Below are 144179 nucleotides of genomic sequence, written 5' to 3'. Positions count from 1 at the left end.
GAAGTTTGTATGGAGCTGGCAAACCTTTGCTTGAGTGCTGGAATTGCACGTTGGTCTTTTCTCATAAATAATAAATCAGTTAACATTTAAAGGCACGTTATGTATGTGTGAATAAAGCACTGATCAATTTTCATGTCTGATATCTGAATAGATGCCATCGTATACCAGGAGTTCATCCCAGAACTCCAAACAAATTTAAGAAGTACAGCCGTAGGTCATGGGACCAGCAGATCAAACTGTGGAAAGTTGCACTGCATTCCTGGGATCCTCCAACTGAAGGAGGATGTGATCTGCAGGAAATGTATGTACACAGAGTATTCAAGATGCTGTTACAGAAATTATGATGTGAAGTCTCCTGTTTAAGAAATAAACACCACCCCCAGCATGGTTCTTTTTGAGACAAGTCAGTGAGTGCTGAATGTTTTCCCTAATTATTTATCCACACTTAGTGGTGCTCAGTTCCTTCTCAATCAAAATATCCAACAGCTTCCTGGTCCTTGCCCAGTGTCCTTGGAAGGGCAAACATCCATATCACTCTCCAGGTGAGGTGAAAGCAGAGCCAGTTCTGTGCTGCTCTGTAAAATAATCACCACACCATCAAGAGGAGGCAATTCTTTCAGACCAGTGTTCAGATTATCTGGCAGGAGCAGTGCTGGAGAGTTCTCACTAATGGCAGGTCTGAATATTGAGCTTGGACTAATCCAGTGCACAGGAACCTGCCTCACTCTTCTCACTTGTTTGTTCAAGAACAGTGGTGTAAAATGTTTCTTCTCCAGAGAGGGAGAATTGTCAACTCATCCCAAGCTCTAGAGGATGTAGAGTGATGCCCTAGTTATATTCCTCTGTTGAAAGCAATACAGCTGATCAGCAACGTGACATAAAACTGGCAGTAGAGAAAGAAGGGGACAAAGATGGAACTTAATTCCTCAGCAGGCAGTTTTGTGTTAATAAAGTAGTGTTTTTCCTTAATGGAATGCTGATTTTATAACTACTGCAGAGCAATAGGATCTAAAAGAAAACCTTCCTTTCAGCTTCCCTATAGTTGCTGTCAGTGTGAGGGGAGTTGGTCCTTCAGCCAGAACCCTGCTGTGTGCATTGATGTTGAAATGCTACCTTCAGATGCTGTGTATAATGGATATTAAATCTTTGCAAAACGGAAAAAAAAATTCATTCCTCTCCTGTAGCATTTGCATTGGGGCATTTCTTGAGCACTGGGTTTTTGTCTTTGACAAGTTGCAGTATTCAGTCTCAAGACTTCATTCAGTCCTTGGCCATTTTGGCAGTACTGAGCTGTCCTGCAGTTCTCTTTGTCTCCCCAGTTTGCCACCACTGTCCCTGTGATCTCTGCAGGTCTCTTTGCTCTCCTGGCCATTTTTTTCAGGACTGCACAACAAAGTTCATCTTAACACTAAAAAATCAATTTATTTTATGCTATATTCTTCTAAATGATTTTACAGTTGTCCTGTTGACCTTGGTGAGATGGAGACAGAATCTGTTGGAAGCAATTCTACTGAATCTCAAACGAGCTGTCAAGATAATGATGTAAGTATATCTGTCATTTGCATAACTACTTGTTGATAATTGGTTAATTGCTTAGAATTATATCCAGAGCAGCCTGAATACCTCACAGATCCCATCATCTGCTTTGTTTAGGGACTGTTTAAAAAGCTGAGCAGTCTTGAAATTCAGGTATTTTCCAGCTAAAGCTATTCTGTCTCTAGTCTTGGGTTTAGAGAATTAGAACTTAAGTTATCATCTCAAATTAAAAATATCCCATTTTTTCATAGCTTACAAAAGAAAATTTATTTGCTGAAAGCAAATCAGTTATGAACTGTAATGTACAGTTGAAAAACTACTTTAGATTGCAATGTCTAATATTAAAAGAGGGTAACATTTCCTTGTCACACAGAAGTAGGCTCCTTTTATGTCCAGAAAGCACTTGGTACAGCTGAGCATTAAAGATCTAGGAATGCTTTTCTTGCTGTATTTATTTTTCTAATATTAAATCTGTATAATGTTTTAATGTTTGCATGTATAGGTCCTTGGAACACTTGCAAGGTATCTCCAAATGTGCTTGGATGGGCAGAAGCCTACATCTCTTTAATGTTAAGACTGGCATTGAGGTTTTATGGGTTTTAAAGCATTTGTAAGCCTTTGGTATAGGGTGGTCTAAATGAATTACAGAAGCTAATTGAATTACCTGTATTAATAACTTGTACTTAACTAGTAATTATTAATTGCCTTTTCCTTCCAGGATACCTGTTCTGGCACTCCCACCAAAGTTAGACATGTTGACTATCAAGCAGAAGGAGAATTTGACTTGGAAGTGTGTTTGAGTGAGCCACTGAAAGAATTTGATACTGTGAGTTAAATAGTCTTGTGCAACCTGTTTTAGAGAAAGTTTCTTTTAAATTTGAGAGGTTAGCTTGATCCATAACCTGTTAATAGTAAGAAAGCTTAAGCAAAGTTGAAGACTGTTCTCAAAGCTGTGATTGGTCTAGGTATTCTCCAGACCAAACTTATGTAAAATTGCAATTAAGTTGTGTGACTTCTTGTTAACTTTAATTTATGTATATCAGATTTTTTTATAAAACTTTTCAATAGTAAAACTAGTCAATGGCAGTGCTATCCTCTAGTAATTATAAATAACACAGCAAGATCTTACCAATTTCCCCCACTCCCTCCCCCACTGTGAACATGATTTCAGTTGTCCACCTGCAGATCAAGAGCCAAGTTGGGGGATTTTTTTTATGTTTCCTTGTTTTTACATATGGCTCTTGTAACCCACCTGACCTGAAGTAAAGCACATGGTGCTGTGCATGTGGCTGATTAGTACTAGTAAGCCCATCTGCTGCAGTTACTGGAAGTTTAACTACCTTACCTTCAAAAACCACTTTTTTTTGCAAAAATGTCTCAGAAACAATTGGAAGTTTAATACCCTCAAGAAATTGGAAGTCAGCATGGTAAAGTCTATGCAATAATGTTGGGGGTTTTTTTTAGAAGTAGTAGCCTTAACTTGAAATTTGTAAATAGTCATCAGTCATTTATTAATGCAGTCAAGAAAACAATGTCTAGGGAAAGTGCTTGATTCTTTCAGTTTTCTGGTTTTAAATGTAAAACTGTTGTAAATGTTACCAACTGTACAGATTTTCTGCTGAGAGCAGTTCGTGTTTCTATTGCTTTTGTGTGGGATGTTGCTGGAAAATAAACAGAACTGCCTTTACTTTTACATATGACTCTTCATTTCCTGCTAGCAGTGCTCTGTGCATAATGAAATGCAGGGAAATGCTGAAAGCCAAGTGTCTGATATTGGAATTGAGCCAGGATATATTTGTGTTAGCACCATCCTCTGACTTTGAGGAGACCTTAAAATCTATTTACATGGCCACCAGAGTGAATTTGAGACAATTTTGTTAAGTAGATGTCCATTAGCTGGTTGCCAAGTTCTGTTCTCTAGGAAAAACTGCTAGAAGAGCTGGGTGGACAATTCTTCACTTACAGGACATCTTTTACAGTCACCTCACCTGGTTTTATCTCTTTAAATGGAATTTCCTGTGTGTTGATGTTACACCCCTTAAACTCATCAACTCAAACTCATCAACATCACCTTAGCTAGTAATATTGCTTACATCTGTCTGATTTGTTTTGAAATCAGGGAAGCAGTGGCATTGGGATAAGGTTGGTGCTCAGCTCTGATGTTAAGGAGACAGCCTTCCTAACGTGTATTTTTACCAGAGAAGGCAATAAAATGGTAATTGCCTTCTACCTGCACTCTGCACCCTCTGTCCTTCCCAGATTGCTTTTCTCATGTCACATTTTCTGGCCACGCTGTTCCTGGTTGTTCTTAAGTATTTTTGGTGTGTCTGTAGCTGAGTATCAGAACTGCCACTAGAATTGGTTTATTTAAAAGAAGTTTTTCTATCCTGTAGCTACCCAAACAGGTTGGATCAGTGGGATATTCAGGAGATTGTTCAGAGGCTTCTGAGGGGTAAGGTTACTTACACCTGGTTTTGAAATAAGGAAGGACATGGGTTGGGACAATCTCTTGAGCACAAATGCAGGCTGGGGGGTGAACAGATGGAGAGCAGCCCTGAGGGGAAGGACCTGGGGATGGTGGTGGGTGGATGAGAAACTTGAAGTGACTCAGCCATGTGCACTCACAGCCCAGAAAGGCAGCTGTGTCCTGGGCTGCACCAAGAGCAGCCTGGCCACCAGGGCAAGGACTCTGCCCCTCTGTGAGACCCCACCTTGAGTGCTGCATCCAGCTCTGGGCTGGAATGTGAGGAAAACCTTGTGAAGAGCACTAATCCCTGGGCAGGGTTCAGGCAAACAGCTGGGATGCACTTCTCTGTTATAATGGAGAACACAACAAATAATTCTCCTTTGGCAAATGGCTTAAGGTGCTTTTAAATTTCTGCAGAGTAACTTCTCAGTGCTTAGTCCACAATGTGGTATATAATTGGAGATTAATCCAACTAACCTGCTACTACTCAGACAAGGTTCCCAGCACAGGCCTTGGGAAATGACCCTCCTGCACTGCCTGTGCCCTCCTGTGTATGACCCTGCCCTGCTGTGGTGGGTGCTGCCTCTCACTGTGCCCACTCTGTTCCATCTCTGCTCTATTCTGTCACCTTTCAGTGTGCTCTGTCACTTCTGCTTCAGACTGTAACATTCTATGTCACTGTTTTTGGGAGTTTTTTTGGCTAGTTTATCCCTTGTTTTCCTGTGGTGTGCTCCAGCTTGCTTACAGGTATCTTAATAGTGTTGATCTCATTAGAAGCAATCTGAGGTGCTGTTCAGATTTCAGCTCTGTGCAGCACACTCACCCAGGAACCAGGTGGGTGTGATCCAGACTAGAAGTGTAGCTGGTCTGTGTTCAGTAGCTGTTTGTGAAAAAGGCTCAGATTTTTGCTTTTTCCTGAAGGAGCTGGCCATGCACAGCAATGTCTTCACTACAACAGTTCCCCTTTATCTCAGTTACTTAGATCACTTAGTTTTTGTGGCTGGTATTTAAAGAGGGCACTCAGTTTGGATGTTTTTCCAAAGCTCCTGAACACCAAATTGTAAAAAGACCCAGAGTTTTTGCAATAGAATTAAGCCCTCTAGTGGTTAAATGTGGGCTAACCCATCCATTTAGGGCAGTATCTGGTAACAGGAATCTTATGGAAAAACAATGTCCATATGTTCAGTTGTGCATAGTTGCATGCAGTGGAGTTTGCTTCAGATGGAGAACCAGCAAGTACTGCTGTCAAATTTTAGCCTTATTAGGTTAAATTCCTCTAAAAATAAAACTGAGCAGGTTGTTCTGTAGGCAGCAGAACCTGTCAACCCTGCTTTTTATAGACCTGTGCCTTCTGGTTTGTGTTTCTCTTACTCCCTTCACACCAAGCCCTGTCCCCTCTCAGCATCCTCACGCCATGCCTGGCTGACAGCAGCCCTGGCTGTGGCTAATTTAAAGCTCCATCTGTTTTGGCTGGGCCATTGGTACACGAGTGTGGGTAGGGTGGCAAGCAGAACATGAAAGAGCTGAGCTGCCCCAGCTTGTCCTTCACTTGGGCATTAACTGGGTCTTCCTTCATCACTCAGCTGTTGTCATATAAACCATAAGGGAACGTATTTACCTTTCTGTTCAGTACCTGGACAGCCAGTTCAAAAATTAGAAGTGACAGGACAGATTTTGGAAAAGATTTGCCAGTACAACAATTTAATGCTCTTAAGGAAGCCAAGCTAAAATCAGCTTTCTTCCATGAATCCATTTTTAAGTCCAAAATACCATTCAAACAACTTCTCTTCATGCAGGTATTTACTGGAGTTATTTTCAGGATTATCTGTTTTATGGTGTTCCTAGTGTAAGTAAGAGTAACTGCATATATCTGAGGATGGATCTGTATGGAAACCTGGGGGATCAGGCACTTCTTTATCAAAACTGATAAAGTAAAAGACCCCTTTTAAAAGAATTTTGACCTTACTAGAAGTTCTTGCTCTTCTATTTTCTTCTATATGGTTTCTCATAATGTGAGAAGATTGGTTGCTAGCTGTTGAATACTAAGTTTGAGTGCTTCCTGACAACTAGGGATAAATTTGCCAAAATATTATATAAATAGTTAAGAGATTGAAGTTACTTTGTGAAGTGTCAAAAATCCATTCTACTTTCAAGGAAAACAGTGTAGTTAGAATGTAATATATACACTTCAGTTAGAGAAAGTGATAATGCTAAGCAGAATTTACTCCAGTTGTGCACTGTTTAGTTTTGTGGCATTGGGATAATACCTAAATGCAAAGCATGCAAGGAACCAAGATTTAGCAACTGCCATTGCTGACCCCCACTGTATTTTTTGATTACCAGTCCTGTTCACTCTGAGCTTGTCACTTACCTCTTGGACTGTGTTCAAGCACGAGAGGAAAGTAATTTATCCAAAAAATGCTGATTCATACACTCAAGAAATAACTTCACTTGGAGTGGAAATTTAGAACTTGTTTTGTGGGTTAGAGTGGGGCCCAGCTCTCTGTGTTGGGACCTTTCTATCTGTCCAAGTGTATTGAGAAAGTTTCTGGGAGGTACAGGAGTGCCTCTAATTATTAGCAAAAACAACGTTCCCTTTTGTGTTTCTTTAGAAAGGGGCTGTTCCATTTCTGCTCAGAAATACTTTGTTTTCAGAAATATGAGTGCCATATAGAGATGAAGATTTGGGCCTGCTCTTTCATTCCACTTTCATGTGCTGGAATCAAAGATACTTTGGAGCACTGCAGAGGGCAGTAAAAGTGCATGTTTAATTACAGGCACACAAAAGGGAGCTCTGAGTTGCTTTACATTTGTTGTAAATGCCAGGAATCTAATTATACTTACTGATTCTGACCTCAGGAGCAACCCATAGTCCCAATAAAGCCCCTTCAAGTCTGTCATCTTTCACTGTTCTTTCCATTTCCAGTTTCACTTGATCTTAAGCCCATTATTACAAAGAATGGAAGATAATAGTAACTTAACAGCAGACAGAGGAAAAATGGACTTCAGGGGGGGAGAAAAAGTTCTCCTGACAGACAGTATGAGCCTGCTTGCATTTAAAATCCTACAGTGGAAGTATCTGAAAATGCTTATTTAAGTTTTTTGAGCTTCACTTTTGTGAAGAACAGAAAAACTATTTTTTCCTGAGGTGTTAAGATTTTCCCAGGGAAAATTAATTTCAGGATTTTATCCACAGCTGACTTGTTTCAGAATATTCCTGGATATTGAATCCATATTCCTTGACATGTGTTACAAAGAGTTTGTCTCCCAAGCCCTCACTGCTCTGAAACTATTGCTGTCTGAGCTAAAATTCCCCCTTGTAGCTGGAGTGTTGGATGTGAAATCGTAGCAGGGAATTAGCAGCACTGAAAGGAGCTGTTGGTGAGGTTACCACGTGTTTGCACAGGAAAAAACATCAGAAAAAGGAACAGAGAGAGAGTCAGTCCCTCCTAGAGACTGCCCATAGCTGAGCAGCTGAGTGCTGAATTGCAAGGATATGGCAAAGGATATGGAATTGATAGGTGTATCAGGAATAAAATGTCGTTTTGGTGGGCCCCTGCACTACAGCACTTATCTTGAAATGAAAAAGACAAAAAATTCAGCCAGCCAGGCTTATCTGGAAGCAGACTCAGGCCTCAATATGCTGCTAAAATTTCTGGAACAATGTACTCCAATGATAAGACTAGTAAGAAATGTGCAGTATTGATTAACAAAGAATGGCCTGATAGTGCCTAGAAGAATTTGATACTTAGTGAGCTGTCAATTTACCAAAATAATAAATTATTATTCTTCTGACATTTGAGAATAAAACTCCTTCCTCTCATTCTTACTGGAGAAACTAAACTGGCAGCAACAATCTTGATGCTAAACCACAAGTAAGGCACAGGGGTGAGGCTTAACCTGATTCTTAATCTATTTTTAATGCATTCTGACCATTCCTTAGAATACTTGTAAAGAAACATTCTGATTTGATCACGTTGTCCTCCCAATAGTAAATTTAGATACATCAATTATTGGAATTTAAATATATATATATAATAGATACAGATATATGTAATATTTTAAAATTTCTGAATTGTTGATAGAAGTGCTTCCACTAGGAGTGGATCCCATGATTTCTCTGAATTACAATAATGCCATAGGCTAAGTGAGATCTAGTGCAGTTTTGCTGTTGGGAACTGAAGGGCTGGATGGATGGAATTGCAAGTTTTGCAAATCATAATCCAGTGTGGTTGAAGTAGTTATGTCCAAGCAGATGGTGAGCTCCTCAGAAAGTGTCTGCAACTGGGCAGGGACAACTTTCTCATGGTGTAAAAAATATATACAGACAAAACTTCTGATTTTAATGAAAAAAGCAAAACTATCACTGCAGAAGTTGGATTCAGATCCTCGATGTGCCTGTTGTGGGAAATCAGCTAAGTTCTTAGCTGGGGACCAGGGTCTCCTCATGGTCAGAAAATATTCCCAAAGCCTGTAAATTAGCTGCCTGTAAATACATCACCAATTCTATGTTTTTACATCAGTTAATAAATTATTTCTGCTAAGATATTGCCTCAGAAAAACTCCAAATTCATCTGAGATGAATTTTCAATCTCTAATGTGAAGAGGTGAAGTAGATTTGAGCAGCGTGGAAGAAGATACACTTTGTCTGCCAGCACAAATCTGTTTCACTGGATCCACAGTTAGAATTTAGGCTGTTAGCTGGAATTCAGCATAAAGCTGTTTGTTTGTTTTACATTAATGCAGTATTTTTAAAAGTTATGAAAACTTGTGTCTCTAAGAACACCAAGGAAATGGGACTTCTTTCATTGAAGAATGTCGTTTTTCTTGCTTTCATAGCCTTTCTTGGTTTGGCTGTGATGCATTCATAAGGGAACAATACCAGCAGCTTTGGGAAAATGTGTTGTACAAATTAAAATGGGTATTGATATGGGGAAAAAATCCACATTCTTGCTGGTCAAATAAGTATGTCTGACTCTTAAGAACAAAGTAGAGCCCCTGCATGAACTTTGTTGTAAATCACCTAATAATATATTAAAGCTGAGAACAGTATTTTGCTTTCAGAGTCTTGCTGCTGTGAGTTCTGCTTTTCATGAGGATGCAGATGAAAAAGGGATGATCCCTTTAAGAGTTTGATAGGTTAAGTCACAAAATTCATATCTCACACACCAGGCAAAAAAATATGCCAGCAACTGCTGGGAAAATGACAACTGCAGTGTCTGATCGCTTGTCAAATCAATGAGGCTTTTCTCTCCTTTTGGTGAGAATTTATTTGCAGGGGTTGGTGAGCTGAGAAAATAAGATTCCTGACCTAATGGTCACCCCCATTGGTATCTCATTGTGGAAAATACTCTCTGCTGCAGTCCATTCAAGTGATTGGCAATGACAGCTTGGATGGATATTGTCAGTTGACAGGGCTTTGCACTCTCTCTGTTTTAAAAATGATGCGAAAGATCCCTTCCCCAGCATGCCGTGCCACAAGTTGGGTTTATGAATGAATGGATGAATGCATGCTTCTCTCCTGTCATCTGCAACAAAAAAAAAAAAAAAAAATTCCAATCCCATCCCTGAAATGATATGCTAAGTAAATTCACACACATGCATTTAACACGCAAGCGGTGCCCGAAGGCAAGCTGAGCAAGCCCTACCAAACACTGGGGCTGTATTTTTTTTGTAGTCATTAGGAATTTCATGGAAAATGTGAAACTGCCCATTTGATATGGAAAATCTCCATGAAAAATGTGAAATTCCAGTGTTTCCAGCAAGGTTTTGCTGACAGCTCATGCATGGAGAATAGCCTGAAAGACATGCATGCAATTAAGGGATCCACATAGGCAAGCTGGGGAGAACAACACAGGCAGTGGGGGATGTGGCCTTTGCTAGGGCCAGCTGGTGTCTGCTCCTGGACTCTCTGAGGGCACCAGACCATTGAGAGAAGTGGGGCGAAAGGGGAAAAAAAAGAGAACACAGAAGCCTCAGAGAAAATGAACCAAGTCTCTCGGAGAAAATCCCGGAGCTCCTAGGTAACACTGTCCCTCCCTGCCCCCCGCCTCGGGATGCTCCGAGATGCAGCTCCCAGTGTGACACAAGTTTCTTGTTTCCACAGACGTGAGAGTAACCATGCACATAACAGAGGTGCTGGGGAGCCCAGCCAGGGAGCCAGGTGCTGGGCTGGGAAGATGAGGATGAATGGTCTGGGAGGGAGGGCATCCAGCTTGTGCTCCATAATCATGTCAGGCCTGTCAGGCCACTGCTTGTCTGCAGTTGAGGAGATGTGTCTGCAGCCTCTCCTTTCTTTGCTCTTTCTGAATGGGTTAGCCCTTCTGATGCTTTTTCCTGGTCTTAAAAATTGAGAGTTAAGGGATAAGGGGTTTTTACCTTGGTATTTTAATAAGGATTCTTATTGGTGCACCACTTTGCTAAGGTGGGATGTGCCACTACGCACACACACACGACAGACTGTCTATACAATTTATAGACCTTACAAATGAGCTTATCTAACAAGGATACCCCAATGGGAGGAGTATGAATGGCAGGATATTCTCCATTCAAGGAATTCCCCCCCTGGATGGGCCAAATCTCTAGTTTACAGGATATGTTCTAGAGAGGACCTTGGTTTCCCAAGATAGTGTGGGGTTTTCCAGCCTCCTACTATGAGGCCCTTAGGATGTTTGGTCTCCTGGTGTAACAAAATACTAAGTTACTACACTTAAGGAATTACAAGTATGCATGCTAAGAATACTGAGGATACATAAAAGTAATATAAAAAGTATATAAAAGAAAAGGAAAAAAAGATCTTGGCATCACTTCCAGGAAAGGCTCAGCTGCACTCTTTATTCTGGAAGAGGGATTGAAAAACCTTCATGGATGTTGTCAAATGTGGAGGGTAAAACAGAATTCCACCCCTCCCCAGCTGCTGTAATGGAACACTGCAGGTGCTGACTCCTTGCCTTGTCTGTGGCCATTTATCTGCTGTCCAGTGGCACCAGCCCAGTGCTGCAGCACCGTGTCACCTCAGCTCCTGATTAACCAAGGGTAGAGGGAAAGGGCTGGTGGCTTGTGAGCTGGGGGCTGCAGGATCAAGGAAGGCAAGGCTGGAGCACAGGAACTGCCTTGCAGTGTGTTCTGCTGTGAAAACATCCCCTGTGGAGCCACCTAGTGCCATTGCTCCTGTCTGACAGGGACAGTGTTGGACAGAGCAGGCAGGGAGGTCCCTGCTCCATGCCAAAGCCTGGGGTGGAGGTGCTGAAGCCATCAGGGATCTGCACTCCTGGAGGAGCCACACGGATCAGGAGCAGGGCTGTGGTACCCACTGCAATGCCACAGCTCCTGATGCTGCTGGGCCACCCTGAGCTGGCTCTGCTCCCTGCTCCTCGTGCTTGGAGGCCAGGATTCATGGCACCATGTAAAGGGGTCTACAAGCACCTCAAGTGTTGTCACTATAGTGCAAGAGTTCCAACGTCATTTCATTGCAAAGGTAGAATTTCATACCTCCTTGATGTTTCTTGAAGCAGCTCCTCCAGGCACTGAGTCTTCCATATTCTCACAGCAGCCAACAAACTCCAGTCCTCACCAATCCTCTCTTTTATAACACTCTTCTTATTGGCTACAGGTGTGGCCTCTTAACATCAGGCCTGCTCCTAATCCTTAATAGCTGGCTCAGCTGCAACTCTTTAGGGGGTAAGACTACTTATATTCTATCCCCCTACACCCAAGGAATTAGGAATCAACCTGGAAGCCACTTGGGATCCCAGTGCCCCAGCTCATTGTTCCCATCTGGGTGCTATTCTGCTGTTTTCTCACAAAGCAAATTGGGTTCATTTGTGCTGTTTTGTTTGCACTGGTTAGGAAATGTTCCTGGTATGCCATGTTTAGGAGAGAAGGTGGGAGATGGGGTCATAAGAAGGGGGAAAATGAAGCATCAGTTCTTGTTGTGTGGGAATTTAGAACTGAGGTCTGCTGTGCAGGTAGGAAAGATGGACTTGAGAAGAGCCTGACCGTGGAAACTTGATTTCTAATTAATAAAGGACAGGAAAACTCTGCAGCTTCTGAAATATAGCAAAATCATCTCAGCTGCCCTCTCACAGCTGCTCTATCAAAGGAATTACATTTAAATGTTCTGTTTGGACTTCCCCCTTTCTCCCTCCCTTCCCAAATCCTTGAGCTCTCACTCCCACACACACAGAATATATAAACCATGTAGCAAGGGTATGAGGGTCCTGGTGCATGAGCTTTGCATTTACAGAGAGGAAGGTAAGAAGCTTTTGCTGTACTCCAGGGCACTGTCCTTGTAGTTGGAACACATTGTTAACTCATTGACTTAACCAACTTTTTCCAGAGCAACTTGGGCATCCAGTGCAGCAGAAGTGCTTTGTTTGTAGAGGTCTGTTTGCTTTACCAGCAGCCTGCAGTCCAGGGGAAATGGAAACAAAGGGGGACTCCCTGTAAGGAGTTGGCTGAGGCTGCAGCACAGCTTATAGCCTTGCTCTGCTTTTTAGGGAGTCATCTGCTTCCACCTCTTCTGGTTCTTTCTGTCTTGTTTTGAAGATGGTGTCTTGTGTAGCCTGAGGACAGTGATGTGAGAGGGGAGAGCACAGGAGGACAGGAATTACGAGACCTACCAGGCGTTTTTAGTAAAAGAGAATTATGTGCAATGGAGAAGATGCTGGCTGCTGGGAAGGTCCTTGGGGAAGAAAGTAAATCCAGACATGCCCTTCTCACAGCAGTATCCCAGTTAACACTCCTGCCCTGTGATGCTGCCAGTTTGCAAGTGATGCAATGTGGCCTGTCTGGAGGATCGTGCATGGCCTAGCAGGGAGCAACATGCCTTTATTAATGTCACATTCCTCACAGTTTGGAAGGTGAGCATTTGTTTGATCACCATGGATATGCAGGGCTGTGGTTAACTGTGGAATTGGCTCAAATTGTAGGTACTGTCAGGGTTTTGACATATAAAAGCTGTGGAGTAAGGTGGTGGCTTAAATAGGAGTCAGCTGGGCCTTTATCCAGGGTTTGGCTGTGGGTTAGTGCATCTCATCTGCTGAGTGTTTTATATTGATAAACAACTCAGTGCTATTTTGTACTTTTTTCTCATTTTGCTTGCAGAAGGCAAACTATCTTTAAAAGGCAAAAAAACACAGCTCCATACCTCTGTAATATTAATATTACTTAAGTACCTGATTTCTCCTCTTCCATGCAGAAAGGCAGACTTGTACCAAGCAGGGCCAAATAACAAAAAGAAGTGAATTTCCCTTCATCACTTACATGTGCACAACTGGAATAGCCCCACACAACACCAGCCTGCTGTAAAGGTTCTTTCACTCTGTAGATAAAAATAATTGTTCACAGAATAAGTCACTTATGTTCTGTGACAGAGCCTAGATTCTTCTATAAAAAACACACTTTTGCTGTTGCTGCAATAGCAACAGGCACAAATAGATCTATCCAGAACCAGTTGCACCAGCCAAGCCTCTTCCCCTTGATTAGTGGGCAGAATGTGGGTGAAATGATAAGGAGTGCATGGCAAATTGAAATAAAAATGATGCATTGTTCTGTATTTCTGAGGATTCACTTTCTGCATACGCGCTCTTCATGCCATCATCTTTTCAGGGGAAAAATATTCTGATTCCCTCAAAATGCTGGGGGTCACTCAACCATGGTGAATGTACTTGAATCTTAAGATTTATGATCACAATCCTGTTATCTGCAGTGTCAGGGTGATTATCCCAGCAGTCCTGCAAGATCAACATAAAAATTGTTGGACAAGAAAATTATTTGTCAGAAATTACACCAAGAAGATGATTGGTTCTGAATTAGAAACAGACATAGTTATTTGCAGCTGCTCTGGCTGCCCCCCTCTCATCTTTCCCCTGCTGTCCAAACAAGGTGAGATAGAGGTTCTTGTTTTGTCAGCATGTGACTGGAAGAAACTATTTATATTCTTACTTATTTTCTTTATTTTACAGCTGTGAGTATGCAATAGCTTCACCATATATTAAATACAAATGAAATATATTTTATCTTCTGTGTCCAAGGATTTAATAAATTGTATTGGGGTGGCCATATATAATACATGAATGAAATACAGAGAGGTCTCTTGTGACTAGAAATCTGAAGTCTCTTTGCCATGCAAAGCTTACCACTGCCTGAGTTCTGATCTCTAACCAAACAAAAGACAAGCCAGTGATAACTACACTACCTGTTTCAGCATAATTTCTTAGAGCCTCTGTCAACTTTCTGCAGCATTTCTCAGAGAATAAAAACTGGTCTTCAGACCAATGGAGTACAAAAAACTATGATTTTCCTGGCTATAGGAGAATCAATTTTATACTTTTAAAAGTAATTTTATTTAGATTCCTTCTCTAAGCACTCTCTCCCTTCAACTATGCCTAGACATCAAACTAGAAATCAGCTTACCATCTGTGCAAATTCGACCAAGGCAGCAAGTTCTACAGACTTCAAGAACTGAAAGATACTGATTGGTATCCCAAGGCTTTTTAGATAACTGGTCTGATATGAGATCTGCAGTAAATGGAAATCCCCACTGACTTCAGGTGGCTCCCAGATGAGGTGTTTGGGAAGGCCACAAACACCAGCTGTGACACACAAGTAATTCAGCTGATGCTATGCCAGGTTTCCTGCCTCTGTCTGACTTCTCACTCCAGGCTATAGCAGTGTGTTAACTGTGCTGGGCTGCTTTTCTGTGGACTTACTGAGTGTGGTTTCTGAACACAAGGGCTTCACCAGGCACCCCCCTGGCCCATCTGGGGGCTGAGATTTGAATTCTTGCATCTGTGGTTGTGACCTGATTGGCTTTAGCATCTCCCATGCACAGCCAGGGCCGAGGTGGGCATGGCTGTGATGCATTCCCAGCAATTGTCAGCAGACTGTGGGAAGCTCTGTGAGATCCATGGGCACTTGCTCCTCCATCCTTCACCTTGGATTGTCAAGGAAGTGCAGCAGAGCAGATTCCTGCTCTGCCCATGTTGCACACACACTCAGGACTGTGCTGTGCTGAAGGTCAGAGCCACTTGAAAACTGTTAACGTAAGTCACAACCCAACAGAATTTACAACCTGATATTTGCTCTTGCTTTCTTATGCTCTTCACTGATCCTTATAGTCTGGCTATGATTTACCACCACATCTGGTTTGGGGAGTGGGGTGGAAGAGTCAAATTCAACAGCTGCAACAAGGTCTAAGTAATGCCCAACATCATTAAAGGCTGGAGGAGACCTCAAGACAACCACAGGGCCCTGCTATTTTTGTACCATCACTTGTAGGTGTCAGATCAGTGAGGATCAGGCTGAGAACATGAAGGCAGCACACAGCCAGTGTCCCTTCTGTGCTGGGTGCTGGAACAGAAGACAAGGACAGCACTGCAGGCTGGGATTTCTCTGTACACAATCCCACTTCCCAGCTATCCATGGCTTAAGGGCCTCCTGAGTTTGACATCATGCTTTTGTGTTTCGTGGCCCTTGGCATGCCTTCCTCCTGGAAATTTAGTTTTCATGTCTTTAAATCCATGAAAGCTTCAGCATGATAATCGATAAAAGATCTTTGGATGAAAAGAACCACAGTGATATAAAAACAGACCTTGAAGGATTTCTCCAGTATGATGAAAAATTCATGTCAACAACACAAATGTTTTTCCTAGAATATGTGTATATATATAAATCAAGACAAATCCAAAAATATTCAAGTATTGGTAAAATCTATACACCTCTTGCAAAATCATTCCTCTGCTTTTCTCTTCACTGAAATAATGAGGATTTTGTTCTATTTATGCTGTCCCTACATGGCCTAAGGGGTTTTGCCCATATTAACAGCGACTCTGTCTCTCTTCCTGCTGTGAGCACTCACAGTGATGGAAATTCAGGAGCTGTGGCTGCTGCTAGAGGTGCAGGCACCTTGCTGTGGTGCTAGAGGTGTAGCTTTGCCAGAGGCAGCCAGCAGCCACCTACACCCCAGTGCTCACCAAGGCAGGGAAAAGCCAAATTGTACCATCACCACCAGCAAAACTTCCAGTAACTTCCCAAGCCCAGGACCCACTCAGCAAGCAGGTGGATGCTAAGAATTTCTGTAGGCTTCCAGTGTCCCACTTGCACTTTCCTGATGGAAAATCTTCTGTGTGGCCCATGGAATTGTACTGCACCACCTGGCACCATTTTGCAGATACACAGGTCTCTTAATATTTTCTTTCTGCCGTCTCTCTTCAGGAAGAGTGAACAACTGGGTAATGGCCAGGTGAATTTACCAGCTGTGTGACTTTGGAACATCAGGAAAGCTGGCTTCAAAAAAGAAATTTCTGCTGTATTTTACTTGAATAAATCAGAATAAATTGACAGGGACTTAGTCACCAGATCAAACCTTCACCCTACTGAGAAGACAGATAGCTTCTACACTAGATCAGGCTGTTTGGTGTCTTGTATGGTTTAGTTTTGATTACCTCCATGGATGGAGATACCACCATCTCTCTGGCCTCCTCTGCTTTAACTGCTCTCATCATTAAGTAACTTCTTAATATTGATTGGAATTTTGCTGATGGAGACTGGATCTGCTGCCTCTCATCCTCCCCCAGGCATACATGAGAGGAATCTCTTCCATGTTCTTTGTAGTCCTCATCAAGACTGACAACAGGTGATTTAGTCCTTTCCACTCACTGAAAAGAGGGCAGAACCATGAAACAAAAATGTTCCAGTCCCATCCCTCCCCTCTTTTCTTTTTGGGCTCATTTTCATTGAATACTGATTTTCTCTGTGACTTTGGGATGGTGTTCCTTGCAATTCTTTCATTTTTTGGCTCCTGCTGACATTGCAGTTTTTTCAGGTGACCTGCACTTTACCTGGCTCCTTACATAGCCCCTGTTAACCATGGTATGGAAGCACTGGTGTGGCTTCATTACCTCCTGGGGGGACACTGGCCAGAGAGTGCAGACCTGCAGCAGTCCCTGGGTTGGGTGAGAGGTGTGGCACCCCCAGGACACAGCCCAGCTCATGGCCCTGGGTGCATGTTGGAGGCTCACGACGATTTGGTTTTTTTTGGTGGTTCCAATCTCTGCTGAATGTCTGAGCTTGTCCCTGCAGGGAGTGAGCAGCAGAGCTCTGCCAGTGAGAACTGCCTGGCATGATTTGCATTGCTCTGTTCCATGTGCTCTGTGAAACCAGAGCAAACCTGTCCATGGGCGCTCCTTCCTTTGGTTTAGTTTCTCACCAGATTAAAGCAAACCGATAGGAGCCCTGGGTTTAGCACGGGAGCATCCCTCCCTCTGCTCCGGGGTTTGTATTAGGTTAATGAATTGGTTTAAATTAACATCTACTTGAATGGGTGCAACTCTTTCATGTAGATGAGGCCTGAGGCTACGAGATAAACAAGAGATGAGGTGAGAAGACCTTTAAATTATTCACAGCCCAGCAGAAACCCGTATGAATGGGGTGCGAGCTATTTTTGTCTTTATTCTCCTACCTTTTAAAAGACATCATAAAATGGCTGGAACAACTCTTAGCAGACAGCCGGGGCCAGAGGGTGGGTGGAGAATGCCAGAAGGTTATGGGTGCAACTCTTGGAGCTCGTACCTGTGAGTGCCTCATCCCAAACAAAGCCAGAGGAGCTGCCAGAGAGCTACACATGTGCAGCACATGAATGGGGAAAAAGAGGAAATGCAGGGAAAGGCTGCAGGGCTAAATCCCAATCCCATTTAAAGTCAGTGGCAGAGCTCCACTGACTAAGATTGGCCCTCAGCCCTGATTTCATTTGTTCTGAGGGTTTCTTGTGCAATTGTTACTCTGTGCTGATGAGCAATAATTGCTACAGGAAGGGAAAAGTGAGGAGGAGGCAGCACCAAAGCCGTGGAATCTGTCCTGACCCTGCCTGGACTCGGCATTTCACTGCAGGGTTTCACTCTGCTCATGGCTGGAGGGGAGCATCCTCCCTTTGCCAATGCCACATCAAAGTGCAGTGTGTGGTGCAGGATTTCAGCATCCCGGCGTTGCAGACAGTAACAGCCTGAGCTGCCTGTGAAATGAGCTGGGAGATGGGACTGCAGCAGGACAAAGGCCCACGTTCCCTCTGGAGACGTCTGGGGAAATGTAAAACCTGATCAGTCACACAGGGGGACTCAGGAAACTCTTGCTGTAAGGAATGTGACAGTGTGACAGTCACACGTGGGTTTTACATATCACTGTAAAGGTGGCTGGCACCACCCCAGTGGTGCCACAGGAGCCCAGCAGTCACTGGCAGGGGTCAGATGTGGTCTGGTGGTCAGGGATGATTCTCCTGGATGAGATTGTCCTCTCTCTCTATTCTCCTCCAACTCCACCACCCAGCTGGGTTTCTGCACTGGGGTCTTGGTCCATCTCTGGCTGTGCTGGGCCACAGGCACAAATTCCATGGCCTGGGAGGGAGCACAGGACAAGAGCAGCTGTTTCCCCCTTCCCAATCTCCATCCCATATGTGGAGGAGCTGGCAGGCTCCCATCTTTTATGAATGCCTGAGACTGCATAACTTCTAATCTTGGATATCTGGTGCATTTTCTTCTCCATATCTTCCCTTCCTCCCTCCAGCCAGCCAGCCTTAACATCTGGAGTGGAGTTGGGAAGATTATCAGCGTGCAAAGGCTTGAGATTGCTCTAAACCAGACCATGAGCAAGCTGTCCTGTACTGCTGCTTCCCCTTTTCTCAGAAAAACATCCCATCTAGTGTTTGCTGCAAACAGTAGGTGGCTATTTTTGGTCTCTAAAGGGACTCCTCATCCAGCCTTTATTTTCAAACTGGGATGGAAATATCAGTATTGCTTTAATTTGCATGAATAATCTTAGCAGCTGAAAGACTGGGCAGAACTTCTGCAAAGGTTAGTTCAAAATGTGTTTTCATACTTTTGGTTCTTCAGATAAACACCCAAACCAGGTTTTCCTCATGTTCTCTCTCACTCTCATTTCAAGCATTGAAAACACAATAAATATATAACAAAGAAAATAGAAAACATAATTAAAAACTGACTCTTTATTAAACCTACAACCTTCTGATTTACTCAGAAGAGATCTGCCCACTAAACCAAATTCATGTTTGCATTTTGTATCACACAGTTTAACAGCTAATACTAAACAGCTGTACAGAGGCATGCCAGAGTTTAAAAATTTTAGTTTTTACATTGGAATTACTTAAAATCTTTACAGTCTGGTCTTTATTTTCTATGTTTCTGTGGTATAATTGTCCTATAACACTTCAGACACCCAGGCCTGGTGTTTCAGAGCTTCTGACAGTGAGGATGCTGCACTTGGTTTATGTGGTTTACTTGGCAGTATTAAGCATGTAGAGGAGTGGAGAAAAGACCTGCTGATGATATTTCTGGGTAAATGAGAGGGAAAAAGGGACATTTAAGGGGGCAGAAAAATGAGACAGAATGGGCTTCCAACAGCCATGGAGGGCAGAGCAAGGAGGAAGATGACAGTCATTTGGAAAACTGCAAGCTGGAGAAACAGTGAGGAACTGAGTTCAGCTCCTGGGCATCCTTGCAGAGGCTGGCAGCTTTTTAAAAAATGGGAAACATGCTTTCCTCATTGACTGTTTTTCACTTCCACCTCCTCCTGCTCTTGTGCAATAGGAATTGTTTTTCACTGAATGTACTGACCAAAAGTAAGGACTTTTCCTGGATGGATTGTTTTAAATCTTGTGATTTGGGCCTTTCTTACTCTTAAGGTGTATAACCTAGTAAGGCTGGCCCACTCAGTTAGTGAAATTGTACTTTTATTATATACAACAGAGCATTTTCAGAGAAACTTCAATAATTCCTAGTTATAAGAAAAACCCCCTAGAGCTGTTTGCCAAGGTGTACTTATCTTCCATTTGTTCTCCAATGTGTTGTTTCCCTCTTTGTGTACCTCTTTCAAACCTGAGCTAATCCATCAAAGGCTCATCCCTGTCTCTGTTGCAGTGGCCAGTGTTGGTCAGATGAGATCTCATTTTCCTCTGCAGTAGTTGGAAAATGCAAATCAAAACGGGAGCACCAGAGCTCCTGTGGTCTCCTGCTTTGATTGAAGCCTGAGTGGTTTTGCAGCTTTTATTCCTTTGCACACTTTATTTTTCCTTGCCTGGTTCAGCTGAGGGGCAGAGGCAATGCAGTGCCCAAGTGGATGCCGAGGAACTGGTGTGACAGAGAGAAAGGCTACAATCCATCTCCAGACCAATCCAGCTCTGGGTGGATGAGGAACATCCCTCACACAGTAATCACACAAGGCATTAGTAGGCTAATATCTCTCTGTCATTTACTAGCAGTGTTATAATTTTTTTTTAATTTTTTTTTTTTAATTTTTGATACTTTTGTGCCATCAGCCATTCCTATCCATCTTCTAACCTCCCTGTTCTCTCTGCCTCAGCCAACAGAAGAGACCAAGTCTTACACTGTGTTTGTTTAGTGTTTTAGATTCAGATTTTGCCCCCTGGTAAGTCCTAGGAGGTGAAAATGTTCCTTTCCAGGTTTCAGCTATGTTCAGCCCCAAAGAAAAGCGGCACAGCCAGATATGTACAGAAGGTCTGTGGTGCTGTGGTTTCCTCTGGGCCTTTAGGCCTAAGACACAAAGTGTCCAAAAGTCCCTGCCTGTGCTGTGCATCCCATCTAGATGGGTGGATGTTTCACAGGGTGGAACTGCAGGTGTGAGTGTGGTGAGCCCTGGTGTGCAGCATGAGGAGGGACCAGACATCTCTGAGGATGCAAAGGCTGCTCAGCCAGTGCTGGAGGAGCATGGAGGGAGCCAGAGCTGGCCCTGTTCTGTCCATACTGCCCTTTAGGAATGGCTGCTATTCCCCAGGCCATGCCAGGCATTCTCTGGGAAGGGCACAGGGCACAGCTTTATGATGAAAGGCACTGCCAGATTAGTAGGGTGGTTAATAGTCCAGAGCTTAAGTTTGATTTGGTTCTGGAATTAAACACACCTGATCCATCTTCAGTAGAGATGATAGTTATTTTCTGTGATGTGATTTTGGGTTGAATTCATCACATGTAATGTTTTGTTAGTGGTACAGACTGACCCAGAGCACACAGCTCATCACAGGTATTGTGACATTTCTGTGCTCAGCCTGTGATGAAAGAGAGGTTTGATGGAGGGATTTTTTCAGGCTTGCTAAACACCTCCAGCTCCTAAAAAAACCTGATGAAGTTGTAGGGAATGGCAATTCTGAGGACTGGGCCTGAAGAAATTATTGTTAAGCATTTTGCCGTGCAAGGGAAGAAAAAGGGAGGGGATGGGAAAAGTGAGATAAGGTTTGTCATTCAAACAAAACACAGAATAGCCTCACCTTAAATCTTTAAATCTGCATCAATTATAATGCCTTGTTCACTTGCAAATTTCACTTTAAGATAAAGAATCACGGCTGGTTTGTTTGCCATTCCTATAGCCAGAGACAAGCTTCAGTTACTCCCCTTTTATTTTCAATGACTAAGACTGAAAGAGCTAAATTACATTTCCTCCCCCCTATGGAAACCTGATGAACCAGTGTGAACCTGCACCTGAGGAGCCCCAGGAACGCCGAGGGTTTGGCCACACAGATGGGACAGTTGGATGCTTAATTGCGTTCCGGGCACAAAGCCTGCCTGAATGTGCGCTTTTTATGAAGTGTGTGGGAGGCCAGCACAAAAAATGAGACCCCAAAAAGGTGCCAGAAGGAGGGGAGTGGTGCAAAAGCCTTGCAGTGCCTGTCTCTGCTGTGCTGGAGAGCAGCACCAAGCTGGCCGTGTCAGAAGCCCTCTGAAAATTGTACCCTGAGTGTCAGCTGGGACCTCATGAGAAACACATAAAGATTTGCTGCAGGTGCTGGTAGAGACCTGGATGAACAGTTATGTATGGAGCTGATAAATAAGGCTGGTGCCAGGAGCAAAAGGAGAGTTAGACCTTAGGGAAAGAGAACCAGAATGGATATGAGGGGACAAGGAGAGCACAGGAGTAGCTGAAGTGTGCTGGAAGCACATACACCCTACAATGGAGATGATCCTTCAGTAAAAGGATTCACCCAGAGATGGAGGTGAAATTCATTCTTGTGAATTTTGGTCTAGACACAGAAGTGAAGAACAAGGACTCACTGGCATAATCAGATGAGTTCAGGAAGTGCAAATTTTGTCAGATAAAAGGGCCATGATTTTTCAGTTTGTTCAGTTTTTCGTCTGCTCCAGGTCTGTGTTTGCACTTTCCCAGGCTTTTCAAAGTAGATGGTACAGAGCCCTTTTCTGGGTGGGAGCCTCCTTAATGTGTGTATCCTTTCAGGAATTGCTGTGGATTCCCGTAGCTGGAGCAAGATCTGTGCCTCCCAGACAAAACAGCCCCTCGTGTCTGCCCCCTCCTACCACCTTGGTGAAGACACAGTACAGTGCTGGCACACGGACGCTTGATCTTGCTTCAGTCACCAACCAGCGTAGTGTGGTATAAACAGGCATGTTAATATTTTGAGTTTCAGGACCTTTTCAATCACCTCCTCATTATATTTCGTAGTGGCAGCCCAGCTGAAGCACAAAAAGCCAGCATAGTTCGTGTCCAATATATCTTACGGTGCTCACTCAGGATTTGTAACTCGGGGCTGTCCTTGGACTCTAAATCAGGACATGAGTGAAGCGCATTGAATGATCCCATTAATATAAATAGCACTAAAGTTAAAAGCAGGGCTCCGTGAAAGGACTTTTGATACACTGGCTGCCGCCGCCCTCGAGTCAGCAGGTGGCATTATAGAACAATCGGGGATGCCCGAAGCTCGGCCGCAGCCGCAGACCTGGGCGCACGGGGGAATGAGCATGAAACGCGCCCGTTCAGCGCAGCTGAGGCCGCACAATGAGCGCTCCCAATTAGGGCCGGGGCTATTGTCTGCCAAAGGTCAAGGGCTGGCCTCGCTGAAATCCTTCAACACCGGCTCCAGCAGCATCGGGACTTCATGGATTTTATACGGCTGAAAACTTGCACGGCCCTAGGCAGGGCAGAGCCAGCCTTTCCTCTGCCCTTCCCCCGAATTCCCCAGGCTGGACATACGTGCTGGGAAACCTCACGAGGGAGGAACCTGGCTTTTTAATCTGCTACCGCCTCCCTCCCTGTAGGTATTGTGGAAGAATTGAGTTGTTGGCAGGGCGGTAGAAAAGGAGGTGGTTTGGCAACGTGGGCCAGGGGAGGGTGTTTGGGACTGGGTTTGTTTTACCATCTCCCAAGAGATTTTCTTTATAGCTCTGGTGGTACATGTTTTTACAGCTTACTACTTTTAGTATCTGTCACTTGAAAAGAATAGATGGTCGAGATACACGGGGGAAAAAAACATGTGCAAGCAGCAACACGTAACCAAACAAAAAGGAAACTTTCCCATTAAATACCCAAGTGATACAGATGTTGCAGGGTGCTTAAGGAACCGCGGGGTAGGGAAAGACTCAGCGCTTCTGGCTGGCTTCTGCATCCAGAGGCTGCAGATGAGAGCCTTCCAGCTCCCTCGGGTCGGATGCCAGATGTCCATCAGCCCAATGGCCGTGCCAAGACATGGCACCTTCCAGCAGCTGTAGCTGGCAAGGATCTCTTCCCAGACTCCAAACCAGAAACTGGAGCTCCCCGTGTGCCTTTAGCCCCGGCGCTGTAATTCACTGCTGCATGGACGAGCATTGCCGGGGGGTTCCTGGTGACACAGGGCTTTGGGTGGGCACAGAGGCAGAGCTGCATCCCCTCCCTCAATTCCCAGTGGAGATGAACTCCTGGCGTCACCCCTTTTACCCCTTCATTTGGGGACAGCCCTTATTAAAGCAGATGGTGGCTTTGATTCCCAGGCCGCAGTGATAGTGACTGCAGTGTCCCCGCGGGCCCTGGGCTGCAGTGTCCCCTTGGGGCTGCAAGTTCAACCCTTGAACCCCTGCACAGGAGCTGCCCTTTGTTTCCACCGGTGGCACAATGAGGGTGGACTCAGGGTGGTCCTGGGGAGACCTCAGCCTCCCTGTAATTGCTGGTGACAACAACCACAGGCCAGCCTGGACGTGGCCCACATTCTTGTGTTGTCACCACTGTGCTGTGTGACTTTGTGAGGACGTTTTCCAGTGGGCATTGGCCGGGAGCCAGACCACAGCCCAAGTTACTGGTTAAACCCAAGGTTTTAATGTGCTAATCCCCGAGTTTGAGCTACACGTACTGTGTGTCTGTGTGTGTGGTCTCGAAAACTCACCAGTCTACTTGCAAATTAAAAAAAACACTATAATATTTGCCCATTTGTTGCCATGGTGATGAAGGAGTGTGGGACAAAAGAAAGATATTCCGGTTGCCCCCGGGCCTGTGAACAAGCAGAATCATAGAGAGTGGGTGAGAATGTGCTGTTAATTGTAACCAGAAATGCAGTAGGTCAGCCATCATCACTGCAAAGTGTTCTTCAAACCTCCTTTCATGTCCCAAAATGACATCCTGTAAAAGCTGGTGAAAGCACTGACAGCGGGACTCCCATTGTACCAGGCGAGACTTGGCCCATAAATTAAGCAAACTGAAGGCCTGGCCTCGCTCCCTCCAGGTATTCGTTTTCCTCCCCCTATCGATAACCTGGCAGGAGCAGATCTTGAACCGAATGTTATCTGGGCGCTGCCAGGGCTTGCCGGGGCTGGAGGGGGAAGGCAGCGCTGCTGCCTCCCGGAGATAACAGGTGGAATGCAGCAGGCGCTGCTTTTGTCTGCCGTGACTTGCACTTGGAGCCCTCGGATGCTGCCGGGCCCTTCGCTGTCCCAGCCTGCAGGCTCTCCTGCCAGCCTGGACAAACGCGTGTGAAAGAAATCCGAGGCATTTCACAACTCCCAGGTTCTGACAGCATTGAAAAAAATGCACAACCCCCTATAAAACCCCTTCCCCCATGCATTTGTTGTGCTAAGGAGGCATATTGCTGCTTCTTGGGTACAGAACATGGGCTCAGAAATTTACTGTAATGGTTGGTTCTTGTTCTGTACGTGCACAACATTTGGCATGAAAAGCGTCTGCATCTTCTGTAAATCCCTCTTCAATTATGTGGAAGTGTTGGGTTTAATTTAAACCCTGTCTGCTCCCACCAAGCTTAAAAATAAAATAACATAAAAACAGAACCACCCAAATCAGTCATAGTATCTTGGTCATTTTATATATATATATATAGTTAAATTTGCTCCTGTATAAATGGAAACCTGAAGCCCACTCTCAGAACTACCTAGTTTGTAAAGTTTCAAGAGGCAATTGGATCCATGTGTAGTTGGTTCTTCTGAGAAATTATTTCCCTGTCTCAACCTACATTCTTCTGTTTGCAAGAACCCAGAAGGTAATGCAACCTTCACACCAATCCCACAACCACAAAAAAGCCTGTATCCTTGGTTCACAGCCCTAAGGATGTCCAGGCAGAGTATTTTTAGAGGCAGAATTACATAGCTCTTGCTAGATAAAACGGATTTTTCAGAAGCGAAAGTGTGTTAAAAATGTGCCCAAATTAAATGCAGTCTTATCGATGTAGTTTTAAACACAAAGCTGGTCAATATAAAGATCACAGGATCTGGCTTACAGTCATCAGAGATGGAAAAATACCTATCAGACAAAGCTCTACAAGGGCAGAATCTGGGCCCTCCTAAAAGAGCACTGGCTCTCATCTTTCACTGTTCTTTCTTCCATTAACTTGATCTTTGATCTCAGTTCCTGTTGGAAATATCTGTAAACAGTGATGAAGTCCTAGGCCATTATCCAGATGTTTAACATAGTGAGAAGATCCCTGCATCCAAGACACCATCTGATAAAGACAGATACAAGAGCATTAAATAATAATAACAACAATAATAACCATTATTATTATTATTATTATTATTCAGGAAAGAAGACACAGCATTTTCATTTCCTGAAGGATTTGTCTGTCACCTTTGAAGCAAATCAGGCTGCTGGAAATGTGGTTCACATTGCAGAATCATCCCTTTCAGAATCATCAGGCTCAAGCATCCAAAGCCAAGCTAATATTTTAGTTTAACAAATATGAGAGTTCAGTTCAACTCCATTAATTTGGTACTCAATCCACCACCAAGTTCTTGACCTAAAAGATACTTGAAGAACAGATATTACAGAAACTGACCTTGTAATGGGGCGTTGCAATTATTTTAGTTTAGCCTCGATAAAGGGTTGAAATTCCTGAAGCTTCCAGCCCCACACAGGTGACAAGCTGGGAGCTCCTGGACCATGGCTAGTGCTGTGGAAAGACTGTGTTCCCAGGGAGAGCTGCCTGGAAAGCCTTCCCAGAAACCATCCACCTTAGCCCAGGCTGATGGTGCTCAGGGAAAGCTGCAAAGTGCATTTTGAAATTCACAAAGTCCTCCCCTGATCTAACTGATACATAAACCCACACCGGCAGTGGTCTTCACTGAGGAAGGAAGCAAGGAAAAAAGCCAACAGTTTTACTTTATGGTTTTTTAGTCCAGTAATTTTGTACAGCATGTAGGAAATACATAAAGGAATGGTGTGTGGAACCATCAGGTTAGAGAATTAAATTCTATGTGTTATATAGCCATGATTTATAAGCTATGGCTAAGGCATTATTTAGTCCCATTCACAGTCCTGAGCATTTAAAAGTTAAAGCCTATCACTGCAAAAATGAGGCAGAGAAGGAGATCTGCTTTAAATGTACTCCTAATTACTGCTAGAGAGCTTTTATGAAGAACAGACCACAGCACTTCCTATTGTTTTACATTTTGTCCTGTTTTAGAGCCTCAAGAGTGATGTCATAACAGGGGGAAACTTGTCATGGACACACATTAAACCCTGGACACAAGGAGAAGACCTTTGATAACAGATATTCAGATACAGAAATGGGTAATTCAATAAGGAGAGAAAATGCTGAATTAAAGGCATTTTTAAAGTTACTTATATGCATGTCTCAGAAATTCTACCTCTGTTCAGAGAGGCACATGCTGAACTGCAATCAAATTACTATGTCCAGCTCTGCAATTTCAATCATTTATCCCATTTATAGGGGTCTTTTTGTCTTGAATTAGGCAAAATGTGAGCCCAACAGGAAATTAAGCAACTAAGCAAAATCAGGAAATTCACTCAAGTGGCTTAGTCAGAGGAATGTCACTGCTATCTTCAAACTAAAACTCCAAAGAGGTTGAACTGCAGTTGGATTTATTTTCAAAGTGGCTAATGTGCTTTTAATTTGTACAAGATTGGTAACCAGGAAAAAAATACATTGGTCTCATGAAGCTTGCCTTTAATTTTTTTCACAGAAGGCCTCAGCATACAGACATACATAATGAGTTAAAAAATGTAAAAAAATCAGAACAGCTATTTTAATGACAAAGTTTGAGATGCTTATTTTAAATAAGTACCCACTGTCTTTAGAACATTAAAAAAAGAACTGAAACAGAAAAAATATACTCAAAGATGATTCTTCTTCCTCAAAATACATATTTGATGATAGTTCTTGGGGTGGGGAGAGAGGAATTCTTTTAGCTGTTTAAAGTGCGTCCCTGCATTTGGGATCTACAGATCTGCATGCAGAGTATTTTAAGTGATTTTTCTGGGAGGACAAATTACCTTTTTTGCTTCACAGAAAACACTCCATTGCCCTGAACCCTCAAAACAATTTCTTGTTTGCAGGTTACCATTATTATTTATCTACCCAAAGTACCTAGGAACTCTTGGGATGGTGCAGGTCCCTGTTGTGCTGAGCAGTGCACCAACACAGAATAAGTGCATAATCCTTGCCAAGAGGCACACAGAAGCCCAGAGGTGCTTTTTTGTAGTTTAAAAAGAAGACAGAGGTACCATCGCTGATCTTTATTATAATTCTAGTAGTCCTCATTCTGTTGATCCATTGCAGTTTGAAATCAGACATTTTCTTGTGATTTTAAATAATTATTGCTGCTTACACAGCAATGCAGTGCACTTGGCTTTGATTTAAACTAAGCCATGAGATGCTTCATTAGCTTCAAGAGGAAACCATGGAGCCTCGCCCTGTGGGTAACAGGTTTGGAGCTGGAGGGTTTCACTGCTGCTTTCTGAGCCCAGTACTTGTGCCACACTCCTCCTGCTCAGTTCCCTCCTTCTGAGAGTAACTCTTTGTGGGCAGCCTTTGCTGGACTTGTAACAACTCCTGTTCAGTATTCAGATAACAACTATAATTGAATCTTCTACTTTTAACCAACAGAATTAGAGATGAGGGAGGAAAAAAGAGTAGATGTGGGGGTACCAGTCACTGGTTTTTCTGGGTCTGGATGGGAGGCACTTGAGACAGTAGTTGATGTTTGGACTCAAGTGTTTGTTATTTCTTATCAGTAAAACAGTCTCACTACTGTGAGTTCTGCAGCCTTTCATCAGAAGGCACAAAATGGCCAACGGTCTCTTGTTACAAGGTCTTTTAAGACTAAACTATCCAATTAAGAAAGGACACCTAGATTATTTTCTCTTTTAACCTAATAACTGATCCCACAGAGACCACAATGCAGACTTTTCTGCCCAATTACAAAATGCCACCCAAACCCATGAAGAAGAAGGAAGAAGAAGCATGAAGGGGAAACCCAGGATGACACCCTGTGCCCTCCATCTTGCTTCCATCCACAACATACTAAAATCCCAAAACCTAAATTTCTCACCAAGTGATACACCTACACTACTCTCTATAATCTATTTCACACTTTTGTGGATTCTAGTCTATTTTGAAGTTTAGGAAACTTTCTCCATGGATGGGTGTCAAAGTCAGTGCTTCCCTGGGGGTCAGGACATCCCAGAGCAGACAGAGAAATATTCCTGGTGCCCTGGGTTTACACAAGTAGATTTACACTAGATATAAATAAGAATTTTTTATGATGAGGCTGCTGGAGCACAGGTTACCCAGAGGGGGATGCCCCATCTCTGGACACATTCAAGGCCAGGTGGGCTGGAGCTCTGAGCAATCTGAGCAAGTTGAAGACATCCCTGATCACTGTAGGGCAGAACTAGATGGCCTTTAGGGGTCCCTTCCAAGCCAAGCCATTCTGTGCTTCTGTGATAACACACAGGCACTGTTGTGTGTTATCTGTGCCTGTCTCTGCATATCTGCACACGATGTAACAGATTTAAAACCAGTTGGGCAACTTCAACTGAACTTGGTAGAGGTTTAGAGACCTTCTGGAGATTGCACAAAATTCATGGAAATACTCAACTGAATAGAAAACACCCCACAAGTATTTCTGCTGAAGACAAGCTCCTGTGGTCTCAGACAACAGAGAACGCTGAAAAAAAACCCCAAATTTGTGAGGTTTTCTCCTACCCCAAGTGCAGAAAAAGTTTCAGCCAGGACTTGCCATCTTAGTCAGTCAGCCTTGAAATACATTCAAAAGACACCAAGTTTCATTAAAACAGATCTTTAAATGTAATGGTTCCAGCATTATCTCCTCCCTTCTTCAGAAACATCCTAGATGCCCCATATTTCAAAACACAGAACAGTTTATGTGGGTGCTTGGAGGTGATGAGGAAACCCCTCTTGCTGCAGGACTGATGGATGTCTCTTGCTCCCTTGCACAGGGTTGATTGGGGGTCAGGAAGACATTTCCCTCCCAGTCAGGGAAGGAGGGACATGAAGATTCATTTGTCTTTTTTTATCCCTTTCCTCTACAGCCAGCTGACTGGCTGACCTCCTGAATCAGTCAGGTCATCATAAAAAAGCCTCAGGTCATGGTGATCACTCTTGTTTTCTGCTTGTGAAACACAGGTTACTCTCCTGAGAATGAAAATGCTTTAGTTTAATTGAAACCTTTGGGCTTAATATATGAGTACCTTTGTTAAATGGAAAGGCCTGAGGTAAGCAGAGGTCACACTGGTGCACTTCAGTGTCTGGGGGCTCGAGAGGCAGAACAGCCTTTGCTTTAGTGGAACATAGACAGAGGCACAACAGGCTGTGAAGGGCTTTGAATGAAAAGATGGGGAGTTTGTGGTTGGTACAACTAAAGCAGAGCACAAAACCAGAGCCACCAGAGTTAGGAGGAGGCTCATGTGGCTAAAGGACATGGCCAGACAGCCACTGCAGCAGCAGAGAGTGGGTCTGGAGGGGATGAGATTGTGTTGGCTGAGGGGAAAACTGAGAGAAAATGAAAAGTTCTGTTTGAGTCATAGTGAGCTCAATCTCCCGTGTGTCAGGGACAGGATTTCTGACAGGCTGGGATTTCAGCTGGAGCAGAGCTGGCAGGTCTGGGAGCATGAGTAGAAATGTGGTGTTTGAACTGCTTTCTGCATGGGAAATTATCCAGAAATATAAGACGTAAGAGAAAACCCTTCAATACTTGAATATCCCCATGATCCCCCTTCACAAATCTATGTGAAGAATTCATGGTTAAAATCTTGGGTACATATCTGCTTGGCTGAAACACAAGGAAAATTCATCCCTATACTCCTGTCTTGATTTGAGGATTAAAATAGTCCCTGCTTTATCTAACCACAGTCAATTTAGGAATGAGATGAAGTGACATACAGATATTATTGGCTTGCAATCACTTTGTTCCCCAGTGAAGATTCACATTTGAAAGATCTTTTTTTCCTGAGAAATGGTAAAAGATATTAAGGCCTGACACTGTGACACTGCCCACTGCACATCTTCTACCACCTGACAGCCAAGCTTGAGGCAGAATAAAAGTAATACTCATGCAGGTATAAACAATTCTAACATTAACCAAATATTTATCCAGTGTGTTTCCACAGGAAAATTAATTTGCTAATTGCTCTCTCAGGTTCCTGGGTAAGTAAAAGCAGAAAAGAACCATAACAGTGCTAACTACCATCTCCTTGAAACAAAAACCAAAATGAAACAAAACAAACAAAAATCTGCCCAATAACAACAACAAAACAGAAAAAAACCCACAAAAACCAAAAACAACAAAAAAAGCAAAATCAAAATGAAGCAAAACCAACCAAAATCAGCCCAAACCAAACAAAAAAAACCCCAACCTCAACTCATAAAAAACGAGAAGCAGATGAAATGGCTCATACAGAAATTCTATATTGAGGATAGTGAACCATAACAAACCATAACAAGTGTGATATCTTGGGCAGAGTGGGCTTTAAGTAACAGGGCTGATGAACCAAATTTCTTTGTTAGTTATATGCCTTCCCTATGCCTGGCATTGGAAATCACTAGAAGATTTTGCAGGAGCTCTACAAGCCATGTCCTAGAGGAAAAACTGCAAACCTGAGAACTCCAGCAGCAAGATGCAGGTACCTGATGTACCTATGCTGCACCTAGTTTTCCAAGGAGACACAAACCGGGGAAAAGTTCTGGGCTGAAAAAAAGCTCAGTCAAGAGATGAACAAGCTGTTTGGAAAAGCAGACAAGTGTTGGAAAGTGCTGTATACAGCAAAAAGAAGAAGGCACTTGGAAATGTATGTAGGAAGGATTAGAAACTTGAGGAGGCAGAAGATGCTGTGGCTGAACTCATAGTGGTTCAGAGTTCTCAGAGCTGGGCTATTCCTCAGGGACTGCAGTGAAAACTGAGCAGTCCTGTATTGGCTCAGCACATGGAGCTTGCTTGGCCCTTTTGGAAAGCTGGTGGCTAATTCATACCCTGAAAAAGGAAATATATCCTGGCCAGTTGGCTCGATTTAAGAAACAGGCAAGTGTGTAGCTGGAATAACAGGTAATGGAGGTAAAGGCTGGGTGTAGGAAAAGTGTGCAGGGGGCACGGGGTGGAGTCACCCATCCATGAAATCTAATAAAACTGATCTGGTCATGATTAACTCAACATTTTCAAAATCCTTCTAAGACTTCACAAGGAACATAATATCTAGCCAGCTCATAGTGGTATGGGGGAGACACCTAACTCTAATATCCATGGATGTCAGCTCTCTGCTTGTTTCAGATTTTGAAACAGTGTTCAGCTCTTGTTTCAGAGCTGAACACTGCTCTGCTTCTCAGTTCCAGTTTATTTATTTAGCATTCTTATTGCTCTATCTCATTTATAGCAAGTTTGTGAACATAATTCCTTGTACAAGAACTTCATCTGTTTGAGCAGTCTGAGCAAGGTCTGCATTAAACCCACCAACTGATACATACAAGTAGTGGCAGAACTTCCTCTTGTGCCCAGAATCTGTGAAACCACTCAACAGAGAGAATGGTGAAGTGTGAAAAGCAGCTTTGATGGGGCTCAGCCACGCTCAAACATCCCCTCAAAACAGGAAGAACATCACAGCAAACTCAATAGCCAGGCAGTGTCTCCTGTACCTGCTCTGTGTCAGACTCCAGAATCATCCAATGTCTTTCCCCACCCCCTGTGTGGGGACTCCCTGGGCTGGGAGATGGAATCCACATTGGATTCCTCAGGGGCTCCTCAAGGGAGTGCAAAGTGACCCTGAGGGAAACAGGATCAGTGAAGGATTTTATTGGATCTGGACTCTTTCTGACAAGCCTTCATAAATGTGTCTTTTAAAACACAGGCCCCTTTGCCACTATATATATATTTTATGGGGAAGCAGATGAATGGCCAACAGTGATTGCTGCAAGAAGAGAAATAGCATGATTTGGGGTAAATTTACCTAAGACTTGCTATCCCAACCTGCTTGTCTTGCTTTTGGAATTCACTGTTAAAAGAACACTTTTATGCAGTAAATACACTAAGTTTTGGCATACTAATGTTGACCTAATCAGTGTCCACAGCAAACACTCTGCAATCAGTTTGAAACAGTGCTGGAAATGCTCATCTGACCTTTAAGAGCAGTTGTGCATGTTACAGAGCGTCTCAACTATTTTTGCACTTCATGACCTTACATCAAATAGCTGCTGGGCTACTTGTCTACAAACAATATGAAAATAATAACAAAAAAAGAACTGAGTTGCACAGTCCCCTCTGCTTCCCTTCCTGATTTTAGGTGGTAATTTGCCTAGATAGGCAGCAGCTTCCTTGTGACACACACCCAGAGCATTCAGGTCTGTCTGTTGTTTTTGCCCAAGAGACAATGCCAAAGTGTCACTCATGTCTATGTGCCATGCTCTAAGGAGGGGAAAAGGAAAACATTCCCTTTCTTGAATACCTGGATCCATGACCTGGATGTGGAGACAGGAGGTTAGAGGAGCTGCTATTTCTTTATGGAACATGGGGGTCAAGACGGACCAAACTCCTCCTGTAGTGAAGACTTCCATATTCTTAATGCAGCAGTTTAGGTGCATAAAATAATATTCAGAAGGACATCCTAGAGAAGCCATGCCACCCATTGGCTCCCTAGGTGAAAACTGCCTCCTGAGGTTCATTCTGATTGCACCTATTTCAGCTTGTGCTTTATTGTAAAGACAGCTTTGTGTCTCTCTTTAGTTTGTTTTCTTCCTCCTCTCTATTTTTTTTTTTATTTTTAATTTAGAAACCTGCCTACATTCGTGTCTCACTGTTTTGCTGGAAACAGATGGCCCTTCCTGAAGACACACAGTTGAGTGAACAGACACAGACCACTTTACCATGTGGTAGCATGTTTGTAATTAGATATTTAAAGTGCTAGACAATTACTATCAAACCTTGTCATGAGGGAAATTTAGGTCTGTGTTTACCAAGATCTGAATTATGAACTGGATCCCTGCCAGGGCTTTACTCTTGGGTATAAAATGAAAGAAGGCTTTGGTGGAATACTGAGTGACATTGATTAGAGCTACCACCTGCCCTGTCTCAGACATGATCACTCACTCCTCTCTCCCACTCCATCCTGTAGTTTTTGTTGACCATTGTACCTGGTTTCCCCATCTGATAAGTTTTGGGATCATTGCAGGTACCACCTCTGTAACATCTCTTGTTAAAGACTCATCTTCCCACGTGGTTTTCGACTACAGAGAGGTAAAAGCAGTTATATCCCAAAAGAAGCCAATATAGAGCCATCGTCACATTGGGAAAGAAGCAGATCAAGTTGGAGAGGAGAATGGAAAGTGATAAATCAGAGGAGAAATTACAGGGGGGCATTACAGAAGACAAGAAAGAAGTTCAGGGATTTATCTAATGCATAAGATAGTTTAACTCCTGCAAAGTTTCTCCTAGATGGGAATATCCAGCCTGTGGAAGCTGAGAGCAGCAGCCCTGGCTGCTGGGGAAGTGCAGCTGTGCCCCTTTCACCTGCCTCCCCCAACACTGCAGCCATGGCTGTGACTGAACAGTTGCAATCAAGAAACTTCAATTTCAGATACACAGAGTTCACTCTGGTTTTGAAACAGAAATAGGAGTCTGGAGGAAAGTATCATGGAGACACAAATGTTTGCAAACTATGGAAATGGTTAAAGTCATAGGTAAAGGAAAACCAGGTTTACCTCAAAATCTCACATCTGAGACGCTCTGTTCCAGTGGAATAGTTATAATGGTTGTGAAAGACAAATTATATCATGACTTCATTTAAAAACAAGCACAAAAAAAATTGTCAATTCTAAATTTGGATATGGATTTAGCAACTAAATGCTTCAGGGATAAGTTGTTTTCAATGGGGAATTCTGAGAACAAAAACTGATTACAGGATGGAGCCAAATCCCTGCCAAGGATACAAACAGGATCATGGAAGCAGATGAGCTACATTTTCCCATGCACCAGAATCCACAACTGGGCCAGGAGCAAAATGAGCACAATCACAAAGCATTTCAAGAGCCAGGACTGAGCAATGGGAGAAAGCTGTGTACTTTTTTCTGTGTACCTGTAATCACTTGCAAGATCTTTCTGAAGAGAGGTATGTGTTGATCTTACAGAGAACTAGAACACTGATTTAAATATTCATTGTATAACCAGGGGAAGGAATCTTGGAAAACTATGTGAAAAAAGTACTGTGGGGTTGTACAGAGTGTAAAAGATGGGAGGAGAGTGATGAAGACCAGCAGTAAAACCTGGTAATGTTGTTTAAAATAAAATTTGGTTTAATTTATTGGTCTCTTAAGTTTCAAATTTGAAAGTAAGCTAGCCAAAGTAAGCATTTCCCAGAAAGACAACTTTGGTTTGCACCCTTCATTGCAACATTAACTTGGATATCTCTTGCAGCATTGTCCTGTAATTCAGCAAAATTTCCCAGGGAAATAAGGTAAATTCAGCTGAAAAACTCGTGGGTCGAAGGAAAGGTGAGTGAAATACAACTCCATGTGCAAACTCAGGAGAACAGGTCGCAGAAGGCTGAAACAACAGATGGTTGTCACAGGCACAAGAATAGCTAGATAACAGTTACCGTGGATAAGAAATACCTGCACCGCAGTAATGTTGGGCCTGTGGGCAGCAGTAAATCAGGGTTTGGTTTCTCATGACGTTAAGGATTATGCACCCACATAAAGCAGCCTCTGCCCCGACAAGCGCACGGTGTAATTGTTGTCCAAACACATCCCACTTCCTCGCTCCGCCTGACTCACGGGGAAGCTCCCATCGGAGCGGCTCTGTGGGGCGGGCGGCAGCTGTGGGGCAGCTTTCTGTCCCCGCTCTGAGGCGGCCTTCAGCCCCCTACTCTCTGTGGGGCGGCGTTCAGCCCCCCGCTCTGAGGCGGCCTTCTGCCCCCTGCTCTCTGTGGGGCGGCGTTCAGCCCCCCGCTCTCTGTGGGGCGGCGTTCTGCCCCCCGCTCTCTGTGGGGCGGCGTTCAGCCCCCCGCTCTGAGGCGGCGTTCTGTCCCCCGCTCTCTGTGGGGCGGCGTTCTGCCCCCTACTCGCTCTGAGGCGGCGTTCTGCCCCCCGCTCTCTGTGGGGCGGCGTTCTGCCCCCTAATCTCTGTGGGGCGGCGTTCAGCCCCCGCTCTCTCTGGGGCAGAATTCCCGGCGCTGAGGGCGGGAGCAGGGAGCGGGCAAGCAGAGGGCAGTGTAGGCACACGGATACAGCGCCGGCCCCAGGCACGGCCACAGCGACAGCGGGAGCGGCTCGGGCCGGGGGCTCCCGTCGCACCTCGGCCTGCTTGTGACAGGCAAACACATTATCATGACTTCACTCTTACTTAAAAAAAAAATAAATCTAAATTTGGTTAGGATTTAGGAATGAAATGCTTCAGGGGGTGAGTTGTTTTCAATGGGAAATTCTGCGAACAAAAAAGTGATAACAAGGATAGAGCCGAATCCTTGCGAAGGATACGGACAAGGAAGGATCGGTGGAAGCAGATGAGCTACAATTTCCCATGCACCAGAGCTCACAGCTGGGCCAGGAGCTAAGTCAGCAAGGGCAGAAAGGGTGCCAAGAGCCACAAGGAGGAGGAAGAGCAATCGGAAGAGGAAGAGAAGGAGGAAGAGGAAAAGGAGGAAGAAGAGAAGGAAGATAAGAAAAAGGAAAAGGAGGAGGAGGGTGCGCATCCCCCTTGCGGCTCTATCCGGGCACGCGATGACGTCATCACCCCCGCGCGCGAAGCGCGTCTTCCCCTTGGCGCCCCCCTCGCCCCTCCGCACGCGCGCTGCTCAACCAATGACAGCGCCGCGCCGCCGCAAGGCCTCCTGGGGGCTGTAGTCCAACGCGCGTCCCTCACCCCACCCGGCACCACAGCTGCGCGTCCCTGCCGCGACCGGGGCAGCGCCCGCCCCCCGCCCCTTTGTGGGAGGGGCCCGACAGCGCCGCCGGCCAATGGCAGAGCGGGTCAAGGTTCGGCGGGCGGGCGGCGCGGCCAATGGGCGCGGGCGGGCGGTGGAGGGGGCGTGGCCGGCGGTGTTTTGTTCGGTTGCCATTGAGCAGGCCGGTCCATACGCACGGGGGAGGCGGCGCGGCCGCTCAGGTACCGGCGGCTGCCGTGGTGGGGGGGAGAGCGGGGTGGGGGGGGCAACGAGCGCGGCCGGCAGGTAACAACAGTCGTGCGGGTAACAGCCGTGTAGGCAACAGCCGAACAGGTAATAACAGCCCTGCAGGCAGCAGCCGTACAGGCAGCAGCCCCGCTGTCGGCCCGCAGGCAGTGCGAGGCACAGGGGAGGCGGCCCGGCCATCCTCGCAGCCCTTGGCGGAGCTCGGGAGGCCGTACGCACCGCGTAGCTCCGGGCGGGCGGGGCGGCGAGCGCGGCCCGGGGGACCCTCCGGGGCGGGGGTGTCACCCCGAGGCTGCGCTTCCCCGCAGCGTCACCTCCCGCTGCCGCAGGGCTGCGGGCTGCTCATCGCTCCGCTTACCTCGGCACATAGGTAAAGCGCTGTGCAGATCGGATCGTGCGCTTTGCTGTCATTGTCCGTGCTCGGCCCGGGCCGCGCTCCCCCCGCACTGCCGGGGCCGCCGCTGTGCGCCCGCTGGGAGCTGGAGCGGCCGCCCCGCCGGGAGGCAGCGAGCCCGGAGCCCCCGGTGAAGTTACCGGCGTTCCCGGGCGCTGCTGGGCGCCATCCGGGCCGGCTGCGCGGCCCTGCCGGGTCTCCCCGGGCCTGGCCCGGCCCGGCCGTGCGGGGAAAGGAAGGGAAGGTGCCCGGCCGCGGCGGGGCTCGGACATTCCTTTGTGCCGCTGCCCTGGAAACACATGTCTGCAGGCACGTACCCCGGCGATTTTGAGGCGATTCCCCCCTGTCTGGCTCAAGGATAGAGTTACCTCTGTGGAGATGCCTGTTTTTCCACAATAGCTGCCTTCCATAATGATTCCAGGGTGGAAACAGTGGCTATTTTCTTCCTTCCCCTCCCCTCAGCAATAGGAAAGTTGATTTCTAGTTTATGGCCCCGAAGTTTAGGGACCAGTTGGGCTCAGTGGGCGAGTGAATGGGCTCTTTGTGTTATCCCAGCTTTTCTAAGGGCAGTAACATGGCTTTGTTCTGGTTATTTGGCTTATTAGATGTCTTCTGACCTGCTGGAAGGCTGGATAGAAATGTGTGCTTGAAATTCTGGGTGCTCTTTCAGGAGGTCTCTTTAGGTCCTATGAGACAGAGCAGGCACCCGCTGTGGAGGCTTCTGAGGATTGGTGTTCAGGGATCTGAACTCCTGGGGCTGGGATGGAAGAGTTCAGGCCTTTTCCCCTTTAGGGAAAGACATCCCCATGCCAGCATTCAGAAGTTTTGCAGCAGCACCCCAGCTTTGGGGTTGCAGGGTTGAGAGGGACTGGGTGAATCTGTCCCTGGCTTTCACCAAGTCCTCTGCCTGGGATGGGTTGAGCCAGCTGGTCAAATCCATTTTCTGGTTTGCTATGCCTACCTTAAAATTAGCTCCTGAGAACAGTTATTAGAGCCAATGCTGTTGCATTGCCTCCCCGACTGATAGCAAGTATTTTTGTCAGAAAAATTTGCCATTTTTGGCAAGAACCAGTAAGTTTGTATCTCTTGTGGCAAGCTGAAATGTTTCTGGGTGTGTTTTAATTGTGAATGGTCTGCTTGCTTCTAGTGGGGCTTATGAAATGTGGAGCACAATGCTTGCTGAATAGCAAAAACTTTCCTGATGAAGCATGTTACTTGATCTGGTTTTATTGGAGGTGCAGTGTGCTTGTTCAAGCCCAAAGAGCTTGTATCCTTACAGTTACTGAGCTTCCAAAAATGTCTGGAAGAATTGCTCTCAGACAAAAAACCCATACATTTTAAGTAGCTCTACACAAGCTGGTGGAACTCTGAACTAGAAAATGGGTTCACTACTCACTGACTTTGAATTTCCTTGAAATGCTGTTCATATTAACATGTCTGCTATTTTTAATGAGCCCTATTTTTTTGCATCAGTAGCAAGATGCTACTCTTCATCCTATGGAAGTAAATGTTGCCTGTTAGACACAAACTCCAGACAGTGATCTGCAAGATCAGCCCCCTAATGATATGATACCTTTTTGGGATGTTCCTGTGGTAATCTGGCAGTCCTCTAGTGGCCTTTACCTGCCAGTGCCTAACCCATGGTTATTGTCTCTCTGACTGGGGAATTAAAGTTGGTTAAACGATTGTAAAGGGTTATTTTAAGGTCAGGATGGTTAAACTTCCCTACTTCCTTTCAAAAAGCTGTTTTTCTGCAGGGCACTATGATTCAGAAGAATGAGGAGGCTGAAAGAAGAAATATTTATATTTGCAACCATTGTGTTAAGCTTTGGAAATTTAGTAGAGGTGTAAAAGTATATTTATGAAAATATGGTGGGCAGATAAACTGAAAGCCTGACTGTGCTGAGAAGACTGCAATTTATTGCATGGATTGCTTTATTTAAAACAAAACCTTGAAGGATTTATTCTTTCCTTTAGGAATTCCTTGAGAGTCTGGTAGCCATTACTGTGGCTCCCTTTTTTTAGTTCCTTCTTTTCCCTTCTCTGTGCTTTCTCCCCCTTCCTCTGTTGCCTCCCCCCAATCTACATTCCTTTGTGTTAGCAGTGATGATGGCAGTTCTAGTCACCTCCTGTGGTTTGATAGATTATTCCCTTTAGAATCATGGTGTACTTAAAACTTTCCAAACACAATTCTTTCCTTGCTCCTCCACTTTTTTGATGCTGGCTTTGAGTTTTTGTTCTAAAAATTTGTCCTCTGTGGTTCTGCTTTGAGTTGTCTTAAGAACTAGTAAGAAGTCTCCTTTAGCCTTTAGTGGAAAATATTAGTATTTATGTTATGATTTACATTTCTTTTTGTGTATGTTGATGGTCATAATATAAACAGAAATTTTGTATTTTGGCAACAGGGAGCTTCTCTCTCTCTCCTGCAAGCTCTCAAGCTCTGTGCTTTCTTTTTAGACAAAACTTTGCTTGCTTTAAACTGTAATTTTTATTTTTGTTAAATAAGCTTCTTGGACTTTTTTATTACTACATTCTTGAGATCTGGTAGTTACCAGATGTTGCAGGTACTCTGTTTTTAACTGTGAGAGATTTCTGTCCATTGTGGGATTATCTCCAACTTTTACTTTAGATATTGTAACATAACCTTATGGCGGGGGTGAAGCTACTCACAAAAACCTGTGAAGGGCTTTATGGGCACCCCTGAAGGGGCTTCATCAGCACAAGGAAGCCCTGTTCATGAATAGAATTCATGAAATTCATAGAAATGCAGGTACTTGGAGTCAGTGCAGTGTCTGATACTTTCTTGGTAGGTAAATTTTAATCTCTTGACTCTGCACACCTGTGAGGGAGCCCTTGACATGGACAATCTGCTTTTTGGTTGTCACAAAGTTTGTGTTCTTAAGGAGATCTTAGCACTGAAGAAATGCAATCCAGTGATGAGTCTTTAAAAAAAAAAACAACCACCTTCACTTTGATTTCTCTTAATTATAAACTCTGTTAGGGGAATTGAGACAGTCATTTTTCAGAAAATGGTTTTCTTTAAGGATTTTCTTCTCACTCAAGAGGAGGCCTGTAAAAAAGAAAGGGAGGGGTGTGGCATATTCTTTAACTTCTTTCTAGGCTGCTCTACATTTTTTTTGTGACTATCCAGCTGGATATTTTGGTACTGTTAAGTATAGAGAAATCTGAAATCAAGGTAACAGTCAACTCTTAACGTAGCCCTTTCTATATTTGGTGCTTTTTGTCTTTTTTGGTTGTTTTGGGGAATAATATCATTAGCAAGCTGGCAAGAAGCTGCTCAGCTAACTGCTAATGCTTTGCAGTGGGTGTAAATAACTTCTGAAGGCCATGTTGCTGCTAATTTTTAGGTTGAGGGGAGGAAGTAGGCAGGGTTGTTACTAAATACATTATCTGGGTTATGGCTCTCAGTTTACTGACAGCACTTTTTTTAAGCAAGCAGTTGAATATTATGCTTTATGGTAATAGGAAATGTTTCAGTTAGGATATTTACTGAGTTATAACAACAAAATTAATATAATTGGCTTTCTGCTGTTTGAACTTGAGTGTATTCTGGTGAAATGCAGCTATGCTTTGCAGGTTGGGTGTTAACAGTAAGAACAATTGTTCTGATCAGCTGGTGTTCCCATCATTGCTCTGAACCTGATATGACAACACTGGTTTGAGTTCCTGTGAGAATTCAGCTGTAGGAGAGCACTGGGGAGAGTTGTCAGTGATGGATCAGCCCAGAGCTGGGGACACCCAGTGCCAGTGATGGCAGCTGCCCTTCAGTGTGTGTGAGTCTGTCTGTGCAGACAGAGCCAAGGGTGTGAAATCAAGCTGCAGCTTTTTATTTGGCCTGGAGCTTTCACTGCAAGTGTCATTAGCAAAAGTGACTGTGTGTACCAAGACCTACACATCATTGTGTTTGAGCTGCAAGAAAGCTGTTCCTGCATTTGCTGAGCTTCAGAATTGGAGCACCCAGCTGGTACAGGAAATAGTTGAAGAAACAACTGCAGCATCACTGTCTGTACCTTCACTTTTGTGCTTTAGCCTGAGATCTGTGATGCTGGAAGACAGGATCTGAATTCCATTTTTTTAAAGGAATACCTGTTTCTCCTTAAGATACCCCTTATCCAGCCACCCTTGTCAGCCAACTTGCTATTTATTTAATTCACTCCAGTTTTCTTGGGTTATAAAAGATCACATTTTTAACTTGCCCAGTTCTGCATTAAAGTGAAGGTATTAAAAATTAAGGAAAATGTGTGCTGTCCTAATAAGACCTCATGTAACAGGGCTGTGGCTTTTCTTCTACTGTCACCTCCCCTTTAGCCATTAACAGGAATAATAGAAACTTCTGTTGGTGTTATATTAACTTTAGGTCCCTAATTTGCATCTCAAATAACATTGTGAACAGCATTAATGCCTTCGAGGGGTTTGGGAGGTTTTTTAATTTGTAGGGTAAATGTATTTTTTAACCTAATTGGGCAGTTCAGATTATTATTGCAGTGTGTTTAATTTTTGCTCTGCACAGCTTGTGTTGATGTCAGTGGCTCTAAATCATTCCTTCAGTGCTGTGCACATGTGTTATGTTTCACCTTCTTAATTGTGGCTTTAGATTTGTCTTGCTTAAGTATTCATCCATCTCATACACTTACTACTAGATACCCTATGATATTTTTGTTCTTTATTCTGCTCTCAAAAGTTTGTTTAGAATGAAAATGCTTTTTTAAAAGAAGTTTTTTCCTTTAACTCCCCAATGAAAAATGCACTTCTCTGTCTTCCTTCAAGGTTTCTGTTTATGTGACCTCCTTTGGTTTTAGAGGGATGAAAGTTTATTGTGTTTAAGGCAGGGGGCAAGTGACAAAAGCTGTGTGTCAAACCCTGTGGCATTATCAGCTGCCACTTTCCAAGAGTAGCACACAGAATATGGGAGAGGTGAAGGTTTGGAGCCTCAGGTGTTATGCAGGTTATGAAACAGAATTGTGGGAACAAGGCTGGGACAGGATGATGGGTCTGGAACTGAGGTTCTGCCTTCTGCAGCTCAGCATTTCTTAGTCAGTATGTAAAGGTTGCAGGTGGTTTTTGTACCTTGTTATGTTTCCATAACACAGCAAACTTCTGATCTGTGGATTGTTTGAGGGTGTGATTTATTGATTTTTTTAAGTGCCGGTCTCCATTTAGATACCTGAGACCTATTTGTATGTTTGTACAATGTTTTTAATGAACTGACAGTTAAATTTACAATCCTGATTTAAAAAAAAAAAGGAACCTCTTTGCCTAATTATCCCAGTGTGATAGTAGTGGCAAGTGATTCATTGCTATCAGTTAGAATGGAGGGTACTGGTGTGTGAGCATGCCTCCAGATTAGTGCTTCAGAGTGTCATCTGATGCAGTGTTTAGTAAATGAGAGGGGTAATGAAAACAGCATTCAAGAACTACTTACATGAATTGACTAAAGTACATCATGTATTTCTTGTAGTGGGAAGGTAGAAAGGAACAAGTACCCAGCACTTCATGCTTTCATTTCTTAAAAATGAAACATGAAATGAAACAGAGTTGAACCTTGATGAGTTTGAGATGTGTGAGTAGCTTGGAGGCTGAACTGAAGTGCTGCTGCCTGTTGTAAGAGGCTCCCAAAGGTGAGGAGACAACAACAGGGGTGTTGCTGGCACTACTGGAATGTGAGCCAGCACGTTCCAATGCCAGCCTGGTGCCTGGCCTGTTCCCTTCTCAGGATGCACAGTAGTCTGCTTGAGCTTGGCTGCATATGTGCCTGCTGACTTCATCCTTCTCTTCCATTAGCACCCCATCCTGACCAGGCTTTTCTGCTTCAATGTTTGGAGAAGAAATTGCTGAACTGTGGGAGGGTAAGGTGGACTGCTGCTGCTCTTCTGTTTTCATGCTTCACAAATCAGAAGAATGTCCTTTAATAAAGCAGAGAAGTACCTGGATAAATACTTGTAGCACCAAACTATTACAGAGGATGAAAAAGGATAGTGCTTTGTCTTGTTTTATGCTTTTTAGGTGGCCTATTTATTCTTGACCTCTTAAGAGTTAATTCCTCTGTGCTTTAGTGACTTTGGATTTTGCAGTTTAAACGTGACCTCTGGCTGTAACTAATGCTCTTTGCTTCAACTCCCCATCTGTAAAATGCTGCATATCTTAATTTTTGTTTTGGAGTATTTGGCTGCTGTGTGCAGCATTTTCCATCCTCAGGAAGTCCTAAACCAGCCTGAGGCAGTGCAGTAAAAGGTGCACACATGTTTGTGTGACAGTGCCTTGACACCACATCAGTGAAATCCATTACATCACCCTGCTGGGTTGTTAGAAGGCAGAGCACGCCTGTCTTTCTGAAGTAATGGGCTTCTGGCTTCTCTTGGTCACAAGAGGGATGCAGCAGGATACTGTAATATTGCTGAAACTTGCATGCTGCCAGAGGAGGGGATTGATTTCTGTGTGGAGAAAGTGTGGGGCAGGTGTGACTTTCTTTGGTAATAATACAATAACCTGATTGTGCAAGTCCTGAAGTTTTAATGTGAACAATCAGAAAAGTAACTTCTAGTTCATTGAAACTCAAAAAACATTGTAGGAGGATAAGCAAAAACATTACAGGGGCTTGAAACTGAGTTTGTCATTAAAAAATAAAGTAGGGCTGTGAAAGGTGTAGGCTGATAGGGAGTCTCCTGCCCCATACTGGTATTGCAGATCTGATGTGATTGATAACAGAAGCTTGAGCAGCTCTTCTTTCTCTTTAGTCCAGTGGTTTGCTGTCCTCAGTATTAAAACTTGTTCTGAATATGAAACCAGACATCTTCCTTCCTGCAGGTCAAGCTTATTGCCACATTCCCTGGACATAAGGGACAGCTATTCCTTCCCCTGTAGTAAGTCCTCTTTAAAAATATTTGAATTGTTATTTGCAATGTTCCTGCTTCCTTGCCTTACCCTCCACCCTCATGATACGTTTGTTTTAAATAAAACTAGTTTGTTCAGGTCTTCCTGAGACATCATGTTTTTTCAGCTCTGATCATTCCTGTTGTTCTCTCAGGTTAGTTCACATTGGGCTTCAAGTGTGGTGCTCAAAACCCAAGTCTGTACTGCAGTGGAGACTTTCTGTGCTGAGTGGAGTGAAAAAGTGGTTCTGTGTGCCCTGGAGCTGATATTCCTGTTTATGCATCCCCATACACTGGACTTTTTTACACCAGCTTAACACTCATTTCAAGGTCAGCCTGTTGATCTCACCTAGCTCACAGCCCTCTTCTGAAGAACCTGCCTTCCTGTTTGTTAATTTAATCCTGCCTGAGTGTGCCTTTCAGAACTCACTTGTATCCCATTATTATTGCAGAACAGTTTTCAAACTTGTCAGAGTTATGCAGGATTTTAAGGCTGTCTTGCAGTCCTTCCTGCTGTTCTCCTACATAGAACAAGGCTCCTGTGCCAGCAGCAGATCACAGGAAGCACAGAAATGGAACTGAGCTGGGTTCCTGCTCTGGATTCTCCCACACACCACTGGCAGCTGCTCTCTGGCTGTGATTGTCCCCCAAAGATGCCTTTGCTTACCTCCCAGCAGCACAAGGCTGTACAATGTAGGTGTGTGAGCTCACAGGTTCCTCCCTGCCCCTAACCCCTGCTGCACTGATGTCCCAGTGAGCCAGGTGGGTGCTGCACACCTGCAGTGCTCACAAAAGGTTCCCACTCTTCCCAGAGGTTCTGCTTCAATGTGGGAGAATTAAAGACTTATTGCATGAATTTTGACCTTTTTCTTAATGCAGGCATAGAATGAAGACAGGCCTAACCTCAAATTGATGTCCAAACCCTTGTTTGTTTGTTTTAAGAAAGCCCCAACCATGTCCTGTTTCTGTCTGTATTTAAATATATCACATAACAGCCTGAATCTAGTACCTTGCAAATAATTCCAGGTGTTACAGAGTGACTGAAGTCATCAGTAGTTAGAATTCTTTGAAGCTGTCCATTCTTGAGATAAAATTGCTCTTTCATTGCAAGCTGTGTGTCAAAGGATAAGCTCCACCATTTGGAAGAGCTTTTCTTTAAAGTATTTTTCTTGGATTTGTATTTGTAAGTATTTCTTGACGTCTCTATAGGTGCAATTTTCTCTGTTTGAAATCTTAGTTCTCATATTATCTCCTCTGTCAAACTTGATGCACATAATAAATCTTGTGCTGCATAGAAATGGATTTTTCTGAGCCCTGTCTCTGTTGGGGTTGTTTGACACAGTTCTGTAAGTGCTATTTGTTGGTTTTTCTCCAGCACCTCCTTCTCTAAACTTTCTTTACATCTCTGCCATTCAAGAATTCCCTTAGACTTGCTCTTATCATTGCCTTATTTATAGTCCTTGCATGTGTAGCAGTTTATTCTCTCTCATCACACATGTATTTGAGTGTAGTTAGAAGTTTTATTGTGCCTGGCTATAGGCTGGAATAATGAGTCTTCCACTCATTCTTTCCACTGGATGCTCTAAGGATACACTTTGAAACCATGCTGCAGTGTTAAATTGAGCAGAGGTTTAGAAAGTCTGATAGTCCTTTGCTAAAGATATTGAGTGTTTGTTAGATGGGATTACCTCAGTGACCACTCTGAGCCCACAGAATCTTACCAGAGCAGCAAGGCAGCATCAGCTGGTGTTGGGAAGTTAAAGGCAATGTGGATGGTGAAATTTGTGCAGAGTGTACTTTAGGTTAATAGTTGTTTGTAAGTGTTAGACCTTAAACAGGATTATGGGGAGGCTGTGTTCAGAAAAGCTCTTTCAAGGTGTGTTCATGGCTGTGGCAGGTTTTTCTGTGTAAAGTGTGATACTCCAATTTTGCTAACATAGTTGGCTGCAAAATTCCATGTGTTCTTGAGATTAAACTTTATAGTCCTGTTAAATAGACAGTTTTAAACTTTGGAACTAGTTTGGGGGGACCTTCCCTTTGTTCTTTTCTCACTGGAGCACAAGCTGATCAAATAATACCAAACCTATTTCTGAGTTCTGAACTGGCTGTTGAACTGAGCCAAACTGCCATGAAGTAAATGCCTGTTGCACCTGCAGAAAAGGCTGCAGCTGTCAGAACTTTGTTTATCACTTCAGTTCTTCTTGAGTCCAGGTGCTCAGCCAGTAACTTCCCCAACACAGTTGTTTGTTTCAGCTCTTCAGCAGAAAAGATGTCACCACTTTTTGCAGATTATAGTGATTTAACCTTTGCATGTGTGAAGATACCAGGAACCCAGGTGTAATTTCAGAGGTTTAGTTTAAAGGAAGCTTAGATGGGTGCACTTTTTGTCAGCATTGAAAGATCATTTGAAAGACCACATCTCTGGTACTGTTGACTCCATCAGATAAATCTTTACTGTTTTGTGCTTCAGCTTGGTTACCAAAGTTGATCTTGTCAGAATGCTGTAAAGGTACCTGCCCAAGTGGGAGGTTTCCATTTCTCCTCCAACACTCTTGGTCCTGTCCTCCTTTGCACAGTTGCTGTCTGTGAATGTTATGTGCTGGACTTGCCAGGTGACTTAACTTGTGCCATTCAAAGCTGCTACATTTCTGTCCCACTCAGGGAAGGTTAAAAGTGAAGGCCTTCCTCAACACTCATTTTTCTACTGGCATTTTTGTGCTCAAATAAAGTAGTTATTTTGGTTTATACTGACTGAAGTATGGCCTATAGTATTTGTGTACTAATTGGCACCTCGTGCCTGTTTGCTTCCTGTATCAGGGGCATGGTTTTACATTAAGGCTTTGTAGCCCATCCTCTGTGAGTGAACTTTGTAATTTGGAGTTTTGGTGACTTCTGTGGATCCCCTTTGACAAGTAAATCTTTCCATAGAATTTGCTGCTAGAAGTAATGAGCTGTTCATTGAACATCAGGTAGTATTGGGGTAGCACACAGAAAATACTGAGCTGTTCCATCAAGCAAAGGCGTTCTTCCAGTATTTAAAGAAAAAACAATCATAATAATGTAGCTAAAGTAGTTCACTTTTTTTCCCTTCTCTGACATGGTGTAACTTTGTCTCATGAAATTTCACTAGTTGATGTAATTGTTACAAGTGCTTTTTCTAGATACCTACTGCAGTGTGTAGCCCTTGGTTTGTGTCCTGACCTCTACCACAGCATTTCCTGGATCCAGCTGTTCACTGTGCTGCTCAAGGCTGACTGCATTGAGACAAAGTAGTTACCTGGCTTTTCAAATAGTCTAGTGAACTAGTCAGAACTGCACAGCTCAACTGAACTAATTTTTATTGAAATACCTTTAATAGGTCTGGCAAGAGGGATGTCCCTGGTGACACTTGAAGTAATGTCTGAATTGAATGCTGAGAGCACACACAGTATTGATGTGTACTGCCTTTGTCTTTGTATTTGATTCCATTATTTTAATGGGCTTTAATTTGTGGTCTTCTCATACTTGGGTCATTTGTGGACTGAGAGGTCACATGTAGAGCAGATTATATGTAGTGCAGATCCCTTCAGAGACTTCACCATTCAAAAGCTTGTGGTATGTGCAAAACACAAGTTGGAAACCAACTATTAAGTTGATAGGAACCATAGTTTAGCAAAGCAACAAGAAATTCTTTAAACTACCACTCAGTTTTGCTATTTGTAGTGTGATACCGAAACCTCTTTATTTAAAAGAAAATTTTGCTATTTGAAAGCTGTGTGGTACTTGAGTTCTATTTTCTGGGTTCTAATGGATCTAGTTCTATATTCTGGGTTCTAATGGTGACTACATGGGTGTTGTAGAACTTGGGATCTTTGTGTGCCACCTCTTGAGGTGGTATCCCCTGCCACATGAGGTAGGGTTTCTTCAGTGACAAATTGCAGATGGTGAGCCGTGATAGAGAACAAGTTTGGGCCATGAGATGGAACTTGGTTGTCAGCTGCACACCATATTTCATATCTGTTCAATGCATTTCCATGTTCTTTCCACACAGATAATGTAGCAGCAAGCTTTAACTATTTTTATGGAAGCCTCCATAGACTTTACTGTTGTGTAAACTCTTCCTGTAATTTGCTTTCTTTAGGTTTTTATATGAAAATATGTAAACAGTGAACTGCTAAAATAAGGGTACACACATCCATATGCTCATTCAGTATAGTTGTACAGTGATCTTCTGGAGAGTTCCAATTTTGAGACAAAGACACACTTTTCTTAAGCTGCTAAATTGGGCATAATACTTGGTCATGAGAAGGAAATATTACTCATAGTATGAAAAATAAGTACAGTGAGGCTTGGAGAAATGTGCTTCACGTTGCTGTAAGCATTGGGATGTATGGATATTTACGGAATACTGCTCAGAACTTGAGTTATAAATTTAGTGCTATCTGCAGTTCACCAGCTGTACTATTTACTGAAGAATATTTGGACTACCATGGGTTCCTCATTTTTAATTTCCATAGTTGTATGCAAGCTAATGAAGGGAGACTTCCCTGTGTGCAGATTATATAGCTCATTAGATCCCTGAAATGCCATGAAGTAGCATCTTAACATAAGTGTTTTTCACCTGGCCTGAGGCCTCCAGCAAGAACATTTCACACTTGGGATCATAAAAACAAACCTACTAGTTGGGCTTTTTATTTTAAACAAGCCAACCAGATGTCTGAAACTCCTCAGAATGAACCTGAAGGCAAACAGGAGGAGGTTTATTAGCTGTGTGTGTTTTGGGAGCAGGATGTATGGAAGAGATTTGTGTAATCCCTCAGCTCCAAGCCCATAGGCTTTGGTAATAGAACAGCACTTCAGTGCTGGTGTTGTTCCATTCTGTCACAGGGAAGCAGGATGTATGTGGGGTAATCATTGTCACTGCCATACAAGTGAAGGGTCATTCCTTTGTTTTTTTCAGTCCTGGGTATTTATGAACTATGCATATGTGTCTGTTTTACTTCCCAGTTTTAAGGGCAAACACTAAGCAAAAGTAGGTGATACTACTCATTATTATTTTTTTATCCTCTCTGGCTTTTCTAAATGGTGAAGTGAAGCAACTATCTTGGCAGTAGGGCCAGTTGATCTATTTTTTCATTCTTGAAGCCCTAGAAAAAAAATCTTATGAGTCTTGTACAGTCTGGATCACTTGCTTTAGTGAAAGTCTGGTAGATTTCTCCAAACACTAATATTATCAGTATGAACTACTATTTGAGTCTATGAAGTAAATACTTCCATTGGTTTTAAATAGCATATTTATAAAACCAGGATGTGGAGGTGAAAGTAATTTGTGTAGGACTTGAGCTTTAAGCTTTTACTAATATTCACTGAAGGTTACAGTAAAAAAGGTGGAGATTGCCCACTAGGTTCTGTTCTGAATTGCTTAAACAGGCAATAGCTCTTGGTTTGAGTAGTTCAGTGTTGAAATAATGACTGTTAGTTCATTTAGTTCATAATTACAGCAAAAGCCAAGGGCTTGCTGTTCATGTGTTCAAGCCTCAGTAGATCAGATTCTGTTCCTCAATGTTTCATTGTAGCCTTGGGCTTTCTGCAGTAGGGCTGAGGAGAGTGTCCAAATCTCACATTGCAGGGAGGTGACTGGTCATGGGCCAGCACTGATGGCTCATTCAAATGGAACTCCAAACAGAGTAGATGTAAATATTCTTCAGCAAAATTAATGAAATCCTTGCCTTGTCATTGTGGTGGATTATTTTAGGCAAGAGTGTAAGTAACATAAGCATCTTGGAACAGCATCTTTCTACAGCATCAGACACAAGGCACAGCTCATCTGTTGGCCTGTCTGACAAAGATACTTTAAAAGATGCAGGATGACTTGACTGTGATATGAGTATTTGGCCTTCATCAGGGCTGAAAGACAGGTTTAAACCTGAGAGACTGACTTCTTACTGATATGAGTTGGCAATAAGAAATGCTTTAACCTCTGGCTGAGTTGAGTTCTTAGCCCTAGTTTTCTGTAGTGATATATTCCCTGCTTTAATTAGGTATGACCTGGAAAAAGTCTCTTGAGCTTAGTTCACCACTTCTGTTGCTTTGAGAAGTGTACTTTATAAACTGTGACAAAGGTTGAACATTGCCTATTTCCACCCTTCTTTTTTCTTTCTGGAAGGTGACTCTCATCTTGCTTTAAAGCCAAACCCAAACTACTGACAGTAACTTGAGAAGTAAAAGGGGTGTATTTATTACAGACAACAGTTCATCATGTAAAATATTTTGGTTCTAATTCAAAATGTATTAAATTATTTTAGGGCTTTGTTTTGTATGTGTTCCTCAGCCAAGCTGGGTGAAATGTACAGCTAAGGATGGGAAACCATACCATCAAAGGTAATACCAAAGTAAGGTGATACCTTTAACTTCTTTCCAGCATATCACCTGTCTTTTTGAAGTAAAGTGGGATCCAGAGGCTGTGGGTGATGGTTGAGGCTTCCCTTCCTTCTCATTAGGAGCTCTTGGATCTGAAGTGTGGGAGGTGGAGTAGAAGTGAGTGTGTAGGATGCAGCTTTATTTTAGTAACAGTTTATATTTTGTCTCAACTGCCTTAGTGATCAACTGGTCTTAGTGATGATGCTGTAGGGTCAAACAGTAAAATTCTGGGCTCAATAGTGATTTTTCTGCATTTGAGGTAAGTGGACCTAATATTTAGTCTTGTCTGTCTCTGGGGGCATTAACAACCCAAACCCTAATTTTAACCTCAGAGTGGTGATCTGTAGTCCTGCCTTGCACATTAATGGTGTATATTCTTCAGCAGACAGTTCTGAGCTCTTGATATTCCTTGTGCTTTAGAGCCTGTGGAATATCTGAAATTTGTCTCCAGTGGCCATAACTTGATGTAAAGGATGTCTTCTAGCCTATTTTTCTTGTCCCTTCTTGGTGTTCTGTGCTGGAGTTGTGTCAACCTGAATCCAAGCTTTGAACACTTCATAATACTGAAGTTTCCTTCTAATAAAAACTGGTTTATGAAAGCACTTCATGGAGTAAGAGAAGAGGTTCTGTAACTCGTGGAATCTGCCTTCAGTCCTTTTAGAGAAACTCTAAATTGCAAACTGGGTTCTTTGGTTTGTTTGTTGAGAGTTCTAGAATGAGTAGAGTGTGGTGTTAAGGCTTTATTTTGTCACATCTGGACCCTTCAGGGAGAACAACTACAATTTAAACAGCATTTTTTAGATGTTGTGAAACAGTTTCTACAGAATACAGACTAGGATTATAAACCCCTTTCTCTTTGTCCCTTTTGGTCAGAAACTGTTATTTTGATGTACTGTTAAAAACCTCTTTGTAAAGAACCTCAGAAAATAAAGGGGTGCTAGTTAATGGCATTGAGGGGATGCCTGAAGTATAATAAGTTGGAAATGGAGGTGTCCCTTTTTAGTACCAATCCCCCAAAATGGTAATTGATAACTTTATAGCTGTAGGAAGCTTTCTAATTAAAACAGATTTTTTTTTTTTTACTCGATGTGGAATTTTGGAAGGTTTGCTGAATAACCACACTGCAGATTAATGCTGGAAAGGATAGAATCCAAATAATTCTCTTTTAAGTGCCTGCTCTCAACAACTTTTCTGGGCTAAAAGTTATTAATAATAGACTTATGTTGTAAGGAATGCTTAGCCTCTCTATGAACTTCTTAGCACTGTAGTAAATATGTATTTTTAGAAATAGAATATTCCCTTCCCTTTTGGAATTTGGAATTTTGCATTGCAGGAAACTTAGAAATTTTGTAGCTTGTTGTCAGATGGCATAAAGTATTAGCTTAGCAGTTTCTGAAAAGCTGGTCTTCCAGCTTAGAGTTGGTTCAAGCATAAGTGGGATGGGACAGATGATGCTCAGTTAAAACTTGATCAGTTTTATCTGGTGTTTCAATTCTGAAGTGCTTCTTGGATGCTGCAGAAAGTGCCAGGAGGCAAAAAAATCCCATCACCTTTGATCTAGAGTCTAGTAGCAAGATCACCTAGACCTGGAGCTAGTACTGCTGCAGTGATTAGCTCCTTTGGCTTGCTGAAGCAGAGATAATATTTTAAAGGAGCTGCTTATCCCAATTGGAATTTTGACTCCAGCTAATCCTTTTCTTCTGCTGGGAGCAAGCTAAGTGCATGTATGGGATTGTTGGTAATAAAGTTTCCATGCAGCACTCAGAGCAAAGAGTGGAAAATAATGTGAAGTCACAGAGGGAGCAACTCTCTGTGTTCTCACAGGTCATTTTAATGCCATGGGCAGAAAAAGAATGGAACAGTGATCACCAAGAAACACCTACATTTGTGTTATGGGGAAATCATCTAAAAATCTTGTGATCTCTTCTTCTTTATCCAAGATAGAACTTCCAGAAACAGAGAAGAAATTGTTAGAAGTGTTTCAAACAAATGTAAATTTTCCCATTGAGATGAGCTGTTGCTGGAACATTTTGTCCTGCAGGATGCAGAGGAGGAGGAGGAGTGGGTTGGAAATGAGTCTGGCTGCCTTACTTTCTTAGAGCCAAGGAGAGATTTTTTTTTTGTGTTGGCTTTGTGTTCTTCATCAGGACTCTTCATCTCTTTGAAAGTAGCTTGTCAAACTGAATGAGCTTCTGACATCCTTTAATTGACTGGGAGGTTGGATAATCTGTATTTTTAGTAGTCTTCCCCAAAAAAGACACTAGTGATGTCACTGAGAAGATACAGAATTTGTGACATGAGCACTTCTGTTCTATCTCCACTGTTAATTTTGGCAGAGATTTTACAAGTCATTACTACTTGTAGCTGAACTTGCTCTCTCCTTTAGTAGTACTATAGAGATATAATAATGAATCTTTACCTTTCTCAGCCTTCAGAATGAATAGAAAAGAACTTTAAATCAGAGACAGTGGTGATACTGATTCCATCACAGCTCATTCTCCAGCTTTGAGGAATGTTAGCTTTGGCTTGCATTTGGAGTTTGAATTTTATATTCCATTTATTCCTTTTGATTAATCTGCCTTTCAACAACAACAAAAAAATCTTCTCTTCCTCCCCACCTCTCACCTCTGCCCCCCAGCTCAAGGAGATCGTAGGAAGATTAAGGCTCTCCCAGGACAGAGACTGAGTAACATCTTTTGTTGTGTGTGTTTATCTTGGAGGTCTCAGCTTGCTCACTGTCCTACCTAATCAGGCTCCACAAAGGATGGGGTGCTCAGGGAAGGATGGCCATAATCTTGTAGGACTGCATCCAACTTGGAGCTCCAAGGCCTATTGTTATCAGCTCAGGGCTTGGAGGATGTTCCTGTTTGAACTGGCAGCCCCTGGCTCTGCTGCTGCTGCCTGTGGTGACAGCAGAGGTGTGTCACCTGTGGGCTGTCCTTGCAGGCTCCCTGGAGGCCAGGGCAGGACTGCATTGTGCCAAGATCTCTGCCATGAGGCAGCTGAAAACATGTGAATTCAGCAGCATCCTCATTGCCCTAACAGGGATGGTCAAATGGTTCATAGTACTGAAAATCCAATTAGTGTGAAGTGCTGAGCAGTTTGAGAGGGATTCAGCCTGATAAGCATGAAGAGTATGATAAGGAGAGACTGAAAAATAAAGTTGGCTGCCTTTAAGCAGCTCTAGAAAAATATCATGGTGGAAAAAGTGCATAAAGTAAACAGTTTCCTCTCTCTCTCTGTGGATCCATTAAACACATACCATAGCAGAGAGTCTCAAAATAAATAAACTAAACCCTCAAAAATAGGAAAATTAAGTGAGGAGCTTCTCTCTAGGAGGTACTGAGGGACAAAAAGCTTACAAATACATAATAACAAAGATTTAAAATGACCATAGATAAGTCATTCTGAAAATCTCTTGTCTCCTGGCAGCCAATATTAATTAGCAAAGATGAGGGAAACAATTCCTTGTAGAGTGTACATAGTTCAACCAGAGTGAACCAGGAGTTTGGTCACTGAGTGAAGCTGCTGAGGCTGCAGGGAGGATTTCAGACCCCTTTGAGCTGGTAAGTTTGACCAGTCAAAAGAGTCCAAATTGGGAAAGGAAGATGGGAGCAAAACACATTCAAACCATGCTTCAGGAGAAGGTATCTAATTTCTAATTGAAGTAGAATATGTGTGCCTCAGTGTAGGAAATGCTGATTTCTGCTGGCTTTCTTGTGTGGGGGATTTGTTTTCTTTCTGACACTGTGGTTGGACAGGTACTTGGACAGGCAGTGTCAGCATCCCACAAGGCTCCCACACAAACATTTGTGTCCAGTTCATGGCAAACCACTCTGGGGAGCCGATCCAGCTGGAAAACAACATTTCCCAGAAACAAAAGGAAGTGTTTTGGTTTCACCCAGCTATAAAAATTCCTTGATCTAGTTCTCTGTGATGAGCAGAAACACTTGTGCTGGCACTCTGCTGTGGGCCACAAATAGCCAGGGAAGAGAATGTGTTGGCAGCTGAGGTACATCAAACTGCAACCTAGAATGGCTTTCAGTGGTAGGAGTGTGATGGTGACATTTCAGTGGTAGGAGTGTGATGGTGACATTTTGACCACTTGAAACGTTTGTTGTGTCATCCTTAACAAGGAGTGCCCAGTAAGAACAGATTTCTGGTGTAAAACAGTTAATACCAATGTACTGATCAAGCACATTTAAGAAGGGTGAGAAGGGAATTCACTTGTGAAGTGTGCTTCTGATCTGAACTACAAGCCCTGCTATCAGGGTTGGGTTTCAAATTGAGAAATGGAATTTACTTGTGCTGGGGAGCAGGAGAAAGTGAGAGCAGCTCGATGAAGGCTTTTCAGGCTAATAGCACCTTTTTGTCCCTGCCCCATGCTTAAAAATAAAACTTTGTCAGTGGAGCATGTCTCCATTTGAAAAATTATTATAGTAAGTGTGAGCTGCTAAAATGAAACTTTCTGGGGGGGTTTCCACATTGCCTGTGTTTCAGAGCTGATTGGGTCCCATGCTGTCAGAAAGGGCCTGAATGGTTGCAGTGCCCAAATACTAATTTCAGTAGCTGGTAGGATTTATGAATGTGGGTAACTACAGTTCAGCATGATTCTGAAAGTGCTGTGCTTCTGTGATTTCATTTGCTTTCCCTTTATCCTTGGATTCAATTGGTTCATTAACTAAAGTCTAATGTCATTCTGTCTAGTCTCTCCTTACTTTAGCTTGTATTAAGCTGACTTAAAATTGCAGTGAAACATTTGAAGTACTAAGCAAAATATAATTAACTGATTACAGATTAGTTTTTCTCCCATCTTTGGTAGCTTTATTGGATTTTGATTTTTTTGCTTGAGGGAAATAAAAACCTACAAATTCTTCTATGGCTCTTCCTAATAGAAGTAATTAAACATCTGCTGAACTTTTCAGCTGGTTCTTAGCAGTGGAACCATTTGTCCTTAACATGGATCTGAAAGTCTTGCACCAGTAATGAAGTTCTTCAGTATGTTTTCAACCTGTAAAGGAACAACATCTGACCTCCAGTCAGCCTTTCTTGTGACTTCTATTCTTGATTTCCTGATTTACTTTAAACTCCACCAGGTTTGGAAGGGGCACAGCAATGTTTGATTGTGCTGCCCTGGATACTGCTGTGTTCCCATGCTTGCCCTCAAACTTGGCTTCAGCACTTCATGAGCCACAATTGGCTTTGACTGCTCACATTGAGCAGTGTAGGTGCCACCTTTACCAGTGAGTGCGTGAACTTGAGGGTTTTTTAATATTTGACCTGGTGCAATTTCAGAACATGATGTATATATTTCAAGTTGTGTGCTTTTCTTAAAGATAGGACACATGAAGTAAAAACAGACCAGCTGAATTCCCAGCTATCTGGGTAGCATTATTTGTGGTGGAAGAGCATTTCTAAGCATTCTATCTTACAGCAAAAAAAAAATTATATAGATAGATATAGGAACAAGGCCAAAAGTTGGGTAGAAGTTACATTTATGGGATAGCTCTCAGGCTGAGGGAGGCTGGTGTGTAACAGACTGCTGTGAAGGTCAAATAGTGCATGGTTAGCATATGAAAAGCATATCTGAGGATGTACTTAAAGGCAACAGGTTTTAAAAGATAGTCTAACATCACCATTACTAATATTAATATCTTAGATTTAAGCGGGTTTAACTTGACTCATAGCCTCAAGTTGCTTTTTTTGCTTGCTACTACTGGTTATTTAAACAGCTAATTAATAGTGTAGAAGAGGCAATATTTTATGGAAATGTTATTTGAGAATAATTTTCTGCCTTTTTTTTAAACTGTAGATGTTAAAACTGGAAAATGTAAGTAAGCTTATGGTCCTGGTGGCATCAATGTTCCTTCCCAAAGCCTCATGTTTAAATTTGGAAATACCTCTAAGAAGATCTCTTCTCACTTTAGATTCCATAAGTGGTCCCTGAGCATGCTTGGCCAGCTTAAATCATCAAGAATGGTTAATGCAGGCCACTAGAGAGAGAAAATATGTAGAGGGTTTTTAAGATAAGAAGAGGCAGCTGATGAACCTAGTGCTTTTGATTTAGATGACTGCTCACAGAATAAAGATATCAAAGCTGTTGTCTGTGTTACTTTTGTGTGTATGGGAATCTGTCCTGGTTACCAGATCTGGTGTTTGCTGACAGGTAACAATTATGTAACCTTTAAAGAAAAAGCTGAAAAAACCACAGGGCAAGATATTAAAAGTAGCTGAGGGTTTAGGAAGTGTGTATAGTGTTTATTACCCACTGTTTCACTTTTCTTTTTAAGAGGGGATTAGTGATGAAAAAATAACGTAGACTGTTTTAACATGCCAAATAGTGTTAAACATGCAGAACAGTTTGGTGGGTAAGTGCCTGTGTCATGTGCTGTTCCAATATACCTGGCTTAGGCTTCAGTAGTTTAAATGAGGGGACGATTTCCCTCTGCCTTGGATTAAACTCCGAGGTAGAAGCAATTCAGTAGCAGGAAACAGCCAAACCATATACTCTGATCTGCATCATTAATGAGTCTCATCTCCTTTCTGAAATTTTCATCAGTGAAATCTCAAATAGGAGTATTCTTTCATGAGGAGAGATGTATAATCTGCAATGCCAGGCCATCAGCACAGGTCACAAAGTGATATATTTGCATGAGGGAATAGTCCAAATACGAGTTGTGTTATTACAATACTAATTATTATATATGCAAGAATTTTTCTGACTTTTTCCTTTTTTTCTAATCCAATTTTACAGGAAAGCAGACATGATACACTGACAGCATTTGGAAATAAACTTTGGCAGTAAGATGGAAGCATAAATCTCAAGATTCTAGACCAAAACAGAAATGGCTCATGAGTATTGAAAGAAGAGACTGAAGAGCCTCCAACACTTGTGTGAGCAGTGGAAAAGGAACAACTACCATGGTAACACTAATAACAGAAAAGCTGCAGAACCAGAGCTTGGATGATCTGACCTGTAAAACATACAATATTAATCTGGTAAGGATCTACCAAAACAACATGAAATAAATGTGAAATGCCAAGGAACTCACAAATGCATAACAGATTTGAGAATGCAGAGCAGCCAGAATTCAGCTATTTGAGTTAGCATTGATTTGCAAGGTTGGTTGAGAGTTGTAATGGGAAGGAAAAGTGGATCTTCAGTGTTCAGTCTGTTTCTGAAGTGATGCTTTCTTACTTTAATGATCTTTTAAAACTTGCTACTTCATTTTAAATAGCAAAAAGCCAGATTCATGAAATAGTGTTCTAATGACTAAAAAGGAGTATCCAAGCATCTCAAGATTCCTTTTTTACTAGCAAAATGAAAACTTCAACCCATAGAAATGTGTCCTTCACCCCATACAGTCCAGGTGCTTGATAGCTTTATATCTGAAAATCTTTCACTACCACATAGGTAAGTATCAGCATTGGGCAGAAGGAAAACAGATCATCAAGCAAATACAGTTAACCCAAAAGTCAGGTTGCTACCAGACTGTTGTTGTTCCTGGTAGAGTGGATCCTGGCTTTTTCAGTGTCTCAGATGTCTGGTGCTCTGAAAAACTTTGTAGTTTATAGTGTTATTCTTGCTGGTTTAATCTCTGGGTGCATTATGTGGTTCAAGCATGCAGTTCAGGCATGAAGGAGTCTGTTCTCTTCACATCTCTCTTGTGAATGAAATAGCTACTCCAGAGTGAGTAATGCAGAAAAGTCTCTTGTCACTTCCAGGTGCCTACCTGAGAACCCTGAAACCATGTTCTGTATGGAATGCACTAATTTTGTTTTGCTGACTTTAATTACAGTGGCACCCTTCTGTAAGTCAAACTTCAATGTTCCAGTGGGACACAAAAGAACTTAACTGAATGTCAAGGTGTTGCTCAACTCAAGTCTTGTTACTTTTTAAAATAATCAAATATTGGACCTGAAGTATGTCAGTTACTTTTAAATTCTGTGTTGTAACTTATTTAAACAACTGAACTGCTTCCTTATTGATTTCAAGGGCCCAAAGCAAGTGAAGTATACCTTGAATGTGGTGGAATTTGTGCACAAGCACCTGCAATTCTCATGTATGCAGTTCCCTGTCCAGTAAGGATATGTAACAGTGGACATTAATCAAACAGTTTTATTTTCAAAACTGTAGCAGGTCCATTTAGAGTTCTTACAATAATTGATTTTACTTTTATTTCACCTGCCCCTTAGATATGTGCTATTCTTGAAAGACAGATTTAAGGTGTTAAAACGATGTTCTCTCTCAGGAGAAGTGCATACTTAGCTTGCATTTATTTTGTCTGGTTTGACGAAGCATTTGGGTCATGCAGTTTGTAGGAGAATCTGCTGTATCTGTCAACTGGCAGTGTCATAATTTGTAACTAAACTCTGGGGCCTAATTGTGAGCCAATAATGACTTACAGCCAGTAGCAGTGTTTAGTGACAAACATGTAGCAGCACCTTGTACTTTCCAGTCTTTTTACCAAAAGTCACTGAAAGTTTGGACCACAGACTCTAATAGCAGAGAAGGACATATTACTGCTTTTACACTGTGTGGAGTCTGCACAGGAGTGTTTTGGCTGTAATGTGTTGCAGGTTGGTTGCTTTTTATTCCTCTCCTTATCTGGACTTTTAAAAAAGCATGAAAAAGAACAAGTAGAGCGGAAAATGGCACATGATGTCTCATCAGTTGTTTCGTCCTCAGCCTTCTCCTGTTCCTCTCCTCCTTTTATCTGTCAAGTAATTGGTTTTGTAAGTGCTGTAGTTCTTACAGAAAATAGGTTCTGAGGACAGGAACAGGTTCTGTTTGTACACAATGGCACCCTGAAAAAGTGTGGAAATTGCATAGTGAGGTGTGGAAGTAGAGAAGCAAGTGTGAATAAAAGTGTGCAAGTAGGTTGCTCCCTACTAAAAAGGATTCATGGAAGCAAATAATGACTTCCTGACTAAAATGAGAACCTAAGATGATAAAAAATGTGCTTTTTCCACTGGTGAAGGCAATTGCTAAATGTCACTAAGAGAAAAAGGCTGCTGGTGATGGTTTGGTATCACTGCTAGCACATTTAGGCTTTTTGGCAAGAAGTTCAGGTTAATGCTGTAGTTTCTTCTAATAGCAGCAGTTTGGAGCAATTCTGAAGTGATCTTGGCTGGACCTTTTGTTACTTGTGCTGGCACAAAGTTCTGTGACACCATGTGGTGAACCTCATTGTGAGCTGATTGAGGATTAAGACCAACTTTTCTTGCCTGGGTTAATATAGTTAAACCTTATCAGTTTTGTGATACCTTTTACTGTGCATCTGCACAAGTGTCTGGGCACAAGTAGATAAAATAGCTGGGGAAAAGCTATTCTGTTATACAGCTCATGAATGAGGGTTATAAAAGAAGAAAGAATGGCTCTTTCAAAGCCATGTACTGTGCAGCCGAGCTGGGCACAAAGACAACATGTATAGGACAGAGTACACTTTTTCATTTGTGTAAGCTGTGTGGTGACCAAGTACCTCTCTTTTATGTTGTAAAATACTGGCTGCAGCTTTTTACTGCTCTGTTAAATGGCATGCTAATTTTCCAAGCTGGTGTAATTCAGACAGTGCATGCTCAGTGATGTTGTACAGCCTTGTCCTGCACCTGCCTTCAGGAAAATGACTGAGTGACTTGCTGTAGAAGCAGGAAGGTTGTCCCAAGCTTTTTTCCTCAATTTGGGTATTGTAGCTCACAAAGTAGTGTCCCTGGTTGCTCAACTCTACCTCACAAAAGAAGTGAGAAGTTCTGTGAGCACATTGTGCCTTTCATGAGTTGACAGCAGCACTAAATCAAATAGTTGGTTTCTAGTCCCTTGAACTCTCAAAACTTTTTTAGAATTCAAAAGTCTTGGATTTGTCTGTATTCTGACTAAACTTGTATCTTTTTCATATTGCTGTATAGAATCACATGTTGGTTTGTGAAGTAACAGTATGTGAGCTGTAAAGACTTCAAGGTGTGGTAGTAAGGAAACATGAGCACTGCCAGTCAAGGATTTGTGAAAGGAACAAGTTTTGCTGTAAAACTCCTTGCAGGCATGTGGGGGGGGTTTGTTATTTTTAATTTTTGAGTCTTATTTATGTTAAAAGATGTAGAATTAGACTCTCTTCCTCAGAGAAAAAGCCACTGTCAGACTACTTGACTTAATCACTTCTTTGCATCCTGAGAAAAGGTCAAAGTGTTCCTCCTCACTATTTCATATCCAGTCATATTTGGAGGACATTTGGTAGAGAGACAGAGGTCTGGCATGACTTATTCAGACTGAGTCACATCTGTATGGTGGTGGTTAAATTAGTATTTGAATGATAAACAATGGCATCCCTGTGGTTTGGAAAGGATGCTGATAAATTGGAGGAACTCAAATATACTTGGAAACTGGAAAAAATGCCTTGAAATTAAAGTCATTAATTTTAAAAGTATGAAGATGAAGTTGTCATTCTGAGTATAATGAGGAGAGATAGCACAGGCTGTGAAGTCCTTAATGCAGCACATTGGAGTGTAGAAGAATAGCCAGAATTATTTTTGTTACAGTTGGCTTCTGCTAGCAAAGAACACTTAAAATTAGTGATGTAAATTATAATTCATTGTCAGCCTCACTTGCACAGCTCTTCCACTTACTCAGTTCAGACTAGGTGTCTTTTTGAGTGAGTATTTTAATGAAAGAACAGCTGTTAAGATTCAGAAAACCAACTGAAACTTGCAGCACTGTCCTAGATGTTGTACCACACCTTTCCTTTCCTTTTGGACACAGTCTGTCCAGCTGCACAAAAGAGATTCTATTTATGAACAAGCATTTCCAAGTAGATCCACTTCTTGGCATGAAGCAAACAATTCTAACCTCAGGTGAAACTTGTAGTTTCATTGTTTTATGTGTTTATCTTAAAATATGCCATTATTTCCCTAATAAATTCTCCAAAGGCATGAGATCTCTGTGGATGTTTTAACATCTATTCAAAAAGCAGTAGTTGCAAGATGGATGTGTTTCCTCTTCAGGAAAGTGACCTTGTTGAATAATTTGGCCTTATTCTAAGGAAAATTTCCTTCACACAGAGGGGTAGCAGACTTCCCTGTCAAGGTTCTCAGCAATTGCAAGCACTTTTCAGGCATAATCACAAAATAAAGTCTGAATTGAGGAAGCTTCAGGTAGCTCCTAGCACAAAGGGAATGACTGGGGGAGGGTAGAGCGTGGCCAGCCCAGGAGGGCTGATAAACTGGTTCAGTGCCCTGTTACAGTAATATCTATCTAGTGGGACCTGTGCCATGTGCTGTATAGATTAAATAAAGAAATCCTCCCTCCTATAAAAATTTACAGCCTGACAGGGTCTTCTCAAGTTTAGGCTTCCAGAGGTAGTTAAAACACACCAGCAGGCACTGTTTCCAAGTATTTTTGTTTCAGTTGTAGAAAGCCAAGCATATATTGTAAAGGAGATTTGTTACTTGCTGTCCTCTTAGTCACTCAACCCTTATTTCAGTGCCTTGAGCTTTTGATAGAAATAGTGCAGCTTACTCTCCCTTTCAGCATGTGATGTCACATGTCATGTTCTTAGAGTTTTTGGTCTGAATCTCCAAAGAATTAGCAAATTTGTGACTTAGCAGGATTCTGTGTAAGAGATGCCAAGTTGCAGAGGAGATGTGTCTGCTTTGTAATGGAACTGAGCACTGACTTCTCCAGAACCTGGTCAGAAATAGCTGGAAGGACAAGGTTGCTGTCTGAGTTAGGGAACATTGCAGTTCTCTGGAGGACACAGAGTCTGTGTGTATGTGATCCTGCTGTTTCCATAGTGCCCCTGACAAATGGTTCCAGTGCTCTGCAGTTGTCAAAGATAAAGTAGTTTAGTCTAATTGATGGACAAGGCTTTTTAAGGTGGCAAAAGTACAGGTAATCAAATAACTTGGACATTCATGAAGAGAAGCTTTTTAAAGATGCATTTGGCTGAAAACTGTAAAAACTTAAGTATCAGCTGCCATGTAGGATTGTCCTTGAGATTCTTTTCCTTATGGGTATTGAATATCTTGGCCTGTGTGAATAAATAGTCTTTTAAATAGCCCTAACTATTATGCCCATATTAACTCATCTTGTTACTCTTTTCATCTGGCTCAGGATAAATAAGACTTTTTGACACAGAGTTTTGTTATGAAAACACATTTTCTGTAGCTACTGTCTGATAGTTGAATAGGTTGATATTGCCTTTTATTTGGGGAATGATGGAAAGGAAGAATTTGTTGGAAGATCTTATCTTTAAGTCTCTAATTTGTCCATTTTCCCTTTAGGGACAGCTGAAATGTAACTACTGTTACCTTAATGTGCTCCTGTGTTTCACATGAAGCTGGTGCCTGATTAAATTGAAGATGGGTACTGGCTTTTTAAATGTGAATTCTATGCAACTGGCAAGTTGCAGACTTCAAATGGTTTGGACTAATTAACAGCAGATCCAATGGAGATTTAAACTTGGGGTTCTGCTGTTTACTTAGAGTAGCTTCTTTAGAAGGAGGTTATAAATGTGTTTACAAAGTAAAAATGAAATGGTTTGTCTTATAATGCAGGTGCTGATTAAAAAATAAGATCAAAAATCTCATTGCTGTCCTATCCTTTAATGTGTTCTGTTATTTCCTACCTGTGAAACAATAACACCAAGGGAATATTACCACAGCTCAGTGTTTGTCTCTGTGGGGCTCAAGGATATAAAGTTGTCACTAGCACTATGTGCTGCTGTACAGAAAAAAAAAGAAAAGGCTTTGTAGCCCAAGGATGTTTGTTTAAAAATTGACTTTGTATCTGGAAAGGAAGTGTATGTACAATGCTATCTTCTTTGGCTATACACAAAGAACAATGTTCACATAAAGTGTGTTGCTGTTTTTTAAAGCAATCTTCCTCTCCATCCTGAGGTGGTGGTGGGGGAGTGAATAATGACCCTTGGCTTGATGGAGCTATGAGCCATTTATTTATAGCTCCTTTATAGGATGCTGGATTTGCAGGCTCTGTGCTTTGTCTGAGGAATCTAGACCATTAAGAATGCCTTTGTAGTAATATTTTTTTAGGTAAATTAGTTACAAACTTGTCTTACTGTGTAGATGCTACTGATGAGGCTTAATTGAAGGCCTTTACACACAGACCTTGTTTTAAGCATGGCTGTCATGTTGTTTTCCACCAATAAGCTGAGATTTAAAAAGCAGTCAGTCTGCTAAAGATGTTTTGATGATAGAAAAGGTATTTTTCAATGGCTTTTCTACTTTGCAGGTTTTTTTTTTACTACTTCATTGATTGTAAGAAAATGTAAAATACTAATAAAGCCTGATTGGAACAGTGTTCATGGTGGGGAACTTCAAGACCTTGTATATTTAATTTAGATAAAGCTATTCCTGTCCCTTAGTTGAAGATGAAGTGTTTAGCCTTCTAGCCTTAAGATTGAAAATGGAAACCCAACTGCCAGATTGTAATTTCCTCTCTGCTGAAATGAGAATTGGATCAAAGCTCTTTTATTAAGGATGAATTATCACTCTTAATTTTCCAGTTTATTCGCATGGGCTAATGTTGTAACTCTTGAAACAGTTTGATACTTAGCAATATATCAGAAAACATTACAAATAATTAGGTGCCAGAGGCTTATTTATAAAGATCAGCTGTTCAGGAATTTCTTCAAGTTACATTGGAAAACCCCATTTTTTAAAGGCATTGTTAGCTGCACATATAAAAAAACTAAAAACTGCATGCACATTCCTTGAAGTGAATGCTGACTCTTTCCACAGTTAAAACTTTTTTTTCTGATTGATTTCAGTACTCATCTGAGAAGCTGAACAAAAGTGGCAGCTTGTTCCCTTTCGAAATCAATGGTAAGTTCTTCAGAAACCTTAGCTGTGTTTTACTGAGGTAATTGGTATAGCAAGCAGCCTTTCTTTTGTAAATAAGGTGAGGGGGATGGAGCATGCTGCTGTAGAGCCTGCTGGTTTAAGCTGGTCTTTGAACAATACTGGGAATAGCTGGTTGTTAGTTTTGTACTTGTGATCTGCTTTGCATAGTAAAAAGCCCGTGTAACTTTTTTTTTGTTCATTATCTGCCTTGGCCTGCAGAAGCACACTAATGCTGTTTTTCATGTTAAGCATCTTCAGATTCCTCAGCTAGTAGAAATCTTTGTACACCTTATTATATTCTTTGCCACACAGACCATCCAGCATGATGCAAACCTGAAGCTGAAGTCCAGTGCCCTCACAGAAGTGTTATTTGCTTTTATTCCCCCTTGGTCCTATTAGAATAAGCTTCATCTAGCAAAAAGAAGAGTTCCAGTTATTGATATGTGAACTTTGTACTGCCTTATTAAGGTGTGGAGTTGAAATTTTGCATGTTATGTTTTCTCTGAGCAAGGAGGACTTTTATTTGCTCAGTGGGATTCCTCATAAAATGTGAATCTTGGTTTGTGAGAAGTTTCAAATGGTGCTTTGTCGAAATAACATTACCAACTAGGCAGGTATCCTGGTGGGAGTCTGTTATAGACCACCCAACCAGGATCAAGAGAGGCAGACAAAATACTCTGCAAGCAGCTGGGAGAAGCCTCACAATTGCTGGTCCTTGTTGTCATGGGGGACTTCAACTCGCCAGATGTCTGCTGGAAATACAATACAGCAGAGAGGAAGCAGTCCAGGAGGTTCCTGGACTTTGTGGAAGAAAACTCCCTGATGCAGCTGAGGAGTGAGCTCAGCCCAGGGAGAGACCCTGCTGGTTTCAAACAGGGAAGGACTGGTGGTGATGTGGTGATCAGAGGCTGCCTGGGGTTTGATCCTTGGAGAAGGGAGCAGGCAGGGATTAGGAGAGCTGCCACCTGGAACTTCTGGAGGGCAGAAGTAGGAGGCTGGTTGGCAGAATCCTTTGGGAGGCAGTCCTGAATGGCAGAGGAGTCCAGGAAGGCTGGATGTGCTTTAAGAAGGAAATGTTAAAGGTGCAGGCTGTTGAAAGATGAGCCAGTGGGGAAGATGATTGCCCTGATTAAACAGAGAGCTTTGGTTGGAGCTCAAGGCTAAGGAAAAAAAGCCAGGAGAGGTGACCTTTGGAGGGAGGGGAAGGCAACTCAGGAGGACTATAAGGATGTTGTCAGGTTATGCAGGGAGACAATTAGAAGGGCCAGAGTTCAACAAGAAGCTGATCTGGCTACTGCCATAAAACACAATTAAAATGTCTCTGTAAATGCTTCAGCAACAGCAGGAGGGCTAAGGAGAATGTCCATCCTTTACTGGATGCAAGGCTGATACAAGCTGAGGTGCTTAATGCCTTCTTTGCCACAGTCTTGAACAGTAAGACCAGTTGTTCTCTGGGTGCTCAGCCCCTTGAGGTGGGAGACAGGGATGGGGAGCAGAATGAAGCCCCCATAATCCAAGGGGAAATGGTCAGAGATCTGCTGCATCACTTGGACCCACACAGGTCTGTGGGGCTGCATGGGATCCACCCAGGAGGACTGAGGGAGTCATGGGTGGGCTCACTGAGCCACTCTGGCATTTACCAGCAGTCCTGGTTCTCTGGGGAGGTCCCAGGTGACTGGAGGTCACCAAATGTGGCACTCATCTACCAGCAGGGCCTGGAGGAGGATCTGGGAGCTACAGGCCTATCAGTGTGGGCTTTATGAAAGGCAGGTCCTGCTTAACCAACTCAGTCTCCTTCTCTAATGAGGTGACCTCTCCTGTGCATGAGGGAAAGGCTTCTCCTGAATAGCAGGTGACAGGACAAGAGGAAACGGCCTCAAGTTGCACCAGGGGAGGCCTAGATTGGATGTTAGGAAACATTTATTCACTGGAAGGGTTGTCAAGTATGGAAACTGGCTGCCCAGGGCAGTGCTGGAGTCACCATCCCTGCAGGTATTTAAAACACATGTAGATGTGGCACCTAGAACATGGTTTAGTGGTGGACTTGGTGGATTTAAGTTAATGATTGGACTCTGATCTTAGAGCTGTTTTCCAGACTAAATTATTAGGTGCTTCTGCCATGTAAACAATTAAAACACAGATTCTTGGCATTTTTATTTTTACATTAAACTTTTAAATAAGTCTCCTAGCCTGGAAGAAAGCTTCTGAAGGATTTTAAAAAATCAGGTGAGTTCCAGCTAGGAAATTGTCCTACAGTAGATGCTAGGAGTTTTATACATTAGCTGGACCCTATTGTGTTGGCTCTTTTACTTGCATTGAATTATGGATGGTCCCTGCCTTGAAGAGCTTGCATGCTTAAGGCAAAGCACAGTATGTGGTTGTACCCATCTGAAAGAATGGAGGAGGAAGGACAGAGGAATTCTAATAAAACATGTTTGAATAGGCCAGCTGTCTGCACAGTTAAATGATTTTGAGACAATAGGGTGTTCTTTAAATAAGATCCAAATAAACAGGATAATCCATGACATACTTTGGGCATGGAACATGTACAACTATTTGGGTTTGCAACTTTTAAAGCTACTCAGCAAGTCTTTTAGCTGTTTATTACTCTAAAACTTAGTTTAGAAAATCAACCATAGGAATATACTAGTATTCAATGTTTAGGCTCTATCTAGGTTCTTAAAGTAGGTGTATGGGAAAAAATGGGTATTTTAAATGTTCTTTCTTTAAAGCCAGGATAAGTGAAACTTATTTGGCTAATTGGTTTAAATTAGCAAATTTTCTAACCAAGCATGAAGCACTGTTAGCTGGCCAACAGTTTTGCTGCTTTTCAATTTGCAAATCCAAAGTCTGCTGTAGTTCTTCTTACACTTCATTGTATAATGTGGAGGAACAGCTGTAAAATGTGCAGAATGTTCTCAAAGAAACACTTCACAAAAGAGTGAGAGGCTGCACTGGCAGACTGCTTTTAACCCAGCATTGCCACTTCAGATGAGAAGTTGTGCACTATGTCTGCATTCACAGTAAGACTTGCAGGAGGTTTTTAAGGGATACTTTATTTTATGCATTAAATTAAGATTTGGGGTTTTTTTCTTGTAGTCAGAGTGTAAGGGGGGAAGCAACAGTCTTCATGATTTAACTTTATACTGTTTCTAATTTAAAGTTTTTTAGAGCAGAGAATGTGAACACCCTTTGGAAGTTTTCTTTAATAAGGTGTTTTTAATAGAAAAGCATAAGAGCTAAATGAAGAACAGCAGTTTGAAGTGATTATCCAGCTCTTGCATAAAAAAATAAAAAGTTCCCTGATGGCTTCTTGCAAGAATCCATGTCTCAACAGCTTCTTGTGTTGTTAATCTGTTTTGGTTGTACCTGAGCTTGTTCACTAGTCTGATTTAATTGCAGTGTGTGCTGTGCACTAGGAAACTGTCCTGTTGCTCACTGAAAAAAACCCATTGTAGTTATTCAGTGTAAAGGAAAATGTATCAACAAGGAATGCCTGGATTGGTTCCTGATTAAATACTTTGGTCTTTGTGTTTTTGAATTTTCTACTTTTTTTTATAGTGTGAAATTTTGATTAGGAACTGAGTACTTATGGCTCATCCTTCTAAAGATGATTTTGATGGCTTTACATGGAACGATTTGTGTTAAGCCTAGTTTTTTTTCTCCTTTCACCTCTCACCTGTATCTTCTCTTGCTTTCAGAAGACAGTCCTTGGAAAGCTTTAAATGGGGGTTACCCAATTCAGCCTGACACCACCAGGAGCTCAGCTTACCCTTTCCCAGTGTGCCCGTTCAGCACCGGCGCTGCCAGCAATGGCAGCCTGCCGTGGCAGCAGGAGCCCTCCAGCACATCCATGGTGTCGGGATGGATCAGCGAGCTGAACCTGAACGAGAACTCGGGCCAGCCCCTGGCGCCGCCCACCAAGCGCCACTGCCGCTCGCTGTCGGAGCCGGACGAGCTGGCGCGCTGCCGCTCCCCCTGGAAGCCCGGCAGCTCCAAGGTTTGGACTCCTGTGTCAAAGAGACGCTGTAACAGCGGCGGCAGCGCTACCTTGCAGCGCTGCAACAGCCACGGAAGTGCCACCTTGCAGAGAAGCACAAGCATCAGCCTGCCACAGAACATCCTGTCCCTCAACAACGTCTTCACCATCACCAGCTTCAACACCTCTCCAGTACCCAGGCCTTCCTCTGCCAGCAGCGGGTTTGTGGACAGCAGCGAGGGCAGCACGAGCTCCAGCACCCGCTGGAATTCCGGAGGCCCTTGTGACTTTAACCCAAGGCGCCGCCTGTCCCTCTCCCAGGAGCACATCACCGAGACGGGGAATCTCTTGCCTTCAGCCAGCAGCACTCCCACCTCCACACCCGAGCTCAGCCGGCGGCAGGGCCTGCTCAGGTGCCGCTCGCAGCCCTGCGTGCTGAACGAGAAGAAAAGCCGGCTGAAGCGCAGACGGGAGGAGGATGTACGATGGAACAGGCCATCCTTAGACTTTTTTAAAATGACACGGGTGAGATTTTGCTTTGCTCAGTGTGGGAAGGGTGCTCTTTTGCAGAAAGGTTGTTTCTAGATCAGCAGCACTGATTTGTAGGTGTTGCAGGTTTGCTTGTGCCCTGGGTCTGTCACCTTTGGCAGGAGAGCAGGTTGCTTGCACTATACCCTAATGCTACTTAGGTTCTGCCTGTGGAACCCAGTTGTTGAAGTGCATTCTACTTCATATAGAATGTTGAGAGCTCTGAAAAGATGCTTAAAAGCAGAGACCACAGAAAAATAGCTTGCTTTTTGAAAAGCAAGGAGGCCATGGGGAATGGAGTAGACATGGTAGCAAAAAGTTGACTGTGTTCCCCAGTGCAATGATTTTGGAGTAATCTTCCTGCAAATCTGTTTGATTAGGCCTTTCCTTGGTTTGAGTAATTCTATGAAGCTAAATAAGAGCAAGCAAACCTCTGTATAAATGGATTAACTAAAGGAGCTTCAAATAAGCAGTTGGAAAGAGATAGTATTCTAATATGGCAACTACACGTGCTCTAGCTCAATGGAGAGGTGTTTTCCTCCAGAATTTTATTTAAGAGTTCTACTTCCCTCCTCATAGAGTAGAGGTGCTGATTCAAGAGCTAGAAAACTTCAGTTCATGCCTATACTTTGTATGTAATGCAAATGCATGTAACAGAACTCGCTTCTTTGGAGTTTCTTGGTCAGCAGAGTTGAGTGCTACAGTTAAAAGTGTAAAACTGAATCCAACATTATGGTCAGAGAACACTTTGTGCCCTACTGCCTTCAGTAGATACCAGACTTGGAAGGTTTGTGTGATAGTTCTGTTATGACCAGTGGTGAGGAGACAGTTTGCAAAAGTAGCAGTAAAATTGTAAGGAAGGGACATAGTTGTGTACCAGTGTCTCTGTATGTGATACACTGTGCAAAAGAAAATAGAAAGAAAAAGAAATAGAATAGGACACAGTGTTGGCTAAAACATGCAGTTTATGATACCCCAATATTAGTAGGCTTTACATCAAAATACCAGTAAGATAGATACTGGAACTATCTGATGCTAACTGATTTATATCCACTTGGGTAAAAGTCTGTGGTGACAACTGTCCTTCCCTTTTACTTTTGGAAACAACTTCCTTATATCTTAAAGGATTTTCCTCTTTAAAAATATAACATTTTTGGTGGAGCTGTGGGGGTAAAGCAATCTGTGTAGTTACTGATAAGGTTGATAATCAGTTCTGTTCTAGGTATGACTAGACAGTGTTCTGAGTTTTGGCTAAGATGCAAGTTTACTAGTTAGCTAATCAGATTTTACCTGTTTCTCTGTGTTAATCACTGTTGGGATTAGTTTGCTAATCTAGACCAGAAGTATTATTGGATTTGCCTTTCAACTGCCTGTGTGGTCTAATGCAGGTTTCTTTATGTAAAATTGAAAACCTGCCCCTTTTTTGGCTAGGCTCAGTGCTTGCATTCTTCAAGCTCTGGAGGTGAGATGCAATATTTCAGGCTACTGAATAGCTTCAGTTTCTCAGATCTTGCACCTTTTTAAATAATCCATACAGCAGTGTATATGGAGGAAACCTGTTACAGCCCATGTCTATAGGAAGTTTTTTGGCAGTTTAGAATTGCTGCAGAATTGTATATGCACTAATATTTAGCCAGTCTTGACTGCTTTTCCTATAAGACTATTTTGAATTGATGATTTCATGATGAGTAGTTTATTGTGCAGTGTCAAGACCTGATGCTTTCTTTCCAGCCATTTCAGTAGAATCTTCCTATTAAGATACTACTGTCTTTTTATTCCAAGGCACAAACTATAGCTTGGAAATACATCAATTTCCAAACACGCTAAACCTTAATGAAAGCGTCTGTTGAAAAATGAGACAAGTACTGGAAGCATTTGAAGCAAAAATTAAGTTTCCAAGGAATATCAGGGTTTTTTAGAATGTCAGCTGGCTTACCCATTTTATTTTAGAAGTCTTATCTTACCTTCTCTGCATGCCCCAAATCCTAGCAGATGTATATGCTTTGAAATTTACATTGTGGTCTTCAGCAAAATTACTGCTGTGCACAATGTCATGAGCTAATACTACAGAAAGCTTGTTTTGAAGTGTCATACAAGGTGTCCTATATCTGCATAGAGCTCAGTGAAGATCAGGGCTACCATTAGGGAAAGTTCAGTAAGTCCTTCCTTTCATGTATCTTGATGGCTCCTTATTGTTTCCAAAAATACCTTTTCTGTGATTTCAAATTCACTTCCAAGTCAGTTTATGAAAGACCTCTGTTGAAAACAAGCACTTTTAAGGATTTTTGTTTTAAGCTTTACTGCAAATATTTTGATCTTCTCCAGTCTTCCTAAAAAGCTCAACTTACCAAATGGTTGCTCAAAACCAGGTCAGCAGTTAGATAATAGTGCTTGTGGAGAACTTTACATAGGGCAGATATGATTTATGATAGATCTGAAGGTGGTATATTGGAGCCACAACTGCTTGAAGATGAAAGTTTTGGGGCTGCAGACATTTCTGCCAATGCTCTGGTGTCCTGAGAGGTTTACACAAACACCTGCTAAAGCTGCAGAAGGCTTCTCAGCAAGGAATTCTCTCAAATCAGTATTAATCAGCAATAAATGATTTATTTACTTCAGCTTGAAGCAAAGGCTCTTACATCTCAATGAAGATCTTGAATAGCTGTGGTTGGGTGAAGCTTTAGAGGCAGAAGGGGATGAAAGGTGTGTTTTGGTTTGATGTGTTTTATTTTCTTGTTTTTGTTTTGGTATTGGCTTTTTGTGTTTTGGACTTCTTTTCACTACTGAACTGGGTTTTTTTTGCTAGTGGAGTTCTGAAAACGTACAATCTTGTTGATTGTTGTTTCAGTCCCTATTAATTTAATAAATGTTAGTGCTAGAAAATCAAAAGTCTAATTCTGAAAGCAAAGTTTCCATTGTCATTGCTTTTTAAGTTCAGAATTCATTGATGAGAAAATTCAGATTATTAATTTATCCATGCCTGTTCTTAATTTCTGTCCTTGTTCCTGGCTTGCTCCTTCCACTGTCGCATCTTTAATATTCTGATTTACACCTTTATTTAGAAGAGGTAAAGAAATTGGGCAGCTCTGAATACCATAAACTGTTTATTTCTATGTACTTTGACTTTGTTTTATTCTTCCACAGACCTTCACACTCCACTGCACTCCCCCTCTGGTTTAGGTTTTCATGCCCTCTTGGGAAGGAATATTCCATACCTTCAATTCTCATGCAAAATGCTGCATTAATATCCAGTAAAGTGATTCATGTATGTAGAAAGAGATTGAAGTGTTCAGGCAGATTTCTGTTCAGGCCTGCTTAGCTCTCACATAATGCTAAATTTGGGAAGGATCTTTTCCTGCACTAGAAGCTGAAAATTCAAACTTGTGAAACATCAGACCTAGGACATGAAGACAGCTGTAAAAACAAGTGGAAAAGACTGTAGGAAAAGATAACAAAAGCAAGAGCTGTTTCCAGCCCCCGAAGGCTCAAAATTACTTTCTCCATTCAGTTTTGTGTGCAAGGAGAGCTGTAGGAGTTGTAGCGCAGCAGAACGCTGTGTCTGTGCCCTCTGAGCACTTGTTCACAAGCAAATCAGAAAGAAGAATGAGAGGAGAAGCTGGCTGCAGCGAGCAGTGCCAGCCCTCCTCCCTGGCAGCAGACATTGTGTCACCCTGCTGTTTGGAGATGCCTGAGTGTGGCCAAGAGCCTCTCCGGGCTTGTGCTCTCCTGCAGCAAATCCACTCTGTCTCAGAGGCTGCCACTGAATGAGTCAAGGTGGTGTTTAGACTGCTAACTGCAGTATGAGGAGAGAAATGTTTCTTTACTGAAGTGGAAACTGCTGAGTTTTTTCCAGTTTTCTGCTTTGTGAGTTATGTCAGTTGATCCTGAGGTGCGACAAGGCAAGAGCAGCCAAGAGGTTGCACATGTTTTTTGGTGTGTAAGCAAGTTTTACTGTGACAGTGAGATTTAATTCTGTTTTAGATCAAACAACACACTGTAGTTTGAAGTCTTTCTGGTGTTCAACATTCTTGTGTTACTCCTCCCCCAGTGTGGTGGCATGAGGTTCCAGAGAGTAATAATCCTGGTAGCATACTTTAAAATCCCAAACTGTTTGTGTTTTCTGTGAAGTGGTGCTTGGTCTGTTTAAATAGTTAACACCAAATACCTGGCTTTATCCACATAAGTAATAGTTTCAACTATTGAATCCTGGGGCACCTCATGCATTAATTAACATTAGAGTGATAAGACAACACAATGAAGAGTTTTAGGGGTTTCTAAACAGTCAAATAACTCAGGACTGAAGCTGTACTTTCCTAGTACAGGGTGCTTCTTTTCTTAGAAATGCTTGAAAGTCATCTGGATTTTCTACTACTGGGTTTTCTTGGTACTGAGAGCTCCTAAGTGCCACACCAGGTCAGGTCAAAGCTGCAGCTGGCACCCTGCCCAGCCAGAGCAGCTGCTTTGAGGGATGCAGGAACAATGAATGTGCAATGTGATACTTCCTCCAGCATGGCCTGGCTCCTGCCAGTGTGCATCTTGGGGCTTTCACAGTGTGCATCAGTGGTTCAAACTCTGACAAGTGCTGATAAAGCTATTTTCTATTGATAATCAGCTTTTTAAATCCCGTATCTTGGACCTGCATGGTGTTAGGCAACAATCTAATTTTTGTAAGCAGTTCTTCGTCACCTGCAACACCTGAATGCTTGAGTTAGTCTTCCTTGAAGTTTCAGCTCAACAGCAGGCAAAACATTTGAATAACTTTGATCCTTAAAGTAAATTGAGTTAAAATTGCTATATGACTACTGCCTTTATGCTGCAGGTAGCAGTGGTGTAAAGGCTCTGTATAGGAATGAGGGTTTCTCACAGGGTGGGTGTGAACAAATGAGTCAAATACATCAACTTTGACCAAAACAGCAAAATTAGTATCACTTACATGTCAGAATAAGCAGCAGGACTAGTTGGTAGTGATTTCAACAGCAGTTGGTTGAAACAGCTGTTTAAAAACATACACAGAAGCAGAGGTGAATTTTGGGGGTGGATTTGTGAAGGGTGGGAGGAGAAGGCAGTACTTAATAAAAGGCACAGCACATCAGCAGTGTTGCAACTGAACTTGGGTCAGATGGGTCAGATTGCTGCTGCTTTTATTACAGAGGCTTTCCTGGTAACTCCTGATCTCTGTTGTGCAATCTCTACATCCACTTACTTGGTTCATTTGGGTGGGCCAGTTTGTAGAAGCCATTGTAAATAGCTACAAGGGTGAGCTATAATACCAATTATTTTATTGAGTTATATAAGCCAGGGTAACAAAATGTGTGGTTGCAGTCTGAGAACTACCAGGCAATGGCTGGGTTTTGATCTTTGAGGTTACTGTAATGGTTAGTATGGGGACAGGTTTATGCATTAGCCACACTGTGACCTCACTAAGTTTAAGCAAATGTAGAAGCATTCTTTTTAATTCATTGAATTCTTGTTGTGATTAGTGTAGTGAAGGAGCTGCTCCCTTTTGTTAAGCTCTCTCCCAGGTTGCTGCTTTAGCTTGTACCAGATAAAGAAGTGATATCAAGTCCCTCACTAAGCTCACAGGGTGCCTGCCCTGTGAGTCAGGGCTGCACTGGCTCAAGTAGGTTAAGTGCTGGCTCATGAAGTTCATTCAGATTGCGTTCTGGAAATAGTAAACATGTTGCTTTAAATAGCTTGAGATGCTTATGTAAAGCCTGTCTCTCGTAGCCTCCTGTCTAAATGGGAACAAACAGGTTATTTGGGGTAGGTGGCAGTTCTGCTTGTGGAGTCAGCAAAGGCTGCTCTGTGCCCTGCACACGAGTGCAGTGTGATTTGGGAAGGGTCTTTAATTACAACTGCAGCACTTCATCACTTCAGCTCCTGTGATTCACTTGCACGATGTGCTACAGCACCTCATGGTCAGAATGTAGGTCTGGCTTTTCCACCTGTGTCTGACATGTTGCAGTTCAGTGGTGCAGGGATGGTGCAGCACTGCTCAGATGGAGTGGGTGGTACATGTCCTTACACTCTGTGTGGGTATCTTATGCTGCAGGGCACCCTCAGTGCCCTTGGGTTTTGGAATATGGTTTGTGGAAAATACAATACAGATGAGTAATATGTACAGAAGGATTGGGCTGGGGTTGATTGGGATCAATGAAATGGTGGCAAACATGGATGTATAACAGTAGTAGTTTTCCCTTGTATAAGATTGAGACCAAAAAGAACAGCTATGAATGAAGTACTTGAGCCTGGAACAGAATTTTAGTTCTTTTTTAAAAATGAAATGCCTATTACCAGGGGAGCCTTTAACTTCACATTTGAAAAATAGAACTAATCCTGGCCTGCCTTTGCTTTGAAAAACACTTGGGGACTTGTTGGGCTTTTTTTTTCTTCCTGTGGTGGTAATTTCTGTAAGTGATCATAAACCAAGAAAGCAAAAGATAACATGATTTGTATTTCAAATATCAACATTGTATCAAAATTGCCCAGCTAAGTAAAACAGTGTTTTAAATTCATTTTGTGTAATCTAGGCATAAATATAATTTATAGCTGGAAATAAATTGTGAGCAGTGAACCTCAAGGAGAATTTTTCTACTCTTTGCCCATGCAGCATCCCCCTATGTGCAAGAGGCTAAAGACTTCAATATTTCAGTGTAGTTTTTCTTTAAGAGTAATCTTGTCTTGGAGGACAAATGTCTGAATGAAAGTGAGTACAGTAAGGTACTTGCAGGTTCTTTAAGCTTCAGTAGAGCTAAGATAAACTCCTGCTATGCCTGCAGGAGTTTGAACAATGAAGTGCAAGTTGGCTTCAATCTGCTAGAAGTTGGTCAAGCTATATTTGTCTGACATCAATCAGTTAACAGGCCAGAGAATGGCTAAGATCAGGAAGAAATTCTCCTTGGAGAGCAAGGTGGGAGCAGTTTCTTGAGATGCCTCCTCCTGTGGCATTTATTTCTTGAGCCAACTTCAGTGATGACCAGTGGCAGTCCCAGCACCACTGACTGCTGGAAGAGCACAGGTATGCCTGAGCTCTGCACCTCTCTGCACAACAGATGTCTAATAAATTTCCAAGTATTTTTGACTTAGACTGTATGTTAAACTTGCATCTCTGAAGTTAAGCAATATGCATCTGCTATGTACTGTGATGAAACCTCCCATAATCTCAAATTAAATAAAAAATTGTGTAAACCAGTTTGAATCAAATTCTGTGTGAGTAGCTATTTACATTTGGCTATCAATCTGTAAAAAACAATTGTGGAAATCATGGCTGAGGAAAGATGTCCTAAATCATCCTGTTTCTTTCTCTGTTCATGCATGAATACTTCCCACAATATATATTTTTCTAGTATTTGGTCTACTGTAGGCTTTTAAATGCCTCCAGGGATGTGGTTTCCTTAGCAGATAAAAGAGTATTTTGTGGGAAGCAGGGGCAGTTTTGCCTAAGCTGTAAAAGTTATTCAGACTCACTTAAGATAGTGTTATGTATTCTTGGATCTCTTTCCTACTGTCATGATAATATTTCATGGAAATAGAACTTTAATCTTCCTCATCCTCTAGTTAATAAAAACATGTGAGATGTCTCAATCTCCATTTGAAAACAACTCCTGCAGGAGCAAGAGGAGGAATAGCAGATATTAAATGTGGTACCTAGAGCCTGGGAGCCTGTATCCAGCTACACTTCTCTGCTTTGTGAAAAATTTATGAATGACTCTGCTTTCTTGGCCTGGAATATTTTTTTTTCCATGAGTTACAGAATTACACATGAGCAGGAGTTTTTGCTCTGAGAAATAATAGCCAGGGATGAGAGCTTCTTGCAGAGCTTCAAGGACTTGAGTAGGGCCAGGTGAGGTGTTCAGCTCAATCTCCATTTCCAGTCATTTAGACTATTCCTTTCCCTAATAGTTAGGTCTCTTGATTTAAGCCTCTTCAAAGTACTCTAGAAAATACATTAATGAAATGAATATTGTGTAGAAACTGATGAACCTTTTTCAGTCATCTTAAGCTTTATTTACCCTACTTGTATAAGGTGTTATACAGATGCTACTTCCTATGTTGGAATACTTCGGTTAGAAATACTCAACTGCTGGTTTCAAAACCAAAAAAAAAAAAAAAAAAAAAAAAAAAAAAATTCTTTAACGTGTATTGTGTCAGAATAAAAAGCCTGTAAGTGGGTTTAGGCTCCAAATAGTTAAAAGAAACCCCAAACAACCAAAACAGCACCTTCCCATCACAACTTTATTTTATGCCATTATAAATCAGTATAGGATTCTTCTGAACTTCTTAATCATATGTAGCAGCTAGTACTTGTCTCTTTGCTGTGTCCATTGTTTGAGCAGGAATTTGTTTAAATAACAGTAGTATTTTCAGAGGAGTATGAAACTATTTTTAGAGTATGCATTTGTGGCATAAGTAGTTGACTTAAGCTTAAAGACAGCTTTTTAACCTTGTCAAAAATCTGTTTTTTCCACTGAGCGTTATGTTACTATCTGACAATCAGTTTTGAGTTGGATTTTGTCATTTCAGGCATAGTTGTACAGCTCTTTCATCCTTCTAATCCTAAATAGATGAACTGCACATCTGTTGTGTGAAAGTAACGTAGGAGGTCTCTAAATTTTTCTATTTCAAGAGTGACTTTGTTAACATCAGTTAAAAGGCTTATCTATAATTACACAGTTCCTATTAACACTGTGGTGTTGCAAAGCTGATGTTCATTTTCCATTCTTTCTCAGATGGTTTTTAATGTGAAGCATGTTAAAATCTTTAATTTTTAAGCTGGGTATTATGCTTAATAGCCAGCAAAGCAACACAGCAAATTAAGCTTTAATTTTTTAAATAAGTTCAGGCACTGTACCAGGTGAAAACAGACATGCTCTTGTACAAAGAACTGAGAATTTTCACCAAAATGTGTGTAGCAGAAGTGCCTAAGGGCAACACTTGTGCCATGACTGACTTTAAAGGGCCTTTGGGGGAGCAAACATTAGGAACTTTCTCTGCTCCTGAGGAGGTGCACAGATTTAAGTGTGATTTTTAGTTCTTTAATGTGTTGTGATGAATTTTTGTGCAAGTGAGAACAGTTTGTTAATGAAGAATAGTACCTAATCTAATGGATTTTTTTCGGAAGGAGACAAACATTGTATAAACCTTACAGTATCTGCCTATAAGAAAGGCAGAACAGGTCATAAATTATCAGTGAATCTTGTAGGGCCTAAGAACCCAGATGGTGTCAATGGTGTGTACTGAACTGACTTGTGTGAGCTATTCATGTAGAACTTGTGGGCTCTCTCATGTAGCTCAGCTCCAAGTGGATTTCATTGTCAGAGACAGTGCCCTGTGGAATTCACTTTGCTTTTGAGCAGTCTGTGTGCACCTTTGTGGCTGCAGTACCTGTGCAGGTGGTGTAAGCCAGAGCAGGGCTGCCTTTAGAATGCAGATACTGCAGGAGGGAGATGTAGGAGACTCTGTAGCAGCAGACTGGAGTGATGAGTTTGGGTGCTCAATGCTTGATGGTACAAAAATCAATTAAACTGTGAGAGGGATGCTTGAATTTCAAGGTTTTCAGTATTTTTGATTTTCCTTAAAAAAAAAAAATGCAACTTTTTAACTCAAGTAGAAACATCTCTGATAGCAATTAATGTTTGCTCTATGAATTTCTTGAACTTAACAGTTCAGATAATTTTACAACTGAATGAAGCTAGAGAAAAGGGCATGAGTAATTAAGTATGAAATAAGATGTTGAAGCAACTGCTTCTCAACTTCCTCCCAGTTCTTTTTGAATCTGGGTTGTAATTGAGACTGCCCCTGCATCATCCAATAAAGTGTTAATTGGGAACTTGAATGAATTTTTTCAGGTAAGTTCTGTGGGTGGAAAAAAAAGTAACTTTAAACTGTATCCTTTCTTGTTCTGAATTACAGACCTTCATCACTTGCTGCTTAAATTTTCTTGTCTTTTATTTTATGTAGATGAAGATGTGCTAACTGTGAAACACTTCTATTTACAACCTTTATTGTGTAATTTTAAGTTTGGGCTCTCCAGCTACTTGAGCTTTTGTTGTTTAAGGATGTCCTTAAGCAAATGGCAGCATTCAAGGCACTGGTGTAAGGCATTATCTGCCCTGAAGCTGTGCTTTCCTGTGGTCACTCTGCAGCATGTTCATGTCATACATGCTTTGAAATTATGGAGGGTTTGCTTATGGAAACCACTTTAGCATTTGTTTTTCCCTTCCTCACTCCCCTCCCCTTGCCACCCCTGTGGTTTGAGTTTTGTATGAGGAGGACTCAGAGGAAGGGAAGCTGAATTCCTTTTCCTTGTTTTCCTCTTTCAAATACAATGGTGATTACAATGTCTGTATGAAACAGGCATTATATTTTGGTAATAATGTTTTGTCTCAAAGTGAGTGAGTCATCTTCTGGACTGCCAGGCTTCAGAATATGACAGTCCTTAAGAACTTTCCATATGAGGAAGCAGTAACAGATTTGTGGCATGGCTAATGAATCATGGATAATTAGTGTCCTGGTCCTGCTAAGCTTTAGCACCTGACAGGTATTTTTACTTTCAGTGGGGTGGTTTAGAGGAACATTCTCTACCCAGTTTATAATTTGATCTAATATTTGAAACCTTTAAATGCTAGCTTTTTATACCATAGTACAAAACCAGTATGAATTGATATCACAGGGTTACCTTCTAGTTTTTTTTTATTTGCCTAGTTTTTGTGGGTACGTTTTAGGCCATCACAGATTAAGCTAGAATCTATTAAAAATGAAATTGTAGTCTATTAAAAAGTAATTATTGTTATAGTGAAGGGGACAAGTGATATATTTTGCCTCTATTAGTGTGCATGTAGTGCTAGCTTCATACTGATTTTGATGAGAAGGATCCTTGATATATCAAAGACTATGTATTTTTAGCTTAGTTCAAAGTACTACAAATAATTACTTCAGTAAGCTAGAAGTTTCCAGTTGCCCAGAAGTATTTGGCTGCTTCTGAGAGTAGCCTGGGGCACTTAATCATCAGAGCTCACACTTGTGGGAGAGTCCTGCCCATAGCATTTGGTATCTGCTGAACATCAGTGGTCTCCAAATCCCTGCTATTTCAGTGCATCTGATGCTGTTCATCTATAGCTCTGTGCCTGGTACAAAACTAGTGGAGTTCCTTTGGTTATTGATGGTTTTTTGACACTAGAGCTGTTAGTCTTTGTACCTTGTCCAAGGAACAGCCGTTTTTGAGAAGGAAAGCCTTTCAAAGTAGGTGTTGTAGAACGGGAAAGCTTTTCCTAAGAGCTCCAGGGCACATCTGAGGCTTCTTGTATAGTCTCAGACTTATGGGGAGGAACTGTTCATATTGATGACAGATCCTTCAGGCAGGACCAGCAGGTCCTGTCCCAATACCTTCAGCTTCTACAAGGCTTCAATTTAAACATGCTTTTAATTTTTTCAGTCCTGTTTTAGTAAATAGGCCCAGTTAACTGAGACTTGATGTACTCTGGTATCAATGTAACCTGAGGATTAATCTGCAGTTTGCCAAGTTGTTTGAGATAATGTCAGATTTAATTTGATGCTTTTACCTCTTCCTGCCATGAACAAGATGAATATCTAGGTAGCTTAAATAAGGGGAGGGAAGGGGGCTAGGAATTCTCTCCATCTAGGTCTCCATTTCAGATGCATCTGAGCTTGGCTAATCCAGATCTTGGGTAATTCCCCCCTTCATTATGATGAAAAAAGTCCTTTACTTACAGCTGTAATTTCTAATTAATGGAGTCCTTAATTTATTAAAAAATCTTTTTTAGGTTGAGCAGTGTTAGAGGGGGAACATCTTTTTTCCAGTCTTGCTCCTTAAAATGATCTTGCTGTCACTAACAGATTTGAATTTCCTGTGCTGAAACATAACTGATAACTACATTCCAAACTGGAGTTACTTGGGTCATAGAGTTTGTCAAGAAATGGCCTTGTGGGTTTTTTCTAACCACAGCAGAGTATTTTCTTGACCTAGTTATTTTTCAAAGACAGATGACTGTTTTTCTTACCTTAAACATTGTTGCCTGAAGGGGTTAGTCTGGTTTGACACAGTTTGGAGAACCTCTAGTCCCTGCCTCTGATACTGTTGAATTTGGATGCTATTCTGCCCAGCTGTGTTCTTAAAAAAAAGTAAGATTCTTGAACTTGAAAAACTCCTTCAGTAACAGGCCTTGAAAAAGGAAACCTTTGTCTGCACAAAAGGCTTTTTCCTCTAGGATGACTCTTACATGGTACAAACCTAAAGCGTGGAACTGTTCTACCAGGAGTCAGTATTTTTTTTCAGATGGCATTTAAGCATCTTTACAAAATGCATGATTGTGTTTACTGGGAATTGGCAACCCAGCATGATGTCTGATGGCTAATTTCACATGGTCTAAAAACTTTTTTCCTCCTAAATGTTGCCAGCTTCTTTCCCTATTACTGTATCTGTGTGTTCCTGTATGTGCTTGTTTTATAAGGATGTTATGGACTGTTACTTGCTGCTGTAAGCTCTCTTTCTTTTGGAGGAAGGACAGCAGAACTGAATGTTGGAAGTGAGAGTGATTCTTTGTCTATTGCTGTGTGAGAACAGGACATGTGCAGAATTAAATAGTTTACACAGCTTGCCATTCCTCAGGTTCTGCTTCATGTACATTGCTGTTCTGTGAGTCCCTTTGGCTTTGTTCTGAGTTATTTTTGCAGCTCTGCTCTGCTGCTTTCTGTTTAGGGATTTTTTTTAAGTTCTTTGGTCTGGTGTCAAAATCCTGTTTAGATCCTTGTGGAGAATAACTGTCCAGAAAACCAGCTGTCCTTCCTGGTGCTGAGCATCCCTTAGTCCTGCTCCACTTTCATTATGGCAGTGAGGAATATTCTGTGACTTGTAGCAGAAAGATCCAGTGGAACTGAGTTCTGCTGATCCTCTTGTGTGGTGGCATGACCCACAGTCCTATATAAATACACTGAGCTATTCTTAGGCTGCTGCCTTATACAAAACATTGCCTGACTAGGTCTGCTTGGGATCTAGTGACCCTGATGTGTGCTGGATGTTGTAGCCATGGCAAATCTGAGAGCCTGGGCTGAGAGTATCCAGCATCTGTGAAGCCATGTGAACTCACTCAAACATGTCTCTGTCCTCTCTTTGCTCTCAGACACACAGGACATCCTTCTGCTAATGTGATCAACTCTTTTTATGCTTGCACTTGTATTTTTTTTTAGTGAATCTGCTTCTGCAATCAATGACTGTGATTTTGAATCTTTAACATTACCATATTAAATTGAAATCCTCTTAGCATAGTTCTGGCTTTTTCTGTCTTAATACATATTCTGAAAAATTTGAAGACCTCTGGGGAACCATGAGATAAGTTTCATGTGTGGCAGTCAGCAGCTAGAGGATGGTGGCAAAAGGGTGAAACTGCCCAAAAGGTCTGTTCCCAAGCAGAATTTGGGGAATATCCTTTTTTTTCATTGCCACTGTCAGCACTTTGATAGTGTGGAAGTTGGTGCCTTAAAGCTATGGGTTAAAAAAAGCATGCTAGTGTACTTGAGGAGGGGATGCCAGAGTTTGAGGGGGAAGGAAGGAGTGTCCTCTGCAACCTTTCTAGGTCTATGAATAGCTCTCAATGCCTGTCTCTTCCAATTATTAATTCCCTGAGCAGCACTATTTGTAAAGCTGGTGTTCTTGAGATGGCCTTTGGTTTCGAATGTCTGTTTAGGCATAAATGCTGTTTTTTTCTTCTGGTATGAGTCTACTGATACATGCTGGATCTTCTGCTTTAGGAGTTTCTCATGCACCTGTGAAATAACTTCAGTTATGATTCCTGTTCTCCTGAGTAGTGATGAAACCAAGTGCCAGTTACACAAAGCAAAAATCAATATACTGCCACATTCACTGCAAGTAATAGCAGCAATATGAGGAGTTTCTCTGTCCTACAGTGTAACTTGTGGGAGTAGCAGGAACTGTGACCTAAATAGAAAGGAGATTCAAACTAGTGCTACAACATATTGTCTGCAGAGTGTAACAAGTGACAGGTTTGGGACACTTTGAGTTTCTCCTCTGTTTATCTAAAAACAAAACAAAACAACCTTTTTTTGCTTTGATATCTTACAGGAGATGTTGCAAGCAGTACTGCGTGGCTGATTTAGCTGCTGTCATACTGGGTGGTTTTTTCTGTTGTGGTGAAGCCTTTCCCTTGCTGTGAAACAGACTTCATCAGGTCTTCCATGGGGGATCATTTGATCTATATTCATTCAGACTGAGGGTCAAGTCCAGTTTTGTAATGGTAATATGGTTTGTAATGCATCTTAGTGGTTTTACCTTTGGGTTACAGAAGAAATAACTTCACCCTTGAAGTTCATGTTTGGAAACTGTAAACCAAAGGATTACAGAGAGGAAATGAAGGAGGGACAGGATGTTGAAATGCATTTTTAGTGAAACAGTCGTACTTGTAATAACCTCTAATCTGTAAGAACAAACCTCAGTGGAACTGTTAGTGAACTATGAGTGCTGCTGTAAACTCCCTCTGCTTTAAACCTCCTTCCCCTTCTACATGTCAATTCCAAAGCAGTCATATTTAAATTCTTTGTGACTCATACCTACTTTGAGTTTTTTCTTCTCTCCATCTGAAAAGGTTTTGTGTACACAGAAATGAGGCTACTTTCACACTTCACTGGCCAGCTTGTGGTCAAAATATTTTTCTGTGATCTATTTAAATATGTCCTGAGATTTATGATAAATCTGTTCTTGTGTAACATTCCCCACCCTGCTAGTTTCTCTTCCTTAACCTTCTTTGTTAGGCTTACATATTGTGGGAGCATCAATTTCCAAGAAGTACAAACTGTCAGATGTATGGCCAAGCTGAAGTCTCTTGTTGAAAGAGATTACACAGGTTCCTGGGCTTCAATAGTCTATAAAAATCAAGTGAATATTGCAGAAGTTGCTGTGGTTTGTTTCATTTTACTTTAGGATTAGCACATGAGCACCATCTAACATTGATTTAATTGGAGCTGGATTTTATTGTTGATTCCCAACATGGTTGGTTTATGTTAGAAAACTGCCATGAAGAAGAAGGTTGTGAGTGATTCCTCAAACTTTCTCCTGGCTGATCATATCACGTGTCCTTATCAAGTGTGTTTGTGTCCTGCAGCTGATTCTTTAGCTCTTCCTTCCAGCTGATCCCTCTGCACTGTGCCTGCTTAGACAAAGTTATTGCTGATTGTCTCTTTTGCCATGCTAAGTATTAAACCAGGCTCTGCTGAAGCAGACTGTGAACCTTGCCTACCTCTGACTATTATTTTTTCTGTTTGCTTTTATTCTCTCTCCTTTTACGGCTCTTTTGTGTTGGTGACTGCAGTCACTTGTTTTTCTTGTCCTGCTCTGACCCTTCCAACTGATTAATTCCTCGTGATGCAGTTTGATGGTGCGACCTTGTGCTTTTCTATAAATGTGCCCATGATATCATTTCAGTCAAGTTCATGAATATTCCAGCCTTCCCTTATGTGGCTGATGTCACTCAGCTTGAACTCCTGAAGAATGTTAATATAATGTACTCTTTGGGGCACATTATTTCCCTTTTTCTAAGCAGTCTTCAGATGCATTGTCACAAAGCTGTATTACCACCTCCATCTTTGAGCAGTTGTTTTGTGTGTTGATTAGATTTCTGCTCTGTATGAGGTTCTCAGTATTGCTGCTCTGTGTCTTGCAGAACTCAAAAATGATGATTTAGCTGGTCATGGAGGAGCATTAGAGTTGGGAGCAGGCTTGTACCACACTTGAGATAAATATACCAGTGCTCTTAAGTACATAAAGCTGGAAGAGATAAAGTTCTTAGAAAACTGTCTGGTCATGATGAAGTAACAATTATTCTCTTCTGGACTTGTCTTTCTGTGTACTTTGCTGGAGTAAGCAATTGAATCAATGTTTAGTTTTTTTTTGTAGGCAGTGCAAGTTTGCTGCTCTTAAGGCCTTTAGTACAGACTATAACTTGACTTTTTATTCCAAGAGCTGTGTCATAGCATGGTTTTGAATAACTCAACCCTCTCCTTTTGGGACAAGGTGTAACTTCCAAGAGTAGTTATGTCATGCTGCTGTTCTGGGCTCCCTTGGACTGGATTCTGGTAACTCAGCTCCCTGACTTGTCTTATTTGTGGAAAAGTCTTTTAACCTGCTTTGATTATGTCAGTAAGGGTAAGTAGAATATGACATTGGTTGCTCTGCTGAGTGGGGTGTGTGATCTCAGCTCTAAGGGCATGAAGATATGCCAGGGCAGAGGTTTTTCTCTGGAACTATATTCTGGTTTAAGGTCAGTTTGGATAGTAGAAAGTGGGCATGTGGAATAAAACCAAACTAGTAATTCAGATACAGTTCAGAGGCTTTTGAAAACTTTCTCAAGTCTCCACCCAAGAAACTTCCTGTGAGATCAGTGCACACAAGAAGATAAGAAAGTACTAGGTTTAAGCTGAATTACTGCAGAAGACTCATCTTCTGTGGAGTTTTTGATGTTCAAAAAGACTTTTTAAATTCAGTGTGGTATATAAACATATTAAGGAAAATAACTTGCTTCAAACTTGTATCTGTAAGATTACTTGAGTGTAATGACTGCTGGGGATTTTCAGTGAAGGAAGAAAATTGGCTTCCAGCAAATGCAGCTGCAATCCTGATGTGAAATGAGCTTTTGTTGCAAAAATTACAAGGCTGAGAACTTGTGTGCATGTGTGTAGGAGAGAATGTCCATTTTGAAATGAGAATGGTTTAAGATTGCAAAAAGCAAGAGGAACCTTGTCTGTTTTCGAAGAATTACCCAGGAATAGACAGTGCCCAGAAGCCTCTAAAATCTGGGGACTTTTTTGGTATGGTTGAAGGGAGGGAGCCACAGGAAGGTCACTCAGTGCTGGTGGGACGTCCTCTGGTGTGGATTTGGAGTGTTTTGGAATTTCTGTGGGGATTTACCGGCATTCAAGTGGTGAGGTGAATGAGGAATGCAAAAGATTAAAGAATGTTTTGTTGAATGACAAAAATTATTTATGGCAGAAGTTAGTACAGTTACTTTCAGGTGAGTCTAAAGAAAATCAAGACTAAATGAGACTAATTTTCTTTCAAATCTTGCTAGTTTCGTTGTATCCAGATGTTTGGAGTTGTCCAACTTTCTATGCAAGCAAAGATGAAAAAATTACTTATTTTAACATGCTTTTCTCTAGGTCCTGGAGTATTTGGTTTTCTTTGTTTTTGAATAATTCTCTAAATTGATTCAGTTTTATTTATATAAATTACTCATTTATGTGTAGCAGAAGGAGCTGGTTTCACATTTGCCCCTGAGATCAAGATTGAAAGTGTCTGTTGGGAGTGAAAACCACTGCTTGTGTTTGGGCAATGCAGGATGAAGTTAGGACTCATGTTGTTTTAGTATCAGGAGGTGTTGCAGCCTTTTTCTGTAGGTGATTTGCTGTTGTCATGGTTATAATTTCTCTGCACCGTTCCCAGTGTTGGAGATCCCACCACAGATTTTGAGGTTGCTTTGCCACGTGAACACATCTGCTGTGTTGTGTATCTGACTTTCAGGAAAATACTTTGATCAGACATCACCTGTCTGGTTTAAAAATGCAATTAAATAGTTCAAGTAAATATTTGCATTAGCTGGGAAATTAGGTGGTACCTTGGAGATTAGGTCTGTTGTAATAATGAAACTATAGAGAACAAAATGAAGCTCCTGAGCAGGAGTTCTTAACTCTGACATGCAGTAGAAGGTAAAAAGGGATTAAATAAAATTTCTAGTGTAAGTCATCAATTGGATAAGTAGTAGATAGCTCCTTTTGTGTTAAACTTAAGTTTGCTATGTCAACAGGTGTATCTTGCTGACAGGGTGTTTTTAAAAACCTGGAGTGGATAAAAGGCTCTGACTTCAACAATAAAATGGTAGAAATGTGAAGAGCTTGTCTTAGCCCAAACCTTTGGAGTCTGAGCTGCAGCAGCCTGTGTGGAGCAGGAGCCTGGGTAGTTTTCCATTAGTTGTTCTTGTTGCAATACTGCTGTGACACACTTCATCCACCCAACAGCCTTTTTTAAGAATCTTGAACTTGCAGTAGTTAAAAAATAACTTGGTTCATTCAGTGCTCTGTGAAATGACTGTTCCATCGATCCGGATGTTTGCTTAGCAGCATTTCCATTTTAACTGTCGTCCTTTGCTTTTGAGAAAACAGCAAATGCATCCTCACTTCTTAAATGCAACTGCTTCTGCTTGCTTCCACTTCTGCTGAGCCTGAGCAGCCAGCAGTGTGCTGATAACTCAGTTATTAATGTGGCAACCTTTTAAACTTCAACCAAGTGACTAAGTACTCAAGTACTCAAATTAGATATAGAAACTGATCAACTGATGTAAACTAAAACAATTTCAACAACTGCTTTGTCAAGTGTAACTGAAACATTTTACAGCTAGTCTTGGCAGTTTGGGTTTTTTTTTGATCCAAAAGAATGTTCTTTCTTATAGGCATTATAAAGAAGGATGTTTGGGGAAACAAAAATGCAGAGTACTTTGGAAACTGGGAAAGGAGAGAGGATCAACTCACTGAACTTTTTTTGCAGATGTTTGTACAAATTTGTCTTTCTCTGACCAAACACCATTGCTTCCAGCTGCATGAAATGCAGTGTACTCATCTGAACTGTACTTATGTTTAATTCAACTGTGCTTTATGAATGCAAGGTATACAGGGTGATTTGACAAGGATTATCTTCATTCTGTCAAATATGTTTCTCCTGTAGTAGGGAAACACCCTCTGGTTTTAATTTGAAAACAGCACTAACATTTTTTCACATTAATTATTTTGCAATATTACCAAAGGAAGCCTGGACTTAATTTTTTTTCCTAATCATAGCACCAAGTTGACAACTTGTTACTTTGGAGGGACAAGTTGTAGGAAGGCCCCATGTATGAGCGGAAGCTTGCCTATGTAGCAGTTACCAAGTGAGAAGGGTGTGAAGTGTGAAGGACAATGACAATTGTAGAATAGCTGAATGCAGACACTCTTCTTAGTGTAATGTTTATTCCCAGTTCATTCTTTGTAAATGCCAGCCCTTCATAATTTCAGTTTTCCCCTAAAAAAGAAGAGGCATATGTTGGTATTTTGGGGGTTGCAGAAGTGGGCCCTCTTGGTCAGTCAGTAGAATTTTTTTGAACATGAAGTATCTCCAGCACAAAAGTGTTTTCATGATGTGTTTCAGTGCGATAAAATATTGAGCTATATTTGAGGCCTGTTGAAAATTTTTACCATTCACTATTTGCAGTACCCTGGTGTTCTAGGCATCACTGCATGGTGTGCCTTGATCAGAAATATCAAAGTGTTGAAATTCTACTTGCAGATTTTTTTTTTGTTTGCAACTATTTCATTTTCAAAAGGACACTGTGTTCTAGTGCAATAGGAGATCAACATCCTGTGCCTGTCAGTGGAAGGAGAAGTGGTGGATCTCACTCTTGGTCTGCATTAGAGCCAAGGCCTGGCTCAGTGTGTCCCTCCTGGGGTCACTGGTGCCTGCTGTAGGTCGAGCTTCTCCTCCTTCCACCTTACCCAGGAAGGATGCATGCAGCAGGGGGCTGCAGTACCTACCACCCTTAGTAACATTTCCAGCTCCTGCCTTCTCTCAGCCAAGCCTGAAGAGTAAAACTGGAAGGGATGTAGCCTATGGGGTCCTTTTTCTCATGCAAGAGGTAGACTAGTTTGTCACAACTCAAAAGCTCTGTATATGATTGCTTGGGCCTCCAAAGGTTTTACAAATGCAGAGTTTAAAAGAGCCTTTAAGACCAGAGGTTGAGCAATTTAGCTCTGCAAAGATACTGTCCTTCTGGGAAAGGGTTTTGCATATTCCCAGTGTTCTTCAGGTGTGGCTTTTGATACTGTATGAGACTTTTTTTCATTTGTCTAGTTATATTTTAACTATCTCAGTTTTCAGTTCTGTTTTACGTTGATCAGTGTGTGCTTTGCTTGTCTTCTAGACTAAATTCACATGACCAGTAAAGAGCAGGAGGACTCTGTGGTCTTGGCAGTATTGGAACAAGAATAATGTGGTATAAATTGCTTAGCAGGACTGAAAGTTTTCTGAGCTTCAGCTGATACTGGGTAACTCCTCCCAGCCAGTGTGCTGAAAATCATCCCTTTTACAAGGGTATTTAAGTTTGAACTGGTGGGTTAAAAGAAGTGATATGAAGTAGCGTTATGATGTGCAAATAGTATGAAAGATCTTAAAACACATATGACAGGTGCTTGTGGCTTAACTGTCATGTCCTATTTTGTAGAGCTCCAAGGTTACTTGTAACTGCTGTAGTGTGTGCTGAGAGTGGCAGAAATCAGATGTGCTTGAAGCATAGTCAACACAGAGCCTCACTGAAATTCTTCATTAGTGCACAAAACCAAAATTGATCCAGAGGCTGAGACTCTTGATGTGCTCCAAACCCCTCAAATATAAACTTAGTGTGGTTTTTTTTTTCACTTCTCTCCTTTCAGCATTTACTTAAGAATTTACTTTTGCATAATAGCTTGCCTAGCAGGTTTTTGTTTTTGAGAATCTTACTCTTCATACTTGCTTTAAGGATACTTTCCTGAATAAAAACATGGACTTGAAGGTTTCAGGGATTTCAAAGTGTACTGTCCTGAAGTGCACAATGCACAGGCCATTGTGTTAAACATTTAATATTATTTTGGTTGTGTAACTCTTGTAACTTGAGCCTGTGTTACTATAGAACCAAAAACTTTTTTTTAGTTGAATTTCCAAGGCTTGTTAAAATTGCATGTCCCAGAGCAATAAGCTTGCTTTTTTCAATTTTGAAAAGCTCACATAGTTGGCAGAGTAAGGTGTGTTTTCAGGGCATGCAAGTGTGCAGTTGGGTTGGTAAATGGCCCTTAAGCTTGTTAAATAGAAGTACTTTGTCAGGTGAGTAGGAGTGTAATAATGGAATTTATTATGAACAGAAATACTTAACTTTGCAGTGGAGTGTGTTTCACTTCCAGACTCACCTCAGACTTATAACTAATGTAAATATATGCTCCATGTTAAAAAATACTGTTCTCTGGTATTGATATGCTAAAAGAACTGAATTCTTTCTGCTCTCCTTGGGAGAGGACACCTCGTGGAGAATTTGGATAACCAAGAAGAAATAAGAATTTTCTGTATTTTCTGTCACTGAGCCTAAGGTCCTTTAACAGTGGAAAGCATGGACCTGAGTAGTTAGGTGGTCATTAATCATCTTGAATAGCTTCAGTATACTGGAAAGAACTTAATTGATTCCCATCTTTTGAGACACCACTAAGCTCTTGGACATCCAAACTGTCTGGTTGTTTTCATATCCTTTGGACAGAACTCTGGTTCAAATTCAGTTTATTTTACTTCTGCTCTGTGGTGGTTGAGCTCTGCAGGAGGTGTCCTTTCCCTGCAAGAGTGAGCAGCAGAAAGAATTCAGTTTTAAGAGAAATGAGTCCTCAAGTCTATGGGGTGCCTGCATGTCAAGCATAGTGGTTTTTTGCATCTTGTAGTGATAGAGTCTGATTCAAAAATAATTAGATTAAACTTTAGGCTGTGGTTAATCTGGTAAATATGTTATTATCTGTTTGATGGAGGAAGGAGGAGTCCTTTGTAATGCATACTTGTAATACCTGAAGTGTGTATCCACTTCTTAAATCTTAACAACTAAAGTTGGGCTCCCACCTTTAGCTCGAGTGAAGTGTAGCATAGACTGGTTCAGATGGCCTGCAGACATTGGCAAGGGACACAAGCCAGTGTGTCCTTGTGTAAATACAGCCATTCTAGAAAATGGTGAACTCTTGGATATTGCCAGGGAATTTTGTGTACCTGTCAGGATAAAATGTTTCTACTAGGAGGAGCAAGGGTGTTACTACTCCAAATCAGGAGGAGTTAACACTGAATAAGTAATGTTGGTGACCTTGCAGGCTAGTATTGATGTGTTTATTCTGACTAGTGTGAGGAGACAAAGATTTGTTTGTGGCTGCTTACAGGGCACATACACAATTCATTTATATATTAAAAGGCCTTTCTGTAACTTTTTTCACTGTGCTCTGCCATTGGAGGCCTTGACATGGAAACATGTTGCTGAATAATGATCATCATGAGGACTGAAGTAATACTGTTCAAAATGCTAAGTAGTGGTAACAAACTTACTGAGGTTTAAAAAATACATGTATTGTATGACTTTTTTAAAAAAGTCACTTTTTGTTCAAACTACCTCAGTGCTTTTGGAGCATTATTTTAAAATTAGAAGTTCAAGATTTGTAAGATCAGACTTTGCTTATAGGTTATTAGCTACTTAAGTAGGGTAAAATACAAATCTAATGGTTCCTGGTTTTTGCCAATATATAATTTGATACAGTTAGAACCAGCTGTAGATCAATTTCACATAGGCTTGATATGCAAGAATATTGACTGAGAGAGGGTTTCAGTGTTGGAGTTGTGGATCCAGTTGCTCAGATCCCTTAGTCACTGGAATGGAGGGGAGAGATCCCTGAATGGACTAGGATAGAAATGGAGTTTGTACAGATTCTTCTGGCTTGCCACAGTTCCTTTCACTGGCACACAGCCACCTCTCAAATGGGTATGGACTTGAGAGTTAATCACCAGGCCTTTTCTTTGTGATCACTGATTTTTAAGGACAGATAACTGTTGCCTTTCCAGAGCCATCTGGTGTGGAAGGGAAGGGTGGATGGGCAGATCCTGGTGAGCCTGATCCTGGATCTTTTTGCCATCATCTTCTCCAGCTGCTTTCTGAGACTGTGATTCATCTGTCCCTATAGTACTGTCTGAATGCAGAATCATACTAAATATGCATATGTAGTAGCAAATAAGGTGTCAGCTTTGTAAAAGGAATCAGGGAGGTTACACCTTCCAAATCTTCACAAAAGTGTCTGTGTGCAAGCAAGCATCCTTGCCCCCATGAAAGTCGGATGCTTTGCTGTAAGGCTTGCAACAAGCTGCATTTTTGAAGATTTCCAGATCCTCTGATTATATTCCTGGTTAATCACCAGTATTAGTTTGCTCTCATGTTGTAATATAGTTGCAGGTTATGCAACAGCCTTAGAGAATTGAACTACAAGTTGTAATCTTAGTTTTTACTCTTAAACATACTTGGCAATAAATCTTAAATTTATTGCGACAGTTACTGTATGTGCTGGCTTTTGTCCATGTGCTTTGTGTGGCCACTCAAAGTGCTGCAGACTGATTCTGTCCTTGGAATGGCTTTCATTGAGCTCTCCCAGCTGAGGCAGACTGTTCTTTGAGAGGTGTCCTCTCCAAGCAGCACTGGGTTGGAGCTTTTTCCCCCTGGAGAGGGACAGAGCACTTGTCACAGAGTGGGGAGCTTTGGCAGATGGGACACAGTGGTTGCTGCTGGGGCTTGTGGAGATGCTTCTCAGCAGGAGCAGACTTCAGCATCCTGGCTCTGATCCTGGGAATGGCCTCTCCATGTGTTCTGCTGCCAAGGAGCCTTTCCATGTACCTGGCAGTGTGCTGTACTGGCTGTTAGGAGTGCTGTGTCCTGTTTCCTCCACTGGGGGGGAAAAAAAAGGCAGTGAAGTGGAAGGAAACGTCCCAGGGGCTGCTGGGTGGGCAGCACTGTTGTATTTCCTTCACACTGAAATTATTGTTGCATAATGCCAGTGCCAAGTGAATGTTCTATTAATAATACTGATTGCTTGAAGTTTCAAAGCCCTCAAGACTTCGTTGGAACCCATTAAAGTGGCTGCATGTTTCTGTTGTGCATTTGTAGAATTTAATTTTGACCTGTGTACTACATGCTGGGAATTTTTTTGGTTTTCTGCTGCACACAGTCTGCTTCCTAGGAATGCCTGACCTGTGCTGCAAGGCCTAGGAAACCAGCTTGCAACCTTTAATGCTGCTGCCCTTTGTAACAAAAAAGAACCCTATGAGCTCATATTTTACATGAGTTTTCTGCCTGGCTCTACAGGAAAATTTCTTAATCTGACACAACAGCAAAACTTTTGAATATCTGTGCTGCTGTTTGGATAAAAACAAAACTTTTATGAGCCAAGAGATTAAGATGAATATATTGCTGCTATCAAGTGCATTTCTGAGAATTTAATCTGCATGAAGTACCCAAAGCCTTGCTTCTCTCAGAGTTCAAGGAACCAGCAATCCCTTCATTCTGTCCCTTGTCATGCTGCAGAGGCCACCAGTGTTGTGTCACATGCTAAAAGCAGAATATCAATGTAAACTCAAAAAGGTAATATGAGGTTTGGGGGAGTTTTTGAGTGGGTAACAGCTGCAGCTTGAAACTCATCTCTGAAACAAGGTGCTTGCAGCAGCTGCTTACGATTTCTCTCCCCTTCTAACAGCAGCCTGGCCTGGCAGAATGTACTTGTGACCAAAAGAAAAAAATCTATGTGTTTAATGAGGGTGAAACTTGGCAACCACGTCCCAGAAAAGCACTGCCAGGAGTTGTGAACCACTTTTCAGATGGCTTAATGCAGTTAATGATCAGTTGTTTCTTTCCAGATAGTAACCTCCTTTGTGTGAAACACATTGCCCCTTACATTAAAAAAATCTGCTCTGTTCTGTGAAGACAACATATATAGTGTTACATCAGCCCAAGACTGTCCTTAGTCAGCAGGCTTGATTTGCAGAACATGATTAGGAGGATTGCTGCACAGTAAATGTTCTGAGTGATCCTAACTTGTGTTTCAGTTTAGACTCCGTGGATTCTTTTAAATGGGCAAGGAAGAGAGAGCTGGATAAAAGTATGCTCTTGCCTAAGCAAGGGAACAAGCTAGAAAAACAGATGGTGCTAAAAATAGTTTATTACTAAGGTCTAAATATGGCTCTGTGATTCCCCCCCCTTATAAATAATGCAGCTATAAATCCTGCTAGGTATCAATAAGTATTGAATTAACTCCAAACTGCTGAGTTGTTACAGAACCTTTTGGCAGCTTTCCAAGCTTGGTGTTGCCCTTCATTCTGAGGATCAACATTTAATTCCTTAACGGGGGAAACCTGAAGAATTCATCCTCTTTGAATGGAAACATAGACACAGGGAGCTTGAATGAGTGGCTCCAGGCTCAGGCATCCCATTGCAATGGAAGGGGAGCTGTGCTTGATGAGTTTCTGCTAGGTCACAGCCAGGATGAATCTCCTCCTTTCTTTTCTGCAACGCATGAACAATCAAAGGCTCCTTTTTTATCTATTGTTGCCATGGAGGGCGTCCATTTAAAGTTCAAATTCCAGCAGGCTTGGGAAGAAGGAAAGGAGATAGGAGTAGGCTGGGCTGGGAGATGATAGGCAAGCATCAAAAGTGAGTTGAAGACAAGCCAGCACTTTGTCCTGTGACAGGACAGACCAGGCTGGGGGTACTTGGTTTTGAATGGATGCCTGGAAGTTTTTGGGAGCAGTGAATGAAACGCTGCTGAGGTGGCAGGCACAGAGAGCATCTGGCGTTTTGCTTTCTTTGCCTCGGCACAGTGGCTCACAATGTGAAATTAGGCCCAAAATGGCATTTAATGAAGTGAGCCCTTGTGCTGGAGGTTCCCTGTGCTCTGACAGAGAGGGAGCATAAGCCCCGAGGAGAGTGAAGAAAAGGAAATCTCATTAAGGATGGAAGTTTCCCCCCTCTTTTGTGAATGGATTCTGTAACAAATATCTTGCAGATCCCCAGAGCTGCTCATCACTGAGCTGATACCTGCAGCCAGCTCTGCATGGATCTTTAATGGTACTTTCCTGTAAGTAACGTGCTCAGAAGAAGAGGAGGCAGCTCAGTATCTGCTGCAGAGTTGCTTTTCCTTTTTTGCAAGTTCCTGTGTGTACAATAAGTATTTGTTGCTGAAAGAGCTAATGAGTACCAGACCAGCTGCATTTGACATTATGAGAAAAGAAAGGGGCCATCTATTGACTCCCATGCCAGGTTTCAGCCAGCAGTGGACATTTCATTTTTAATTATTACTTATCCCATCAGAAAATTGGATTATGCTAAAATTATTGGTGATGTTGTTTGGAAAACAATGCAATACTGAGTTAAGAGCCATGGTTCAGTGTTAAATATAGAGTACTTACAGTTAATGTGCCTAAGCTGCACCAGAGGGTTTAAAGAGAGGTGAGAGCACTTTTCTCAGGTTTTACCATCTGGGTTTTGGCAGGTGGCAGAGGATTAAGTTATTTTTTTCCCCTGTGCTCTAAATTGCAAGAGATGATGGCTAGCAGAAGTGTTGAGTAGTGTTTCATCATCGATACAGGAACTTTTCCCAGATTTTTTGGCAACAAATGAAATCCCAGTGCAATTTCTAAAATTTATTAGAAAAAGAAGTTGTACATCTTTGAATTTAAGTCAGGGTAATTCAGGGAGAGGGCTCTTTAAGTATTCAGTATTTTTATCATAACATGTTAATCAAATTAATAGATTAGTACATTTTTGTGGTACTTGAATGTAAGGACTGAACTCTGAAACTAGACTCTGTTCTTCCATACTCTGTTATCTGTTGTGAAGCTTCCCTTGCTTTTTGACAGTCACTTTCTGATTTGATGCATCATCATCTAAAAGAGACCTTAAAGTTGATTCATCTGAGGCTTTTCTCTGCAGAGGAGTTTCTTAAAATCACTTGGAAAAGTCTTAAACTTAACTGTCACTTGGTCTTTTGTTAGACTTGCATTGCACTGATCAGTTCTTGCTGCATGTATGCACTGGTGCCTAGGTGTGATAAAAGCAGAACAGACATCTCAAACCTGTGAAAATGAACTGATGGGAATTTCTCTACATCACTTAGTGATGTCAACTTTTCCATTAGGATGGGAAATATTGACTTGTTTACATGTGTTTTCCAGTACATAAAAATTGAAGTTTGTTCTGTTCTTAAGTTGCTGTTAGATGCAACTTCTAATGGGATATAGTTAATAAGGAGATGTTTTCTGCATAAGTGATCTGGGAGGTGATGGTTTAGTGTTAAGGTGAGCTGCAGATAATCTAATAGCTCATCTGTTTCTGTATTTGAAAGTATTCATTTATTTTTATTCTGATGACATGTGCTTTGCAATAAAACTTAAGTATTATCAGAAAAGGAGTTTTAAATAGATGAGACTTCTGATGAGTTTCCTGATTCCAGTTTTCATTGTATTAGTAACCATGTGACTAACACTCAAAAGGAATGCTAGGAAGTTTGCAAGCTGGGGTAGCATAAACAGATCCTCATCTTTAAAGCAAAGCACATGTAGTAATTGAATGTACAGGTTTTTTGAATGTTGCAGCTTTTTCATGCAAACTCTGGGTTTACTACACAACAGAGGAAAACTGAGGCCATGCAGTGAGAGCTTGAGCTCAGTTTTAGTGTTACCTCGGTGTGTTGGGAATGTGAGTGTTGATTCTGCCTTACACAAGTTGTGTTTGCTTTGCTTCTCCTCTGACTTGGCATGATGTGTTTTAAAACATGTATTGCACTGAAGGATAAAGGACCACATATATGGTTTCCTGAGTTTACAAAAAACATACTGAGCATCAGCTGCTGACATGTTGTCAGCTTTGGTATTTGAACCAATAAACAACTTGACTGAATTTTATTTAGCAAATAGAAGTTTTGGAACAAGTTGACTAAGTATTAAAAATATATAGCAGTCTTGTCACTTAATATCAAGATCACTTCCTGAACCATATTTCAAAAGTTCAAATAGTCCAGAATCAGATACTGAGCTAGAAAAATGCAGTCCTTGCACCGTTCACCTTCAATCCCTGGCACTAATTCTTAAACTCATTGTGTTCAATTTAACTTGTCCCTGGAAATAATTAGTGGTAAAGGTCCACCTACAGTTTGAATTAATACTCCTGGAAGAATTTACTGTGAAGTTGTGGGTTTTGCATTAAGCTGAGCAAAAGATTCATAGCAGCACTTGTGCTTTGTCTGTGTGTCTGTGCCCGTGTGTCCCTCTGTGCACTTGCATAGCAAGATCTTAGGGCTTTGTTTTGGACAAGTATTTCTGTTGTGGAAAATTGGTTGAAGGGGGAACTGTTTCCAAGCTGATGGGGTAGTTTTCCCTTTTTTTTCTCCATCCCCCTGCCCTGGCAGAAGTGAACTTTATGGCCCAATTATGGAATCCCTTAAAATGCTAGTTATGATGGAGCTCCAGCATAACGCAATAATATAGGTGAGTCTGACATCTGTCAGTAACTAATGAGGGCAGCATTGCAATCAGGATTTGGGGTTTACTTCTCTAATTTCTCCTAAGTTTGACCCATCACATCAACTTAATATTGGACCTGAGGAGAAAAATGAAATGAAAAGGGAACATGCAGGAATTTGAAGAGAAGTTGGTACATGGATGTACACTGCAGCAATTGGTGCATATGTGATTCAGTTGTTAAAGTAATTGTTTGCAGCTCATAGCAAAGTCATGAAGGAATAAGACCTTGGCTAAACTTCTCAGGAATAGAACTTCTCTATAAAAATAGATGACACATAAATGGCAGGAAATTAAGCCAATATGGTCATGTTTTGAAGCCACAAGGGTCAAATCCTGTCCTGTGTTACTCCAGTGCATAATCAGTCAACTTAGACCTTGTTACTTGAGAGCAGATTCTGGCGTGGCAAAGCAAACTTTGAAATGTCACTTTTTATTTGGAGTTTTGTGGAAGCACAGGTAGAGCTTTTTCTCTTGTCTAAATGTGCCTAGTTAGAAACTGAGAAACTTATTAAAACTCCTGGGGTTGGAGGTAACTTTTTTGTTTATGTTGTTTCAGAGCTGATGGTAGTCTGTTAATTCTTCTGTCAGAGGAATAATACATCAGAAGGCTTTGACTACCCAGGGTGGTCTTTGTTTTTGGATCCTGAATGCTGAACACTGAGAGATGGTACTGCAAGCAATCAGAGTCTTGTTAAGCAGTTTTCTTGTGCTGCTCCTTTTGTGCCTGTGTTTCTGTTTGGGGATGTGTGTGTAGCTCATGTTAATGATGTGTGTGTGTGCCTTCTTATTTCCCAGTCTGAAATGTGGAAAAATAGATGCATCTTTCACCTGTATTAATTAGATTTGGTTTAGCTAAATCTTCATAAAATTATTTTATCATATTACTACAGAAGATGGTAATACACAGTTTGTTTCTTGCTTCTGCAGCCTGTTTTCTTTCTGAAAGGAAAGGTAATAGTTCTTGAATAGGAAATGAGGGAACAACTCTGGCAAAGCATGAATCACTTCTGCTGGGAGAGAGCATGTGCTTACATTGTTTCCCTCTGTGTCCTTCTCCTACAAAACCAGATGTGTTTATCATCCCTGTATGCACACAAGTGGTGCAGCTGTTTGTTCATCACACCATTGCTCATTAGTGCTGTTGGCTGATTGGATTTGCCAGACCAAAGCCTCTTGAGCTTATGCAGCTCAAGCACAGTAGAGACCCAGTTCCATATTATCCAGCTCTTCAGTCTGTCCATAAATTCACTATCTATAATAGAGATGTGCTTAGGGTCAAGCACTGAGTAGTAAGAATCTGGGTAAAGGTGTGCAAAGACAGTGGTTTACCTTAAGGCAGAAGAATTTCTGTGGTACTGCAGAGACCCCTGACAGCAGCTCTTGCTGGAGCAATGTGCTCCAGCACATCCAGGCCCTTTCCCTCCTCTTTCAGTGCCCTTTGGAATAACTTTTTTTTTCCTGTGTTGCTTCTTTGCCTTTGAAGAAAGCTCTGTTTTAATGCATGGGTGCATTTCAGATGAGCCCTGCTGCTGTATCCAGGAATTGTCCTATTTGGCTTAAACCTCCTCCTCCCTGGCCCAGGCCTTGTGCTGTGTTAGGTAGCTGAACAAAGCAATGCCCCTGTGTTCCACTTTGGCACTGTATTGATTATTGGTCACTTCAGAAGAGTTAAATCCTCTGTGTGAGCCCCCTGTGTTGGAGCTAATGGCATAATTCATAGCATCTGTAGGTGCCTGCTGGACTGGGCCTAAGAACAGCTGAAACTTTCTCTGCTTAATTACATGCAGGTGAAATAGGTAGGCCTGATGTTTGTAGAGTGCAATGCCACATTCTTACAATAAAAGCTTGCATGATTTATACTCAGGGAAGGTAAAAGGTTGCAGTTCACAAATCCACTGAATTAGAAAATCTAACATCTTGATTAAAACTCCATACTGTAAACTTTTAAAAATGTGGTTTAATGTTGGTTTGGGCTTTATAAAAGGGAGAATTGCTATATATGTTCACTCTCTCCATGTTAGCAGTAGTGTTGAATCATATTCTTGACTGTATTACATTAAGTACTGCATTAACTTGCTTAGCTTTCAATTTGTCTTTAAAAGCAAACAAAAGTTAACCCCTGAGATGAATGGTCCTGAACTTGTAGGAGCTGCTAAACCCCAGCACAGTTTCCTGCACTAAATTGCCCCATCTGACCAAAATTTAATTCTTAAAGGAATAACTACGAAATTACAGTAGTAGTTTGGCTGCTTAAATTCTGTTTTTAAACAATTTTAGGCTGATAAGAAACTAAGGAATTTAAGCAGATTAGTTTATGTTACTTGATGTTGAGACTTCCCTGAGTGCATGTAAGCCATGAGAGGGGTGAGCTGATAGCTCTGAGGGGGGCTGGGGATGCTCTCAGTTGTTCAGATCATCTTTGCAAACCACTAAAAGGAAAAGATGCTTTGTTTGAGGGGATATTTAGAGTGTGAAATTCACTATTGTATGTGCAGTGCCCATGATGGATGATTTTTGGGTCTGAGTTTGGGGCAGGGGGCAGTAGGTATTTGGGTTGAACTCAGTCCATGCTGTTTGTAATTCCTGATTTATTTGGGATCTCCCATGCCTCCAACTTGGCTGTTTGGATTGTGGTGTGATAGCAGTGATGTTAACTGGGTTTTCCTGGCCAGGTGAGTAGGCTGCTTCACAGCTCTGAGGGCTGCAGTGCCTGAGTTTGAGAGCCCCTCACCAGTGCTGGGCACCCTGTGTGGATGCAGTGAGGTTCAGTCAGGGAACTGCACCCTGATTTCCCCTCCTGTCCCCCTGGCTTTGTGCATTTTAATGTTTTTCACTTGGAGACTTTACCTCTTCCAGTGGTTTCTCTCAGTTTACACAATGAACAGCCTTGTATTCTGGCATATCTGAGCATAATTATGTACATTCAGCATTTCACTTAAATATTTCTTTCAGACATACAATTTTTTTTCAACTAATAGCACTAAATAGAAAGCCAAATTAAATCACAGGTTCTTGCAGCTTATAAACAAAACTTATAAGAATATCTAGGCCAATAAATAGATCAACTTTCATGGTAGACTCCACCAGAAAACTGCACACTTAAATCTAGAACAGTCTGGCTAGTGGGAGATGAAAGCCTGTTACATCATGATGCTGTTTAGCATCTGATGTGAAATGAGTTGATGGCAGTTTCCTTCCCTCCCTGGGCACCTACATCTAAAAAAATTGAAATCGTCTTTGAAGATACAGCACAGACAAAGCACTGAACAGTTGTCATTTCAAGTCACAGCCATATTGCTGTGTATTGCTGTCAGCTTGTACTGAGTTTTAACTGGGTCTTTGGCATTGCAAATAGAGTTTTACCTTATTTGACTACAAGAATTGCAGCAGTAATTCTTTCTCTGCTGGAAGGAATGGTTATTATAGTTCAGTGTCTATTTACATGGCAGAATGTTAGAGGCTGTTTGCTCTTTCTCATTCATATCCAGTATTCCAGTTTTTTTTCTGATTACTAGCTATAGATGATTACATAAACATGACATTTTTAATATATAAAAACACATGTCAAATTTCCAGGAAAATGAGGGATAACTGCAGATTTAAAACAAAGAGAACAGCATCTTTGGTTCCCAAATCAGTTTGAACTTGATTTTGCCCATGAAGGTGTCAGGAATTTTCTTGGGATTTGATGGCTTCCACATAATACATAAATAAGTACATCAGAAATTGTTTTGTTCAGTACTTGTTTTTTAACCTGGTACAAGAAAAATAATTATGGGTCTTTTGATTTACTTCAAATGCACAACTTAAAAATCTGCAGTGGTTTTGGTCCTGAAGTATTTTCCTAGACACTTGAATTATAAAATCTAATTTATTTCTACACCTTTTAATTTCTTGTTTGAACAGGGGGAGATTCTTTCCCACTTAGGGGTTTAACTTGTAGTGCATTAGCAAGCCTCAAGCACATGACATCATGGAGAATACTATATTGTTTTCTTCCTGTCAGCACCACTTTGTACCAGTGAAGCAGCATTTCTGCTCAGCTGCATGTTTCTTGAATGCTAAGGTTATCTGCAAACACTGGAGTGTTCACAAAATGCTCAGTGCAATTCAAAACAGAAAAGTCAGAGTCAAATGTCAAGAGATTTATTCTACAGAAAGATTATTAGTTTGTTACACAAACACAGCATTTTTATTACTGTTTTTCACTTCATGCATAGTAGAAGATGCAGGGATTAGGACTGTGATGGGATATTTTTTAATCTGTACAACAAGTTGACATTTCTAATTGTTTACAATAGACATTGTAGATATCTCCAACTTGAATTGTCACAGGTGAAGGTACTAATGTAATTAGGTGCTTGAAGTGAAAATTCAGTTTACAGGAGGGAGGGACACATCTGTGTGTGGTTGGCTGTGATGTCAGCCAGGTGATGGTTTGTTCTGTGTGATTGAGCCCTGCTCAGCACCAGGCTTTTGTGTCAGTTCTGACAAAGTCCTTCCTTAAGCCTCCCCCTTTGCTTTGCTGAATGGAATCTCTTCAAAAAACAAATTTGTTCCATGGTTGGGTTTTGTTGCTGCTGAGACTCAGCTGTGACCTCTTTGGGGACAGGTTGGTCTGAGACACAAGTGCATTGTGCTGTTTGTGGTGCTTCTGATCTGAAGTTTAACTATGAGTTACCATCAGTTAAGGCATTTTTGGAGCCAGTCTCACTAATCTACAGGAAACCCAATTCAAGGAAGTGAAGAGGACCCATGAAGCTCTGAAAGGGAGAAGTGCAGCCCATCTGACTTGCCCCTTCTCCATCAAGTGGCTAGATACAGGGAAGGAACAAAAAAGCCACATGTTGCTCCATGCTTGGCTTCTGCTACTTCAGTGTTTTGCTCTTGGATTAGATGCTGATACTCCAGGAAATTCCAGGATCTCTTCCTCATGAGCACCACTGCACCATCCATGTATTTCATATTACTGGTAGAGACACTTCAACAGTCAAGAAATCCTGTGTGCTACTCTTAAAGCAGCATCTCTTGTGCCATTGCAGGCAGAAGTCTCGGGATGGGACAGGAAGCAAACCACGTAACCAGTCTGATTAGTCTGATGAATTCCCTCTCTGCCTAAGGCTGTGCCTTCAGGGAGCAGCCCATCAGTGATAACTGGTGCTGAGAAAGCAATAGGATGGGCTGAGGGCTGGTGGTGGTTTCAGGCTTCCTCTGCTCCTCAGGGAGTGCCAGCTGCTGCAGCTGCACCTCTTCAGAGCAGCTGGATCTTCACCCCCACTCAAAGCCAAGGGGTGGACCTGGAGGATGATGGGGGCCTGGGGGAGAAGCATGAGAACTGCTGCTCCCATTATATACACTAGGTTTTCATGCACATAAATGTCTTATTTTTTCCCCTTGACTACTGTAGCAAATGCTCTAGTTTTGTTAGTAAAACAAAAACAACCTTTTTATTGCTTCTTATATTTGGAAAGTGATGTATTATGGGTTTCTGAAGTGAAGGTTTAATAAAGAGTACAGACATTAGCTTCCTTTCAAGCTGCTCTGGGCCTTTCTTGTTTGCTTTGTATGGCAAGGGTCTAGAGAGATTTCTTTTATTTCCTTCTCCACCATTGTTTTTGGTACAAAGTTGGGGTTTTTTCCTTAATATTCAGACATTTTATCGCCTCACTTCTTTTAAAACTCTGAGCGGTTTTTTTTCCCTTTTTTCCCATCACACAAAAGAATACTTCTAGCTGATTGAGTTCTATCCATTGCCAACTGTGGACTCTTTTGTCTTGCTAGTCCAGCATCCTTTATAAAATGAGGACCATTGAGCAAGTACTCGCAGGCTCCCCACTGAGCACAATTGTTCTTGAAAGGTGTGGTACTGTACCAGTGTAGCATGGAAAGCTGCAGTTCAGAGGGCCTGAATGCATTGCAATTTCTACCTTTTGCTTTGTGAAAGGAGCTGGATTGTGCTGCGAGATAATAAATCCACCTATTTTTAGTTTGGTGAGGTTGTGACAAGTGGGTGAACAAAGAACCAGTTGAATGCACTTGCTGTTGTGTTGAAACCAGCTAAAAGTTCCCATTCAAGTGGTTTCAGCACAGTACAGCTAACAGGCAATTTTCCATTTATGTACACAAACCTTCTAGAGAGACAGCTGTGTGGTTGGATTAATTTCTTGCAGTAAACTGAATAAAAGATATTTTGAAGGGGGACTCAGGAATTCCTTTCTAAGACAGTGAAAGCAGAACTTTCAAAGCTTCTCTTTATTTGGTTCCTTTTCTTCCCAGTTCCTACTATAAGTTTAAAGAACTGAAAATATTGTCCCCTATATGGAGATAGAACATATCTTGTGTTTTTCAAAGCAGTGAGATAGACTTAGGATTAAAATATACTTAAATGTTTTTTACTTTAAAAATATACTGGTTTGCTTTTAAGTAAATAGGAGAGAAATTTGTACCTGTTTGTCATAGAAAGAAACTCAAATGTTCTCAAATGCTTCTACTTGAATAAAATGTAAGTGAGCTGTATGGAAGCATTTTGAAAGCAGGAATGTATATTATACTGAAGCTGTTTTCACAGGAGAGTGAAATTTGAAAATACAAATCTTTTTGATCATGCAAGGTTATTTATCTTATTGGTGTTAGTCACATGCAAAATTGGATATGGGCTTTAACCATGGCTAACAAAGACTTTGAATTCCTCCTGACAGAACTATGACTAGCAGTAATTTTTTTTCTGAGAGCTCATCTTTGATGCAGGCCTTGGAGTTACATAAATCAGCTCCTAGATGAGGTCTGGTTTGTCTGTTCAAACAAATTAGATTATCCCTTATAGCTCTTTCTGCCTGGAAATGTATGACTTTTTAACTAACATCTAATGTGTGTTGTGAGATATTTAAGCTGTTTGAGCAGGGGAAGAGTAAAACAAACCTCTGACCAGTGGAGAAATGTTTTGCATTGGTGTGTTAAACGTGGTGCAGGCTCAGGGAATGCTGCTGCAGTGCCTTTCCTGTGGAGGGGCACCAGTGATGGGGCCACCATCCCATCCCATCCCAGTGCTGCCCATCCCACCCTCAGCCTGCCTGTGCTGTGGCTGAGCTCCAGCCCTCAAGTGCTCTGCTTTGTCCCTTTACCTGAACTTTCCCTCCAGTGAGCTTTCCATGCAGATTTGATGTAGGTATGTCCAAGGAACTCTGCGACCTTGCAGTGGGATTGTCTGCAAGGTGTTCCACATGTTACATCAGCCTAAGGGATCAGGCTAATCCCCTCCCCCTGGGGAGCTTTCCTTGTTTAACCAGCTGTATACAAACAAGGCTAATTCAAATTTCCTCTGAATTTGTGAAGTTTTGTTTAAAAAAATACCCAAAGATGCTGGAAGCCCCCTTATGTGGGTGCTGGTGTGCATTGGTGGAGCAGGAACCATTACACTGTTGTCTGGAAGAGCATCTGGAATACAGCATACTAGGAATGTTGCAATGTTCCCATTTCAAATAAACAAATATGAAATACTTAAGAAATGACAAATTGGGGGAGGAAGCTGGAAATGGGTGTGAAAGTTGGTCCTGTTCCCTGTGGATCTCCTTGTAATACAATGATTGCTGTCTGTGAGGCTGGAGTCACTTAACCAGTGAGAGACTGAAAATGAGTGTGACATTATTCTGTCTTGCACCACTTCTCAGAAGAGCCCTGGCTGTTTCACCTTCCTCTCACTGGGTGCTTGCATGAGGCACAATTTGGAAGTTTTTCACTTGTTAAATTTTAAGTTCTGCTCTCTGTATATTTGTTTTTTTCTTAAATGCTCTCCCTGGATTCTAGCCAAAGATCCCTTACAGCCTGAGGAGCTCAGGCATTTTTCCTTTATCTCTGGTGCAGAGGTAGAACATTTACTGAGTGTTTCTTTTCTTTTGCCATTGTACAAATAAAGATGAGTGCCCCTCTAGTTTTAATATCCTTTGAATTTAAACAGAATTGCTCCTGAGCTCCTGTTCAGACAGTACCCAGCTGAAAGACTAACTAAGCAGGATGCTCCCAGTAGAGGCTTGGGTTTCTTCTGTTTGAGACTACCCAAATGTGCCAGTTGTCCTGGCAGTCTCTGAGGGGACGCCTGAGGGCTCATTGTCTGCAGGGGATATTAATTGTTGACCAGGCTGCAAGGCAGCTGTCTGACCTAAATGCTGGTGTCACCAAATGCTCTGCTCTGGATTTGCCAGAAACCCAATACAGCAAACTGGGTGCGTGTCTCTCTTTCCTTATGTAGTTGACCAAGGGTAGGGTTTTGGCTCTTCCTGCATAAAAAAGAGGACTGTTTTTCTCACAGATGGGAATCTAGGCAAAATAACCATGCAAAGCCTGACTGTGTAGTAAGTAAATACCATTCTTCCTCTTCCTTCATGCCTCTCATTTTGAGGATTACTTTAAACACGTGGCACTCTTGAGTACATACACTCAAACCATTCAAGAATGTCAAGAATTTATTCTGTTCCTCCTGTCCAGTCATGTTTAATGTAGTCATGGTTTCTCTTTCTTTTTTTTTAATTGCAGACTTTAAAAAATTCCAAAAGTCTTTGCTCCCTTGACTATGAAGATGATGATGATGACACACAAATGAAGACAATTGTGTCATCCCCATGTGACTCAAATGATCTTATGAACATCATCACCCCTGGCTCCAGCCCGATGAAAGAGCAGCTGGATGAAGGGAGGCACCACGGGTCGTGCCAAGGTGGCTTCAAAACAAGGGATTATAAGAAAGCAGACGCGGTGTGCGAAAGCGACGAGGACACGAGCGATTGTGAGAGCACTGAAGAAGGAATCTTCCCTCTAGACTGTGGGGACTTGGACCTGGAGCAGATTGAAAACAACTGAGACTCCCAAGTTGTGTGCTAGAATCAGAATTGTTCTAAATTAAAGTGATAGAGGATTACCTTTGCCATGCATAATCCATGTCCCTGAATCTCTGTATTGCCTATCTTTGGGGCTGTGTTAGAAGAAATGTTTCAGGTGGGGGAAAAACGTGAACCATTGTTACCTGTTTAGTCTATTGGTCAATATGTGGATGACAACAACAACAAAAAAAAAAATAGTAGGAGGTTAAATGTTATTTTGAACATTAAGGAATAATTTTGATTAAAAATTTCCTAACAAATATTTTGCATTTTTATGGCTTTTACAGTTCTGGAGAAAAAGCATCTCTATTTTGAAATGAATTTTCAGAAGGGCATTCTATAAAACTAAATCTGTCTACAGTGATTCTGGTGCGGGTCTATGTTGCTTTTGTTAAAGAGCTTAATGTGAAAAGTGAATTGCATAATGAAATTGGTAATAAACCTTCAGATAGAACTCTTAAATATCTGGTTGACAACTGGTCCAAAATATTTAACTGCCATCTTTGACAGTGTCTGGTTAAAAAACAACTTCATAACATGTACAAATGTTCTTTTCATACATTCAGGACTTTTTTGATCAAAATATGGTAGTGACCTTAAAGGTTAACATTTTTCATTATTTTACTACTTGAATTGTTTTCTAGCCTGAAGCAATGCTAATTTAGGTGGGCCAAAACTGCAAGTAGCTGCCCACCTATTTGGTCATTATGTTTTCTGTGTTTCAAAAGAATGTACAACAAGAGCACTTGAACTTTTAGACAGGGACTTTGTAATGATCAATTCCCCAGGAGGTGATCCCTTCAGCAATACTAGAAGGAAAATAGTCCTTGAATTAAATAAAATGACATTTTGCTTTGCACTTGTGTCTGCTCATGGATTTTACTGGTGAAAAATGTGGTAGATTCTGTAATGGGCTATTTATGCATGGAATTTGGTGGAGGGGAAGGGCAGATTTCTGGTCATCTGAAACAAAAGTGATGTCAGGTTTGTCTGGAGCTCTGTGAAATAACTCATGCTGGATCCCAAAAGTGTCTCAATGATTACATCCACTGGAATAATCTCAAATGTCACACTGCACTCATTGCAGACTATTGCAACACATACTTTTTAGTTCAGCTACAATAAGGAACTTCCTCAACAAGGGGGAAATTATTCTCCAAATGGTTTAATGGGGTAGGAAACTCAGATAATGGTATTTGAGTCCATCATGTTAGTGTGCTTAAATGAGCCAACTCCTACTGGAACTTGTGCCATAAAACCAAAATATAGCAACCAGTGAGCTAATAGAATATGATTAAAATATGAAAAAATATCTTGAGTGATGTGTCAAAGTCTGTGTCAAGGTATGATACAGGATCCAGCCATGTGATTGGGGTCAGCCTTTGATCATAAAGGGATTGGCCCTTAATTACTGAACAAGTGCACATAACTCAGAATCTCACCAAAATTTTAAAATTCAGTGAGATGCTCTAAGCTTTTTTCTTTTACAGCTCCCACTGCAAGTGGCAATGGTCTGTGCTATTGATACTGGCATGTGTGTGTAGTGAGGTGCAAGAACACTGCAGAGACTTGCCAGGTTCTTGGTGTGTTCCTGCATATTGTGTGGGAGCAGTGAAGCCTCTCTCTGTTGATGAAAATCATTCTCCTTTTTCTAGATGAGTAAATAAAGGAGTTGCTGTTGGAGCAAAGACTTGATTTCCTTCAGAAGCTCCTGTTGGGAATGCCTCACCCTGCAGGTGCTTGCTGTGGGGCAGCACAGAGCACGCAGGTGCTGGCACAGGCAGCCATTGGAATAATCCTGTGTGATGGAGGATCACTATTCTTGGTGCTTTTCCTCCAGAAACAGCGAGTGAGGTACAGCCAGAACCCTCATTGTAGATGGGGAAATGCTGCAGTGTGGTGATGGGACACTGTGGGTGATGGAACAGCCCAGCTCACTCCTGGACTGCAGTTGCTGGCTGCAGAACTGCTTTTCCTCTCTCAGTACTCTTAATTGAGCAATAGAGGTAAGTAAAAGTGAATCAGCTTTAATGCAGGATTGTAGCAAAGGCCAGTGGTACAACTGGGATCACTTAAAGCTAATTTACTTATTTGAAAGCACTAGTTAAAAGTGTAATGGCATGGAATGAGAAAGCTAATGTGGCAATCCATTTAGCTCTTCCTCCCCCAAGGAAGACAAGCTTCTGGAAGAAGTAAAAGAAGAAAATGCCTCAGAGGACACAGATAGAAGGAGGTTAAGATGTGCACTGTCAATGAAAAAATAACAAAAGCTGAAGCTATCAATAAAATGGTGATAAAGCAAAGGCAAGGGTAGACAACCAGATAATATTTGTTCTAGCTTTGAAATAAGCCTGCCTGTGGTGTTGATGAATTGCTTTTGTAGGTGTGCTGTTTTCAGTCAACACAAAGCCACATTCCTACCCCGTCCTTGGAGTAGAAGGGGCTTCCCAAGGGAAGTTACAGATACATTTGCTCGTGGTAACACAGGACTCAGTCTCCTGCTAAGCCAGCTGTTAAAACTCTAAAAAGCCCTTTCATGGAAGCAAACAGAAAGGAGTGGATTTGGATACTGAAGAATGAATTTCATGACAGTAGGAAGTAGTAATTATCTAGTTTAGGCTTGTATTAGTCGGTGACAGGAAAATAAGCAGTTGAACAGCTGTGCAGTGACACTGGCAAATGAAGAAATCTGCTGGAAGGAATCTGTGCACTTTGTCTGCAGATTCCAGTGTAATCCCCCATGAGAAACAACAGCACAAGGAATTGTTGGTTGAAACTTCCTTCAGATGGGGCAGGCTTGGACTTGGCATCCACCCCGTGAGATCAGAAGTCCTGCTCTAAAACAAAATCACAGATGCTGAACATGGCCCCTTTGCTCTTGCCTACAGGATGGTGTGGAGGCTGTTGAGCCAACAGAGGATAGTTTGCAAGAAGGAAAGGTGGTTTCAGAGACTGAGTTGTGCTTGGAAGCAGCTGAGTGGGCTGTAAGCAGCTCTGGGAGTGGTTTCCTTCCATCTTGCACCCAGTGTCAGAACGGAAGGCTGTGTTGCGTCGGGCTGAGGGAGTAGCTCCAGGTCACTTATCTTTCATTTTTATTACAACCTGGATAACAAAGTAGCATGCACATTAAATCTACAGTCAACAGGAAACTGGACAGATGTGAAAGATAAGATAGCATTAGAATTCAAAATAATCTTGTAGAAATGGTTGCAGCAGGGAGGAGATGGTGGGGAAAGACAAGATCCTTTTTAGCAAGGCACTAAATTTAGGTAGGGTAAAACAGCTGCACAAATTCAGAGTTGTGACAGCTTGCAAGCACTGTTTCAGATAAAGCTGGTCCTACTGGTGCTAGAAAAGCTTCAGGCTGGGGTTCACAAATGGTAGTGCATTTGGTGAGATCCAAGATAATCCTGTACTGTAGAGGTGCAACTTGAGACACTGCACATAGGGCAGGAAATGGCAGTGGAGAGTGGTGTGACTGATACCTTGAAAATGTGGGAAAAGGCACTTGTGAGGATGCAGTGGAAGGACTGGGCTTGGAATCATATGGTACATGGGGCTTAAATTGTAGCTAGGATGAGTGGTAGTTTCTTCTAAGGCTGAGTATAAAGAAAAGGGTAGGGAGTCACTGAACAGATGTGTGGGGAGCCAGTAGTAGCTGTTCCACAAATGGGGATCTGCTAAGAGCAAGCATCTGTCAGCAGCAATAGCTGTGCTACAGCTTGCTTTGGGGCAGGGGACATGGCTGGCTGACTTTCCACAGTTCTTTTCCTCTGGATCCTGTCCTGTTTCCCTCTGGATCTGTGCAGTTTGCATCTCCAAGCAAGCCTTGGTGTTTCAAGGTAAATAACTGCTGGAGGAAGAGCACCTGAAAATAAGGTGGCAAGGAGAGCATTCTGGAGCAGAAAGGAAGGAGCTCCCATGCATGCAGCTGGGATCTGTGGATCTTGCTCAGTGCTGACACTGTTAGAATATAGGCCTCTGTGGAGTAAAGTTGGGCTAAATCATCTCAGAAAAACATAAGTATGTATTTTTGTGTATGCAGGTCCATTCTGAGGGGTGGTGCCTAGTGAATTTACCTTTGCTTTCAAATCATGGGTGAAGTTGCTGCTTACCTGTTGGTGTAGAGATGGCCTCTGCCATTCCTCTGGAAACCCACAGGTTTGTTGCAAAGCCTCAGTGGAGATTGGCAGATGCCAGAATAATTTTTCTCAATCTGTTCACTGTGTTTATTTTGCATTGTTTGTTTTCAAAAGTACCCGAGACTCGATCTGTGTGCTTGCAATTGGGCTCTCACAGCAGGGCTCATCCTTTCATTAGGAATCATCCAGTGCTGCTCAGCAGATCACCTGGGATGTTCCCTTCAAGGTACTCTCATTAGAAGAGGTGACCCAGCTGCACTGGTGGCATGTGTGACACGTGCTCCTCTTACCTGAATGTGGTCCAGGAGCTGCAGGCTGACACTTCCAGCACACCTCTGCACCTTTTCATCACCATTATAAAGGGATGAGCATCAAATAGTTGGAATCTGGGGCCCTGCTTGCTCATCCTTGGACCCCTTGGTGGAGCTTGTTAATTGTTTAAAGGACACAAAATGCAGTTTCAGTGGAGGGTTGCTGCCATACGCTGAGCAGCCCAATCAGGTGTGTTTGCAAAATGAGTTTGGACATCAGTTGTTTTGGAGTTTGTGTGCAGCTAACATCATCCAACTTACTGCTCCCACCACCATCTGGCCATCACAACAGTCACTGGCATGCTGAAATGCTGGGTATTTACCAGGAGAAAATGAGGCTGCTTTAACTCTCTGCAGCTTCTTGGACCCATCAGAAGCACTGCTTTTATGGATTTTTGCTGCTGTAAAATGCCTTTGAGATCTACTCTGTGAGTGCTTTGAGCCAGGGAAGTATGGCATGAACTCCATGGAAACAAGTTTCAAACTTCCTTAGAGCAGCATTTCATTTCTTAAACTCTTTAAAGCCCAAACCATAAGTTTAAATCTTTCATGATGGCTCAGTTTGGATGAAGAGCTGTGGTCTCCTCATTCAGGTAAGCTTGTGTGATGTGAGCAGTGATGTGACTTGGAAGTGAGGTTCTGTAGAGGACTCAAAACTTGTGTCCCACTTTCCCAAACAGTCTTGGCTGAGCTCCCTGCAGCAACATGGAGTGAGGATGTACTCCCAGAGCACTCAGGTATGGGCTGGGATGGTGTTCAGCTGCCACAGCTCCACATTTTTTGGTTAGGTTCGGGGGTTTCTTTAAATTTTTTTTCTTTTTTTCTCTTCCTTGCTTCCTCTCACAGCTACTCTGCATCAGGTGAGGCTTTGGGGACACTGTCTGAACAGGCTTCTGGAAGTGTCAGAGATCATGAGGAGGTGGGAACACCAAGGGAAAGGTCACTGCTGTAGCCCTTGCTTGTGATTTTGCTGCATGGCTTTGCTCTGTTCTCCCAAAGCTCTTTCCATGCACTGAGATGTGTTCCCATGGAAAATGGACCATGTTGTTACATGAATGGACAATTTTGCATAATGCAGAAAGGTGCATGAGAGCAAACTGTGAGTTTGTAGGCAGCCTTGACTCTGCTGTTTGCTAATTCTGAGGGACTTTTCAATGTTCATCTACCTCTAGCACAGTTTTTAAAACATTATGTGATATAAATCCTCCACTGAAACAAGACAGGAAAATATGCTAATTGGGCAGACTTGGTCATCAGCATTGTCATGACCTTTGTAAGTCCTGTGAGGAGCAGCTGAGGGAGCTGGAGAGAAAAGGCCTGGAGACAGAGAGGCTGAAGAGAGACCTTGTCACTCCACAACTCCCTGTAAGGAGGTCAGAGCCAGGTGGGGACCACCCTCTTCCCCCAGACAACCAGAGAGAGGATGAGAGGACAGAGCCTCAAGCTGCTCCAGGGGAGGTTCAGTTTAGACATCAGGAAAAATTTCTTCATAAAAAGAGTTGCTAAGCCTTGGAACAGACTGTCCAGGGAGGTGGGGGAGTCACTGTCCCTGGAGGTGTCCCAGAAATGACCGACCATGGCAGTCAGTGCTGTGGTCCAGTTGACAAGGGGAAGGTTAGTCAGAAGGTTGGATTCAACAACCCTGGAGGTTTTCTCCAACCCAAATGACCCTGTGTCATTCTGTGTGGCCACATCAGAGTCAGTCTCTATGCAAACATACAGCCCAAGATTACTGAGTTTATTGTCTGATAGAATGGATCCACCAGAGAGGAAATAAGAGACGTGTTTTGCAGATGTCTTCATAGCTTTTTACTTGCCAAGAGAGCAATGTCCATGCCTAGGGAGCTAAGGATTTACTCTGGAATTTAGTCTGGCTATTACAAGATGATCTAGTTCTGGTTTTCCCCTCTGACTCATAAGAGTCCCTAGTGCCTCCCCATTCCCATTATTCTGTTCTATCCTCTGTACTGCTCAGTTACATCCATTATTTTCTCTCAGTTTGGAAAATTATGTCCAGAGCTGGTTTGTTGGATGGATTTGGGTGGTGTGTGGGCTACCTGGGCAGTGAGAGAGCTGGGACAGCAGGTGTGTGCCCATCCCATGTGAAATGTTTAGAGAGCTGAGATGCTGAAATTTCCAGTCTCAAATGAGAGTTTACAAACTGCTGTGTTTCTACACCTCCAAGGAAAGGTCAAAATTGGATGAAACTTTATAGGAATCACAAATGCTTGATTTGTAACATGAGTGTTGTGATGATCAGAGGAATGTGAGTCCCTACAGATTCCAAGGCTTCTTACCTAGATGGTTGGTGGTTTGTTTTGGTTTTGGTGAACCAAACTGAACCAGTTTAGCTTTTTTCCAACAAATGGAAGGAATTAATCCAAAGCAAATACCTGTCATGGAAGAACTTCAGCCTGAACACCTTTAAGTCATTGGAAACAACTCTAAAATCAGGATCTTGTAATAAAAATGTTGTTGCTCTGGGAGCTCCTCTCCATCATGTTGGGCAGGGTGAGTATGTTTGACTTGCCTGTCTGATGTGGATGTTCTGCTTTTAAATGTCATTATACTGGAGTCTAGGCAGATGAGAAAATGGTGACAGAAACAAAGAGGGAAAACCCACAAAATTCAACAGAAATAGCAAAATTTGAATAGGAAAAAATTCCAGTATAGGCAATCATAATTTAAACCAAAAGGGTTGTGGCACAATGTTTGAACTGTAGCAAATTGTACCCAGCATATTTTTGGTCTGAAGCACACATTCATTCTAAAGGAAGGAATTTGTTTAAGTCAGCCTTACTCAGGGCTAGTGGGAATGGCTGGGATAGTCTTTAGGCACCAATTTCTTTGAGTTCTTGCCAAGAGAAGTTTCCTAAAACTATTGCCCTTGAGAAAAAGAATGTGAATTTAGCCCATAGGCAGGAAAGCACTGGGACTGTTCATTTTATTTGTGCATACACAAAGCTGTCGAGACCTTGAACTCCTGAAGACACCTGTATCTTGCACAGCACGAGCTGTTCAGAATGGTAGCAGTGACTCTCAGGCAGGAAAAGAGCAACTTCAAAATTGATCTTTTTGTCTAATTTGTGCAGTGCTTCTTTTTCAGAGATTCCAGTATTCAGAGTTACACCTGTTCTAAATCCACTTGTAAAGGGTAACATCCAACCTCATTTCCATGCTCCCAGCCTCCCTCCCAGCGAGGGCTCTGTCCCAGTGGATGTTTCCATCCTCCCCACTGGGATATTTGTATTCCCGAACAAACTGAATCGCTGCAGAGAGCCTGAGCCGGGAGGGAGCACTTGGAGTTCCCGGCACAGGAGATGCCGGGGTGGGGGAAAAAGCTTGAATATGCAAACGGGGAGAGCCAGACATGGGGACAAAAGGGTGAAATAATCCATTTTGCCAATGGCCAGCTGTTCGGCTGCGGGGCTGCCCTGCTCCTCCCGTGGATAGTCATGCAAATGGAGAGGGCACAGGGAGGCAGCTGGACCAGGGCTGAGGCTGGAGGCTGGGATTTGTATCCTGAGCCTGCTCCCTAGCCAGGCCGCTCTGTGTGCTTTGGGATGAGCTTTGCCGTTTGCCTGCTGAGAGTTTACCTTCAGCATGCCCCACACTCCAGTTGTTCAGGGGAGGAATGCTGGATTCCCAAGGCTGGATTCCCTGCTTTGGTAGAGCAGGCTGGGTGACTCCCCCTGCTCCTCCCTCCCAGCCTCATCTCTTCCATGCAAAAGGTTTTTTTTCTTTCATGAGAAAAGTTTTGTTTGAAACTAGGCACAGGGCTGTGAAAAATTGTGATGTTTCAGCAAGCATCCAGGCTCTGCCACAGCGAGTTGGCTTGTCCCATGTTGTTATTAGCTGTGAGAAACAACTGTTCACTTTGAACATTTAAAGAGGTTTATGAAACCTTTAACAAAAATACAACAAAGGACTACATAAGGAAAAAGCTGCAGTGCTGGGAACTGCCCTTGTGGATACCATGTGGCCAGTTCATCTTCAAGGTGGATGCTCAGGCTTTTATAACCCTGGGGTTTGCCTCAGCCAGCCCTGACCCCTCCCAAAGTCTGTCAGTCAGCTCCTCTTTGCCATTTATCAGTGGAAACAGCTTTCTTGTCACTGGATTGGAGATCAGGTGTTGCCATGCCCACCCCCTAAGCGCCCCCAAGCTTTTCCATTCCCACCTGCCCCATGCAAGGGACACCTGTGCAGCTTCTTTGTACCTGTCCTGGACAGCCCAGGCTGTCTGATGGCAACAATACAGGGGGGAAAAGGGGAACTATGAGGAGAACAGAGAACATTTAAACTACAATAATATAACTATACATCACTAAAGCTTTTGTTACTATTCACACAATAGTTATCTTTTAATTGCGAGAGCCAATCACCTTATTATCCATCCATAACATTACCCCTGTTTTAATCCCTCTGACCCTGTGCTGAGGTTCCTGGGGTGCTCTTCCCACCTCTCCTCCTTGCCCTGGTGTCAGATTTGTTCTGCAGTGAGCTGGAAAGCTCCAGGCTTGGGAGACAGCTGAGTGGGTGGGTTGTGCCATCTGAGCTCAGCTCCCACAGGGAATGGGGAATGGGGGATTCCAGCATGGGAATCTGCAGCTGCATCCCCGTGCTGGGCTGTGCCATGGGGTCAGGCTTGGACATCAGTGCTGGGGACAAGGGCTGGATGACCCCAGCCAGGGAGTGGGGCAGCCCAGGCACAGGGCTGGATGGGACAGGACACCAGCCTGCATGACTGTCCTGGCTCCAGTGTCCCTGGTGAGGAGCTGTGGTCTGGCACCCTACAGCATCACTGGGACAGGGACTGGCGGCCTTGGGCTGGGCTGAGGCAGGGTCAGGATCCCTCACAGACCTTTTGCAGAGGGCTGGGCCCCTTCCCTCTTCCCTGTCAGTCATTGTGTTTCTCATCCCTTGGCAAACACACAGCAGTGCCTGGGATCTCTCCCCACTGAAGCCATAAAACCAAATCTCCCCAGAGCTGCCCCCTGGGAGTGGAGGAGCTGCAGCAGCACCTCTGCCTTTGTATTGCACGTGAGTGGTTGCACAACACACACTCCTGCAGAATTGTTCCTGGAAAGCCCTCCATGTGTCCAACAGGGACATCAAACCCCCACCAGGGTTCAATGGATGACAGGGGCAGGGATGCTCTGCCCTCAGGGCAGCCAGGGCACCAGGCACATGGATGCAGGGAATTCAGCACCCTCTCCTTTTGGGCAGAGGTGGGAGGAAGGCTGGGAAAATAGGATCAACAATTCACCTGGCTGAAGGCCAAGCACCGTTTCAGGTGTTGAAATCCACTCCTGCAAACTTTGAACTGCAATTTGGCATGCAAGTTGTTGGGTTCTTGAATGATAAATGGCATTGCTTGGAGAGAGGGAATCAGGAGGGACAGACAGACAGTGGGGGCTCACGGGGGGCTGGAGCAAGGCTGCTCATCGTGGTGAGATGTCTGTGGGGAAGGAAGGTTGTCTTGGATGGGTCAGTATGTGGGTTTCCAAGGCCACAGGAAAAGAGTGAATCATAGGCAGAAAGCATGGAAGAGTTCCACCTCTAAGGACATTGAGCCAGGTTTGAGCAGTGCAAGCCACAGAGAATTTACTGGGCTTGGCAGCAATATCAGCTGCATGTATCAACACTTTCAGATGTGTAGTGAACCTTGTTCTCCCACAGTCTTCCTGTCCTAAATATTAACTGGATGCATCTTTCAGATCCTCGCTGTGCCGTGCTAGGGAGGAATCCAATGAGGTGATGGAAAAGAATGAATAAAAATCTCCCCATCATCTGTAAAGGGTAGGTGCTTTCCCCAGAAACACCCTTTTTGACTTGTCAAAACCTTGTTTGAAACCTGACTCATTCTCCATGTCTCACTTTCTCACCAGAAAGTTGGTGCTTCTACCAATGATAATCCTTGCAAATGGCTTTTACAGTCTAATTTTAATGCATTTTGTGAGTAGTCCATCTGAAAGCACAACAGATTACTCTGGAGATAGTCCAGACCACTGGGAAAATTATGTGTCTTTACTGCCTGGTAGATTGTTGAAAGTTTTTAGTAAAAGGTCTTTCAGAATCACAATTAGTTCCCTTTTTCAGTCTTTCCTTTGTAAGTGAAATGGAAGGTCTGATTAGTGGAGAAATCTGTCCTTTCCCTAATGAGGTTAAGTGATTAGATTGAAGGAAATTCATGACCACAGTATGTCCTGGCCTACAAGCTCCATGCAGCAGTCTGTGCTTTCCAGACTGGGAGCAATTCAGCCTCCTGGCCATCATTTGTTTTTTTGCAGCTGGGATAGAAATATGCTTATTTTACTGACCCCAGGACTGTCAGGATGATTCTTGGCTGTGGACACCAAGGGAAGACCTCCTACAAGAGGCTGTGCTTTCCTGGTTGTGCCTGCTTAGACACTGCAATGCCAGTGCACACAATTTTCAATATTTTCTTGTACACCCTGGGACTGTACACTGCTGACAGAGCCTGCAGCAGAGCTGGGGGCAGACTCAAGGCTGCTTCAGTCTCCCCTGTGCTGCTGAGTGGTGCTGCAGAGCTGGTCCTCAGCACTTTTAACACCTGACATTTTCTCTCCCCTGGCTCTCCCAGCAGGACCCACAGCACCCTCGGCATCCTGGCTGCAGCCACTTTCTCTAACTGTAACTCAAGCCTTCCCTGATGGATTTTCTGCACTGTTTTGTAGCCTGACTATTTTATTTTTTAATTTTCCCGCTCTGGCTGGAGGCTGACAAGGTCTGTCTCCTTTCTGCCCGCTCAGCCCCAGCGGATTTCAGTTGGAGCAGTTTAACGAACGTCAGCCCTGGCCTCATTGTGCTTGCATTGTTTTTGTGGGTGTCTGCACCTTTCAAACCAGCCCCAATTAGAAGAGCGGGGGAGAGAAGAGGGGGGAAAAGAAAGGAAGTAAATAGAGGCAAAATGACTCGGTTTTCAGCAAATGTGCAGGCTGTTTGTCAGACAGATGGAGCCCCGCAGTGGATGGCTGTGCTGCAGCCTGGCCCCCGAGCAGGTGGGTATTTTGGAAACCAGGAGCGGTTTGTCCCGCTAATTCATGGCCACGCGGCTCACACAGGACATATGTTGATTACAGCTCGCCTCAGCTCCTGCTGTTGCAGGCATCAGAACGTGTCCACCCCTCCCCACCGGGCTTTAAAGAGAAATTGCTGGAATAAAAACAAAGGGAAAAAGTTACAGACACTTGTTGCGTTGGAGTGGGCAGGACAAATGAGGGTTCGGAGCCACCCAGGCACGATTTCACTGAAGTACTAATTGCCAAGTGCCTTTCATTAAGAGACCATCGTGGTTGTCCCAGCAGCATTTTGAACATATATGCAGATGGGCAGATGGCCCTTTGCTGTAGTAGAGGCAGACACATCTAGTGTTACAGATGGATTATTATGTTGATTCGTCATGAAAAAGAAAAACTTATCTCACAACAGGGCACTCGTTGGAGCACAATTCCTCCTTGAGCTTATGTTTCTTCTCTGTATTGCCAGCTTTTACTGCTTGAAACACAGTTTTCAATCAGCAAGGCTGGTGTTTTTCCCTTCTGTGCAGCATAAAAGAAAAAGAAAAAAGTTCAAGGGCCTGTCTAAGAGTAAAAGGGTCCTTTGGGAAACCTAGAAGGTGCTGTGTAACTTTAACTGCTGCTGGGCAGGGAGAGCACCTTTCCTAAGTGGTACCAACTCTTCATCTTACTTGTACTGAACTGTGGTCCTTTCTAGGTCATTGTCATCAGAACATCATGTTGTCCTTATGGGAGAGGAATCAGTTTAAAGCTGAATTTAACTTGCCCAAAAGATGATGGTTTAGCCTCAAGCACCATCTGTTGGGTTGGTAGATATGGTAGATATGAACCAAGCTATTGGGTTGGTAGATATGGGTTCAAATGCCTGATCCACCACTATGGTGGCATGAAAATGGAACTTCCATAATGAATGCTGAGAAGATGCAAAGGCTGCTTGGTGTCTTGCCTGGTTACTTTGAATGACAAAATAACTTTGTGCAGTGTGGGGGCAGAGGAAATGTGAGGCCTGCTTGCCCCAGTCCAAGGGGAACAAGACAATGACAGAGGTGGATGGGTGAGTTAGGTCAGACCACGGCTTTCCTTGGGAAATCATTCCTGCTGCTCCCATGGTGATCATCCTGGGCTGCATCTTTTCTCAGAGTCTTCTCTAAGGTAGTTCTTTTCCTGTGGACATCCTCCATGGGAAACCAGAGAGTCAAGTACAGCCTCTCATGTCTCTCATCACCAGCTACATTGCAGTTGTGACAAGAACATCACTCTTGTTTCACCCTGTTTAAAAAAAATGGAGGGGGAAAAAATCTCATTTTCTGCTTGACCTTGATATCTGGATGTTGAATTTTGCATCCATTAGAGAAACTCATTTCCTGCTCCTTATCTACCCAGCTTTTGTAACTGGGTGCTGTCACCCTGAGCAGAGCTCTACCAGAAGTTTGGCCAACAAGAGAAAAGCAAACAAAAGATGAACTTGGAGATATGAAATCTGGAGCTGCACCTGTTGCAAACAAGGCTATTCTGAAGCTGGTTGTCATTGCACACTTCAATAATGAAGCAGCAGCAGAAGGTCCCAATAATACAAGCAGAAATTGCCCCACAACTGAGGTATGCATCCCTGTGATTGTGTCACTCTGCAGTAGCTGTCTGTCCTGAGATCACAACTTTTCCCTTTATGAGGTGTGGTTTAACACACCCACCACCCTAGGGAGGTCTGGGGAGTTGAATATCCTCTGATCACTCTGGCATTTCTCCAAATAAAGGGGGAATTTGTGTGCCAAACCCTGAAAATTAGCCTCCAGAGACAGCTTAAATTTGCCAGTTGTTACTTGGGCAGATGTGCCTCCCACCCAGGCTGGATGCAGGATTTCAGATTTCCAGATGTGTCTAGACAGTCATTAGCTATATGAGTGTCTGGTTCACAGGCTGCCTCAATGAGATCTGTCAGGGTTTGGGTCCAGACAGCCCCCCTGAGTTCCTGCCCATGGGGCTTGGTGCTGCTCTGTGGGCCTGGGAGCTGCTGGGACTCCAACATGTGATGAAAGCCTGCAGATAAGGAATATCTTCAATAAATAAGCTGGACATTTATCTGTGGTTGCAGAACAGACAATCATGGAAGGCAGCAGAATTTAGAATAGACACACATGTAAAATACCAGGAAAAAGTGGTTATATAACATGAAGAAATATTGCACTATGCAGGGAAAGGGATACAGTCCTTAGAACAGAAAATGACCTTTTGGTTTTAGTTTCTGAATGACATCAGCTGAGATTATGCAACAGTCGACCTGTCTGTAAAACAGGGCAGTTGATCTTTACCTGCATCCCCACCACAGGAGTGCACAATTAATGTTTGCAAGGCAGTTGGAGGACTTTGGATGAGTGACTCTGCAGTACAAAGACAGGCTTCAGAGCCTCCTTGCTGAGGAGCAGCAGCAGCCAGTGCCTTCCCGTGTCTGTGCACAGCCCCACGTGCCCACCAACAGCTTTCCTAAAGGAATGTTGTGGTTCTGAACGTGCCCCAAACACAGCCCACTGTTAATTATTTAACCTCACCCTACGATGCCCACCCTACAGATGTGTTTGTCATATTCAAAAAAAGGAAATGGTTTTTGTACTGGGCATACAAATCCAGGCTAGACACCTGCTGTGGGTCTTCCTGGCCTTGGTTTCATCCTATCAGAGCATGAAAATATATCTGCTTAAATGTGTCACCTGTACCTAACAACATTAACTTCAGAGGTCCCTGCCCCCTGCAGCTGTTTGATGCTGCCAGTGTGACATTATTTCCCAAGCTCCATGGGAGGCAGAAAAGTGAAGTGACTGTAGGCACAGGAAGCTGTTTAGGGCAAGGTTTGGTAGAAGGTCTTTGCCATCAGCTGATTCCACTCTCACTTTTATAACCTGATTTTTCAAAGAGCCTCTTGGATCTAGAGAAAAATCCAGGCTGTTTATTTGCTGTGCCTACCTTAGATTTAAAATACACTTTGAAAATATGGCCCAAATATTTCTTCTATAACTAAAAAGAGGAAAAATTGTATTTCTTGGAGTTATAATTGTCAAGGAAATGCTGGTGTCTTTGTTATCTGAGGCAGAGCCCTTGAGACTTCTCACGTCTATATTTTGCTGAGAGGCACTATCCTCCCATATGGCTCAGGAAAACAAGGCAGTCAAAGCAAAGACTGAGGGAATCATAAGATACCACTGATAGCATCTTCTGTGGAGTTTATAGTGACCTCATTGCTTTGCACTGTGATTTGGTTGGCTGTTTTGAAAAAGATAGAGTGAATAAACCAGGGGGAAACAAGCAGTCCATCAGTTGGAGGAAAAAGACAAGAAAAACTCTTTCTAAGAGCTTGTTTCTGTAAAAAGGAGAACCCTTAGCTGTCTGCAAAGGATGGGCTTGAGCTGGCAACAAGCTTTAAAGGTGGAAGACAGCATGAGCATTGGGGTTCTGCTGCCTTTGAAGCCATCTTTGTGCCAGTGAGAACTGCAGCTTCTCTGGGGAAAAAAAAAAAAAAAAGAAAAAAAAAAAAGAAGCAGGCTGGTGTTTCACAGAGGGAGCTGATAAGAGCAAGTGGAGATAAACAGGTGTCTTAAAATGCCTTCTGCATATCCAGGCCAGGATGAGAAAAGGGGAGCTCTTTTTTCTGCCGGTTGTAAAATCAGGAAGCAACATCTGCAAAGTAGAGGTTATGTTAATGTTTGGTAGGGTCCCATCCACTCTGGCTGAGGTCTCCTTTTTTCTAGGTGATTCACATCATCCACAGCCTCCATCCTCCTCTCCTGCTTGCAGAATTCCAGTTTCCAAGCTGTCAGCCCCACTGCATAAAGGAAGACGCTGGCTCAGTTTGTTAAGACCATGCTGAACATTTATAGTATAGAATGAAAAAGTAAAGGTGAAATGTGCAGCCCAGGGCTCCCAGTTCTTTCTTGTGTGCTCCTGGGAATGGAATTTTTGTCCATTGGACTTGAGTTGCTCTAAAAAGCACAGAACAAAAGCTGATCTTAAAAGTGATCCGCAAAGGAATAAATGGCAGGCTCACTCTTTGTTATTCATGTATGGTGCTCAAAGAGCACTTGAAATGGTTGGGATTTTCTGCTGAACATTTTCTTTTTTTTTTTTTTTTTTAATTCTGCTTGGGTTTTGTGGGGTTTGGGTATTTGTTTTAGCAGTGGTTCAAGCATATGTCCCTCCTGAAAAACGTTATGGCTGGCTGGGAAACCCATACATTAATAACATGAGGGACACATGAGAGTGAAATGGGCAGAAATGGGAAAAGCTGGGTGCTTGGAGGGGTGATATTCTCCAAGAGGCAGCCTGGCTTTTGTCTCTTCCTTAATTTTATTCCTGCCTGCCCTGTGCTCTGTGCCACACGATTTACTCACTGAATCATGCTCAGCAGCTGTATTCACAAGCTGGCATAAATTTATTTTCGTCTGCTGGCCAATTACACCAACTGCCTCAACTGTTGTTTATTTTCTTCTGTTGCATCCTCTTGAGTTACTGTTAACAGTGTCCCTTTTGAGTAGAGATGGGCTTTTTGGCACGGGGGCCTGTCGGCCTGCCAAACTAATGGACCATATCTGTTATTTAACTAGTTGTAAAGGCTCCAGTTTCAGGACAGCTTGCAGTTGCTGTGGCCACCTGTAGCACATTGGCAGGGCTGGAGGCCACTGTCCATGTGGGACATATCACCCCAGCTCAAGAGGGTCCCTTGGCACTGACCTGCCTACAGGGGACACCTTTGGGGTTTGCCTTTTTGGGGAACAAGGACACTCTGCCCTTCTGTGTCACCTCCCTGGGCTGGGTGGCACAAGCTGGGCTGTGCCAGGGGAGCCTTGCTGCCCATGAGGTGCCAGCTCTCAGCTGCTCTAGAGGCTGCTCCTCTGGCCAGAGAGGGACTTGACCATGGGAGGGAAGAGCCCCACAAGGCAGCAGCCTCTGAATGCCCAGGACTGGGGAAGAGGTTCAATTAAAGGAGGAATTAGCCTGAAAAGCTGATTAGGGAAAGGACATCTTTCATGCAGTGCAGCTGTAACTCTGTCCCCTTTTGAGAGGAATCTCTGTGTGCCTGTGAGACCAGCAAGGATGAGCTCCTACCTTTGCAGGATGCTTTGGGCACACAGCACTTGAACCTGCAGGGTCTCCTCTGATTATTTCTCTTATCTTTGTAGGATCTGCACTTGTGCTCCTAAGCTAGGCCTCACAACCACATTTGCCTGTTTCAAGGGAAAAGTGGATCTTGTGTTTGCAAACTGAGATTTGGCTCCTATTTAAAAAGAAATCATCTTAAACAAGAGCCCTACAAGCATTACTGCAGGAACAAGGGCTCTGAAAGTGCCACAGCAAATGCTGCCTCCTTGCCAATGCAATCTGGACAGGGCAATGTCTTTCCATAACTATTTGGCCACATGCCTGAGGTTTGTAGGCTAAAAGTGTTCACAGATGAGCATGACAAGCAAACTCAGCAGCCTTGAGGGGTGAGATCTTCATTCCCTTGGAGTCACTTTCATGAGAAACCCCGTGTGATCCCATGGCAGAGGGGCCTCATTTCTAGATGTGCTGTTGGCTCCTCGACAGCCATGACTCTGCTGGACGCAGGAGCCGCCTGCATCCTTTTAAGAGCCACAGTTTCAGTGGGTGTTTGCCTTTGCTTGGAGGCCTGTGGCAAAAAGCTGTGCCCTGAAAGCATCCTCTGAGGTGTTTGCCTTTCTGTCCCCCAGAGAGGGGCAGGACACTCCAGCAAACCTGGGCCTTGTGCTGCCAAGTTCGGAGTCATTTTCTTCTCCCAAATTCTTGAGGCTCTCTGGATCAGAGGTTGCACTGGAGGCTCACCCATAGCCCTCAGAAATAAACAATAAACAGGAAAGACCCACAGGGAGGCCCACAAGATGGAAATCAGTCCTGCTCTGACCTTTTGTTCTTCCCCTCCCCTTTTGTCTCCAAGCTAACAAGGTGTTGCTTGATTTGTTGCTCCGAGAGCTGCCAGATGGAAGTGATGGAAGTGGAACTCCTCCTTCCTTCAGAGCTCCTGGTGGGGCTCAGCAAGGCCTGAGGTGAGCAGGAGGCTTGGGGGGCTCAGCTCCCTGCATGGCTGTGGGACCCCATTTCCAGCTGGGGACATGGGACATGCCAGCCACAGCCTGGCTGCAATGGCACACTCAGGAGAGGACAGACTGTCAGCATTCCCCACAGCCACTGTCTGTCAGTACCCCCACAGCCACTGAGGGGTTTTGGCCATGATCTCAGCCCACTGTCACTTTTTGTTTTGTTTCCTTCCGTGATGTTGCTGATGTGAAGGGGAGGGAAGCCTTTTGTTTATGAAATGTTCTCTCCAGCATTTCACTGCAATGTCCCAGAGCACCAGAAGGTGGTCAGGAAACCTTCCCCTGTGCTAATGAGGCTTGTCCTGCTCTGAGGGGACAAAGATTCATGGCAGGAAGCAGATCTCTCAAAGTAACTCTCTTCAAAATTGAGCAAAAAGGATGTGTGATCTGTGTGATCTATTCCATCCCTTCCAGATTTAACTGGCCTCTGAAAATATGAATGGATGAGCAAATTCTGTGGTACTGAATTTGTCCTGGAGACTGGAGGCATGGTATAGTGATAAGGATACACAACTTTTGTATCCTTAAGTTGTGAGCAAGAAGTGGGAGTGAGGGCTCTGCTGCATGCCTGAATTACCAGGTCTCATTTCTCTCCACCTGGCCCCTCTCTATCCCCACAGCTCCCTCCTGTGAGGGTACATGCCCTGACCCCGTCTCTGAGACATCTTCCAAGCACCATGGGGCTTTGAGCCTTTTCCAGGTGGAAGAAGAGCTCTTTTCTCATGCCCTAGCTAAGCTCCTGCCAGCAAGCAGTGTCACACAATGCAGCTTGCAGCTTCTCAGGTTCTGTAATGTTTCAGCTGACTTTCTGTAACTCACCTCCAGCACCTGGCTCTGCACCCACAGAGACTCCTGACTCCTCTATCAGCTGGAGTCCCACTGAAACCATGAAGGGACCTTCCTTCCAAGACCCCTTCTTTTCCTCCTGCCCAAGACTCCAAAAGTGTGTGAGGATTTGGGTCCATTACACATCTGCAAGACACTTGGCTGCAGAGAGCCAAGGCTGTTATACTCAGTGGGGGTGAGGTGGTTAATGACTAACTGGTAAAACTGCTCACTGCATGGGTGAACCTGAGTAGGTGTTTTCAGAAACAGCTGAGCCAGTTTCCCCTGTCAGGATGGGCTTGGGTGCCAGCCAACTTTCCTGTCACACTCTCTGCTTGCAAAACTTTGTGGGGTTGAGTTTTGGTTTCTGAAACCTGTCAGGCACAACTAAAACGCAGAAGTGGCATTGCTTGGGTTTGCAGGACTCCGTAACAGCATTCTGTAAGAAGTAGAAGTCAAAATACCACTGCCAAAAATACTACTGCATCCATGATTACACACTGGTTATACTAGGAGCAGAAGCCCAAATCCATCTGGAAGATGGTTGTCACACCAAGAGCTCAAGGGTCTGTACAAAGTGTCTGGAAATCTGGGTTTGAGAATGGGTGGGAACTCTAAGCCTGACCATTTTGACATCCTAGCTCTTAATAACCTACATTGTAAAACTTCCAGTATATATAAGCACTTTGTATTGAAAATCTTTCTAGAAAGGGCTGTCCATCAGACACAAATTTGTTCAGAAAAACGCTTGGCAGTTCAGGTCTCTGCCTCTTGGGGCAACATGTGGCCCAGAGATAGAGAAAGTTCTTCATGATCCAAGAGGCAGACAGCTTTTCTTTCACTGGACTCATTACCTGGGAACAGTTACAGGTGAGTCAAATTTTGTGCACCAGGCATGATTTGGCCCATGGAATATAGTGTGCCCAGGCCTTGTCCTCCAGGTTGTTGAACCTGCCACAGCCCCTGACACTATTTTTTCTGCAGAGAGCAGAGATTTCTAGAGCAATTAGTTCTCTTACAAAACTGGAAATAGGAGTTTCCACCCACTGATACTATTAATAAGTAGACAGTAGTGGCCTTGAACTGGAATCCCTGCTGTCCCTGATGCCACTTGAAGACTACATGGTTGTTACAGTCCCATCATGGAGCCTGTGGGTGTGAAAGATGTTGAGCCACTTATGTTGAGCCATTTCTCTTTTATTCTTATCACATTTGAGCACTTGTGAGTCAGAGGTCTGTCTCTTGCTTCCCTCCCTTCTCTCACTGTCCCTCTGCAGGCTGAAATTGGGGGGTTTCTGCTGGACCTTGTCCCATTTGAAATTTGGCCATGCAGAATGAAATATTTAAGTGGTGTCAGGCTGCTAATTGTCCTGTCTTCTGCACATGTTATGGGTGGCACCTGGGTGCACCTGGGTATGAATTGTGCATAGTTATGCTTTTTGCAAGGAACCTATGCCAGGGTCAGGGGAAAGCCAACCCACAGATGGAGCAGACAGTTTCTGGTGTCAGTGCATGTGGGGACACACCCCACCATCAGCTCTTTGCAGGCTGCAGAGCTCATGCAGTCCCTTGGCACACAAATGCCACTCCAGGTCTCTGATCAGCATTTCCCTCCACAAAATTTGAGGGTGTGCAATGGACTTTTAATTTTGTTCTCTGCCCTCTCCTGATAAATGCTATCACTCTCTTTTTCAAAGCCTCTGGCCTGGAATTTTCAGACAATTATTCAGAATTATATCAGTTCTCTTTCTGTGTATGGCTAGGATGATTTCTCCCACATAAATTAATCTGTGTTTATTGATACTGACTTTTATCTGTGGCTTCATTGCCTGGCTATTCATTGTCATATTTCCACCATAACTCCCATTCAGGCTTAGATCAGAAAACCTTGGATAACTTTTAATACTTGATCATTGGTCATTCCCCCCCTCACTCATTCTCTTTCCAGATGACTGTGATTGCACTAATCACCTGAAATTCCAGCACAGGTTACAAGGTGTTGGGGGGCTTTCCAAGAACTCTTCTTTGTTATGTATGTCAGAATGTACAAATATATGCAAAAATATGGAGCCATATGTGTATATGTGCATTCATACCATCCTTTATTCTTCTTTGAACTTCCTATGTTTTTATCTGGTGTGAGTTTATTATAGCCCATGACAATAAATTATTTGGAGACTTTACCAATAATCAGTGTTTTTCAAAACCAGGTGCAGTGAATCAACCCAGCTGCTCTGTCCCTCATGGTTAGCAATCCTTCCAAAATATCTGATAGAATTTTGAGGTACAACTTTGCAAAAACCATGTTTGCTTCCATTGATTGATTGATCCATTGAACAATTTGTTGACAGAATCACAGACACACTGGTTGGGAGGGACCTCTGGTGATCTCTAATCCAACCTGTATCCAAAGCAGGCCATAAGAGGTGAGGCCAGCACAGCCTTTGTGCCACCTGCTCTGGAAAACCTCCAAGGGTGGAGTTTACACCCCATCTCCAGCTGCAGGTCCCAAAGCTGCCAATCTGAGCCTTGAGCTGCAGCTGGGAACCTCCTGTGCTCCCCTTTATTACTGCCTCTTGTTCTACCCTCTACCACTGGCAAGAGTTTGTTTCCATTACTGATGGCTCTTCTTTCAATAGTTTCAGTTTTTGGATTCTCCATCCTTGAAGATACTTAAAAGTGGAGCAGACAGCTCTGAAGGTGACCCTATTTCAAACAAGGGTTGGCATAGGGGTCTCCAGAGGTGCCTTACATCCTAAATTATTTCATGATTTTGAAATTAGGCTGAACTCTAGTAGGTTCCTCCACAAGAGACATCAGTCCAAGGTGACATACTAGGAGGTGTCATCTACTAAAGCACAGTTCTGGCATCCCAGGTACTGTTGGAAATCTTCCAGGCACGTAGACTTGAGAACCCTTGGCATGGTGGAGCAATGTGACAAGCAGTCCGTCCATGTGTCCTGTTCGTGTTTCTGGGACGTGACTGTCTTGAGCAAGAAGCTGTAAATTGATATTTTGCCACTCTCTTATCTTGGATTGTCAGTCCATTTCTAGATCTGGTACTTTTTATAATAACATGGTGTCTGGAAGACAAGGCTCATGTCAGCCCTTACCAGCAGGGCATTCTCCTGAAGATAAAGAGCTGGACAGCAGAATGTAGGAGCACAGAATCCTATCAGAGCCAGCAGCAAAACACTTAAATGCTGAAATAATTCAACATCTGCCTGGAGCATGAGCTATCCATATGAAAGACACTGATCTGTCACAGACTTTCAGGCTGGAAGGGATTGTGATGTTCTTTCAGTCTGACCTCCCCCATGGTTCAACCACACAACATCATTTTGTATCAAGCTCAATGATTCCAATGATTTAAAACTCTTAAATGAAGGGCTGAAGTACCCCATTTTTGGGAGATCATGGTAAGGCTATCCTCACAGCTGGGAAAAATACTCTCTATTTCAGTGCTTTAATTTGGCTTCCACCCTCTGGGTTTGTGTTGGTGATTTGTTTTCATTTGCTGGTTTTTGTTTTGTTTTATTTCTTTCTGGATTAAGCATTCTTCTACTGCCAGGGTAAGTTTGGTTTCCAAGAAATATTTTTACCAAATTTCTCACCTTTTTAATACCCTCCATAGAACCCAGAAGAACTATTTGTGGCTGGGCTGTAGACATTGCAGATAACCTTGACCTTTGCTTGTTTCTGCTAATAGTGATCCTCTGCAAAACAGAGATATTTCCACTTCCCTCCCTCTCACAGGTGTTGGCTGTTCAAAAAAAGAGACCATTAACATTTCTCAAATGCTACAGTGGGAAGCCAATATTAAAGCAGTCAAAGATGAGAGGCTGGATATTGCATTCCCAAACATGGTTTAGTGCAGCAATCTTATCTACTAGAAACTAAATTCTCTGATAGCACTGGAAGATAGGAGCTGTATTTTCATGTATGGATATTGTTGTTCTGCATGAAAAGGTGTCATCTAAAAATGGTTGTGCACATCAATAACTGGATACACTTGAAAAAGAGAAGGTATTTGGTGAGAGTAGGGGTTAATTGTTTCACTTGTAAGGGACCTTGGGATAAGGCACTGCAGACCTTGTTAAGAGTACTTCTCATAGGAAAAGGCTTTAAAAAATGTAAAAACAGAAGCTGGTCTGAGTCAGTTCATCTGTTTACTCTAGATGGGTCTTTTACTTGTAATGGAGCCAGTCATCTCAGCTATCAGCCACACCATTTACAGTCAAAGCCTAGACCAAAATAGCTCCTAGGTCCTCCTGATTTTCTATTTTTGTCAATGATCTACTTAAATGCTGACTATATTCCACTGAGGACTCTCGGATCAATCTAATTGGCTGAGCATCACTGAGCTGCACGGTGGAGAGGATCACCTCTCTATGTTTGAAATAAATGTGTGTGAGGTGTCCTTGTGCTGAGTGGCTGTGGGCAGGCCTGGCCCTGCAGAGCCATGGCTGGGGACTGGGGAAGATGCTGCACCTCAGAGCAGGGCTGGTGTCTCCCACAGTGCTGCTCTGTGGTGCAAAGTGTTGTGCAGGGAAGAGTCAATGAACTGGATGCTCCCCCTGTGCCACCTCCCATGCTGGAGTCACCTCGTCCTGGGAAGTCACCAGGGGTGGATTCCAGCTCCCTGGAATGACTCAGGGCTGTGGGAGTGCTCTCAGCCATGTGTCAGGGAGCAGACTCTGCCCTCAGCTCAGCTGTGGCCATTGCCTGAAGGCCTGAGGAGGTGCTCCCTGCTGTCCACCATTTTTGGTTATTCATAAGTGATGTAGGTGGCTTTATTTATCTGGTGCTCCAAACACAGTGCAGAGCTGGTATTTGGGCTTGAGCAGCAGCCCAGAAATCCATCCACATTTCCATACACAGGGACTGAAAGGCAAATGCCTTTGCCTTTCTGCTACCCTGTTGACAAGTTATCATCAGCAGAGCTGTCTCCAAGTCTGTATTGCAGAAATAATTTATCCTCTGTGGCAAAAACAGATATTGAATCAGAAATATGAGCCTTCTTCCAGATTATTCCAGGGTAAAGGCTTTGGTCATGTGTCTTGTGTAGCTCCTATAGATCATTTGTAGGTTGACACAGCAGCATTAATCAGTAATTATTTAGCTGATTAGTTTCAGTTAAGTAGAGATGCAGAAGAGGTTGGGTCCAGCTATCAAAGGGATTCTCTGCACACCTTCATGTGTAGCGCCAAAGAGTCTCACTTCTGACTTCCAAAGCAGGAGGAGATTTTTTAAAATCTTCCCAGAGCCCACCATTTCTGTTTATGTAGACTCTAAAATGAAGTTATGAAAAGCAAATAGCCTCTTTATTTTTAAATGTAACCAGCTAAAACTGGTGAGTCCTCATGTCATCTCTGGGGAAGGGGTTGGGCCAGGTGTGTGTTTGGGAGCTGTTGGGCACATCAGGGGGATTGTGCTCAGTGGCACTGAATGCTCACAGCCTTGGTTTTGTTTGGAGAGCACGTGCAGTTACTTAATAAAAACCAAATCCCAGCACAACAGGACCAGACACAAGAAAGTCCTGGTAGTTTGGTCACAGGTCCCATGTAAGGTCATAACTGACCATGGCAAAACAAACAAGTTCTTTAATGTTGTTATGTATTACTTTAATTAATTACACACTGAGAAACCCCACTCATAACCTAGGTCTCTCCTGGGCTAGTAATTACAAAAATTGCTTTGGCAGGATCATAAGGAACTTTTGTTGTTCCTTTCCTTTCCTTTCCTTTCCTTTCCTTTCCTTTCCTTTCCTTTCCTTTCCTTTCCTTTCCTTTCCTTTCCTTTCCTTTCCTTTCCTTTCCTTTCCTTTCCTTTCCTTTCCTTTCCTTTCCTTTCCTTTCCTTTCCTTTCCTTTCCTTTCCTTTCCTTTCCTTTCCTTTCCCCTTTCCTTTTTTTGCCAATTAGAAAGGTCTCATAAATTATTATTTCCTTTCAGAAATTTTTGAATTAAAAATAAAAGGGTCTGGCATTTTCCCACCCACCCATCTTGGGTTTAATTCAAAAGTACTGTGTTCAGGATAATATTTTGTCTTTGCCAAATGGGAAAATTTTGGATACCATTGTGGAATATGGGTGTGTTTTGTCTCTTCCTTCTGCTGAGGACATGCTTTATGTTTTTGTTAATGTTGTTCTTCCTGTTTTGGGCTTTTCTGGTATCCTATCAACAATATACCACAAAATATTTTAATTATCAGTGTTAGTTATAGGCAGTATGTAAACAGATTTTTTTCTCCAAAGTTCTGCCTCTGATACATGACAAAGGAAATGTATTAAATGGGTAACAATCCCCAGCCCATGCAGTGTGCAAATTAAAAACTTAATTACTTTGCACCAGTAACTTTCCTGGTGTTATCCTACACGTCATTCCAGTGGCATTACTGCAGGATGGAAAAGGAATGGAAATTTCAGTTTTAGTTGATTATGTGATACGGGGAAAACTTCTGTGGCATCACTGGTTTGAATTTAATAGCAGGGGCTCAGCTGATGGGCTGCTTCATTGCTCTGCACTGACCTGTCCTGCAGCTGAGGACACAGGAGGTCTGAGCAGACATTTCCTCTGTCTCTCTCAGAAAAAGGAAAAGCATTTGCCAAAGATATCTGCACTCAGAAAAAAAAAAAAACAACCAAACCACATTTGTGAGCTTATCCTCTCTCTGGGAACAGCTTTGGTTTAAGCTGTTTGGTTTTGTAAGCCCTACTCTTAGGGGAGAAGGTACCCCATGGTTGCCCAAGGTACCTGAGAGCTGGACAACCTGCAGGTCCTTAACAATTTCTGGAGACTGTGAGTGCACCTCATCAGCAAATTTATTGCATTTTTCTGTCCTTTCCCATGCAGTGGTGGATGGGTGCCCCTGGCACACTCTCTGCTCCAGAGGTCATGGGGTGTTCTGGAGGGATGGGTGGTCACCAGGTGAACAGGTTGAAAATAAATAAATAAATAAATAAGTGCCTGGGGGGCTGTATCAAATTCAGGTCTCTGTGTGTGTGACAGGGGAGAGCACGGCAGGCAGAATGGACGGGAACAGATTTTGTTTAAATTTAGCTGCAGTGTTGTGGTTGGAAAAGGCTGATGAGAACTTGGCACTTAACTCCTCACCTCGTACTGCTCCCCCCAGTAGGGCTGCAGCATTGCTGGTGCAGAGCCTGGGCAAACACCCTTTAAATAACCTCTTCCCTCCTGCAGACTGTTTTGCTGAGCTGTTCTGTTTCTTAGCATCCACAATAGTGGCCAACATTTTAGCACATGGAGAGGGGAAGTCCCACACCAGAAGCAGGTGGATCATGAACTGCTGTGAACCTCCTCAGGCAGCCACCATCTGCAATCCTGGGTATGTTCCATGATTCCCCTCCCGCCCTGTGGTCCAGGTAGGAGATACACCAGGTAAGACAGGCCCATGTCCCATCTCTTGAAGCCAACTGCACCACGAGGCCACTCTGGAATGCACAGGAGCTGATCCCAGCTTCCTGTTCTCCTTGCTCTCTCCCAGCCCTCTCACTGCCCAGGGCAGGTGGGATCTGGACTTGTTGTTGACAGCTGTTTATCTCCTCAGCTCCACTTCCCATGCCAAGCCCCTCTGCTTGTCTTCTGGGATATGATGCCTCCAAGTATCCCCAGTGCCAGCTCAGGTCAGGAAAAGCTGGCACGAGGTTTTGGCATCTGATGACTCCAGGTCCCCCACAACCACCCCCTCTGTGCAGGTCTGTGAACTTTCTAACTCACAGCAAGTAAGGGGGGCAATGGAAACTGTGCTGCCATCAGCTTCCTCTCTGCAGGGAAATTGTGGATTCCCCCAAATTGGTATTTTGCCAGAAAGTTACAGGGGAAACATTACCTTCCCCAAAACTAGGAGAATGCCATGCTCATCTGCACCCCAGGTAGAAGGGAAGAAAACAAAGAGAAAAACCTTATTCCCTATCCATCCTTCCCACCCCAAAGGAAATAGTCCTCTGAGTTTCCCTATGCTGGCACATCATAAGCTCCAGTAATGTAATTTTTTCTTGCTACATCCTGAGCCTCTGACTTTCACAAGGAAAATGCCAGTACTGTCCCTGTTACCATCTGCAAACCTGCTAACCATGGCTGTTGTCCCCACTCATGGGATGGGGATAGCGCTGTCTATTTTGTGTAGTCCAACAGAAAGTACAACAGCTCCTGTGGAAACAAGCAATGGATTCCACTGGAGAGGAGTGCTGCAGACTGCCATCTCATCATGGCTGTTTTCCATGCTGCTATATTTGTTTTTTTTTTTTTTTTTTTTGGTGACAGAATTAATGACCCCTCAAATTAGTACTTAAAGCTTCTTTTATTTTTCAGTTTAATTGGAAAAAATAAAGGTCTTTTCAATAATTGTGTGTCCCTGTTTTATGAAGTAACAACCTGGTTTTCATCCCCTGTCCTTCCAGGCTACATCTACCATGCCCAGTGTTTGTTTTCTGCCCAGGTATTCAATTGCAGAGTGTGTTAAGCACCCTGAAGAAAGAATCCTCACTTGTGTCTGTGCTGCTCAGCTCAGGTCAGCAGGGCTTGCAGTACAGATGGACCTTGAAATGGACCTTGGATGTGTTGCTGGTATCTTTAGACCTTCTTCCAGGAAAGGAAGGAGAACGCTTGGTCTCTCCTCTCTGTGCCAAGATGAAATCAAAATGGTGCACTGCAAAATGAATAATTGCTTCTAGTCTGAAGTTTTTGGAAGCCTAATGCTGAAAAGATGAAGGTTTAGGACAGCGTTTTTGTTCACACTGTAATGGCCAGGAATTGTGTCCTCACTGAGGCTGCAGGGCTGAATTCCAGTGCACTGGGGGAGCTGGGGGTGTTACTGCACTCCCAGTTTTTAAGTCCCTTTTCCCTCTCTTCCTCCCTGCACAAGAGACAAGCCCAGCTGCCTGCCTGGGGAGAAGACCTCTGTCAAATCATGCTCGCTGACAAATGAAAGCCCCCTGTGCTGAGATGATGAGGAACTCTCTGGCCGTGGGAACCTTTAGACAAGGATATATAAGCCTCCCCCTCCTGCCCTGGCAGTGACCCCAGCTCCAGTCCCAGTCCTGCAGCGTGACCACAACTGGGGCAGCTCGTGACTGCTCTTGGCCACGGACCCCAGGGCCCCAAAGGTGAAATGTGAGGACGGAGCTCCAGACATGACCTCACCTGATGGACACGAGGTGGGAAAAGCTGCTGGAGCATCCTCGTACTGTGACCTTTGGGGAACAACATCCCAGAGCAGTGCCATGGCATGGTGGGGAATGGCATTGAGAGCTGCTGGACCTCAGGAAGGAGTCTAAGGAAAGGTGACCACCTTTCCAAAACAGAGCATTTTGCAGCTGCCTGTAGCACTGCCTTGAAAAAGTGATGGGTTTTGTGTGTAGGGAGAAAAAAACTATTGAAAATAATAGCATAATTGGCTGTCTGGCAGGCTCAAACTCAGCAGAAGCTGTGATTATACTTGTCACTATCTGTTAACCTTCAAAACAGGTGTTGTGCATTTGAGGTGCCAAATCCGTGCTCAGGCTGCAATCTGTGTGTGTGACAGGAGCATGGGCTGGAGGCAGGGCTGGGGGCCCTGCCAAATGGGCACAGGGGCAGAAAGGGGATGGTACTGGGCAGGCAGAGCATGTGACACAAATGGATTTGGCTGGCTTTGAAAGGGGAGCACATCCCAGCAGTGCTGGGGCCCAGCAGGACGTGTCCACAGCTGATGGCAGACATGCTCCAGTGGGGACCCTGGCAAAGGGGTTCTCCTTTGTAGGCTGATTTAACAGCTGAAGGGTTTGGGCTAGGTTCATTACAGTTCCCAGATTACTGAAATCTGTAATGATCAGCTGGAGGAACCTTGACTCCTTCCACAATATTGAATTTTTACTTGGTTTTAGGAATTAGGACTATAATGCTTTGTTGCACACTTGGTCCAGCTCAGTGTCTTGCTTTAATATGTTTATTCTTGTGTGAGCCATAAAAACTGCTAACATTTTGTGTTTAATACTTTTTTAAATAAACAAATTAAAATTAAGTATTTCAGCAAAATGAAAGAAAAAAGAAATACAAGTGTTTTCTTTTTTCTTCCATGGAGTATTTTCATTCTAAACCTCGTTATGACAAGTGTGTCGGGGTCTTGCAAGGCTGCATTGCTAAGTAAGTCAACAAGCATTGTAATGCTTGGCATGTGGGGAAGGTGAGTGAACAACATTATATGGGAAGATTAGGTAGGGCTCTGTAGAATACCTAAAGAATTTGAAATACAAGACTTTGAAGAAAAATGTTGGGAATGAAGATGAGAAGATTGTAAGGTGCTAGTCACTGGCATTTGGCATGGCTTGCAAAGCAAAAAGACTGTCAGCACACTTAAAAATCTCCTCACCCTAACTTAATGTAATTAACTTTAAAATTCAAACTCAATCAGAGATGAAAATGTGCTGATACCACATGTATGAGCAAGATAACTTTGTGTCTGAGTTCCACCATGAGAGTCCTTTAAGAGCAATCCATGTCATGTTATCTGAGTGCTTTCAAAATGTCACCTGTATCATGCCCTTGCCCCAAATAAGAACAACTCAGAAACATTCTCCTGTGAATGTGTGTGACAGTCATCAAGCAGAAATAGCTGATTGTGGACATAACAACAAGTTTACTCTAATTGTTGATGAAACTCCAGAGCTGGTATTTTTTATTCCTGCTACTGTTTATTAAACAGACATGGGTTTGGGTGTGTAGCTAGCAGGTGTGGAAAATCTGTTTCTACCATCAGAGTTGGTGCTGTGGGGCATTGTCTCAGGCTGGGGTCTTCTTTTATACTGTATTTTGGAATATTGCAAATCACAATGCAATAACCGAGTACCCATAAACAGTCTCCTGGCAGCTTATCTTGATGATCAGAGATGTGGTGCAAATGTGCCTCCTTCCCTCAGGCATTCTCATGCATCTCCCACCCTGCTCCTGGAAGTGGGGGAGCTCACACTGAAGGTTATGATAGCTCAGGCTGTGACCTGAGCACAGCCTGCTGTCATTGCCAGGCTCTCTGCTGCAGGACAGGGGTGGCTGTGCTTGGTCTGTCTGAGGAAGGAAGCAAATCCCTCCTGGTGCAAGGGATTTTCAGCCCCTGCAAGCCTGGCTCCAGTGCTGTTATTCCCCAGCTGGAGGTGGAATGGCACACTCAGCATTTGGGAGGAGGCTGTCCTTTGCCTCCCTTCAAGAGAGTCAGTGGACACATCTAGAGTTAAGGAGGAATGAGTTCTCATAGAGAACTAAAAGCAGGCTGATATCAATGCAAAACTTTGTTTTTACTAATTCTTGAATGGTGCTTGCAAAAATCTTGGTGTACCTGCACCTCTGAGACACCAAGATTTGAGAGGACAGAGCTGTGAAGCAGAGGAGTTTATAAAAGCTGAGGAACTATGGGGTCTTTAAAAGAGCATTTCCTTTAAAGAAGCAAGCAGTGTCTTCCCTATGACTCCAGGGAGAAATTGTATTAAAGAGAAACATAGATTGAAGTATTGCCTTGGAAAAGAGGGCTCTGTTGTCCTGCTGCAAAACACTGGATCAATTTCTCTGAAAAAAATTAGATGTTAAAGGGACTTGTGTGGAATTTAACCTGCTGATAAGAGTGAGTGCCTTCTACAGGAAAATAGCTCTCAGACTGTGTCGATTCCATTTCCACCGACCACAATGGAAATTTAGGCACTTTGCTGTGGTCCCGTGTCCTAATCTTGGATCTCAATCCCACCCCTCAAGTCACAGACAGTTTCAGAGCAGGTGTGATGGTTCAGAGACTGAAAGTGAGTTTCCTCTCCATATGGTGAAAGGGCTGTTGGGAAAGGCAGAAATCGCGGCGGGAAGCGATCGGCAGCTCGAGGCACAGAATCCCCTGAACTCCATAACCTGCCTTTGCACACTCCATCTGGGAGAGGGATTATTTCAGAAAGTTCAGGACGAAAAGGGAATTTATCTCTTCACCTCTAGGAATTGATATGCCTTATTTCAGCAAAGAAATGACAGATTTAAAAGAAAGAAAAAAAAAAAAGGAAGCATTTCAGTTATTTTTGGAGACCATGCTTCATGTCTGTTTCTGACTTGGGTGGAAATTAGGTGGAATTGACTGTTTCTCTTCCACTGCTTTCACAAATTCTTTATTTCTTTATATCAGAGGTTAATTACTGAAGCCTATGTAACAATAGAGAGAAGAGTATTTTGTATCAGCTGTGGATGTCTACAGGTGTTTGGATTGCACTGCCTTAAAGCCTTAAACCATTCTGAAAACAGTATAGTGACAAAAAACTATTACTTCACCACCACAACCAAATAGAAATTTTACAGATTACAGCTGGGAATTTTAAATAAAAAATTAGGTCAAATTGTACAAGCACTAATTAGGACCTTCTTCATCCTTCTGAGATTGATAACAATTATTTTTCAAATAAAGTAAGTCTGTATTTTGTGTCACATTTTTCTAAACCCCAAATATTTCCCACTTGGTGAATATGCAGAATATTTCCCATCTTTTCTGGAGATGAGAACAAGTGAAATCAACAGGTCTTATTTGTCTCTGTCTTTGGCAGTGATTATAACAGCAAATTTTAGAAGCTTGGTTTTCCATAAATTGCAAAATATTTAGAATACCTACTTGAAATCTGTAGTAGTTAAGTCTTGTAAAAATTTTCTGTTATTGCAACCCTTAGCGAGTGCCAGGATGACAGATTTATACTTATTTGATCATTTCCTTCACCCTATCCAAACATTGCAATAGTATTTGCTTTCTCTCATGTTTCTGCCACTGCTGGGCCTGAATTACTAAAATCAGCATCCAGAGGAACTTGCTAACCTGCACTTTTAGTAGTCCTGGTGCCACGTATCTGGTTGTTAAAAAGTTACTTTAGTAGTGACTGTTTTCTTTCCATTTTTATTATGGCCTGAGTAGAAAATATTCTTTTCTTATGATATGAACATGTCCTGGATTATTCCTGGGAAGGGAAGGAATACATTTGTTAAACACTTCTGATTTTCTGCATTATTACTGACTATTCTGGTGCTCTTACTATTAGTGGGCTTTCAGTATTTGTAGGGTTATTCTTGGTCCCAATGGACTCAAACATCTGCTCCTTACTGTCTTCTTTTTTTTTCTTTTTGTTCACATATATTTCCTTGCATCCCTTTGCTTCCTTATTAATTTTGTATAGCTCCAGGATGTATTTTCAGTGTTTACAACATCTGTTTTATAAACATCCATCAATTATTATTACTTGCTTTGCATCCTTTTCTATTCCAGATTTTTGGACCATGCTTGCTTCCTTACTTACAGTTTTAGTCTCATTTTGTTGTTGTTATTTTTACATCTAGCTAAATAATTTTAAACTATTCATTGCATGCATCACATATCACATTTAGTCTCCAGTCCTTCCTTACAACTGGCTTGTACTTGTTTCAGCTTTGTGAACCTGGTTGTGTTCAAGACCATGTGTTTTTAACTGGCTCAGACAGGGCTCCAACATAATCATTTCCACCTTAGTTACCGTTAACTTTTATTTCTTGGTTAGAAAATTGTCATCCATGATTTGTAGAAATTCCAGAGGAGTTACTACTGCCAGCAGGAGATTTTGATATCTATCATCCTGAGTCAATTTTCCTATGACAGTCCTGCACCCATGGTAGATAAATGGCTTTGGAGCTGCCCCACTTAATTTTGAGGGTGGTTTAGCATTGAGGCAGGCAGCTATTATAACCTCATTTTGTGCTTTACCCATCTGGACGTGATCAACAAGCAGTCAAAATCATTTGTTCCTGAGCTATCATTACTACAGAAGAAATTAATGCCAGCCTTGGTCTCTTTTGCACACCTGATGCTGCTCTGGAAGGTTACAATCACTGCCTCCATCTCACTCAAAAATAGATAATTTCACTAGGTCTCATTAGCAGGAATTAAAACCAACAGTTTGACAAAGAATTTTGAGATAATTCACAAATGTTGATGAGCATTTTAAATTGTTCTTCCAAGGCCATACTTTTGCACATGAAACCTGTGCTTCCCCACCCTCTCACTAACTTCAGTTATAACACCTATAAAATGCTTTAGCTTTTAATAAAAGTTTTGTTTGAAAAGCTGTGAATGAGGTAGATAGAAGTCAATTGCTTTCACAAGGCTTCTTTCTGAACTGTGCTATTAAAACATGGTAAGGATGGAAGCAGTGATAACTTCAGAGGCTGAGTTCCAGTTGGTGTGATGATTGTGTTCATCAGCAAAGGCAAGAAGAAATGCTGTAATCAGAAAAAACTGAAGGAATTAAAGTGATCCAGAGCAGGATCCTTTTGCACTCTGCTTCTGCTTATTGCTAAGCCCAGGCTCTCACCACCTCTGGGTTCAGCAGACCACACACAGAAGAATTCACAGCATTTAGTGTCAATTCTCAGCATTTGAAACTGCTGGTCCAGGAGGGGGACACAGGAGAGGGGGGTGACATCTCTGGGAGCAGGAGGCCCCATGGAGACACTGCTGTCCCCAGGTGGTGACTTTCAAGCCCCATGCCCAGGGGCTAAATGTTACTGAAAGACAAATATTGACTTCTGACAGAGTTTGGAGAAATTCATGTGGGTATTTCCAAGAGTTTATGAATTAACCAGAAATGGAGATAAGTCCTAGGCCTATCTATTTCATCAGCTAAGAAACTGTTGACTGAAGCCTAGCATGAGCCAAGTACCTACATGCACTGTGTTTCAAAGAATTAATCATATCTTCAGATGTGGAGCTTGCTAGTTAGTTTAATTACTGTCATTTTTTTTTCTTTCCTTCTTTAGCTAAATGGATCTGATGACAATTCATTTTTTTTTAATAGATGAAAGAGAAGCAGGCTTCAAAACAGATAATGAATTTCTTCTAACTCGTCTGGAGACTGAAGAGCCATAATTCTGATTGATCAGATATGGTCTGCTTCAGAGAGGCACCAGATGTGGTCCAGATTTTAAATAGATGCTACTACTGTCAAAATGCATTCGCTCCCTCCTGGTGTAACAAAGTGAAGTCCATCTGTCTGGAGTTGTGCACTTTTTTTTAGTGGTAATAACAGTTAACATCAACAATAAGCTTTGTCTCATTAGTATCATATAATCCCTACTACCAAGTCCCCAGTTTCTGGTCTCCATATTATCTGCCATGGAAAAAATAAAGACCACAGCAGGAGCTAAGAAGGTCAGTGCATTCTCAGGGTAATCAGCTGTAGTAAATTCAATTCTGACAAGACAAGGCTTGCAAATGTCTGGGGAATTAAGGGATCATCTATAATTTCATATGTTGAGTGGGAAAGTGTCCTTCCAAACATTTATTAATTACAGATGAGGGTGCAGTATGGTGATCATCCTTGGCAAAATTTCTGCTGAAGCAAAGCAAGAAAAATAGATTTAACTGTTTGCTGCTATTTCTAAAGAAAAACTACTGATCTCACTTGGCCTCGCAATGGTTTCAGTCAGTGTTCTTTTTCTCCCAGTGTTTATTGCTCTGTCTTAGCAGCCTGTTGCCCCTTATGAAACCTTTGGCATAAAGGGTTCCCACTGCAATCAAGGGAGGAACTTGCCTTGGCTTTAGTCTGGCTCAGTGCCCTCACTCCAGGGTTTGCACTGCTTGAGAAGTAACAAGTGAAGAACAACAGACTAAAGAGCTTCACATTTAGAACTGAACTTTTCACTTGAAGATCTTGGAGCACTTTGGAAAACTTAATTACTGCCCTTTGAGGTCTGTGTTGTTCTTTCTGTTTTACAGATGAGGAAATTAAAGCATAGGGAGGTCAGAAGCTAACATTTTCCATCTTGGGCAACTGAAGGTAAGTGCTTACATCCACACCTTCCTTCCCTGAGAGGAAGTCCTCAACACTTTCACACTCTTTTTGCATCTGTTTTTTGAAAGTGTGGGCTATATCTTAGCCAAGAGCTCTCTGAAAGTCACCAGAATTGCTGAAAAGGCCATTAAATTGTATTAAAAATAAGAGATGCAAAGTGTGTAGCTCATTTCCCTTAGTGCAACCAGGACTGAGGAAGAGCAGTGGGGACTAAATATCCAGGGAGGAAAAGAACTTTTTAAGTAAAAAAATAAACTTGCCATGAGAACAGATTGATCTCAGTTAAACACAAAGCATGTGTTTAAGCATCGATTGAAAATTAGGAGACTTGTAATAATCAGAGGAGTGAGGTCTGAGGACAAATGGGGCCCTTGGGGGAGAATAATGTCACTCAGGTTGAGATGAAGTTGGATCAGAATGTAAGAGAGAAGAAGGGATGCTGTACCAGCATTTCCAAGGGACTGGACTTGATGGTCCAGCATGTGGTTCCCTGCTGTGCTCACAGTATTGCAAACCAGGCTCTTAACCCACACATCAGCTCCAGGACAAACCAGTCTTCCTCCTTGCAGGGGCCCCTGGGTGCTTCTTCTTTAGGATTGAGGTCGTTTGGGTAGGAAAATGCTATTGGTGCCACAGGAAAAAAATGAGTACCTGGAGACATCAAACACTGCTCTCCCTTCAGACCTGCCGTGTCTCGTATGCCAGATTGCAGCTATTGTATGAAGAATTTTCAGTTCCTTTTTGTGCCTGGCAGCTGATTGAAAGTTCATATTATTTATGGCAGAAAACAGCAGTGTACTTTTGAGCCTGAGGAAGCTGGGAAACTGCAGTGGGTGTCAATCAATTAAGCTATTCAACTTATTTATGAAACAGGACAAAACAATGTCTAGGATATGAATTCCCATCTCAATGGGATCCCCCCTGATATAAAATGTCAGAGCTGAAAAAGGGTCAGCTCATGACCCTTGAATATTCTTTTAAACTATTTGCAAATCAATACCTCTTCTCTGGGTTTGTGCAGGGACCATCGTTCCCTTTTATTATAAGTCACAGGGCATAGACTACTTATCAGGGAGTATGGAGACAGATCACTGCACTAAAGCAGCAGCTGGCTTTGGAGACTGGGCCTGACTCTCATTTCTGGGGGGGGCTCCCTTCACTCTACTCTGGGAGAGCAAAAGATTTTTAAGTGAGCATAATTATGGGTTTTGCTGACTCCCAGGCTCCTTCATATCTGCTGGAAGAGCAAAGTTCTTTGCCATGCATGCAGTTGGGCTTGTGTCCCTCTTACTAGTGCCTCTATCAGCCAGGAACATCATCTACCATTTTCTCTTCCAATTATTTTTTTTTGTGTTAGGAGGATGCTGTGTCCCTGGGTTTTGGGGCTGCAGTCCAAATTGTCACCCTCCCTCTCTCAGCAATAACCTGCTGTACAGGTAGGGTTTGAATGGACAGATGGCCTGATCCTCAGCTGAGCATCTGGCCTATTAAGCTCTCTAAAAAGGCATCATCTTTATAAACCCCAGTGTTAATCTCGTTGCCCACTGTGTGACCCATGGGGGTTTCAGAGCAGTGCCAAAGAGGGGAAGAGGAGGAGAAGGAGGGCAGCTGGAGGATCTGTGGGTCAGGGGAGGGGAGGTGCCTGCAGGGCAGGGCTCTGAGCTGGTGCTGGGACGTGACCATTCCTCACCACGAGGAGCTGGAGAAGGTCAACAGTCCTGGTTGCCTTGAGCTCTCCTGCAAGGAGATGTGCACAAAATGAATCCTTGAAACAGTGCTCCTGGCATTTGGATAGGCTTGTCCAAGGGACCTCCCACTGAATCTTCTCATGGCATCATCCCAGCGCCTTCCAGCAGCACTTGGGCCAGCTCAGGCTGACACAGGTGAACTGAGGATAGCACAGAGGGAATGCCCACTTGCCTGCTGAGGTTTATCCATGAGAGCTTTTTGCCAAAGGGAGATGAAGAAGACAGCAATTCACAAGGGAGGGGGTTGTTCATTGTGCCAGTGATGATCCCATCTCCTACCAGCATGCCATTCCTCATGGGTTATCAGTGTACTCAGCTCTTGTCTGGAAGGCCAGTAGTGGGGTATATCCTCTGAAAAAGGAGCTCTTCCTTTCACTTTGCCTGTTAAAGAACAAACCTTGAGGTAAAAATTTGATAGTGTTAATACCATGTGAAAAAGGGAAAAATTTCCAAGTTGAACTTGCATAGCACTGAGTGACATGAAAATGGTCAGCTATGGACTGGTTTCAAGGTAGATCAGGTCCAAATAGAAAATAATTTAGAACAGACTTGGATTGCATTCTATTAGAATTAAAGACATTAAATTTACCATTTGAGTTCCCTGAGATTTTCCCCTGAAAAAAATCAGAATGAATTCCTTAAAAAGTGAATAGCCACAGATGCATTAAGTGCTTTATGGTAACTGTTTTTCAAATCTAAAATAATTTAATGTATTTTTGAAAGACCAACGTAGCAATCTTTTTTTAATTCAACTGATTTTAATACCTGAAAAAGTGAGTAATTCTGATATTTTGAGTTTGTGCTGCTGGAAAAAATGTATCAGTGAAAGTCTCCCCTACATCTGTAAAAGAAAATTTGGACACAACTGCAGCTTTGTTTGCAGTAATTCTGGTCCAGGCCTGTAATGATGGATGGTAGGAAATGTGAAACAAAACCCCCCAATGAATCTGAATCTCTTGTTGTTTGGATTTTTTTAAACAGGATTTTCCTTTAATTAGTGAATCCTGGAGAAATCACTGTTCACTATTGGGTCTAAGACGTGCAGTGAAATTCTACATCAACCCAAAAGGAAAATGAACCTCTAGGCATGAGCAGGAATGTTATACAAGTTTTTTCCATTTATTGCAGACAGCCACTCTTCAAATTTAAGTCAATCATTCTAAATCTTTGTTTCAGACTTTCATCTAGACACGTTATTTTTGGACATTCTTAACTTTAAATGCATATAGAGTTTTCTAAAATACTACTCAAAAGGACAATTCACAGATACAGCTTAACTCTGATATGCCTAGGAAGGTGATACAAGCATATTTCCCCCAAATAATCAATCAAAATTGTTGATGATCAAAAAAGGAAACAAGCAGTTCATTAGCTATCAATTCACAATAAAGAAAAAGAAAGCAAGTCCAAGAATAAGAAAGAAATATCTATGTTCTGTTTATAGGCATGTAAGCAGTATCTTTAATATGACATTCACTGGAAAACTTTCTGGATCGTTCTTTCATTGAAAAGTGAAACAAAATTGGGTGAAAACATCTCAAAAACTGGAATATGAACAGAGAAAAGGAAATTTCCAGTCAGCCCAAAGTTTGTTATTAATAGACACTTGCCACACAATACTTCTTAGAAATAGATTAGGAGTTGAAAGTTCACCATGATGTAGCTATAATAAAAAAAAAAAAAAAAGGCAAAAGCTGATGAATCGCAGTTGTTTCCATCTAAATAAAGAGTAACTAACCAAGGAACCATCTGTCAGTGTATGATTACCAACTTTCTTTTTGTCTTTCAAAGCAGCCTGAGAAATCAAGGGCACTGGGAGTAGAGGGGAGAGCACACACACGCTGCAGGCTTGCCAGCAGCCAGCCCAGAGGGTCTGAGCTGATCCTTGCCTTTTTCTCTTGGTGCACTGATTTCACACTGCTGGTTTTCATCTGGCATGCCTCTATATTTCAAATACATGCTACACACTGACAGGGCTAGTCTGCAGTAAACGTGGGTAATTTTGGTGCAGTTGAGAGCTGAAAAGTAAAACTTTTAGAAAAGAGGAAAACCTCAAAGTCCACTCTCTCAGTTTGTGAAACCAACAGAATAATATTAATTCATTTTTTCCTCTGTTATTGAACAGAAAAAAGCCTCAGATACCCTGAGAAAGCATATCCTTAATGGGTTTCTTAAGCCTGAATGCCCTACTAGCAGTAAGAAAGACAAAGCAATAAGATCTAAGGCCTTTTAGTCTCTAAAAACTGTGTAGGTTTTCATGCTGGAAAAATGAGGGATTTATTCCTTTTTTTCAGTCACATGAATTCAGGGTCAATGTACAATTTCTCTTTTTGTTTCTATTCCAATGACCACCTCTTTTGGGGTGCTTTATTCCCCCAAACCCCATCTGACTCTGATCAAACTCGCTGCATCTGGCTCTTTGTTGCTTTGCAATGCCTGCAGCCACAGACCCACAG

The 144179-nt window shown here is 42.5% G+C and overlaps 2 protein-coding genes across 3 annotated transcripts in view; both read left to right on the top strand.

Moving 5' to 3' along the window:
* Positions 1 to 3229, top strand: part of LOC139599666 (histone RNA hairpin-binding protein-like) — a 7697-nt gene extending 4468 nt beyond the window's left edge. The window contains exons 6-8 of the mRNA XM_071447157.1: positions 152 to 301; positions 1458 to 1542; positions 2255 to 3229. Of these exons, the coding sequence (XP_071303258.1) occupies positions 152 to 301; positions 1458 to 1542; positions 2255 to 2371 (352 nt within the window). The 3' untranslated portion in view covers positions 2372 to 3229. The remainder of the gene's footprint in view (positions 1 to 151; positions 302 to 1457; positions 1543 to 2254) is intronic.
* Positions 3230 to 36517: 33288 nt separating this feature from the next.
* On the top strand, positions 36518 to 106587 carry FAM53A (family with sequence similarity 53 member A). 2 transcript variants are annotated; one of them, XM_071447255.1, is made up of 5 exons: positions 36518 to 36636; positions 57099 to 57343; positions 64123 to 64177; positions 67897 to 68699; positions 105385 to 106587. In XM_071447255.1, exons 2-5 carry the CDS (start codon positions 57266 to 57268, stop codon positions 105706 to 105708), a joined length of 1260 nt encoding a protein of 419 aa, XP_071303356.1. In that variant the 5' UTR covers positions 36518 to 36636; positions 57099 to 57265; the 3' UTR covers positions 105709 to 106587. The 2 variants fall into 2 exon arrangements, with proteins under 2 accessions (XP_071303356.1, XP_071303357.1); XM_071447256.1 differs by lacking the exon at positions 36518 to 36636 and adding an exon at positions 44254 to 44275.
* Positions 106588 to 144179: the final 37592 nt, after the last annotated feature.

This window comes from Agelaius tricolor, unplaced genomic scaffold (assembly GCF_023055355.1).
Source record: "Agelaius tricolor isolate 1412-34295 unplaced genomic scaffold, bAgeTri1.0.p SCAF_24, whole genome shotgun sequence".
In the NCBI taxonomy this organism is placed as follows: Eukaryota; Metazoa; Chordata; class Aves; order Passeriformes; family Icteridae; genus Agelaius; species Agelaius tricolor.
Note: the sequence above shows the minus strand (reverse complement) of the source record. Positions and strands in the feature narration are given on the sequence as shown.

Bases quoted from the DNA above. Each gene is read 5' to 3' on its own strand.
- FAM53A (XM_071447255.1), top strand. From the start codon at position 57,266: ATGGTAACACTAATAACAGAAAAGCTGCAGAACCAGAGCTTGGATGAT. The intron at 64,178-67,896 runs GTAAGTTCTTCA...TCTTGCTTTCAG, and splicing joins GTTCCCTTTCGAAATCAATG to AAGACAGTCCTTGGAAAGCT. The intron at 68,700-105,384 runs GTGAGATTTTGC...TTTTAATTGCAG, and splicing joins ACTTTTTTAAAATGACACGG to ACTTTAAAAAATTCCAAAAG.